This window comes from Adiantum capillus-veneris, chromosome 21 (genome assembly GCF_014529385.1).
Source record: "Adiantum capillus-veneris isolate H3 chromosome 21, ASM1452938v2, whole genome shotgun sequence".
NCBI classification, from domain to species: Eukaryota; Viridiplantae; Streptophyta; class Polypodiopsida; order Polypodiales; family Pteridaceae; genus Adiantum; species Adiantum capillus-veneris.
In genome coordinates this window covers 126570272-126714450 of record NC_140951.1, presented here as the reverse complement: position 1 = coordinate 126714450, position 144179 = coordinate 126570272, and the positions used below count along the sequence as shown (strand labels likewise).

Sequence of the window (144179 nt, the reverse complement as noted above, 5' to 3'; positions counted from 1 at the left end):
GGAATCCTCCACAGCAGGATCATAGAGCGGTGAGTGACACACCATTGCCCTCTTTTGAGCTTACTAGTTAAGCTAGTTGTGTGCTTGGAGCCGTCTATGGCTCGCACACAGTGTTAGGCAAGGCCCTTGCTTCGACAGTGCGGCAAGGAGCGCACATTACCCAAACATTCTTTGAATTGTTGAGCTTGCTTTCTGCACTTGTAATTGTGTTGGATGAAGTTTACCAATTTGCCTTCAAGAAAAAAAGTGAAACTCCTTGGGCTGACTTGGAAAACTACAAGATCTTTTCAAGTTTTTGTTTGACACTAATCCACTTTCTATGTACAAATGTTGTCAAGAAGCTTGACAATCATCGTAGAGACACCATCCCTTTTTTGTGTGGACACAATGAGGGCTATTTAATGCCACAATGTTTGCATGTTCCCAAAATACATTTTTATGTTGTTCACAAGGACTGCAAACAAGGCACCTGCAACTACATGGCTTGCCATGTAGCCCATATCTTCCGTGGTGCAACTGATTGTGGGCTTCTTTGAAGTGTACAAGGCACATGTTATTCACAATAGCAAGTGTTACAGTCCTTCAACTTGCATATGAAGTATGGATTTAGAACCTCAAAACATCTAAGGGAGGTACTTATGTTCAGATGAGCCCCCTGGAACCACATATAGAAGTCTCTCTATGAAACAAAAGATACATTTAGAAACACTATCAAGCATTATAAATCTCTTGCAAGCAATCTATAGCATTGTTAAGCATTATGATCCACTCTCAAGCAGTATAAAGCATTGTGAAGCATTGGGTCTCGTTGACAAGCACATTTTGGAAAACTTAGAATTACTTTTAAAGCTCTTGGACACGCTTAGATGCACTTCAGAGCACTCCACAGCACTTGGAAATGTTTGTAAATCTCTATCGATCTCTTTAGAGCATGATTAAGCACTATAGAGCACTCTCAGCACTTGGAAGCGCTTAGATGCACTTGGAAGCACTAGGAAGCATTTAGATGCACTTGTAATGACATGGAAGCACTAGGAATGACTAGGAAGTGCTATGAATCACTCAAAAGCACCTGGAAGATATTAGAAGCACTCAAAAGCACTTAAAATCAATTAGAAGCACTATAAATACTTAGAATCAATAAGTACTTAAACTCACTCAACGGCACTTACAGGCAATTAGAAGCACTCACAAGCTCTAAAAAACACTTAGAAGCACTATAAAGCACTTAGAAGCACTATAAAGCACTTAGAATCACTATAAAGCACTTAGAACCACTTAGAAGCACTAAGAAGCACTAATCACTTGAAGCGCTTAGAATCACTTGAAAGCACTTAGAATCACTTAGAATGACTATGAAGCACTCAAAAGCACTTAACAGCTCTATGAAGCACTATGCAGCACTTAGAAGCACATAAGCAGTATGAAGAACTTGGAAGCACTTAGAAGCGCTATGAAGCACTTCGAAACACTTGGAAGTACTACGAATCACTAAAACCACTTAGAAGCACTACGAATCACTAAAACCACTTAGAAGCACTACGAAACACTTAGAAGCACCTGGAAGCACTCAGAGGCACACAAAAACATTTAGATGTACTTGGAATGACATGTAATTACTTGGAAGCAATATGTACCACTCAAAATCACTTGTGATTGTAATCACTTGTAAAAGCCTATCAATCACTATAGAGCATGGTTAAGTGGTCTAAAAGTGCTTAGAAGCACTAAGATATACTCGAAATGATGTGGAATTTCTTGGAAGCACCATGGAGCACTCAGAAGCATTTGTAATCACTTGCAAAGCTATGTAAAACACTAAAGCACTCTAATGAACTCTCATGCACTTGGAAACATTCAGAAGCATAGTCAAGCACTAAGTAAACCACTATTACACATTCTCAACATGTTAAGGGGGATATACCTGAGGCAAATCAAGTAAATGAACTGGATGCACCACAAGCGTACTCTTGCCTATCCTCTTTCGAACAACATCTTTCTTGTTTGGGGAGATACGAGTTTCCACCAACCAAAATTGAAGCACAATTTCCTTAATTTTGCTTGTGATGCTACTTGCCTTGTGCATTTGACGGTGACAAGCATCTAAGGGAAGTGACTCTCCCTCCGCTTCATGACGCAGCCGAACATTGGCAGCAAGGAAATTCCTCCAATGGAGGCCTAAAGGTGCCACCACATGCGCCATTGAGGCATGCCATGACAGTAGCCCGCTTTAAAAATAACTCATTATTGGAATGAGGTGTCTTCAACTCAGATAATGTATGACAAATGTTAGAGAAAATGACTCTCTCAACTATCCCTAACGTGTGTTGTAACACTGATAGTGTTGGATGACGGAGGAGTTGTTATATAATCTTCATTTGAAGGCCCTTAGAGAGCCCATTTGTTTGTTTGCACCAACACCGGTGAAAAATTGCCTTGTAGATTTTCTTTGCCTCTCGCTCATCAATGTCACCATCCTCACACCTCCACGCCATCCTATTCTTAAAGCTTCTTTGTTCCCTCATCTTTGCAGCCCAGTAGTTTTGTAGACCGGGCAAAAGTTCCCTCGAGATGTTTTGCGTGATAGAAAATGGAGAAAGATGTACAAAACCTGTATTTCCATTCTGTTCACCATGAGATTCCATGTGGAGCCAATAATAAGGCAAGTATAAGGCTTACATTATAGCAAATAAGACCATTAAATCACAATCATAGTACGAGAGAGAGAGAGAGAGAGAGAGAGAGAGAGAGAGAGAGACATAGTAGTCATGAATAGCTTACGCACGTGGAAAGAGAGGCATCTTGTGCAGAAGAGAAGCAAAGGCTATGGTGCGCGTGCGCGCGCGCGCACACACACACACACACACACACATAGAGAGAGAGAGAGAGAGAGAGAGAGAGAGAGAGAGAGAGAGAGACGCCAGGCCTACATATTGTGTGGTGGAAGATGCTAGTGAGGGAGAGACTTGTCCTCGTCCCTCTCCTCGCATGAAGGATTGAGGAGCCGCGTCTACCCTTCAATCTTCACATGGATGTGAGTGTATACCTTATTCAACCTTCCTTTTAAAATGATAATTATCCAAAAACCCGTCTTTTAGGGGTCATTCTCACTGCAACACCATATTAGAGAGTTTGAGACTTTAGAGTCAATTTGGGAATCACCAATGTCTTGAAGATTTGGCCATATGGACTTGAAAGATAGTACTTGAAAGATCTTCCAAGCCATGCTCTCAAAACTTTGGCTAAGATTTGACCATGTGGTCAAATCTGAAGCTCTCGTTAAAGTGGGAATTGGGAATTCCCAAATTCACTAATGTGGTAATCTGCCATGTTAAATGCATTGCTTGCCCAAAAGGATCAACCATGTAAGTGTAGTGCTCCTTATCCAACATCATACTTTATTTCTCTCTCATGTTATCACAAATCATTTGGCCCTCTTCCACAAGACGATCACACTCGGACTTCTTCTTGCACATACTTTGATCAACGGCGAGACTTTAGTCAATTGGTTAGCCAAAGCATTTGAAATAACCTCCATTGAAGATGTCTAAGGCGAGGTAGACCCGCTCCATGGTGTAGCCATAGGCAAGAACAAGCAGTCATAATACTTTACCATGTATATTATACATAAGAATCATGTAGAGATTCCAAGTTGATGTAAAGGGCTAGCTAGATGCTAAATATGTGGTCGCCATCAATGGCTACATCACTTCACATGAGGTAGGGACCACTTTAGAACAACATTTTGGAGCTAAACACTCCAAGATTGCATCAAAAATGTAACTTTAAGGATTGGTTATGGAGCTTGAGGAAGATGTGTCCTCTAATCAACATGCTCAAAATCATCTACACGTAGTTAATATATATCACCCTGTGAAGACATGGTATTCAAGGCTCTTTTGGATGCATACTTTGGAAAATTGTCACTAGTACTCAAAGAGAAAGACCCAATTCTAAGTTTTGAAGATGTCATCAACTCTTTGCAAGAGCATGAGTAAAAGTTTAAAGGCCATCAACAATAGACAAGAATAGATCTAGTTGTCACATCCAACTTCTACAACAAAAGAATCAAAAGAAACTTGAAGCACACCCGGTGTGGCAAGACCAATCACCTTTCAAAGGATTTCTATGAAGGCAACCCTTGTTGCATTTGTGGAAAGAACAATCTTGTGACAAGGCATTGTAGATTCAAAGATAAATATCCAAAAGTAACATGTCGTAAAGAACATTTTAAAGATAAAGGGAAAGCCAAAATCAACATTGCTTTTAAAGACACCTATGACGATGAAGATGACAACGATGTTGGTCTAGTTTACGATGGTCATGAAATATTATGAGCATTACACTCTTGTGTATTTCATGACCCTCTTTGTATGTAAGCGAGTATTGTGAGTCCCCCCACCTACTTTTGTCAAAGGAGAGGCTTGTGCATTGTGTACCATATCCTTAGTGTGTTTTTGAAGGGAGGTTTTTGTGTGAGTGATGCACAACAAAACCCACAAGAGGAGGTTTCTTAGGTGTGAGATTTATTGCACCTTGTGTGTGTGTTTGTGTGTGAACACCCTTTACCTATGTGGAAGCTTATGTGAAAAAACCATGTGTGTGTCTTATGTGGCAACTACGCAACAGCCCTGGTTGGCTTATGTAGGATGTCACCCATTGTGTGCGCTAGATGCGTAGCTATAAGTTGAGCTTGTCAATACACTTATCAATAATTAAATCTTATAGTGTTTGTGTCAAGTTTATGTCTCTCTTGCAATGAATCATGATTGTGTAATTAAGCTCTCTCTAATTATGATTCTATTATGAATAGTACATTAACTTATCCACCGTAGCCAATTGCACCATCAAGCCAAAAACAATCTCTTCCAGAAGAAAGAACACCATATTAAAGAGTTTGAGACTTTATAGTCAATTTGGGAATCACCAATGTCTTGAAGATTTGGCCATATGGACAAATCTCAAACTCTTTTTTGAGACCATATCCTTCCACATGGTAGTACTTGACAAGATCTTTCAGACCATGCTCTCAAACCTTTGGCTAACATTTGACCATGTGGTCAAATCGTAAGCTCTTTTTAAAAGTGGGAATAAGGAAATTTCCAAATTTACTAATATGGTGTTAAAGGTCTCTTCTTGGTGTAATGGTAGTGTATCTCAATGTACTTTGTATGAGCATGTAATAATGGTTCCAAGCAACTAATAGTGCACTCTAATGCGCACAGTCATGTCTATAAAACTACACTATACTGAGCTTCACAACTAGAAGTGGACATAATAGGCTACTTATTTCTCACGCACGATATTCATAAACCACACATGAAGAAAAAACTACTTTTGTAAACATGAATGGCAAAGAAATATAGCCCAATTGGAGTCCAAAAAGCACATAAATGTGGTGGCAATGATCCTCTTTGGCCATGGCACCTTTTCGTCTCTTTAGGTAAAGCTTTTTTCTTGGATTTTTTTAATTTAGTTTCTTTAGAACATGCATAGGTGGCTTAATTCTATGAGTTTTCTAATTTTTTTTGCCTTCGAGTCTACTTTTCCCTCATATAAGGAACCATTTGGCTCATGTAAGGAATTTCAAAGTAGTAGAACTCATCTTCTTTGTTAGGGTCAACCCAACTTGGGGGGCCAAAGCCCATGTGAACTTGTTGTAAGAACTTATACAAGGCTCAAAACCTAAATTAAAAACTCCTCTTTCATTTTGTGCTCCAGCCTTGCCGTATCTTCTCTCTCTCTCTCTCTCTCTCTCTCTCTCTCTCACAACTCGAAGTGCTCGCTCTCCTTGCCATGTCTATCTATCAGAGAAGCAATTCTCTTCCTGTGCATTGCTCAACAAGTGGTATCAAAGCCTTGGTGCAAGGTCATGGAGAGGTGGTTCAAGATTTTGAAGAGGAATTTCCATTCTTGAAGAAGGATTAGCTGAGCTTAAAGAAAAAGAGGTGGCTACCAGCAAGTGGGCTCGATATGCACACCAACCAAGAGCACGGGGGTCGAGCTCACATCTCGATTGGACAGTTCATAGGAGGTCCGGAGGGATGCAGGCAGAGCGGCTTGGGGGTAGCCACAAGCGATGGTGCATACACAACCAAGAGCTTTCTCGACGGGAGCTCAACCAGCCGAGGCTTAGCCTTGAAGGCAAAGTAGATGGGACGACATAACCTAAGGGGCGGCAACAAGGGTTTCCACCCCTTAGGTTATGGCTGCAGTGTTGCATGGCAAGAGCTGCCGCGTAGCTCTGCAGCAACGCCCAAACAAGTAGCAGAGCAAGCCGGAGGACATCTCACCTTTGAGCAAACTTGAGTCGGGCGCCACAGGCCGAAGGCGGGTGTAGATTAGGGTTGCGTGGCAGCGCCACACACACATGCCCACAGACGACCGGGAGCCCACGCGCACGTTTTTCATGAAGTAATTTTTTATTTTCTTTTGAAGAGGTTTTTCTCAAAAATAAGGACCTTATTAGTCTCTGAAGGATGTTCGCACGGAACATGATGTATATGATATGGCGAAGATTGTATGGAATAATGTAATGATGAAAATGTATGACAACGATTGACAGCCCCTCTTAAACCACTCATCTTTTTTATTGTGATGTTTGTAACAGGACTAAACACTGCCGCGACAAAGATAAAATAACATCGGAGGCAAGACCTTCTCGATGGCCTAGATTTTTGACTACCTTGTGAGCCTAGGACGAGTGTCCTTTTGAACTTCGATGATGCATCCGCAATGAGACCTGCCATGATGTATCATCCACTATGCCTAGATGCATCAATAGTCCCTAGGATTACTTTTGTGCACCAAGTTTGGCTGAATGGGGGTGATTGTTAGGGTCAACCCAACTTGGGCAGCCAAAGCTCATGTGAACTTGTTGTAAAAACTTATACAAGGCTCAAAACCTAAATAAAAAATTCCTCTTTCATTTTTTGCTCCAACCTTGCCTTATCCTCTCTCTCTCTCTCTCTCTCTCTCGTTTTCTTGGAGTGCTCGCTCTCCTTGCCATGCCTATCAGAGAAGAAATTTGATTCCTGTGCGTTGCTCAACATCCTTTGTTGCAAAAAAGAAAAAAGAGAGGAGGAAGAGACAGAGAGAGGAGATCACTCCATGATGGGGTGCCAAGTAATCCTTTGAAACAGAGCAATATTTGCTTGTAAACTGCAAAAACAATGTAAACAAGAGCCATACCTTGATGTTCATGCAATGATGATGATACCTTCGAAGCAAATTGTACGAAATGAAGATTGAGCATTGAATTTCCACTCCCTTCCAAAGCAATTATTATAGCAAGGACATCTTGGATTCACTTTGGAAGGTCTAAGAATGAGTACTATCTGGCTGACAATAGAGATTTGGATCGAACCAAAGTTGATTGGGCTAACATAGAATACTACATCAGCAGATCTAAAGGATGGCGTGCAACTACATAAGCTATGTTCAATAGGATTGATTTTTGCAGATCTTTGTAATAAGACTCTACTTATGCCATACACCTTTTGTTTGCTATTGTCTTGCTGCCAAACTGAGACACTTGAGAAGACTTCTACCAGCTTGTCCCATGAGTTTTAACAACCCCCCCCCCCCGCCCCCTCCCCCCCCCCCCCCCCGGCCCGCCCCTCCTCTTCTTTTTTCGTGGATCCAATATTGTCCACCCATTTCGATGGCTTCACTTCTTTATATTAATTAACTTAAGAACTCTTAAAAATTGTACCAAGAGTTGAATTTGCACCGTGTAAGGTACGTGCTCGCACTCATCATGCTTCATGATTTTGGCCTAGTGGTGGTGATGAAGTTGCATATACTAGTTTAAACTACTACCTAATGTTATGTTGGCAATGTTGTAGAAATAATACATGGAAAATCCAACAAGGCTCATTGACCTTGGCTACAAGAGCTACATGTGATTGTGATAGATTGTTTTGTAGGCATAACCTGTTACGGGACCCTGGAGAGCGGCCTGTAAATGGGACTTAGAGGCCGCGCGCGTTCGTCGATCCTTCACCTGAACACAAGTTAGCCAACTTCACAACAAGTTGAGCAAGTATTTCAAAGGGACGCGCGAGACAAGATTGTAGAAATGAGCCCGTGACGGGCGCTTTGTATTGATTCAAAAAGTTGATTACAAAAAGGGACGGAGGCCCCTCCGGCGCCTCTGAAGACTGGGTTAACCTAACTCCAACCTAGTATGGGTAGATGGTTTTATGGACGTGAGGATTGCCACCCCGGCTCCGGTTGAACAACCGGCCCCCTCTTAGCTACCCGGCAGGATGCGCACGGTTCACCAAGAGTGGAGTACTACTCCCATATAAGTCCTTTAATTCGGGGCGCTCAGGCATACCGCCCAAGCCCCATGGCCTTGAGGTAGAAATCCCTCTCAAGGAATCACCGTCGGTCCCGTCAAGGAGCCGCGATTCCAAAAACCGATCAAAAATGCCGAAACGGCCCCGCGGGCGCGTCCCGGGCCGTTTTGGACCATGGGACCCCCGGGGACCCGGCCACGGCCCAAGCGGGGCTCTCACTTGCATAACGCCTTTCGGGGGCTCCCGGAGTCGTGTTGCGTCCACGGGAGCGACGGGTCCACGGGTAGTCATGTTGGCCCGCGGGGAGCATGGCCGCGGAGAGGGGCAATTCACCAAACGGGCCCTCGGTCCCCCTCAAGTGCCGTCCACGGTGGAAAGTTAGGTTAGCGGGTGTTAGGTTAGAATGGGAACGTGGACCGCCGGGCCGCATGAGGGACAGCCCATATGGGGGCGCTAGGGGCAAGGAGGGACCGCCGATGCGCCGCGAAAAACTTCCCTCTCACGAGGATCCCAACATTCTCCCCCCCCTCAAGGAACTTGACGTCCTCGTCAAGACTGCCAAGCATCTGACCACATAGTGCATACATCGCATAATTGTCGCATAATGCATCTTTATTCTGCTAAAACTGAGCATAGCTGTGCTGAAACTAATGCATCCTAGACTACTGCTGTACATGGTTGTGGACTTCTATGCCCTAGGCATGTGCTTGAGCTCCGGAATCCGGTAGTACCGAAGCAACAACTGTTTATCCATTGCAATGACTCTGTCTTTTGGCACCCAAGTGCAATCTGACATTGGCCGCCCTCTCCACTTTACATAGAACTCTAGATTGTTGCGCCTGAAGCGGTGTTTGATGATAATTTCTGGCTCAAAAGGGTTTACTCCTTTGTCTAGCAGAGGCACATGGCGGCCGTATTTCCCATCAACTTGAAATCGTTTGAGTAGGCTGATGTGAAAGACATCGTGGATCTTGACATTGGAGGGTAGCTCCAGCTTGTAGGAAACGTTGTTGAAGTCTTGTAGCACTCGATATGGACCGTAGAAGCGGTGGTTGAATTTGGGTGTCAAGTTCTCTGGGAGGTTGATGTTCTGGGCACTTACTAGTACCAAGTCACCTTTCTGGAAGAACTTTGTTCGTGCTTTTTCATTATGTCTGGCTACATACTTATCTTTGTACTTCATCAAGTGCTTTCTGGCTACATCCAAACGTTTGTGCCAAGCCATCAGAAACTGCTCAGCATCTTGATCTTCTGCATGCATAGTGCCCGAAGCAAGTGCCATGGGCGTAATCACCTCTTTTCCTGTAGCTAGTTCAAATGGTGTGTAACCTGTCCCCGAGTGCACATTGCTGTTGTACTGAAACTCAAGGACTTCCAGAAAATCTGCCCAATCCTTTTGATCTGCTTGGACATAGCAACGGATGTAATCTTCGATGCCTTGATTGATCCGCTCAGTCTGCCCATCTGTTTGGGGGTGATAGGCTGATGAGAACCTGAGTTGCGTGCCTAGGAGCTTGAATAACTCCCGCCACGTGTCGTTTAAGAATCGCCCATCGCGATCTGACACAATTGCCAGGGGCAGTCCGTGATTCTTGAAGACATGCTTGAAGAAGAGCCGCGCTGTCTGGTAGGCCGTAAGAGGCGGCTTTGCGGGGATGAAGTGTGCTTGCTTTGAAAAGTAGTCCACGATCACGAAGATGGTAGTGAATCCATGGCTTTCGGGTAAGTCGACAATGAAGTCCATGCTTATCACATCCCAAGGTCGAGATGGTGTAGGCATAGACATCAAAAGCCCTGCTGGCTTTATTCGCTGTGCCTTGACTAGCTGACATGTTGGGCAAGTTCTTACATACTCCACCACATCCTCCTGCATCTTTGGCCAGAAGAAATAGCGGCTTAGCCTGTCAAATGATCTCTTTTGCCCATCGTGCCCTGCAACTTTGCAGTCGTGGGTTTCCCAGAGTAGCTTCGCTTTGAGCGTGGGATCGTCTGGCACATACACGCGGTTATGAGCATACCATAGCCCATCCCGCAAGTCGAACAGTCCCACTGAGGTCTTGCCTTGTCGCCAACTTTGCATCATCTGTAATACTGCGGGGTCTGTCTTACTGGCCTCGCGAATCTGATCCAGTACTTCGTCACTGCTTATTATGCTAACTGCATTAACCTCGGGCATGCGACTGAGAGCATCTGGCATCGCATTCTGCTTGCCCGGCTTGTGAATGATTTCTATGTCATATTCTGCTAGCTGATCCTGCCATCGACTCTGTTTGTGAGAGAGCTTAGGCTGTGTCTGGAAATACTTCAGGGAAACATTATCTGTGTATACTTTCGTGTGCTTGTCCAATACGTAGTGACGCCATTGGTCAAGACAGTACACCACTGCATACATCTCCTGCTCGTGTGTAGCCCATCTCTTCTGTGGATCTGAGAACTTCTTCGAAATGTAGGCTACTGGTCTTTCTGCTTGCATTAGTACCCCTCCCAGAGCAATGCGTGAGGCATCGGTGTGAATTTCGAAAGGCTTGTCGAACTCTGGGAGCTTGAGTACCGGTAGAGAACACATTACTTGTTTGATGTGTTCAAAAGCTCGTTGGGCTTCTTCTGTCCACTTGAATGCTAGCGAACCCTTGGTGGTGTCTGTGATGGGAGCCATGATTTTCGAAAAATCTTTGATGGACTTTCGGCAATACTGAGTGAAACCCACAAACTCGCGTACCTGTGTGACTGTTCGGGGGGCGGGCCAGTTCACCACGGCCTCAATCTTTTTAGGATCCACTCGGATTCCATCTGCAGTGACCAAGAAGCCCAAGAATTCCACTTCCTGTACTGCGAAGACACACTTTTCCAACTTCGCATACCACTTGCATTCTCTGAGTCTACGGAGCACCTGGCGCACATGTTCTACGTGCTCTTCATAAGTTTTGCTGTAGATTAGCAGGTCATCCAGGTACACAATGAGGAATTCATCCAGCATGTCGCCGAAATCTGTATCCATTCCAGCTGAGAAGGTGGCCACTCCGTTGGTGAGGCCAAAGGGGAGCACTAGCCATTCGTGAGCTCCATATCGTGACCTGAAAGCTGTCTTGTGCACATCCTCGTCCACGATCCGAATCTGGTGGTATCCTGATCGCAGATCAACCTTAGTGAAGTATTTTGCCCCTGCCAACCTGTCTGTTAGATCGTCCATGTGCGGCAGAGGGTACCTGTTCCGGATAGTTATTTTATTCAGGGCTCTGTAGTCGACGCAGAGCCTGGATGAGCCGTCCTTCTTCGTGACAAAAAGAACCGGGGCCCCGTAAGGGGACTTGCTAGGCCTGATAAAACCTGCTTCAACTAGTTCTCCCAGTTGCTTCTTCAGTTCTTGTAGCTGTGTGGCATCCATTCGGTAGGGTGGACGGGCTGGCGGCGAATGGCCAGGCACTAGTTCGATTTTGTGGTCCACCGCTCGTTTAGGTGGGAGCCCAGCTGGAAGCTGAGGCGGTACCACGTCCTTGAATTCTTCAATCACCTTGATGATGCGACTATCCCCGATAGTGCACTCTTCGTCTGAATCTGCTAGTGTTACTTTCATCACACAGCAGTGAACCTGGGCCCCTTGTTTGAGAGCCTTCTCTGCTTGCTTTGGTGAGATCCACATTGAGTCTGGGACTAGGTCATCCCAGCTAACTCGAGTCTTCCCTTTTTCCGTTTTCGTTGGCGTCGGTGTCTTAGTCTGAGCTGCGTTTACCTGCCCTCGAGCTTGAGGTGGTATGTAAGGTTGTGTCTTAGAATGAGCTTTTTCTTGAGTGGTCTTGCGGGCAGGAGGCGTGTCCATTGGTCGAATGATCGGAACAATCACCCCCTTTCCATTCATATCCAGCATCAGTTGATTCATGCCCTTGGCATACAACCCCATCACATAGGAGTCATACCAGGCCAAGCCGAACATCATGTCGTAGGAGTCCATGGGCACGACGATGAAGTCCACTTTGGCTCGCCATTCACCTACTTGGACCGCCACGTCGTAGGCCATTGTTGTGTTCGAGTCTTCGCCTTGTACGAAGCCTACTGAGATGCTTCGTCCTCCTCCGGGCTTGCAGGTCTTTACCCCCAAGCGTTTGGCGCATGATGGTGAGATGAAGTTGTGACTCGCTCCCGAGTCGAGCATCGCCAATTGTGACTGCCCGTTGATCACCGTCTTGACATACATATTTGGGATTGGCTTGATACGAGCTGCCAGGCAGTGTAGGGAAGCTTTGATGGCTCCTACACGGACCGTTCCTTCGGTAGACTCTTTGTTTCCGCTTTCAGCCTCTTGCTCCGTGATTTCAGTGATCTGCACTTGTGAAGTTCCTGTCCTGTCAGCGTTGGTCTCATTGGCCCAAGCGGAGTGAGCTCGAGACTGAGAGCTAGCTTTGTGACAATCATTATCCCAGTGAGGACCCCCACAGTTACGGCAGGGGCGGGGCAGGTTCGCTCTCCAAGGCAACGTCTGTTGAGGAGCCCCTCCAGGCTGGTTCACTGAGAAGTTCCTACTACTCGACGAGCCGCTGTAGCTGCTTGGCACGTTATTGCGAAAGTTCTCGTACGGTCGGGGCTGGTTTGACGTGTTGCCTGCGGGCTCACTTCTTTGAGGCCCGGCTGAAGACTGATTTTTGCTTGAGTTGGCAGGGGTATTCCCACTTCCCCCAGACTTTGTGTTGGTGGGCCCCTTTCGGCGCAAGTCGGAGTCCACTAGCCTTTCTGCCATGGCCAGTGCTGCCATGTAGTCGATAGGATTCTGCTTTTCGATCTCCCTACGGGCCCAGTCTTTGAGCCCATAGAGGAAACCGTGGAGTCTCATTCTCTCCCAAGTCATCTGTTCCACTTTCAGCATGGACTGCCTATATTTGGACACATACTCCCGCAACTTGCTCTCACCTTGGGTGATGGCCCTCCATTCGTCTAAGTGTCTGAAGTCTTCATTCTTCGGAACGAAGTAGTCCCGCATCTCAGCCTTAAGGCGGGTCCATGATATGTAGGGATTTTTCCTCTCTTCTAGAAGAAACCAACTGTAGGCATCCTCTGTTAAGAAATGAGACACTACTGATGTCCATAAATGTTCTTCCATTTTGCTGGTGCGGAAGAAGCTCTCTGTGTCGCGGATCCATTTTTCCAGTATCAGTGAGTCCCGTTGGCCCGAGTAGGGAGTGGGCTTGATAGGCTTGAAGCTTCCCATTCCATCACTCCCACTCGCGGGAACTCCTGACGTGCTTGCCGGTCCTTTTCCTTTGTCTGCTGTGGCATTCTGAGCATTCAACAGACTCACCTGTACGAGTTGTTGGACCAGCGCGGCTTGAGACTCTAGTATAGCCTCCCACCTGTCCATTCTGTCATCGCGGGGGGGGGTCATTCCTCTCCCCGTGAAATGAGTCTCCGTCTGCGTGACTCATCGTGTTGGGTGACGAAGGCGCGGACTCAAACTCTGGCCCGGCTTCGTTGATAGGGTCTAGGCGTTGTAGTCTCCCTTGCGAACGTATCCACTTGGAATACTCCCAAGAGTCAATTACACCGTCCGCTGCGATTTCTTCCAATCTTGCGGCGGGTAGGGAAGTGCTGCTGGAGTCACTTTCGGCGGGTCTCTGTGCCCCTCTATTAGGCATAGACCGGCTTTGATTTTCTAGCTCTGATACCAAGTGTTACGGGACCCTGGAGAGCGGCCCGTAAATGGGACTTAGAGGCCGCGCGCGTTCGCCGATCCTTCACCTGAACACAAGTTAGCCGACTTCACAACAAGTTGAGCAAGTATTTCAAAGGGACGCGCGAGCCAAGATTGTAGAAACGAGCCCGTGACGGGCGCTTTGTATTGATTCAAAAGTTGATTACAAAAAGGGACGGAGGCCCCTCCGGCGCCTCTAAAGACTGGGTTAACCTAACTCCAACCTAGTATGGGTAGATGGTTTTATGGACGTGAGGATTGCCACCCCGGCTCCGGTTGAACAACCGGCCCCCTCTTAGCTACCCGGCAGGATGCGCACGGTTCACCAAGAGTGGAGTACTACGCCCATATAAGTCCTTTAATTCGGGACATATAGGCATACCGCCCAAGCCCCATGGCCTTGAGGTAGAAATCCCTCTCAAGGAATCACCGTCGGTCCCGTCAAGGAGCCGTGGTTCCAAAAACTGATCAAAAATGCCGAAACGGCCCCGCGGACGCGTCCCGGGCCGTTTTGGACCATGGGACCCCCGGGGACCCGGCCACGGCCCAAGCGGGGCTCTCACTTGCATAACGCCTTTCGGGGGCTCCCGGAGTCGTGTTGCGTCCACGGGAGCGACGGGTCCACGGGTAGTCATGTTGGCCCGCGGGGAGCATGGCCGCGGAGAGGGGCAATTCACCAAACGGGCCCTCGGTCCCCCTCAAGTGCCGTCCACGGTGGAAAGTTAGGTTAGCGGGTGTTAGGTTAGAATGGGAACGTGGACCGCCGGGCCGCATGAGGGACAGCCCATATGGGGGCGCTAGGGGCAAGGAGGGACCGTCGACGCGCTGCGAAAAACTTCCCTCTCACGAGGATCCCAACATAACCAACTAGCAAAGTACTTTCTATACTATTATAATGGGGGAAGGGATTCCGGTCCCTCCCCCCGGGCACGTGGCGTTTTCTCATCAATCCGGTGCCTTCGGACTGTGAACTGTGCACACACACACACACACACACACACGGAGAGAGAGAGAGAGAGAGAGAGAGAGAGAGAGAGAGAGAGAGAGCCCATTAGCCTATGTGTGGTCTGTCGGGCGCGCGGGGGCGGGGGGGGGAGCTCATTGTGCACCACCGACGGTGGTCCAGAGAGGTGGATTGCAGGTTTAACACACCCTGCCCTGATTCTCATGCTCTTGAATGCTCGAAAAGTTGAAAACGCGCCAAGTCATTTCGGACCCTAGAGAGCCGTCAGGTCTTCAGGGAAGGCATTGGCTTGAAGTTGGTGCGCACCTCGAACTGGGTAGTGGGTGCACACTACAAACCTTTGTCAGTTATCGTCTCTCTCTCTCTCTCTCTCTCTCTCTCTCTCTCTCTCTCTCTCTCTCTCTCTCTCTCACACACACACACACACACACACACACACCCTCATCACTATATGGCACGGCTCTGGGTCAGAGGGGATCTAGGGCCCAAATTTGGGGACGTGAGGCGGCTTTAATCTCCACCATCGGATCACGAAGTGAACTAGTGGTGGGTGAACTGGGGGTGAACTAAAGGGTGAACTAGGGGCGGGTAAGCTAGGGGTGGGTGAACTAAGGGTGAACTAGGGGTGCCTAAACTAGGGTATGATCATGTGCCATGCCAACATGGATAGCGACGCGTGCTAGCGTGGTGGTAGGGCATTCGTGTGGCAACCGAGACGTCCCAGGTTCGACCCACACCCTGCGAGGCGGGTGAACTAGGGGTGAACTAGGGAGGTGAACTAGGAGTGAACTCGGGGCGCCATTTTTGCCCCTAGTTCACCCCGAGTTCACCCCTAGTTCACTGAGTGATCTGACGGCCGAGATCAAAGCCGCCTCGCGCCCCCGAATTTGGGCTCTAGATCCCCCCTGGCCAAAGCCGTGTCAAATAGTGACGAGGCGCACACACACACCCACACACACATTGTCAGGTTGACGCCCAGCCTGCTAAGCAGTCACTTCACCATGTGGCACATGCATGCAGTAACTACTAATGGCGAAGAGCATTCTCGATCGCTTGCTAGCCGTCTAATGTGCAGTTCCATTGCCGCCTCCTGAGTCCTCCCCCTTTGCCTCCGTCGACTGCTACCCTATTTTCCCTCCCCTCCTTGAGCTCACGTAGGACTGCATACTCTCTCTCTCTCTCTCTCTCTCTCTCTCTCTCTCTCTCTCTCTTACGATATCCTGTGCACAGCTCTTCTTCCTTATCACCTTTGAATCCAATGAATCCTCTCAGCTTCCTCTCTCTTAATTCTCTTAATTACAGTGCTGATAAGTCCCACCTCCTCCAAGAGTTGTCGGTAGCAATCGACGTCAGCAGGAGAAGTTGATCGATGGGGGCAAGTGAACCGCAGCTGGTGGCGACATCAGCGGGCGTAGTTGTCGGTAGTTAGAAAGGGGCAAGAGGAGGGTCGTCGGCAGCAGGCGGAAGAGTCAGGTCATCGACAACATGCATTCAGCAGGCGGGGGGTCGTCATCACCAGGCGGCTCAGGCAATTGTTGATGAGAGAGAGAGAGAGAGAGAGAGAGTTGTGATTTAGTTGGAGAAAATGCATTTCTATGTGTGTAGGAGGCATTAATGCAATGAGATGCATCTAACCTCCAAGCTACTCTTTGCATCCATCCTCTCCAAGAAAGATAAGTGGTAGGACCAGCTGCATCATGTTGAGAAACCCGTTTATGACCTTGAAACCTATAGGAGTGTCCGGCCCCTGCCCTCTCCTCCCTCCCCTCCCCTCGATGGAGAGTTGTTTCGATGGAGGGAAGAGGATGAATTGGCAATGACATAGGACAACCTAACATATGGCATTGACCATGCTTTTGAGGCCGGTTGGAACTCTAGCATGTGTGCACAATAAGAGAGACGTGCCGATACACACAGAGAGAGAGAGAGAGAGAGAGAGAGAGAGGCCGTCGAAAGCGGCCGACCGTACTAGTGTTTATGGTGTAGCCAGGTGGGCCGCCATGTGAGCAGCAACAATGGATGAAATCTTTTCCTTTTTAGTCATGGGCCTTTGTGAAACTTAGGCCGGGTTCAGACGAACCAACAGCAGTGGGAATCCTCACGCGCAGACCAATTATCGCCTCACACCTGGATCATGGCGTTCAGACAACGCAGCAACAACGCCAACATGGCATGCCAATGCACGGCAGAATTCTCTGCGTCCCCCCCCCCCGGGGGGCCATTTGGCTGACATGCCTCCACGTGGCTGAGCCCCACATTAACCTTCCAATTTTTAGCCGTTTAGGAACGTCCCCTTCCAAACAAACGTTCACAATTGTGAACGTTTGGTGAAACTCTTCGGGCCTATATAAACCCAAACCCCCCCCCCTTCCCCCCCCCCTCCCCCTTTTCCTTTCTCCCTTTCTTCAAATACTTTGTGCATTGGTGGGTAGCTCTTTGAGAGCTTCCATTCTTATTAATCGAGAGAGAGAGAGAGAGAGAGAGAGACAGGTAAGGTGATATACCACATACTTGCACCATTCTTTTGTTGGTATTTTAATTAGCTTTCTTTCTCATTCAACATGAATTCCTTACCTTCTCTTTCTCTTTTTGTAGGCCATTGAAGGCGACGTCGCATTTGAAGCGGCAAGGTAACATCGGGTGCCACTCCAATATTCCCATACCTCCCTCCCAACCAAATTATGCTCCCCCCCCCCCCCCCCCCCCCCCCCCCCCCCCCTCCTCTCTCTCTCTCTCTCTCTCTCTCTCTCTCTCTCTCTCTCTCTCTCTCTCTCTCTCTCTCTCTCTCTCTCTCGTCTCGCATACCACTCACCACACATCAAAATGTGCTCATAACTCTCTCTCTCTCTCTCTCTCTCTCTCTCTCTCTCTCTCTCTCTCTCTCTCTCTCTCGATGGCAAGGTCTACAAATTATTACTCTTCTATTATTATCTTTCTAAGGATGGCTCCATCTACAAACTTCTCTCTCTCTCTCTCTCTCTCTCTCTCTCTCTCTCTCTCTCTCTCTCTCTCTCTCTCTCTCTCTCGCTCGGATGGGTACACAAACAAATTACTACTCACCAAGGTTAAATGTGCCCATAATTCCCTCTCTCTCTCTCTCTCTCTCTCTCTCTCTCTCTCTCTCTCTCTCTCTCCAAACTAACCAAGCTATTGAATTGTTTGTGTATGCAGGAGTCATGGACCCATCTCAACATTTGGAAAGCCAAAAGGACGTTGATGACAATGCATCCCAAAATGTATTCTCCCAAACTTCTTACTACTCCTTCACACCGCCCCCTTTCACAATGCCTCCACATGGCTTCACGGCCATGCTACTTCTCCATCACCCTCCTCTCCTTTCTTATTTAAGCCTCCCCCACCCTGTGCTCCACCTCTACGCCATAAGCCTATGCATGTAGAGAGTGGCCCAAGCCCAAATCCCTCCTCCCATCAATCTAATAAAGGGTGCACAAAACCATCCAGGAAGAAAGCCTTGCACTTGGGTGGAGAGGATGTGCAAGAGATTGCACCGACGGCTCCATCAAAGAAAGCGAGGGTATCCAAGAAGAAGGGCATTGTGGAGCTCGAAGATGACGAAGAAATCATCCAGAAATCCAAGGGTCAATGGAAGGACATATGGGTTGACCAGCTTATCCATGTGAGGGAGGGTATGCACGAGGAGTTCAACAATCCTCAAAAGCAAGGGATCAATATGTGGGCGAAAGTGTGCACGATTGGCCTCCACATACCATGACTTTCATAAAGATAGCTAGGCATGCCGCAAAAAGTGGGGCTCTGTACTTGGCCAATATAGGCTCGATAAAGCACATAATGCTACATCTGGCAATGATAGAAAATACATATGTAAATGGTATGATGTGGTAGATGAGTACTATCATGATAGGGCCTCTGTCAACTTTGTCAGCCATGCCTCCTCTACCACACACGAAAATACTAAGATGAATGAGGTATCAGGCGAAGAAGACTCCAAAGCCTCCCAAATCAAAATTCAAGCCACCACCACCACCAATGGCAAGAGGTCTACTCCAAAGGTCGAGGAGTCTTTGGCACAAATGGCAGATATTGGTCGAGCTTTACTTAACCACTTGAAAGATAACTCCAACCGACAAGAGGCACTTGAAAACAAGCGCTTGGACTTGCTGGCTAGCTTTCGTGACACCATGGCATGGTTCTTAAAGCATGCCAGTAATGACAGCAACTGACGAGCTACTAACTAGTGAAACCTTTGGTCTTCATAGACTGAATCCTTTCTTGTCTCTATCTTCCCGTTTTTAACGTCTCTATCTTCCTGTTTTTAACGTCTGTGATGACTATGGATTACTTTATTTTCTTTGGAAGTAAGCGTATTTAATCCAATGTATGGGCCAATCGGTCAACCTCAACATTGGTAGAAGACAAGGTCACATGCATAGGAAAGCTTGGGCTTATGCCCGGCCCCAAAATTTTCTTGATGACTTTCTTCTAAAGTCCTACTCAGATAGCATGTTCAAGAGATGCCTTCGAGTTAGCAAGGATACATTTCGTTACATTTGTGGAAAGGTGGCTCCTTTCATGTCAAAGTGCGTCACCAACATGCGGAAAACCATCGACCTTCCAACACATGCGGCGATTGCTATGCTCAGATTAGCTTCTGGCACACAATTGGAGGTCTTAGGTGACTTGAATGGATGTGCTAAGAGCATAGCATGTGGCATAGTCCTTGATTTTTGCAAGGCCATCATGAATTCAGGTCTCAGAGATATCTACATTCGTTGGCCTTCTTCATCTCGGTTTGAGAAGCTGGCCAGTGAATCTGAAGCCCTCCGAGGAATACCTTATGTTGTTGGTGCTATTGATGGTTCACATATTCCAATCATTGCACCAAAGGAGAACCATGTGGATTACTTCAACCGAAAAGGGTTTCATTCTATTTTGTTGCAGCTAACAGTGGCAGCAGATTGTTCCGTATGGAACTATGATGTTGGATGGGCAGGGTCAATCCATGACTCCTTGACTTTACTCGCAGTGAGTTGGGTCAAAAATGTGCTAGAGGTGAGCTTGGGAATTATTGTTTGGTGGGTGATTGTGCTTATCCAGCTCGACCATTTATGTTGGTGCCCTTCAAAGGGGTGCAAGGAAGGCTTATCACGCAAGAAGTTTCATTGGAACTTCATACAATCTAGCACAAGAATGCCAGTGGAGCGTTCATTTGGCATGCTGAAGGCAAGGTTTCGCATCTTGTTAAAGAGATGTGACATGGATCTACATCACGTGCCAGATCTGGTGGCAGCGTGCCTTGTGTAACACAATATTTGTATACGACACGGTGATGCTTTTGATATGGAATGGGTGCGTGAGGCAGAAGCTACCCTACTGATTGGCAATTCACTTGAAGAAAGCCAAAGAACCGCAACAAGCTCTATGGTGGAAATTCAAGCTCTCTGTTCCACAAGGGCAGAGGATGCAATTGAGCGTGCTCAAAGAGGAGATGAAGGAGGTGTTCAAGGTGGAGTGGCAAATGACCTTGGTTCAGGTGCTAATCGCCACGACAATCTCGCAAGATCTTTGTATCAAGAATATGCGAAGAACAAAGTGCAACAAGTCTTCGGTGATGTTGTGTCTGATGAGTCATCGTCATTAGCTTCTACTTGAGCTCTTGTAAAAGGGGTTGGAATTTACACCATGGTTTTATGTTTTGATGTTTGTAATCTCAAATCAATTTTTAAATCAACCTTTTTGGTGTTCTAGCATGTATTCAAGTATAATTAAATTTGATTATTGTTTATAATTGAATGATTAATACTCGCTTTTATGCGAAGGGGGGAGGGGGGGGGGGGGGGGGGGGGGGGGGGGGGGGGGGGGGGGATAACTCAAACTCTGAGCTATCATGTGAACATTCCCCAAGCTAGATCTCTTCCGCCACCTTCGTGTGAACGGAGGGGCGGTGGAAATCCCCTTGAGTTTGCTTCCGCCGGGATCGTGTGAACAAAACGGCGGCGGAAATCACCTTTTTGTGGTTCTTCGATCCGGAAAGACCCTTTGGAGCCCTACATTTTTGCCACCATTGTGTGAACCCAACCTAATTCGCTTTGAGTTGTGTGAACATCGCATTTTTGGTAAGCATTCTAGACCATATAAGAAAGGTTTTAGACAAGAAAAAGCTTAATTTTTCTTAAGCAATTAGACCTAGTGCATTCAAATTTGTTCATGGTATGTGTAGCAGGTCACTAGGGAGTTGTACCTTTATAGATAATGCATTTTATAAATATGGGCATATCAAATGACTCATAAAGAAAGATGTCGTTTAGAAATGGTTGTCTCTTGTTCAAAATGATTCAAACAAAAATCTGACGTACTTAAGGACCCATAATTGCAGCGAATATACCTCCATTATCTTCCAACATTTATGTGACATGAATAGCATTAGAGATAGCACACTAATTCTCATAACCCTACTTAGAATAGAATTGCAAAGATAATGAATAGTCCCCAATACAAGAAAAAGCTTGTAGTATGCTTCCCCTTGTAAACTCGTCAGGTTTTAGGGCTAAAGTTGTCAAAACCGTAATTAATAGAAAGGTTTTGACCACTCTTCTGCCGAACCATCATTCACACAAGGCGGTAGCGATTTGGGCTCTAGCACCATAGGTTGGAGAAGACCTTGTCAAGCTGGAAGTGCTCACGAGCGGGGGGTGGTTGGGGTTGGGGGGTTTCGGAAGAGTTGCAAGGTGGGCTGGAAGGGGAAAAGCGATTTTCTTCCTTGACGTGGCTGCCCCATCAACCACTTCCATCGTCCTTTGTGAACGGAGCAAGAAAAAGCGTGACTTCTGATTGGCTCGCAGCAAACGGGAGCGATTTTCGCGGCGCACTATGAACCCAGCCTAAGAGCGCCTTCTCGTAAACCTGTTAAACACGCCTTTTCAAGAAAGACCTCCTAAACCTTGGAGGCACCTTTGGAAAAGCATCGTGCTCCCATAGCCAGGCTCCATCCCGCGGTCACGGTGTGACAGCTTATTGCGAGTGTTCACTATGCGTAGATCACAGTTCTAAAAATGGGCCTGTAAAGGGTGAGAAAACATGTCATAGCCGGTCAAGCTGCGAGAGGTGGATTCAAAGGGTGGCTCAAGCTCCCTCTAGCCCAGCAGCGAATCAGATTTGGGAGGCAATTTTGGCAGGCATATGGGGGTTTCACTTTTTGGCAAAGGCCTTCTGAGCGGCGCCATTCGCAGAACTATGGTAGGGCGCTCTAAGGTGGCGGCAAAGGAGGCATCATTTTTATTTATTTATACTATGAACACAAGTTTTGGGCACAAGTGGCGAGTGGTTGGTATGGCTTAGCTTAGCTTTCCTAAAGCACTTGTAGCAAGCGAAAGACCAAAGTCGCACTTTTGATTAGCGAGTTGAGGTAGGCTTAGCCTTTGAAGATAGTGTTGGTACCAAACGTACTATACGTGGCGTATATGTATGTACTGTACTTTGTTCCATACAGGAAAAAAATTTATGTACGTAAAAATACGTACTCTTGTAAAATTTTTATTATTATGGAGAATCTTCTCGGATTCCCACATCGATCACCTCAAACCATCTACTAAAAGTTAAATGGGGGAACACGTTTTGAACCCTGGCAATCAGCGCAAGAGTACAATAACCCAAAGCTAACCATCAAACCAGGTTGTTGTCGCTGATGCTACGTCCCCAATTTTAATAAAAAAATAAAGCAGCCCCAACCTTCGGCCAATTTGCCCTCGGGTCGCCGCTTTCCTCAGCCTGCTCATGCGTCCACTCCTTCACTCCATGCGTGGTGCCGATGCCCATCCTTGCCTTTCGAGTTTGCTTTCCCTTCAAAATCAAAGCGCATCAGTTATGATTCCCCTCCAAGATGATTTTCTGAAAATCGTAGGCACATACTCTTGTAAAAAAACCGCAAAGTACTAAATTTTCTAGGACATTTCCAATAAAAAACAAGAGAGAAGTCAGCTTATAGACATTCAAAGACACGTTTTACAAGACAACCACATATTGTGTAACCACTGCAAGAGACTTAGATTTTGATTTTAAATCAGCACCGTACAAGCTTCCCGCCCATCCACTCAAAAAAAAAAAGCCGTACGGATCGTTTTGTACGATACGGATCCGTATTGAACGTCCGTACGGTACGGAACCGATCCGTACGTACGTTTTGATCCAACCTTGGGATCTTCAAAGATTTCTCCTGAAAAATAAGAATGGCCGTACGTTGCAGTTGTCCTTGGAATTCATCATCCTTATCTCCAAAGCTAAAAATCTAATGGAAGCTACCGAGCCAATAAAATATAGTATGAGACACATCGATATAATAATGGCTAGTGCATCTGTTCGTGTATATGTGTGTAATGCTTCATGTGGAATGCCAATCATGGGATCATTTTATGCTGACTTGTCATTGTTTGGATTCATGGTCTCTTTTGAATGCAGACGACCCTGGATTCACATTTCAACATAATGCTCAATCTATGTATCGTGCTCGCCTAGATCGTTGATATCTTTTTAATATGCAACAGTATGATGATTTTGTATGTGACATGAGGATTGATTATACCCTGTGCCTCTCAAATCATGCTCCCATTTGTTTGAATTTGCACTTTGGATCTTTTCTCCTAATGGCTCCCTTCCCGGGAAGCGTCTTTTGCATGTCAATAATGCTTATCTTAAGCACGACCTTACCACCTTTTCCGCTCTATGATTAGGGATATAATCCTTCCTTTGGCTTGTCAGATGCATTGGCAGTCTCAAGCTCTCAAGAGAATTAAACTTCCATCCGGGGAGTGGACCTCTTCTTTACCGGAGTTGGCACAGGCTCTGCACTCACATTATGGCAAGCTCTTTGAGGCTCCCTTACCTCCCACAAGAAGCCTACCAGGTGTGTCAATTGTTTCTATCACATGCTACTCTCATTCTTTTGCTGCAGCATGCTCAAGACTTGGAAGCCATTTTCACTGAGGCTTGCTTGACTTGGGTCGTTGGAAAGCTCCCAGTTGGGATGGTCTTACTATGGAATTTTTCTTGTCGTTTTGGGATGACCTAAAGGTGCCCTTGTTGTTCATGATGAATACGGCTTGGGAGCAGCAAGCATTGCCTACCTCTTGGAAAGAAGGCTTTCTCAAGTTGATACCTAAGTATGCATTGTGTGAAGAGTTCTCTCATCGGAGGACAATTACACTCATGCCTGTGGTCTATAAATTGATGGTTAAAATGCTTATTAGTTGCCTCAAGGGATTTCTGTATGATGGCCTGCATCAATCTTGATATGGCTTCATTCGTCGCCGTCAAATTTTTGATAACCTAGCGAATGTCATCATTGGCATGGAATATGCCATGCAGGTTGACATTGAAAAGGCCTCTGATACTGTTCTTTGGGACTACGTTTCAGACACCATGGTTCATTTGGGATTTGGGCCTAAGTTTTCCTATGTTATGTTTTTCTTATATGCACATAGTACTTCGGCAGTTTGTTGGATGGCTTTCTCACAGACTCTTGGCCTCTGGGACGGTCTGTCAGGCAAGGATGTCCTCTCAATGCTTTGCTTTATGCAATTGCCACTCACTCCTTGCTTATGTATTTGGATGTTCTGACTTCTACTGGTAGATTGCATGGCCTGTTGTTACCATATGAGCAACACTTGGCTAGTCGGGCTTATGCAGATAACTCTTTATTTATGCCTCGTAATGGTTGTGCTGATGTGGAACAAATTATGCATACTCTTCACTTGTTTGGATTGGCGGTAGGCCTCAAAGTTAATTTTTGTAAATTTAAGCTGCTTCCTTTGAATGAGTATGATTGGCCTAAGCTATTGTGGCCACGGAAGATTGTTCCTCCACACGTCATAGTTCATCATTTGGTTATCCCCTCGCTTGGAATGTGTCAGCTGCACAGAAAACACATTGGGTACTCCAACGTCTGCACTCCAAGTTAAATTATTGGAAAGATTGTCCACTTGGCCTCTCCATGTGCGACTCAGGATTGTCCAGCGCATTCTTATGGCTTATTTGCAATTTTACTTACCTCTATTATCATGGTCTCGGTCATGCTTGCATTCCCTTATGTATAGTATTTTGGAGCATCTATGGCGTACCTCAGCTCGTAGAAAAGGTCTAACGCTGTTCTATGAACAAGTTATGTTCTCTTGAGCGCTGTGGCGAGCGCAATATTTTGGATTTGCGTAGTCATGTTCTGGCTCAGAAAGCTACCCTATTGCTGGTCTTGGTGGCACAACGACAACCTTGGTCACTTATGGTATCACATTTGTGTGCGCATATTGTCACTCCATCCTCTGGTCATTGGCAGCCAACCTATTGGGAGGTCATTTTTGGCAAGCTTGAAGGGAACATTCTTGGTCCCTTTACTTCTTCTCTCGTTGTTGATTGGAAGGTTGTCACGTTGCATTGAGAATGGCATGTGTGCGCATATTGTCACTCCGTCCTTTGATCATTGGCAGCCAACCTATTGGGAGGTCATTTTTGGCAAGCTTGAAGGGCACATTCCTAGATGTCCCTTTACTTCTTGTCTCCTTGTTGATTGGAAGGCTGTCACGTTGCATTGAGAATGGCATGTGTGCCCATATTGTCGCTCCATCCTTTGGTCATTGGCAACCAACCTATTGGAAGGTCATTTTTGGAAAGCTTGAAGGGCACATTCCTGCATGTCCCTTTACTTCTTCTCTCATTGTTGATTGGAAGGCTGTCACGTTGCATTTAGAATGGCATGGTCAACAATCCTCTCTTGGTGATTCCCTCCGATTAGAGGGCATGCATTGGTCCATCGCTCTCCTCGTCAAGCATATTTCTTTCTCAAAAAGGGATATGCCAGGTGCATCAGGTGGTGGATGACATTGGTCATGCCCTTTCGTTCTCTGCTACGAAGTCTCTCTTTGGATTGGGACCTCGTTATTCTCCTCTTTGGAGAAATTCACAGCATGCTTGCTGATCTCTTACCCGCTGTTTGGATTGGAATCTTGCTAATGTCAGCTTGGAATGCATTTCAGCCGGTAGTGTCTATGTACGGCGCACATTGTCTACCATTAGGCAGAGTCATCTCCCTTTGAAAGAACGTATTTTCTTGTGGTGCTCCTTCGTGGGAGCTTTACCTGTTGGTAGCACATTGCATGCACAGGTGTTGGCTGCTCTTCAGGAATCGGCTCTGTTTCCCTTCTGGCACTTTTCATAGACAGTTTTGGCTTTTTGGAATGCTTCATTCTCTGCAGTCTCAGTTTGCAGTCTTTTTTGCTTGGGTCAGATTTTTGGTTCTGTGGCCCAACTAGCACCATCGCAACTTCTTGATGTTTCAAGGCACTCACATTGCCTTGTTTCCCTATACTCTTGATGCATGCACGATTTGCTTGCCTGTTTCTATCCCTCGGAACCTCAAAGAGCTCTGCTTTTTGTATCTCTTCTTTTCCGTGGGTTTTCCTCGGTTTGAGGTTTCCCACTTGTAAATTAATCAAATCCCATTTACAAAAACAAACGTGTGTGTGTGTGTGTGTGTGTGTGTGTGTGTGTGTGAGAGAGAGAGAGAGAGAGAGAGAGAGAGAGAGTACAACACATTCAAATGTAGAAAGGAATTTGTGCTTCTATTTCTCCACAGTTCAACATTCTTCCTTCTTGATGCAAAATTTGTCAATGTCTAGCTACACAGTACCATTATGAGAGTTCTTATGATTGCTGAGTATACAAAGACATCAAATAGCAATGGACTGTATGTCAACTTATTTTTATAGAAGATGTTGATGTTAGAGTGCAAATGTGCATCTCTCGCGTTGCACGTTTTAAAAATGTCTTACATAACTTGTACAGGATGTAATGAATAATGAACTGGGGCATGAACTATCCCATGAGAAGCCAAATTGCTTGTTTCTTTTACAATGGCATGGTTTCAAGTTAGCTTTGTAAGAGGGGTTGAGTATAAACTTTTAAGAGCACAAAATCACATCAGAAGTTGACAGCTACTTTTGGACATAACAAAAACAAAGAGGCGTTCAACTTCAGCTTTCGTTAATCCTCTTTGTGAGTAGGCAATGCTTTCTGATACTTCTGCTCTGCTCCATTCCACCTCATAGTGATCGCAAAGAGTGTGACCATGCTGTTAACCTAAGCCAGGTAAGGTGGCTTTTCAAAAAACATAAAATTGGCAACTATCATTGTTATACAAGCTCAGCTCTACTAGGTAAATGACATCATGAAGCTATCAACAACTGATCATACAAGAGTTGAAGCTTAATAGCTGTTAGCTCTCCTTTTCCATCTCTCTCTCTGTCTCTCTCTCTCTCTCTCTCTCTCTCTCTCTCTCTCGCACATCCTCACATCAGCTCAAGATTGAGACCGGTAGATTCAGAGGGATACCAGATAGAGCCAGAGACACAGTTACATTACATATGTCACTACAGAGTGTACAATGAGATACGGGGCCTTTTCCATTGCCTATTCAAAGAGGGTTTCGGTCCTTTATCTAGGGTCATGAGGACCAGAGATGTCTTGGACTATATCTACTTGAGTTACACAAACATAGAGACACTTTGCTGGGGAGAGCTAGAGAGAGACAGTCCCAGAGACAGATAACGGATTTCTTTTCACTAGATATGGGACAGCCAGAGGAGCAGCCACCGCTGTAGAGCTCAATCCACACTCAATCGACCACTACTGGTACTCTTATTGACCGAGCACTGGAGCTATGGAGATCCACACGACCACCACTGAGGAGAGGCACAGCATCGACGGAGACTACAGCAGAGGATTCGAGCTATACTCTCTCGATACCCAGAGTGCAGATGAGGATGGATCCTCACCATTTCTTCCCCCATTCTGTCATTGTTTCACACATTGTTACATCCAGTTTATTGGGTACCTAATGTATCAGCTGTCACATCCACACAGTTCCAGCTTGTACCAGTAGTATTTTTGTTCTAGTTCTTTTGTACCCAGGCATGCTATCAGATTCACTATTTTGTAACAGATTGGTCTCATAGGTCATCTTGGCCTCTTGAAGACGTTAATATAACATTTCATTTCATTTCTCTCTCTCTCTCTCTCTCTCTCTCTCTCTCTCTCTCTCTCTCTGACATGATGAGAGAACTAAGGAGAGAGATCCGGGGGATACAGAATGAGGAAATTCAGATCGTGAAAACGGAATTACGAAACCTAATCAAGGCCGAAGTAAATGTAACAGAATGAGTTATGCAGAAGAAACTCGATGAGGCAGTAGCAAGTTTTGAAGCACGGAGAACAAATATGGAAAAGCGCATGGGGGAAAAAGATGCAATAATCGAGGAGCTAAAAGAAGAACTTGCGGCTTGCAAATCTGCAACTAAGGAGAAGGGAGACGACCAACCTTCGGTGCTGAAGGAGCTCGAGGACATGAAGGATCAGATGAAAGCTCTACGGGAAGGAGATGAACAGAAATCGGAAACGGCATCTTCATGGGCGGAACGTCTTGTTAAGACACAAGAAAAGGTTGATGAAGCAGAGAAATGGATTGAGGATGCGAAGAAAGTGTTGGGGTATAAAGCCCAATGTGGTCGCCCAGGTAAGTGGGCGGGCCGCCAAGTATGTACACATATTCTTTTGTAAAAACCTAATAAGAACTCACTATGCTCTACACATTACAGTAGAGCAAGTTCACCATATCGTCATGCTCTTCTTCTCGCACTCTCTCTCGCGTCGCACTTCCGCTCGTACTCCTTCAACTGGTATCAGAGCTCAGATCGAGGCTCGGGGCAGCACTGCAGGAGGCTAGAGTCACCAGCTCAGATTGGAGTGAAATTCAACAGGCAAAGACACGGCCCCAAAATCTCGTGGGAAAGCCAGAAGGGCTTGGTGTTGTCAGAATTTCATTCTGAGGTCATCTCGGCCACCGTTCAGCTTCGACAAAGGTCTGAGCATGCCATTTTCGACTACGTGGTCTCGACGGGTGCAGATCCGAGGAAAGGCCGAGATTGAAAGTTCCTGTGGGAATTCCTCCTGTGTTTTGAACTTTTGCAATTTTGCCGTATGTACCTGCGGGCTGAAAATCTACGGGCTCGCTGTCACAGCAGCAGATGGGCGGGCTGAAAATCTACGGGCGCGCTGTCACAGCAGCAAATGGGCGGGAGGTGGGGGGAGTTTGTGCGCGCTGTCACAGCAGCAGGTGGGCGGGGGGTGGGAGAAACTTGTGCGTGCTGTCACAGCAGCAAGTGGAGGGGGAGGATCCGCAGTGTGAGGGGATTGTTTTCGTGAATTACAACAGCAGGCGGGGGGGAGTGTATGCGCAGCGTGATGGGTGCAGCAGGCTACGTGGAGAGATGGGTGCAGCAAGCTACGCGAGGTGGGTGCAGAGAGAGAGGAAGAGAGAGAGAGAGAGAGAGAGAGAGAGAAAATGAAATGTTATATTAACGTCTTCAAAAGGCCAGAGTGACCTATGAGACCAAACTGATACAAAAGTGGCGAGTCTGTTACAATGTCTCAAAAGTGTGAAAGTGTGAAAATAAATGCGAAAAACTAAATACGAAGTATTAGATAAACTTCTTAGGAGCATTCTGGGTGTCTGGCTAGAATGCTTCTAATCCTTTGTTGTAGTCTCCTCCGGTGAAGTGTGCTTCTGCATCTCGGTCGTGGTCGTCTCGATTTCCTAAGCTCAATCGCCCTATCAATGAGGGTGCCTTTAGTATGAATGTGGGTACTCCTTTGTGCTCGCTGCTGGCCTCTTGCTTCTCCTTCCATTCCTGCTTCTCTCGATCCGAAGAAATCTGTGATCTGCCTCTGAGGCTGTAGTGCTCTTTGTCTTTTCATTAGATTATCCCTGTGCCGATGTAGTTCCAGTAGGTACATGCCTAAGCACCTTTGATCTTGGTATTGCATGACTCTATCTAGAGGTCCAAAACCTTCTTTAAATAGGCAATGGAAACGCCCACGTATCTCATAGTATACGGTGCAATGGCATATGTAGTGTAATTCTGTCTCCGGCTCCATTCTGCATAACTTGCAAATTCTGCTCTCAGGTGGGATTCCCCTAAATCTGCCAAATTCAATTTCTAGCTGGTGTGAGGATGTACGAATTTGACCAATAGCACATCTCAAACCATGAGACAGGTGGGTATCCATGTAGCTCGGGCGAATTACAAAACCATCTTCAGATAGCTGTAGGAAGTTTTCTTTGTAGTCGGCCATCTTCGTGCCCAATTCCTGTGTAGGGTGTGCCCATGTCCTCTTAGTGTCCAACTGTATAAGATCCTGGCAAATGATTTTATTAATCTCCGTTCATGTGATTGCCAGTGATGGAGCCTCAAGAGAGTATTGGAAGGGGGGTAATCTTTCCATACTGAATCCGTGTCTCTGAAACCACGAGGACAGTTGCGCAGACCAGCATGATTTTTTTTTTCCAAGAAAAAGATCCTTATAGTAGTTAATGAAAGCTGCCCGAGGGCTACAACCACCTCTGCAAGAGAGGGCTACAACAAACATGATGGGGAGACTCTCCCAATGAAAGAACAACATATATACAATGAGACTAAATCAAGGGATGGGAGGAGGGAAGAGCCACACAGGTGGTCGGTAGTGCCAACTGAGCACACCCTGGACAATGGTGTAGAAAGGCCCAGGGCGCCAGAGTCGAAGGAAAGCCTCACGGAGCTCCCGCATGCGGTCGGAGCTGCCCTGTAGTCCCTCAAGCTTTCCTCTGAGAGTATGAATCAGCTCTAGCCAAAAGTCACGAACAGTCTCTGCTGGCACAGAGCAAGCCTCAAAAATGTGGAAACAGCGGGCCCGCCAGATGAACCAAAGTGTCAGGCCACTGATGAGCTCCCAACACTCCTCTCTCCTCACTGCACCACTCCTGTGGAGTAAGCTCTGTAGCAAGCTGGAGTGTAGGTCGCCCCCCCTGTATCACTATCATCCTGCTGGTGGAAGATAGCTCAAACTGAAGTGCCGGGCCCGTGAGAGTGGACCAAGCCGTTGCCCCCCAAGTGTACTATCTAGCCGTGGAGAGAGTAGGCATCAGCCGAAGAACTCGTAGCCAAACCTGCTGGGCCGAGGGACAGTCCCAAAGACAATGATGCTGACTCTCCACCAACTGGTCACAGGCTGCACATGCGGCCGAGAGACCACTATGCACAAGCCAGCTCCCTACTGCTGTAGCTCTGTGTGCAACCAGCCACTGAAACAAAGTGACGCGCCTCGGCTGTCTGGAGTCCCACAGCCTCTGCCAAAAGGCTGCCAAGAACTCGACTGTGAGGCCCTTCTCCTGCCAATGACGTGCTGCAGCGGGGCGGGCCTCTCTCTGTGCTGCAAGTATATGACGTCCAAGCCGAACAGTGTACTGAAAGAAGGGGACTCCTGGGTGGTCTGTAGAAGAGAAGGGGTCCCTCCATAGCCACTCACTAGGATCCCACTGTACTCGTGCCAGTGGACAACACTGCCAAGCCCATAACCTCCAGTGTCCAGTCTCAAGAGCTGCTGGGTCAGGGTCTATGACGCAAGTCCTCCCACAGATGCCCACAACTCGGATCCTCTGGAAACAACACTCTGCTACGTGCGGGGCCTCTACTGCAACTCGCTGTAATCGTCCCCCACCCTGAAGCTCGAAGAACAGGGCTGGGACAGTCTCTGAGCAGGCCCTGACTGAAATGAGAACCTCCAGTCATGTGAAGGCTCCCATCCACCGGGGTGCTACTAGCTCGAGAGGCGTGAGCCACTCAGTTGGAACTGACTCTGAGATGTCTTGACACATGCTCTGCATCCCTCTCATGCCCTGCAGCTGGAAACCCTGCACCTCCTCTGACAAACCTGTGAACTCTAGCCAGTCACCTAGAGAGCGCGCTGGACCTGCTGCCATGGGACCCCAGGAAACATGAGGCCGACTACCAACCAAGTGGCCTCTCTGAGTGCTAACCATGGGGTTCCAGACGAGGGGCTGCCGTAGGCGCTCCTCCGTGCACATCGGCTGTCTCGCTGCTCCAGGCCACGCCGTAAGAGCTCCCAAGAACGAAGCAAACTCACAACGAAGCGGTCCTCCAGTCTCCTGCTCAAACCAACCCGGCGCATCTCTGTAAAGATCCATCTGGTCGAAGATTGCCAAGGGCCTCCTGACTGAGGCACCTTGGCACGAAGCCTCTGCAACAAGAACTCCTTCCAGTGCTCCTCACCTGGAAGAAGTCCTCTGACTATGAACTTCCCAAGAAGGGCTTTGCTCTGCTGTGCTGGATCAATGATCCCAAGCCCTCCCTGAGAACAATGAAGCGTGATGACCGACCAAGCCACCTTGGCTCGGGCCATCTGAGTGTCACGTCCTGACCAGAGGAAGTTCCTGATCAGCCTTTCTACCTGGTTGATACAAGAACTCGAGAAGATCCAGCAGGAAATGATGTACCACATAGTCGCCAACAGCACCTGGTTGGCAACTACTACTCTACCAGCTAGCGTAAGTCGTGTTGAGCTCCAATGTAACAGCTTTCTCCTGATGGACAGGAGAAGAGGAGCAATCTGTTGCTCGGGAGACAAGTCCAAACCGACCTGACAACCCAAGTACCGAACTGCAGTCCCTGGGGGAATCCACCTGAAAACCTCTCCCGGCATCCAATCTGGCACAGGAGCACTACCAACCGAGAAAGCCACTGTCTTTCTCCAGTTGATCAATGCGCCCGATGCACAACAGAAGGTCTCCAAAGCCTGCTCACATCTGTGAAGATTGGCCTCCTGGCCATCTAAGTACAAGGCCGAGTCATCGGCAAACTCAGCGTCCAGTAGCTCATCTCCCCAAATAGGGAGTGCTAAGCCCCGAAGACCAACCGCTGTGACACCAAAAATCTGCTCATCGCCTCCGCATAGAACAGAAAGAGAAAGGGGGCAAGAGGACAACCCTGTCTGACCGAGCGTGTGAGCATGAAGCGCTCACCTCTCCCTCCTGCCAAAAGCACCTGACTGTGAGCCTGTCTGTACAAAGCTGACACCCCTCTGATCCAAGCATCTGAGAAGCCCATCCTGCGGAGAGTGCCCTCTAGAAAGTCCCGGTCAACTCGGTCGTATGCCTTCTCAAAATCGAGAAGAAGAATCACTAGGTCCTCACCACGGAGCCGTGCCAGGGCAGAAGCCTCCCAGAAAGTAAAGATGTTGTCAAGGATACTGCGTTCCTTGACAAAACCTGTCTGAGTCCCATGTATAAGGCTCTGTAAAAGTGGCTGAATCCTCAAACTCAGAGCCTTGGCAAGAATTTTGTAGGCTGAGTTGAGGATGATGATGGGGCGCCACTGTCGAATCTCATCCCAGGAGCCACCCTCCTTGGGAATGAGGTAGATCAGGCCCTCACTCATGCTGTCAGGCATCACTCCTGTGTGCAAAATGTACTGAAAAGCACTACAAAGATCTGGGCCAAGCAGGTCCCAGTACTCCAAGAAAAAGTTGGGAGTCAACCCATCCTCACCTGGACAGCTACCACGAGGGAGGGCCCTAAGAGCCGTGTGCAGCTCCTCAAGCTGAAGTGGCATCTCTAGCCTCTGGCGCATCTCCTCTGTCACAAGACATGGCATCTGTGCCCAAACCTGCTCCGTGCATGCATCCTGTCGCTCTGACTGAGGCTCAGCCGACAGTAACTCACGGTAAAAGTCAGTAGCAATTGCACGCATATCCTCGGGCTCACAAGCAACTGACCCATCGGGCCTCCTCAACTGAATGACCTTGGCATGCGAGTGCCGAGGTCCTACTGTCTCAAAAAAAGCACCAGTCACTTTGTCACCCACCTGAGTCCACTGAGATGCCTGTCGGTGAAAGGCAAACTCATGACGGCTCTCCTCTGTGCTAGCAAGCTCCTGTCGAGCCTGCTGTAACTGCTCCTCCAACCATGGACTGTCTGGATGCTGCTCCTGCATCCTCTGTAGTGAAGCAATGCCTCGTCTGAGACGCTGCTCCGCCTCTCTCGCTGCAACCCGGCGAGCCAGAGACTCCTGAAGAAAAAAGTGGCTAAGCTGAGCTAGGCCTGAGGCCACTCTCTCTGCAGGTGAGATCTGGTTGTCCATGCCCTCTGTCCAGAGAGCCTCTACCCTCTCTCTGAGTGCTGAGTCCAACAAGACCCTCTCTGGGATGCGTAGCATCATGCTCCCACTCCTCTGCCTGTCTACCACCGAGAGGATCACTGGTGCATGGTCTGAGAAGGATGTCCCTGCCAGGATGGATGCCCACTGATCCCCCCAAGTCAGTGAAGTGGTCACTAGTGTAGAAGCGATCTATCCGCGATAGATTCACTCCTCCCACTCTGCGGTCCAATCTAGAGAAGGCAAGACTGTCTGGGGGCCTCACAAAACCAGAGTGCTGCCATGTATCCGAGACCCTCAATGTCATACACAACCTCTTCCAAGCTACCAACTCGAGTCCATGCACAGTAGCATGGCTGCCCCCAATCCTGTCAGAAGGGTCCTCCAACATGTTGAAGTCCCCTCCTATACACCAATGATCGGCATGCGGCAAAGACTCAACGATCTATGACCAAAACTCTGCACAAGCACTCGCCACATTGGGCGCATAGATGTTCAGGAAGCCCACAAGGCCACCCTGAACCTGCATAGTAATCCACTGAGCCCTGCCTGGCACAATAATCCCTCTGCCCACAATGGCCTGCTGCAATGAGTCCGCAATAGTCATACATACCCCACCCTGGATGCCTCCATGTCCAAAAGCAGCTGACCAAAAGATATCATATCGTCCACGCAAAATCTGACCACATCGCCCAATGCGGCTCTCACACAGATGGTGCTCCTGAAGCATAAGGAGATCAATCTCTCCTCCCACAAGGCAGGGTTGAAGCTCCTGACGCAATCGGCCCCGCTGTCGCTGAAACTGGGGCCCACCTAGTCCCTGCACGTTCCATGAGACGATCCTCATGGGGAGCGAGAGAGAACAAATGTTGCCGCAGCAGCAAGATGGGCTATCTTCGAGGCAGGCTTGGATGGGGAGTAATCCGCATCCGAGCGTCCTCTAGATAGGCGTGACTGCAGTGAGTGCCTAGCCCAAGCCCAAGCAGAGCGAGCTGTGCGTAAAGCAACCTCCTTTGTTCAGGAGTCCTCATGAATGTATACATAGCAAGGCAAACACTACGTATCAGCAAAGAAGTACACCACAATGTGCCTACATCCTGCTGAGTCTAGGGTTGTCACCGCAAACTTGGCCAATGGCCACAAAGTCTGCAGCATATCTGTAACTCCAAGTTCTCCCATGTGGTAGAGAACTCTAAGACCTGTGTATGCAACTATCCCACCACTGAGTCGAGGGACCACTCTGTCTCAGCCCTACCACAGAGGGGGAAGGAGAAACCAACTGCCGAGTCCAAGGCCTATGTCCCCCTAGCGGCGAGGAATAAAACATGGACCCTGAAGCAGGCTGCCTCATGGTCTGCTGCGGAATCGTCGAGAAAATGAGTGAACCCGTAGTCAAAGAAGTCCCAGCGGCGTCGGATGTCAATGCTCGTCAGTCCATGAGAGATAGCTGCAAGGGAGGATGTCTGAATTTGCAAAGGGGGCCGCAAGAAGGGCTGACCCTCTCTCGCTAGGCGACTCATGGCAAAGGCGTTGCCAAGAGATCTCCTAGCCGCCGGAGAGGGACCAGTCTCCCGAGCCGACTGTGAAACTGGAGCAGGAGGGGGGGGGGGGGGGGGGGGGGGGGGGGGAGAAGGAGCTGGGGGGGAGCGGAGGAGAAGAGGGGCGGGATGGGACGACAGAGGTAGAGGGGCGAGGTGGAGAGGCGACGGGAGCAGAAGGCGGGGAGGATGAGGAAGAGGGGGGAACTCTGGGGGGGGGGGGGGGGAGCAGCTGTCGAGGGTGAAGCGGAGGTGGGGGCTGGCGCAGGGATCTCCTTCTCCTCAAGAGGACCAAAGCGGTTCCCCGTGGGAACCCACTGCTGTTGAGTAGGCACCTGAGGGCCACTCTGAGTGCCAGGCTGATGCTGTGGCCCCTGGCGTCGTCGGCCACGGGCTTGCTACCACCCCTCCTCCGCTGGAGCCCCAGGCTCGGAGGGTGGCTCTTCATTTGTGTGCTGTGCCGCTGGCTGTGGCTGCGGGCCAGCCATGGCAGGCTGGGGCTGAGGCTGTGGTGCAGGTCGCAACCTCCTCCGTGGACACGCCTTCGCTAGATGGTCCATCTGTCGGCAAATGAAGCACTGGTTCGGGAGGCCCGAGTACTCCACACTCTGTCTAAACCAACCCCCACTCACCCGAGGTAGAAGGATAACCTTCGGGAGCGTGTGGGTATCTCTGACCAAAACTCGAACTGAGGTCATGCCTGCCGCCTTGGCAACTACTGATGCTGCCGTACGAGGTGTCTCCAGGACAGTCCCAATGGCGGAGCCAATCCTAGAAAGAAGTGGTAAGTACTCCCTCCGTAAACCCGGAAAGCAGAGTGAGATGGGGATGTCTGCCTCCTCTACCAGAACATCCGAAGCCGGGTCAAAACCATGTCGCCACTGTCGAAAGTGGGCGCGTGATGCTCGGATGGCTAGTGGACTCATAGCTATGACCTTGGACACCATCTCGGAGGTCTCAAACTCAATCTGATAGTAACCCCGTCCGAGAATCTGGACATCCAAGATCTTGCCCACCTCTGCAAGAAGGCGGGCGTGGAGAAGGTCTCGCAGCTCTCCTCTGCTAGGTCGGGTGCCGAGAATCTTGCAAATGACCGAAGTCGCCTGCAATCGCTCTACCTCTGCGGCAAGGCTCGCTTGCTCTGTCGGCGAGAGAGCAAGTCGAATGGTGGGCTCAGCGGGGTCGGGCGAGGGGGCTTCTGACGAGTCCCTCTGTGGCAAAACTGGAGCCTCCATCTGTGTCTACTGCTGTGGCGTGAGAAGAAGGCAACGGGAAGATGTTGCAATGAGGCGCACAAAACTCTGCCCCAATGACTGACGCAGTGCTGGAGGGCTGAATTGCAACTAGCTCACTGGGCGAAGAAAAAACCACAGCGGGCAACGGGGGAGGGGGGGGGGGGGGCTAAAGCGATAGCAGCGTGTGGGAATGGCGGGGGCGGCAGTGGCAGCGGCAGCGGCGGGCATTCAGCGCGGGTGGGCAGGCAGGGGGCAGCGCGGGGCGGGAGGGTGGACAGCGAGCAGCGCTTTTTTTGGGGGGGGGGGGGGGGGGGGGGGGGGGGGGCAAGGCAGCGGGCAGCACCGGGGGGGGCAGCAGCAAGGAGCGCGAGGTTTCGCATACCAGCATGATGTATCTTCTTTCATTGCTAATTGTCGAGAGGATTCGAGGTCCAATCTAGTATATCGGCAATTGTTTGTATCCCATAAACCATGTATAAAGGACACTGATCTGGTAAGAGCTCCAATTTCTATCGGAGGGGCAGCTAGTTCCGCTCGGGTAATCGCGTGTGGTACGGAGGCCTTGGCTCTAATCATTCGGGAAATCATAGATACCAAAGGTCTCTCCATTGACTTCCAACTATCCTGATCCACAGATGGTCCCCAAATCTGGACCCCATAAAGCATAGCCGAAGCTACCACAGTATCAAAGAGCCAAAGTTTTGTTCGTGGTTCCTGAAACTGCACTTGTGAACACATCCTCTCCAACCCTCCCAAGGCCGCAGAGGCTCTGGACAATCTAGCATCGGCTGCTTTCTTAAGAGTAAACTTCGGTCCTGTAAATACCACACAAAGGTATGTGTATGCATCTGTGTACTCTACTGTATCCTGGCCATATGCAAATGTAGGTGCCGATCTCCTAACCCACTGCGGTGTGGTGTTAAACACCATAACTTTGGTTTTACCCAAATTAACCGACAGTCCGCTGTCCTCCGCGAATTTATGTAATGCATCTAACTGCCTCTGCATTCCATCTGGTGATTCTGCTATCAATACAATATCATCTGCATACAACAACAGAGGGATCCATGACCCTGCAAGTTGAGCACCTCTGTCACCCTCTCTATCAATGTAATCTGATACCTCATCTATATACATATCAAATAAAGTAGGGGACAGTGGGCATCCCTGCTTTACTCCAACGGTGGAATGAACAATGTCGGAATCCCCTTCTGGAGTACGTACATAACTAGTTCCTGACCCGTATAAGGCCATGATCCCCCAGATAATCTCTTTGGGGACCCCTAACTCTTGCATTCTGCGCATCAATCTGCCCCTTGGTACTGTATCAAAAGCTTTCCGAAAATCCACAAAGCAACAATACATCCTTCTCCCGCTTGCTCTTCCTTCCTCAATAATGGCTCTAAGCGTAAGAATATGATCTAAAGTGGAATAACCCCTCCTGAATCCAGCTTGCCCTGTTGCCCTTATGCCCTCATTCTCTGCCCATCTACTCAATTTTTGTTCCAGAATGGATGCGTACAGTCGGGTCAATGTGTGACCCACCATAATGGTACGGTAGTTCCCGGGTATCATAGGATCCCCTGACTTGAAAATAGGTACGATAGTAGATAATTTCCAAGATTCAGTAATCCTTCACACATGACCCGATTAAACAGACGAGCAAGGACTTCTGAAAGTAGATCCCTTGCATGGATCAGATGTTCTACTACTAAACCCTCACGATCATATGCTCTTCTTGTCTTCATCTTATCAATGGCTTTTTCCACCATTTCCGTAGTAAAGAAAGTACTGGTAACAGGGCATGGCTCTAGCGGATCTGGTAATGGAGGCTGTCCAGATACCGTATATAATGATGTTACATATTGACCCCAAATCTCAGGAGAAGTAATTGTCGGAGGCGATGAGTGCTCGTGAAATAAACGCCAGGCCTCATGTGAGTCATGACTCAAGAAGAGCTGATATAAATCCTTCTCCAGTTTGGCTAAAAATGCCCTTTTCTTGCGACGTACTATATGCCGAAGAGCAATCCGAGACTGCTTATACGTGATGATCCCAAGTGTAAGCTCTTTTTGGACCTGGGTTCTCGTCTCTCTGCATTCCTCGTCGTACCAACTGTTTTGAGGCATGTTCCCAGATCCTCTCTTCTGATCAGGCTGAGTATGTGGGTATGCCTCTTGTGCTGCTCCATGTAGTATCTCTGTTAGCTGAGAAGTAATCTCCTCTACAGTATATATTGGCTCGGCTGCCCACATCCTATTATAGATCTTTTCCACATCGACTGAATCAGTCTCTGGCGTGAAAGTATATCTTGTGTGTGTCTCCTTCCTTTGTACTTGAGAGGCATTGTATTGGAAGGAGATTGATTTGGTCAAGAGAGCATGATCCACTGCAATCCCAACCGGTCTGGGTCCCACCTTAAAGTCCTCGATACTAGAAATAAAGCTTGGTGAAGTCATGACATAATCCACTGTATTGGCCCCATGCCTGTGCGGGAAGCATGTGAATCCCCCAGATAAAGGGAAATTCTCTAGACCATTAAGTATGGCCAAACCATGTGTAGTTCCATTTCCATGAGATGTCTCCCATATTCAGTGTGTTCTTTATCCTGTGAGTTTCTAGTAAGCCCCTCCTGTGATAAATCCACTTCTTTGAGCATTTCCTCAGAAGTATCATAGAATACTGCTTGAGAGTTGGCCGTTCTGGCATTAAAGTCTCCTAAGAGAACGATGTCTCCATCTCTAGAGAACTCCCATATGTCATTATTCAATATGGAGAAAGGGGATTGTCCTTTAGGTGAGGAGTAGAATGATGTACTTGGAGGGAAGTAGCATATAGCGATATACAGAAATCTACCTGTCTCGGCTCTCATTCTCACCCACATATACCTTGCTTGTTCATCTTTCCTGATAATCTGTAGTAGTGGTTTCAGCTCCTCTTTAAATAAGACTGCTACTCCTCCTGAACCCCGGCTACCTCGTAGAGATCTCTTGTCTGGTCGACCAGCTGTTTCCCATAAATACCCCTTCACGTGTGGCATAAGCTGTCCCGGTATCTGGTGTGTCTCTGAGTAGAAAACTATGTCTCTGTCCCTAAAGCTGTCTTCAAAGGCACCTACATCTAGCCTATATGATCCATTACAATTCCATGCCGCTATCCGGAGCGTCGCCCCATAGGTCTCGCACCGTCATGATGAGCGCTTTTCCAGAACCACTACTTTCCCTCCTCTATAAAAGGCGATTTTCCCCTTTTCTCTTGCTGCCCTGATCTCTGGCATCAACTCTTGCATGTGTGCCACTTGTGCCAATGTAAGGTCATCTCCCAGGAAAATACCGGTTTTCTTAAGAGTTGGCCTCTTCTTTAGAACTTCTTACCTTATTTCTATATTCGGGAAGCGGAGAATAAGTGCCATAGTTTTTACGTTTCCCTTCTCGTCAATTCCTTTCTTGCCCACTCTCCATGCACTTGTGTGAGTAGGCTCTATGATGCCCATGCGTTGTAGCAGTTCCCTCACTTCTTCATCTACATTCTCTTTGTCTTTGACTCCTGTGACCCGCACATGCAGAGCCCGATTCTTCCTTTTTTGCTCTTCCTCAATGGTCATATTAATAATGGTGGAGGTAGGTGTGGTCTCAGGCATCTCGGCCTTCCCTTTTTGAAGGAGTACGAGCGGAAGTGCGACGCGAGAGAGTGCGAGAAGAAGAGCACGACGATATGGTGAACTTGCTCTACTGTAATGTGTAGAGCATAGTGAGTTCTTATTATGTTTTTACAAAAGAATATGTGTACATACCTGGCGGCCCGCACACTTACCTGGGCGACCACATTGGGCTTTATACCCCAACAACCTCCCACTTAAAGTCCAATGTGGTACTTTAAGTGTGAGAGAAGCTACTATACAAGCTAATATACAAGAGATGTAGAGAAGTGATGTACTACCCTACACCTAACTGCTTGCGAAAATGCGCAAAGCTCTCTGAGGGAAGTCCTTTTGTAAGTAGATCAGCAGGATTTTCTGTGGTGTGAACTTTGACAAGCTGAAGTTGCTTATCCTCGAGCATTTCCCTGATGAAATGATACTTCACATCCACATGCTTTGTCTTTGAGTGATAAAGTGGATTGCGAGTCAATTGTATAGCACTTTGACTATCACAATATAACACAAGCATCTCTTCTTTGATTCCCAAATCTGTTACTAGTCGATTAAGCCAAATTGATTCTTTGCATGCCTCTGATGCTGCAACATATTCAGCCTCTGTAGTAGACTGAGTAACACAATCTTGTAATCTAGAACGCCATGATACTGCTCCACCAGCCAATGTAAAGACATACCCTGACGTAGACCTTCGGTTGTCTAAGTCACTTGCATAATCTGAGTCTGTAAAACCCTTTACACTTAGCTCCCGACTCCCATAGCATATACGCATACTCTTTGTAGCTTTCAGGTATCTCAATATTCCTTTCACTGCCTCCCAATGTTTCTTGCCTGGGTTTGACATGTATCGACTTACTACTCCCACTGCAAATGCAATGTCTGGGCGAGTAGCGATCATTGCATACATCAAACTACCCACTGCAGACGCATATGGAATCTTATCCATTTCAGCCTTTTCTTCCTCAGACACAGGACAATCTTGTTTGCTAAGTTTCACATATGGTGGCAATGGAACACTCAGTGCCTTTCCCTTCTCCATATTGAAACGTTGCAAAACCTTGTCAATATATTCTGTTTGAGATAACCAAATCAACTTCTTTGATCTGTCTCTCTCAATGTGCATACCAAGTATATGACTTGCCTCATCCATGTCTTTCATGTCAAATGATTTTGCCCTCTTTGACTTTAAAGCTGAAATTTCTTCCAAGTGCTTGCCAGCAATCAACATGTCATCCACATACAAAATAAGGATCAGCCAACTACCATCCTTAGCCTTCTTTGTATATAGACAGTAATCGAACTCACTACGTTTGTAGCCTTGAGAAAGCATAAACTTGTGGAATTTATGGTACCATGCCCTCTGTGATTGTTTTAAGCCATAAAGACTCTTTAACAACTGGCATACCCAATCTTCCTTGCCTTTCTAAACAAACCCTTCTGGCTGCTGCATGTAAATTTCCACATCTAAATCACCATGCAAGAACGCTGTCTTGACATCCATTTGGTGCAACACCAAATCTAATATGGCAACCAATGCAAGAAAGCATCTCAATGTAGTCATCTTGACCACCGAGAGAAGACTTCCTCAAAGTCAATGCCTTGTTCTTGCTTAAAGCCCTTGGCAACAAGCCTTGCTTTGTACTTTGGCTGACTATCATGAGCGGTGATCTTATACTTGTAAACCCATTTCAAAGGTAGAGCCTTTTTGCCGTGTGGTAATTTAACTAGCTTCCATGTCTTGTTTTTATGCAGAGCTGTCATCTCTGACCGCATGGCCAATTGCCTATTCCCGGAGTCCTTCATTTGCACTGCTTCCTTGTAACATGAAGGCTCATTGCAATCAGTCAACATGACATAGTTCATAGATGGAACAAACCTATCAGGAGGTGTCACCAGCGTGTGACTACTATCTATCCTTTTTGTTGATTTCTTTCTTATTATCTATTTACTTTCACTTTTTGGAAACACCCCTCGGGAAATCTAACTGCCCTGCATTGCATAGCTAGTGTGGAACTGTCCAGAGGGAGTCCAGGCCTGAGGGCAAGAGAGCACTAAGGTTGGACAAGGACTATGGTTAGCCAAGTGGGGTCATTGACTAGCCAAAGTGGAATCCTTTGCTACAGAGGCTACATTTCAGTTCTGGATGTGGCCGCAGTGTACAAAGAGGGTCGGATGACCTAGAAAGATACAATGGCAGCATCTCCTACAATTTAGGGAACTGCTATTTTGGGACCTGAAAATGTCTTCACGTCATTACGTGCAGTTTGACATGGGGATCATTTTGTTACTCTGTGGCCAAGTCAACAGAGGCTGCAGGTGAGATATTTTTAGACCCGAGGGTCTAAAGCGGGAAAATGCACAAATGAGTGACACTTGGCACTCTGAGGCCAGTTTACTACTTATAGAGAAGGCAAAAACGTGATTTATAGCTGGGAGGCTCATTTTGCAAGTCTCTGTCACAGGTTAAGAGCTATGGAGTGCTTGCTTTCCCTCTTATGCACAGTGCGGTGCCAGGAGTGATGCCCTGCACGCTACGCACTGCCCTCTCTCTCCCCTTTGGCAGTATGTTATGCCCCTCTAGTGGGCTTTTCATTTGACCAATGTACAGTTGTGTGGGTTCATGCGCGATTGCCGAGGCAAGAGCCTCTTGCACAGGTACTGGATTAGCTAGCGGCTAATCCCCCCGCAGGTACAGGTGAATTCGGAGAGGTTTCACGCCAGAAATCTCGTCCGATTCAAAGGGCAAGTAGCCCTACAGGTGCGGGAGCTCGAGGACTTGCTAGGGATGCGACCGGCACGCGAAACGGAGCCCGAAACAGTGAATTACAGCCTGCTGTGTATTTTTGCAGGTTTAGGGTTTTGGCCCTAAACGGACCCTAATACCCCCAGGAGGTTCGGGGACGCAAGGGGACCGCTGTACAGGCGATCTGGCGCATTTTCAGGGCTGAAAACAGAGAATTCAGCGTGCTGCAGATTCTCGCCAGGTTTTGCAAAGTGCCCGTATGCGTCGGGAAAGTCAGTCAATGCGTGGGAATACTGACCGTGAAGGGTTCTAGTACAGTTATGCTGCCGAAATCAGGCTGGAACAGTGGAAATTCAGCCGAGTTTGTGCGGGGCAGCTTGTAGGGAACCACAGCGTTTATTCCCTCTTTTGAACAATAAAGAAATACCGAAAGGGGCGCCTAAGTTAGGGGCCAATCTGGTGTCCGTCTACTCATACAGGTGCAATCTAGCAGCCTGTATCCCTCTCCCCTTTGTTGTGTCTTGAAAGTACAGGTAAAATAGACGACTAATAATGGGTGAAAGCTAAATCAAGGTTTAAAGTAAAGTCTACCGCCCTTTTTGGATTGAACAGGCCGGTTTCATGGTTCCATCGACGGGATTAAATCACTTTTTCCCATAGAAGTGAGCCTTGGGCAGTTTTGGGCTTGAAGACACAGGGGATCATAGACGAGACACAGGGAATTGTAATTATGGCTGACAGACCAGATGATGTGACTGAAGAGGTTTCCTCTTCACAGGGTCAACAGACACATGAAGTGGGTGAGTCCTCAAGACCACCACAGACTGATGATGATATATTCAGGACCCAGTTGGCTACTGCTGTGGCTATGTTCACACAAGTAATGCAGAACCCAAGGTTTTTAGCCTTTCTGCAACCTCCTGTTCCGTCTCAGCAAGTTGGGTCACTGGATCATATTCAAAAGCCTGTTAAGGCTCGAACACAGGTGATTCATACCGCACAGTCAATGGAAACACCTGTACACTTGACGGAGAACATGCAGTCTCCACAACGTATGCCTAAGGTGCAAGAACAGGTGGCTGAGATGCCAGTTTTTCAAGCTGTACCAATTCAGCCCGCCACCTTTCAACAGCCTATAGCTGGTTCTAATGGGCAGGGAAGCAACTTACAGGCTATGCAACAGGTCTTCCCACCACCTTCAGTACACCCTGGCTATTTTGGAGGTGGATCGGTATTTCAGAGCATGGCTGGTCATGCACCTGGAAATCAGTTTTATACGCCAGGAACAGTGTTTGGGGGTGCTCAAACGATGATGCCTAACCCCATGTACAGTGTCATGGGTATGCAACCAGGGTTTCAAAGCACTCAGGGACAATTTGGGATGCCACAAGCAAATTTTGGTATGGCTGGAATTACAAATCAGCAGCCAAATATGGCATTTCCAGGTCAAGTTAATAGCGGCCAAGGAACACAAATGAACCCTAATAGTGTTCCCATGTTTCAGTCACTTCCATATGACAATTTAACGCCGCTGGAGAGGCCAACTCCGTACAAAGAAGGTGGCAAAGGAGTGTCATTCACGACCTTTACAGGGTTTGATGACAGGAAGAAGGCTCTTTCATTCCTCCAGCAGTTTGACAAGGCCTATGCAGGGGGAAACTTTACAGAGGCTTCAAAGGTCCGCAAGGCAGCCACTTTCTTGACAGGGAATGCGGGACAATGGTGGACAACTTTATTGCTTCAAGGGCAAGCTCCGTCCACATGGATTTACTTCAAGCAGATTTTTGCAGCAGCATGGTTATCTGATGATTTCGAAGCAGATGTCATGACAGAATGGCACCAGCTTAATGCTGCCACTTGCAGAAATCTGGATGATTACAATCGGAAGTTTTGGAAAGCTCTACTTCCAGTAACTTCCTATAGGTTTGTGCCATTGACAGAACAGATTGAAAAATACTGTTGTGGCCTACCTAAAGGATTGAGAAAGTACTGTACGAAGACAAAAGTCACTACTTTGACGCAGCTCATCGAGGTAGCAAACACTGGCAATGGTTTGCTCAAGGGAGAAGATTGTGAATTTAACACTGGCGTCAAGGCAGGATCAGGCAAGAAAAATTCAGCCAAGAAGCACGTTCCCAATGAGGCTCCTAAAGGGACTCAGGAGTCAGCCAACGCAGGGAAAGACAAAGCTACGGCTGAATCAGAAAAAGGACCAGCAAAGAAATGGAAAAGACGTTTTCCTCGCAAGTCAGAAGAGCAAAAGAAGGTCCTGAGGACAGAGAATAAATGCTTTATATGTGAGCAGCCTGGCCACATCGCTTACAACTGTCCTACAAAGAAAAGGCCAGCTGATTCTGAAGACAAGGAAGACAAGAAAGGAAAGAAGCCCATGGCTGGTCTAGTGCCAGATATGGTGGGCGACAAGCCAAATTCAGATGCAAGTGAGCTTTGCAGAGCATGGGGAAAGGTTAGGGATCAAACAGTGCTTATCTTCTTTGATCCAGGTGCCAAAGCCAACTTCATTTCCCCAGAATTGGCTTCAAAGTTGGGAATCAGACCTGAAGAGATGGGGTATACAGCAGAGGCAGGTTTGGCATGTCCTGGCCATACAGAGGCTGTGACACCCATCATCGGAAAGTTGCGTCTACATATCCAGTCCTATGTAGATGCTGAAGAATTTTACATCATGCCACTGGACGGATGTGATGTGTTGTTAGGTATTCCTTGGTTATTTCGTGTACAGGGAATCATGGATGCCTACAACAAAAAGATCACTGTACAGAGCAGGGGAAAGACTCACATTCTGGATGTAAAGCTTAAAGGGGAGTCTATTCCTACTGTATCAGCTTCTGCTATTACTTCTGTAATGAAAAAGCATCTTTCTGCGTACTTGGTTTTTGCACGTGAAGTGTCAGATTGTGATGAATCAAATTTATCTGTGCTAGATAAAGAAAGGTCAATGTTTTTACAACAGTATAGTGACTGCTTTTCCGATTCATTACCGTCTCAATTACCGCCAGAGAGACCCGAGGACCATGCGATAGATTTGGTGCCAGGCAGTAGCCCACCAAATAAGCCTCCGTACAGGGTTAGTGCGGCTCAGCAGAAAGAGATAATGGGCCAAGTACAGGAGCTGTTAGAAAAGGGGCTGATTCAGCCCAGTTCATCTCCATTCTGTTCTCCAGTGTTGTTGGTGCAGAAAAAGGATGGCTCATGGCGTATGTGCATCGACTACCGTGCACTGAACAAGAATACCATCAAGAATAGGTTTCCTATACCTAGAATTGATGATATTATGGACAAATTAGAAGGAGCAGCTATGTTTAGCAGGATAGATCTAAAGAGTGGGTATCATCAGATCCGCATTAGATCAGAGGATGTGCACAAGACTGCTTTTAGAACGACGTTTGGCCTTTACGAATTTTTAGTGATGCCCTTTGGTCTCACAAATGCTCCTGCTAGGTTCAATAGGATGATGGACAGAATTTTCCGTCCACACCAGCAGTTTGTTGGTACATTCTTTGATGACATGATAGTCTACTCAAAGAATGAAGAGGAGCATAGGCATCACTTGGCCATTGTGTTCAAAGAGCTACGCAGTCATAGGTTGCTCATCAATGCAAAGAAAAGTGAGTTTTTTCTGGAAGAGATTCACTTTCTGGGACACATTGTCTCAAAGGATGGTGTCAGAATGGATCCTGCAAAAGTTGAAGCGATCAAGTCATGGCCAAATTTGAAGACGGTGCATGATGTCCGAAGCTTCTTGGGACTATGCTCCTATTACAGAAGGTTTATCCGAAATTTCGCTGAGATTGCTTCACCTTTACATGCTCTTCAAAAGAAGGCAGTCACCTTTAGATGGACACAAAAAGAGATTTCAGCTTTTAATCTCTTAAAGGAAAAGATGACTTCGGATCCAGTCATTGTGTTGCCAGATCTTAGGAAGTCATTTGTGGTCCAATGTGATGCCTGCGGTAGTAGCATTGGTGCTGTGCTAATGCAAGATGGCAGGGTAGTAGCCTATGAGAGCAGAATTTTGCAAGGGCCAGAGATGACCATGCAGGTCTATGAGAAAGAGTTACTGGCTGTGATTTATGCGCTCTTAAGTTGGAAACACTACCTGCTAGGTGCAGATTTCGTTGTCCAAACGGACCATCAGACCTTGCGATACTTCTTGACACAGACAAAATTATCTGAAAAGCATATGCGATGGGCAAATATCTTGTCCATGTTCCATTTTCAGATTGTGCATGTGGAAGGCAAGAAGAACGTTGTGGCTGATGCCTTGTCAAGGAAGCCACAAATTTCAGCTGTGTCGATTCCTTATCATCATGAACTTGATGATATGAGAGAACAGTATGCAAATGATGAAGATTTTGCAAGGGTCTTCGAGCAACTAATGGATGGACAACGTCATGAACACTATCTTCTCAAAGATGGGTTCATGATGATGCATGGCAGATTGTGTGTCACAAAGCCATTGCGACGCAAAGTTATGGAAGAGAGTCATGTCCCACCGTATGCAGGGCATCGTGGTATTGATGCTACAGTTAAAGCGGTAGAGACATTCTTCTATTGGCCTACATTGAGAAGGGATGTGGATGCCTTTGTGCGAGAATGCCTAATATGCCAAAAGGTCAAGTTTGACAGGCAAAAGGCACCAGGGTTATTGCAACCACTACCTATTCCAGATAAACCATGGGAAAGTATTGCTATGGATTTTATCTTTGATCTTCCAAGAACGCAGACAGGAAATGATGGTATTTGGACCATTATTTGCAGATTCAGCAAACAGGCTCATTTTATTCCTGTCAGGAAGAAGATAAAGCCAGATCAGATGGCACGCTTGTTTATGAGCAATATTTTCAAGTATCATGGCATGCCACAGTCGATTATTAGCGACCGTGATCCACGCATGACTAGTTTGTTCTGGAAAGGCTTGTTTGAGAATATGGGTACCACGCTCAAATTCTCTTCGTCATTTCATCCTCAAACAGATGGGCAGTCAGAAGAGGCAAATTCTACTGTCCTAGATCTGCTGAAGTGCTATGTGTCAGAGCATAAAGGAAAGTGGGAGCAGTATTTGCCATTGGTGGAGTATGCATACAATAATACAGTGCATTCATCAACTGGCAAGGCACCTTTTGAAATAGTTGAAGGTGGCAAGAAAGTTCCTCCCATACTGCATACAAAGGACAAGATATTTGAAGCAGATAAGTATGTTCAGGACATGGATGAAATGTACAAGAAGGTCAAAGTGGCCTTAGAAAGGACTCAGGCAAAGCAAAAGAAAGCAGCTGATCGTCACCGTCGTGAAGTGGTATATTCACTTGGTGATTGGGTGCTTTTACGCTTTGAAAAGGCAAGGTTAAAGAAGATGAAGGGCAAGGAAAGAGTGTTTCCAAAGCTCAGCATGCGTTACTATGGGCCTTTTCAAGTGTGCGACATAATCAGTGATGTTGCATATAGGCTGAAATTGCCTGACAGTTGGAAGATTCACAATGCGTTTCATGTGAGTCTTCTCAGACCCTATGTGGGTGATGTGCCAGAAGATATACCAGCTGAAGATCAGCCGGAAGTCGAGGAACTTGACGAAATCTTGGTCCCTGAACAGATTTTGGCACACAAAGAAAGGAAAGTGAAAGGCAAGGTTGCTAGGCGTTACTTGGTAAAGTTCAGAAACTATCCACCAATGGATGCTAAGTGGATGGAAGAAGGTGAACTTGCAGAGTCACCAACTGTGTTATCACTTTACCTGGAAGCCTTCGATTTGCAACCTACCTTGACCCCTTGAGTTTCAAAGCTACATGGATTGTCAGTGTGACAATGGCTTCTGAAACAAATGATGTACATGGTATTTAAAGTGAGCTCAAATGAAATACCTGTTACATGAATGTTAGAGCTGTACAGATTGTCAGTTTGGCAATTGCTCTTATGAAATGTCCAAAAGTTTGGTTAGTGCTATAGAAGTGAGTATTTCTTGTCAGTTTGTCAAGGATACAGTGATTGCTTCTATTGAAGAGTACATGTGTAACTGCATTCTTAAACTGTCGGTTTGGGTATGCTCGAAAGTGTTACGGGATCCAACGTGTACTATAAGACAGTGGCAAAATGTGCAGCTACCATTTTGTCATTGGAAAGTTAGTGACTCAAAACAATGGCAGAGTGCGAAGCTACCACTATGTCATTGGGACAGGGTTCACACGCAGGCAATACATGAGTCGACGAGGTGTTGAATACACCAGGGTTGACAATGAGCATGTATGTGTCGTATATGTGTCGACAGGTGTTGAATACATCAGTGTTGACAGTAAGCATGTACGACATAGATGCAAACGAGGACGTTTGAGATTTCAAGAGGGGGGTATGTCACCAGCGTGTGACTACTATCTATCCTTTTTGTTGATTTCTTTCTTATTATCTATTTACTTTCACTTTTTGGAAACACCCCTCGGGAAATCTAACTGCCCTGCATTGCATAGCTAGTGTGGAACTGTCCAGAGGGAGTCCAGGCCTGAGGGCAAGAGAGCACTAAGGTTGGACAAGGACTATGGTTAGCCAAGTGGGGTCATTGACTAGCCAAAGTGGAATCCTTTGCTACAGAGGCTACATTTCAGTTCTGGATGTGGCCGCAGTGTACAAAGAGGGTCGGATGACCTAGAAAGATACAATGGCAGCATCTCCTACAATTTAGGGAACTGCTATTTTGGGACCTGAAAATGTCTTCACGTCATTACGTGCAGTTTGACATGGGGATCATTTTGTTACTCTGTGGCCAAGTCAACAGAGGCTGCAGGTGAGATATTTTTAGACCCGAGGGTCTAAAGCGGGAAAATGCACAAATGAGTGACACTTGGCACTCTGAGGCCAGTTTACTACTTATAGAGAAGGCAAAAACGTGATTTATAGCTGGGAGGCTCATTTTGCAAGTCTCTGTCACAGGTTAAGAGCTATGGAGTGCTTGCTTTCCCTCTTATGCACAGTGCGGTGCCAGGAGTGATGCCCTGCACGCTACGCACTGCCCTCTCTCTCCCCTTTGGCAGTATGTTATGCCCCTCTAGTGGGCTTTTCATTTGACCAATGTACAGTTGTGTGGGTTCATGCGCGATTGCCGAGGCAAGAGCCTCTTGCACAGGTACTGGATTAGCTAGCGGCTAATCCCCCCGCAGGTACAGGTGAATTCGGAGAGGTTTCACGCCAGAAATCTCGTCCGATTCAAAGGGCAAGTAGCCCTACAGGTGCGGGAGCTCGAGGACTTGCTAGGGATGCGACCGGCACGCGAAACGGAGCCCGAAACAGTGAATTACAGCCTGCTGTGTATTTTTGCAGGTTTAGGGTTTTGGCCCTAAACGGACCCTAATACCCCCAGGAGGTTCGGGGACGCAAGGGGACCGCTGTACAGGCGATCTGGCGCATTTTCAGGGCTGAAAACAGAGAATTCAGCGTGCTGCAGATTCTCGCCAGGTTTTGCAAAGTGCCCGTATGCGTCGGGAAAGTCAGTCAATGCGTGGGAATACTGACCGTGAAGGGTTCTAGTACAGTTATGCTGCCGAAATCAGGCTGGAACAGTGGAAATTCAGCCGAGTTTGTGCGGGGCAGCTTGTAGGGAACCACAGCGTTTATTCCCTCTTTTGAACAATAAAGAAATACCGAAAGGGGCGCCTAAGTTAGGGGCCAATCTGGTGTCCGTCTACTCATACAGGTGCAATCTAGCAGCCTGTATCCCTCTCCCCTTTGTTGTGTCTTGAAAGTACAGGTAAAATAGACGACTAATAATGGGTGAAAGCTAAATCAAGGTTTAAAGTAAAGTCTACCGCCCTTTTTGGATTGAACAGGCCGGTTTCAGGAGGTCTCGTGATACGTCCAGATCTACGCACAATAGGTGGCTCAGGCTCAGCCACAACCTGTGGTTCCACTCTATCCTGTCCTTGCTCCTCTTGAGCCCTGACATTTTGTCTTGCACGTGCAGGTCCATCTTCTTGGAAGACAACTCTTCTAATCTCCTCAACCCTCTCTGGTTTAGAATGATATTTGGATTCATTAAAGTGAACATCATTGCTGCGGACAACCTTTCTGGATTCGGGATCCCAAGGTCTGTACCCCATCTCACCAGAATTACCATAGCCTAGAAAGATGCACTTTCTACTCTTTGGCTCAAGTTTGTTCCTAAATTCCTTTGGAACGTGAGTATATGCCTCACAACCAAAGACTCTGAGATGCTTGTATGAGGGCATTTTGCCTGACCATACCATCTCTGGCACTGAATCCTTCTGCAAAACCTTGCTAGGAGATCTATTTACAAGATGAACAGCTGTTGATACAGCTTCAGCCCAAAACCCATTTGGCAGCTGTGCATTAGACAACATACTTCTACCTTCTCTTGTATGGTCCTATTCATCCTCTCAGCAACACCATTTTGAGGAGGATTGTAAGGAGCAATAAGTTCACGTTTTATACCTTTTGACTCACAAAAGTCCTGAAAGGCCTTTGAAACATACTCTCCACCATTGTCAGTGCGTAAGCATTTAAGCTTCTTGCCACTCTGATTCTCCACAAGTGTCACAAACGTTTTGAAAACACTAAACGCTTCATCCTTGTGCTTGAGAAAGTAAACCCATACTTTCCTCGAGTAATCATCTATAAATGTCATAAAGTAAGAAGCTCCCCCTAGAGATAGGTTAGGCATAGGTCCACACAAATCACTATGAACAAGTGCCAACTGTGTATCTCTTCTACTGCTTCTATGCTTATGTGGCTGCTGTGTTTGCTTACCATACAGACAATGTTCACAGAATTCAATATCATTAAATGAAAAGCCAGGCAAATAACCAGAACGAGACAAAATTTCCATTCCCTTCTTGGACATATGTCCTAACCGGTTATGCCACAAAGAAACGTTCGGCTGCTCGGTTACATTGATTACATTTTTAGAGACATTTGATACATAAATCATGTAAAGTCCTCCAGACTTTACTCCATGTGCTACTGTCATAGAACCCTTGGATATCTTCCACATGTTCTGTCCAAAAGTGGTGACGTAGCCAGCATCATCAAGTAAACCTGTGCTGATCAAGCTCTTTGTAATTGCGGGAACATGTCTCACATTCTTCAGCGTGAAAGAAGAGCCATTTTGAAACTTCAATTGAACATCTCCAACACCTAAGATCTCACATGTTTGCCCATTGCCTAGCCGAACATGATCTTTAGTGGTCACATAAGAAGTAAACCACTCCTTGTTTGGAGACACATGAAGTGATGCCCCCGAGTCTATAATCCAGTCACTCAGTGCATTTCCATCAGATGCTGTAAGAAGAGCTGAGTCCATTGTATTCTTCAAGAAGTAGATGTCTCCTGACACTAGACTGTCATCCTCTGCAACAGTGTTTGTCACATTTATTTCTTGAATCTTCACTGAGGACTTGTTCTTCTCACCATGGTCTTCAGCTTTCTCTTTGCCTTTTTCTGCTTTCCATTCTCTGCAGTCTCTTTTCATGTGACCCTTCTTGCCACAATGGTAGCATTCTATGTCACTCTTGCCTTTAGCACTGCGGGACTTGCTACGAGACTGATTCCTCTTTCCACCTTTGTACTTTTCTTTGGTCCTTCCCTGACAACTAAGGCTGTTCCTTTGCCTTTGTCCATTGTCTTTCTATTGGTTTCTTCAGTAAGCATACTTCCTTCTACACCTGCTATGTTCAAACCATCTGGAGGTGCAGAATTACTCAAAGCTGTGCGAAAAGTGTCCCAACTTTCCGGCAATGTGATCAACAGGAACATAGCTCTAACAGGTTCATCAAACTTGACACCTTGAGCTGACAATTGACTATAGATTGTGTTGAATTCATTCAGATGATTGGACATAGGTGTCCCTTCTTTCATCTTCAAGTCAACAAGCTTCTTAAGCCAGTATACCTGTGAAGCTGCACTCTGCTTCTCATAAAGATCACTCAGCTTTAACCATGCTTGATAAGCCGACATCTCGTCTGCTACATTGAAGTAAACGCTTTCTGCCAAAGTCAGCATGATGGTAGAAAGTGCCAATTCATCCATTTCGCTCCATTCATCTTCGTCCATATCTTCTGGTTTTATCCCCTTGAGCTTTATAGGTTTTATCTGCTTCTTTTGTACCAACACGTGCCAAATCTGCTTCTTCCACAATGGGAAATTGGTTCCATCCAGCTTCTTGATATTGTAAAGAGCAGTGTCCTGTGATCCAGCCATAGCTACGCTTCACAGTAGTTTACTTTTTTTGGGAAAAATTCGGCAGAGTTTCCCCTGTAAACTGACCTCTGAACCAATATCAACCTGACAAATGAACCAAGAAAGCTTCAGATTCTGCATAAATTTCGGCAAAGTCTCCTTTGTAAAATGGCTCTGGTGTACTAAAAACAGACCAAAAAACAGCTCAAAAAACACTGTCTCTCTAACACTGTAAGCTGTGGGTAAACCTGTCCTGCACCTGTACTGTCTCTGACTGTCTTGTCACAGTCCTGTAAGCATAGACTGCGACAATGCCTCAACGGCAGTAAAGCAAAGATGCAATCCCAACTGTCTAACTCACAGTCAATACATCCTAGATGCCTATCTAAGGGTGCTCGAGGGATCGCTCCAAGACCTGTATCACCGAAAGGATCTCAACATTCGAGAATCCCGCAGCTCAATAAAACCTCACTCGACCCTCAACAAAGGCTGCAGTAAATCTGACAGTACATAGACTTCCCACAAAGTCATACATCCACAAATTTCCCACTGTATGCTGTAACCGCTGCGGCGGTTGTTTGTTGCGTGACTCACAACCAGCAAACTCTCAACAGACATACATCATCTCTGACAATACATCCCATGTGGAAGTACCTGCAATGTCAGGATGAAATCTGGAATATCAAGCAGCAAACACAAGCTACCTGATGAACTAGTGGATGTCGCCTACAGTCTGTGTGTAAATGCGCCCGTCTCGTATGTGACACGTCTCCAAGAACTGTGAGCCGTCCTTCGATGTGTAGACAACCACAAATCAACACTCTGGGAGTGTCGATATCCTCAGCACCTGCAGTCGTAGGCCGAAAACCCCAAATTTGTTTCCGAATTTTCGCATTCTCAAAATCCTGTATTTTCAGACCTGCAGGGATTTATTTGCAAGGAATTTGGAAACTGCAGAGCTCACAGAAATTGCAAATTGACACATACAGAAAGCAAATATATGCCATGTAGGCTGAATGTGGAAACATATGTATGCATAATGCGGTGCGTATAGGTTGCTCTCTCCTCTCTCTCAGAAAGTGAAACAAATAAGGCAAGACAAATGGCGGCGCACTACATGGTCACAAGCAAGAGGATGACAGCCATTGAAAAGGAGTTGAAAGAATACAAAGCCCACATGGATGAGTGGAAGAAAGAGAAGAATTTAATTCTCGAATGGAAAAAGAGGGAGGAACAGGCGAGGGAACTAGAACGCAAGGAGTTCCGGGAAGAAATTCAAGCTTTAAAAAGTAGCATCTCAGCCCTTCGGGAGGAACTCGACGAAACCAAAGAGGGAAGACGCCTTGAAGATGGAGAAATTCAGCCATCAATGATTGACGAGCTGAATAGTATACGAGCACAAGTCAAAGAAATAAAGGAGGAAGGAGAAATGAAGACCTTATGGGTGGAGGTTCTCTCCAAAACGCAAAAGAAAATGGACGAGGCTGAAAAATGGATTGAAGTTGTCAAGAAGGAAAAGGGCAAGGAAATTCCGACTACACCCGACATCATCAACAAAACACTAGAAGAGGAACAACGAAGAAGGGTACGCGCTCTACACGTGAGAGTGACCGGCCTAAAAGATTCAGATAAGGTGGACCAAGAGGTGAAGAGCCTCATGTCCATGATGGGGGTGGAGAAGCCCTCGCACACACAAGCTTGGAGAGTGGGCAAGAAGAGTGAAGGTAATGGGGAGAGTTCAAAAGGACGGGCTCTCATTTTGCGCTTTCCCTCCATGGAAGAAAAGAAAGACTTTTTAAAGAAGAGGCCAACCCTCAAGAAAACAGGTATCTTTTTAGGAGATGATCTTACGCTCTCACAGCTTGCACATATGAGAGAGGTCATGCCAGAGATTATAGCAGCAAGGGAGAAGGGGAAGTTAGCTTTCTACAGAAATGGACGAGTAGTGATTACAGAGCACCGCTCTACATGACGGTGCGAGACCTACGGGACCACTCTCAGGATGGCAGTTTGGAACTGTAATGGTTCGTATAGACTTGATGTGGGGGCCTTTGAGGATAGCTTCAGAGACAGAGACATTGTTTTCTACTCAAAGACTCATCAAGCTCCAGGACAGTTGATGCCGCATATATCAGGATACAGATGGGAGACAGCTTGTAGGACATGCACCAGAACTGCATATGGGACTAGAGGATCAGGAGGTGTAGCAGTTCTTTTCAGAGAGGAGCTCCAACCACTATTGCACATAGTTCGGAGAGATGATCAGGCCAGATACTTGTGGGTGAGGCTGAGGGCAGAGACTGGACGTTTCTTGTACATCGCCATATGCTATTTTCCTCCCAGCACTTCAGTATATGCTTCACCCAGAGGACAGTCTCCTTACTCTGTACTTGATGATGATATCTGGGAGTTCTCCAGAGATGGAGACATCATACTCCTGGGGGATTTCAATGCCCGTACAGGCAGCTCACAGACAGTCTTCTATGACACATCAGAGGAGATGCTTAGAGAGCTAGAGCCAGAGGAGTTGGGACTTGAGAGATGCTCACACGACAGAGAGCATACAGAGTATGGGAGATACCTGAGAGAGATGACGACTACTCACAGTTTAGCCATACTGAATGGCTTAACGACTTTCCCATTGTCTACAGGTTTTACTTGTTTTCCACATAGACATGGGTCCAGCACTGCAGACTATGTTCTGACACATCCGAGCTTTATCTCTCACATTCAGGATTTCACAGTGGGGCCCAGGCCAGTTGGGATAGCAGTAGATCATGCACTTTTAACATTATCAGTCTCCTTTGAGTACAATACATCTTAGGCCTCACGGGGTGGTGGACATACACGCTATACTTTTACACCAGAGACTGACTCAGTCTATGTAGAGGAGATACGTAGGCTTTTATGCACATCGGAGCCAATATACACAATGGAGGAGATCACATCTATGCTGACAGTGACATTACATGGGGCAGCGACAGAGGCATATCCACACACTCAGCCTGGGCAGAGACGTCGTTCTGGGCACATGCCTCAGAACAACTGGTATGATGAGGAGTGTTGACAGAGGAGAGCTCAGATACAGCGGGACCTTACATTGGGAGTGATCACCTATAGACAGTCTCGCATTACTACACGACGACTAGTGCGACGGAAGAAGCGAGCTTTCTTGGTCCAGATGGAGCAAGATTTATATCAGCTCTTCCTTAGTAGAGATTCAGGAGAGGCTTGGCGTCTATTCCATGAGAAGTCTCCCCCACCAGTGATTACTTCTACAGAGATATGGGGGCAGTATGCAACATCTTTATACACTGTACCTGGACAACCACCACTACCAGACCCACCACAGCCATGTCCGGCTACGAGCACCTTCTTTACCACTGAGATGGTAAAGGAGGCCATTGACAGGATGAAGACCAGATGGGCACAGGATCATGAGGGTTTGGTAGCAGAGCACATTATACATGCTGGGGATTTGTTGGCAGAGATGCTTGCACGGCTATTCAACCGTGTCATGTGTGAGGGTTTCCCTGAGTCTTGGAGATTATCTACTATTGTACCTATCTTCAAGACAGGTGACCCCACAGTGCCGGGGAATTACCGTACTATCATGGTAGGACACACATTGGCACGGTTATATGCATCCATCCTCGAGCATAGGCTGAGCAGTTGGGCAGAGATTATGGGCATACGAGCACCTGGGCAGGCTGGTTTCAGAAGGGGTTTCTCCACACTAGATCATGTCTTTACACTCAGAGCTATCATTGAGAAGGGTCGAGCACATGGTAGACGGATATACTGCAGCTTTGTGGATTTTCGCAAAGCCTTTGACACAGTGCCGAGGGCCAGATTGATGCACCGGCTTATGGAATTGGGGGTACCCACAGAGCTGATGTGGGGGATCATGGCATTGTACAGTTAAGTGATGGGTCATGTACGCACATCAGAGGGGATATCCGACATAGTTCACTCCACCATCGGAGTGAAACAGGGATGCCCACTGTCCTCTACTTTATTTGGTATGTATGTTGATGGGGTCTTTGATTATATTGACAGAGGAGGAGATAGAGGTGCTCAGCTTGCAGGGACATGGATCCCTCTTTTATTGTATGCTGACGATATCGTGTTGATATCAGACTCGCCAGAGGGTATGCAAAGACATTTGGACGCATTGCATAGTTTTGCAGAGGATAGTGGATTGTCTGTCAACCTTGGTAAAACCAAGGTCATGGTATTTAATACCACGCCATAGTGGGTTAGGAGATCAGCACCTACTTTCACATATGGACAGGACAGTATGGAGTACACTGATGCATACACATATCTTGGGGTGGTCTTTAGTGGACCGAGGTTCACACTGAAAGTGGCAGCAGACACTAGATTGACTCGTGCCTATGCAGCCCTAGGTGGTTTAGAGAGGATTTGTTCGCAAGTTCAGTTCCAGGAACCTCGAACAAAGCTCTGGCTTTTCGATACTTTGGTCGCTTCAGTTATGCACTACGCGGTTCAGGTTTGGGGACCGTCTATTGACAGTGCTGGATGGACTAATATGGAGAGACCCTTGATATCTATGATTTCTAGGCTGATTAGAGCCAAGGCCTCGGTCCCACATGACATCATACGAGCGGAGCTGGCTGCCCCACCTATGGAGGTTGAGGCACTCACCAGATCAGTATCATTTGTACACAGCTTATGGGACACCACCAGGGACAGGTATGTCAGGCTTGCTCTCGAGTCATCCAGACAGCTGGCATTACAGGGAGATACATCATGTTGGTATGCATAGATGAGCTCATGGTTTCAGAGGCATGGTTTCAGCATGGACAAGCTGCCCCCTTTCCAGTATTCTCTTGATGCACCATCCTTGGCTCTTACACGGATGGAGACTACTAGACTCATTCGGCAGGATCTTATCCAGCTTGATAGCAAGAGGACATGGATAGAACCATCACGGGAGTTGGGTACGAAGAGGGTTTTCTATAGAGAACATCTTCTTCAACTCACGACAGACGGATTTGTCACACGGCCCAGTTACATGGACACACATCTATCTCATAGGTTACGATGTGCTATTGGCCAGATTCGCACATCTTCACACCAGCTTGGGATTGAGACAAGTAGATTCAGAGGCATACCAGCAGACAGTAGGATATGTCAGTTATGCCATGCAGAGCCAGAGACAGAGTTTCACTACATATGTCGCTGCACAGTCTACTATGAGATACGGGGACGCTTTCATTGTCTATTCAGAGATGGTTTTGACTCGTTAGACAGAGTCATGAGATATCAGGATCAAAGATGTCTCGGATTATTCCTACTTGAGATTCAGAGACATAGAGACGCTCTATTGAATGGGCAAAGACAGAGACAGTCCCAGAGACGCATCTCAGATTTCTTCAGTCTGAGTACCACAGAGTCAGAGGGGACACCACCACCAGCGAGCTCTGTTCCCACCCATACACACATCAGCGGTACTCTCATTGATCGAGCTTATAGAGTTAGGGAGATCGAGACGACCGCGACTGAGGAGGGGAGCCACGCAGCACCGGCGGAGATTGCGGCAGAGGATCCACAGGATTCTAGCACGACACCCAGAATGTCGATCGGGATAAGCTTCATGCTATTGCTATATTGTATCATGGTGACACTTATCCCCACTTTGTACCTTTATGGCATGATACCATTGCTCAGCCTTCCAGCCACCCATAGGAGTCGGTAGCACTCCTATCAGTTCTTTGTTTGTAGTTTTCTTGTTTGTACCCAGACTTGGTACTAGATTCATCATTGTAATCAGTTGGTCTCATAGGTCATTTTGGCCTCTTGTAGACGTTAATATATCATTTCATTTCATTTATTTCTCTCTCTCTCTCTCTCTCTCTCTCTCTCTCTCTCTCTCTCTCTCTCTCTCTCTCTCTCTCTCTCTCTCTCTCTCTCTCTCTCTCTCTCTCTCTCTCTGTGTTAATATATACATATATATGTGTGTGTGTGTGTGTGTGTGATCAACAAGTATTCTTGTGCAATGTTGATACTACTAGAATATGGTAATGCGGCCAAGAGAACATGGAGGTGTAAAAGAGATTTCTATCATCATTTCCCATGTTGTTCCCCTCAACATTTACACAAATGACAAGAGGTAAAGATCTCTTTCCTGCATAAAGCTTTACAGTGATTTACATAAGGGAACCTAGTTCAATCCTCTAAATCATAATTGTATATAGCTCAATAAACAATTACATGCATCTCCGTTCCTCTCTTTTTTTGCAAGAAAAAGATCCTTCCATTAGTTAAGAAACCTGCCCAATGGGCTACAACCTGCACCTGAGAGAGAGGGCTACATCAAAATGTGGGGAGACTCTCCCAATGAAAAGGTAAAATATGTACAATGATGGCTAAATCAAGACACTCGTGGACTGTATTTCCATCTAGGCATGCCGTGAACCATGGTGAAGAAGGGCTCTGGTTGCCAAAGTCGCAAGAAAGCCTTGTGCCGCTCCTGCATGTGGTCGGAGCTGCCTTGAAGGCTCTCAATTGGCCCTGAGTGTATGGATCAGCTCCACTGATTTTACGTACAGTCTCCGCTGGTGGGACAGGTCGAGCCTCGAAGATGCGGAAGCATCGGGCTCGCCAAACGAACCACAGTGTTAGGCTGTAGATGAGCTTCCAACAACACCCTCTATCTCTGCTCCACTCCTGATGTACAATCTTTGTGAAGGGCTGGAGTGTAGGCAGGCCCTCCTGTATCACAATCAGCCTGCTGACTAAAGCCATCTCAAAGCAACGTGCTGGGTCCGTGAGAGTGGACCAAGCTGCAAGACCCCAAGTGAACTGGCTAGTTGTAGAAAGTGCAGGCAGCAGCCAAAGAATCCGAAGCCTAACCTACTCTGCCATGGAGCAGTCCCGCAGACAGTGGCACTGGGTCTCAAGTGGATAGTTACAGGCGGTGCATACCGCATAGAGGCCACTGTGCACAAACAACTCCCAACTGCAGTAGCTTGATGGGCAACTAGCCACTAGACCATGGTGACTCTCCTTGGCTATTTGCTGTCCCTCAAGCCTCTCCAACTCGGTCGTGAAACCCTCCTCCTGCCAATGAGCCACTGCAACAGGACAAGCCTCTATCTGCGCTCTCAGTATGTGGAGTCCCACCTGGCACGCTGTGTACTGGAAGAAGGGAGTCCCCAGATGATTTGCTAAAGTAGAAGGATCCCACTCCCCCGGGTCCCACTACACTTGCGACAAAGGGCGGCTTTCCCAAGCCCATAACCGCAAGCTCCTCGTGCGCTGTTAACTACAGCCAATTCTCAAAAATGCGGGTTGGACCCTCTCCTATGGAACCCCAAGAGATGAGGTCGTGTGACCTCACTGTGTACTAACCATAGGGTTCTATGTAAGTGGCTGTCTCAAGCGCTCCTCAATGCATGTGGGTTGGTGCTGCTCAAGGTCACTCCACAGCTGCTCCCAAGACCGAAGTAGCCTAAAAGAAAAATGGTCCTCCCATCTCATGCTTAGGCCCACTCCGCGCAACTCTATGAAAATCCAGTGAGTGGAAGGGCTTCAAGGGCCGCTTGGGCACAAATCCGTTGAAGCAGCAGCTTCTTCCAGGGCTCCCCCCATAGAAGGAGACCTCTGGCAATGAGCTTCCCAAGGAGGGCTCCACTGCTATTCCAGGTCGATGATCCCCAACCCGCCCTGATGTTGGAATTAGGGTTGCAGAGAAACACACACAGCTTGGAGAAGACGAAGGAAGCTCAAGGCACACAATAGAGAGTGTGTTACTTAGTGTGCTGTGGAAAGATAGATAGCCCTAGAGTACTGGGCGTATATACAATGCACGGGGGAAAAAACCTCCTCAAGAGGGAAAAAATGCACCGGCGGTCCTAGTGTGTTCACACACATCACTACCACATGTATATGGTAACAAATCCCTCCTGGAGTGATGGGGTGAACGAGAGCTGGCACATGAGTAAAGGAAGTGCCATGCCCTGAGGACATGATCCGTCCACAAAGGGGAGCAAGCCCAAAGCTTTGCGGAAAGCTTCGAGCTTCTCACAAGACAATGCCTTTGTGAAAAGATCCGCAAGGTTGTCCTATGTTGGCACATAAGCCAAGCTGATCTCTCCTGCTGAGAGCCTCTCCGTGACATAGAGGTAATGCACCTCAATGTGCTTTGTGCGAGCATGAAAAACTGGGTTCCTTGCAAATGCCAATGCGCTCTGACAGTCAGTGTAGATAGTGTTGGCAGTGTCCTGTCGAACACCCAAATCAGCCATAAGGCGTCTAAGCCACACACACTCAGCCGTAGCTGTGAAGACTGCCATGTACTTAGCCTCACAACTAGAAGTGGCCACAGTAGGTTGCTTCTTACTCAACCATGATATACATGAACTGCCAAGCATGAAACAAAAACTGCTAGTGGACACTCTCGTGTCAAAACAACCAGCCAAATCTGAGTCTGAAAAAGCATGTAAGTCTGGCGGCAATGATCTCCCCTTGGAATAAAACAAGCCAAGATGTAAAGTGCCGCTAAGGTAGCGGAAAATCCTCTTGACAACCTGCCAATGCTTAGACCCTGGGCTATGCAATGTGCATAAATCTGCTCACCTGTGAGATTGCAAACTGAATATCTGGCCTTGTGTTGCATACATAAATGAGACATCCAACAGAAGTTTGGTAAAGAGTGACATCAGCAGGATCACCAGCGTCATGAAGCCTCAATTTCAAATCTGTTTCCATGGGAGTGGCAATAGGTTTGCAATCCTCAAGTCCAAACTTACATAGCAATGTCTCTATGTAACTTTTCTGACACAAGGCAATACCACCATCACACTGCTTAAACTGTATACCCAAGTAATGATGCAACCATCCCAAATCTTTCATCTTGAAAGTAGCATTCAAATCAGCCTTAAATTCAGTAATATGTCTCTCATTTGGTCCAGTAATCAGCAAATCATCTACGTAAAGAACCACAATGAGAAGTACATCACCCTCACGCTTTACATACAATGTGCTTTCTGTTGGACTGTCACGAAAGCCTTGTTTGACCAAATGAGTGTCAGCTTTCTCATACCAAGCATGACGAGATTGCTTCAACCCATACAAAGCCTTCTTACATCTGCACACTTTGTCCTCTTGTCCTTTCTTGACAAAACCGCGAGGCTACGTTACATAAATTTCCTCAAATATGTCACCATTCAAGAAAGCAGTAACAATGTCTGATTGATGTACATCCCAACCAAAATGAGCTGCCAATGCACATAGAAAACGCACAGTAGTCATACGACAAGTGGGAGCAAAAGTCTCTTCATAATCTATGCCTTTATGCTATGCATAACCCTTTGCAACAAGTCGAGCCTTATGGCGATCGATCTCACCATCCGGTTTGCGTTTCAACCTGTAAACCCACTTTGTACCAATGGCCTTTTTGCCAGGAGGCAAATCACATAAAGTCCATGTGTCATTTTCTATAAGTGCATCATATTCTGATTGCATGACAGCCATCCAATTTTTTGAATTTTGTGCTTCATCAAAAGACAGAGGTTCCTCAACATCATGTAAGCTAGACAAAGCGAAAGCATAACAATCTAATGCATAAGATGCATGGCGAGAGCCTGAACGAGTACGACTAGACAAAGGTGCATCCAATTTACTGTCATGCAAAGTGTGCACCAACCATTTTGGCATACCTCTAGCTTGCTCATTTTCAGCCCTTTCCTCATCAAGTACATCATGTACATCTGCATCAGTAATAGGCTGATCTATAACATTTTCGGAAACCCCCATAGGCTGTACATTTGCCTCGTTGGAATTTACATTCGAACTTCCACCACTGAAAAGAGGCAACAAAGTGTCATAAATGTCCTGTGAGCTTACATTACTGTCTCTAGTACATGATAGCAAGGGCTGAACAGAATCTTCCACAAACACTACATCCCGTGAAACCAGAATACGCTTTGTTTGTGGATGATACAACCTGTAACCTTTGCTTTCAGCACTATAACCAACAAAAATACATTTGACAGCCTTATCATCCAATTTTCTGCGCTGTGTTTGTAGCACCAGCATATGCCAAACAGCCAAAAACACGCATTTGCTCAATAGAAGGCTTTCTATCACGCCATGCTTCATATGAAGTAATAGACTGCAAAGCTTTCGTAGGACACCTGTTTAGTACATAAGTGGTACGCATGATGGCCTCAAGCCAAAAAGAATGCGGCAAAGCTTGACTTTTGACCATGCATCGTGCCATTTCCGTAAGTGACCTGTTTTTCTTCTCAGCAACACCATTTTGCTGAGGTGTATAAGGCACTGTACATTGGTGTTTTATCCCACAACTAGCCAAAAATGCATTAAATTCATGAGACATATACTCCCTACCTCGATCGAAACGGAGGGTGCCCATAGTACATTTCGACACATTTTCAACCATAGCCAAAAATTGTTTGAAGCACATAAAAACTTCGGACTTCGCTTTAAGCGGAAATACCCATGCATGCCTGGAATAATCATCAATGAAAGTCACGAAGTAAAGATAATTTCCCAAGGACGGAGTTTGTATGGGCCCACAAACATCACTATGCACAAGCTGCAACTTGCATGTAGCCCTAACTGAACCATCCTCTGGAAACTTCGAACGCTACATCTTACCCAAAATACAGTCTGCACAAACATGTTTGACAAGTGCTTCAAGAGGTGACAAAGAAGCAACCATATCAGATTTCTACAAACGCAGCAAATTGACAAAATTCAGATGACCAAAACGTGCATGCCAAAGTTTTGCATATGAAGAAGCCCTTGAATCTGCAACTGCATTTGCAAAATTTTGTCCACACTTGTCATACAAGGTGAGTTTATACAGCCCACGGCACAAAAGCCCAGATGCAACAATTTCATCACCAAAACTGAGATCATGAACTGTACATCTATCATCCATAAATTTGACTACAAGTCCAAGTCTAGCAAGTGCAGATACAGACAAAAGATTCTTCTTGATCCCAGGTACATAAAGTGCATCAACAAGTGTGAAAGAACTGCCATTTGCAGCAGTAAGCACAATCTTTCCAACTCCCTGAACCGGATAAGAGACATTGTTGGCACAAGTGACTGAATTCCCATGAGGGACAGACTCGAGAGAGGTGAACAACTCACGATGTGAGGTAATGACAAATGTGCTTTGTAGCGCCACTCTCGAAATACGACAAATGTGGATCTGCAGCAACTGACAAGCATGCATCATAGACAACAGGATTGTAAGTGCACTCTGCACTAAAAGCCCATTCTGCATCGACATCAGCATCACAGTCTCCTTTCACAGAAGACTCAACAATGGCTACATTTGTAGTGGAACCAGCATTTGCAGTGAAACCACCCTCTTTCTTCTTAGCCTCTTTGGCCTTCAACTTAGGACACTGCTTGATCAAGTGATCATTAGCTTTACAATAATGGCAACGCATCTTCTTTCTGCCCTTATCACCAAAATTTCCAAACGAATTGCTGCCAGCAGAAGCACTAGGAACAGAAATTTTGCCACTCGCAGCAGAACCATAAGAAGTGGCTGCATTGCTGTTACCACCCTTTCTTTGAGAAGCAATAAAAGCATGTTCAATTGCACGCTGCCTAGTCCTGTTTTTTCTGGAAAGTGACTCTTGCAACAGCAATGTGCATAATGCATCAAACTTGACAACTTCAGGATTTTCTTGGGTCATCAGTCTCCAAGTACTAGCAAAAGTTTGGTATGAATCTGGTAGGCAATCAAGAACAACCTGTACAAGAGAACTGTCTGAAATGACTTCACCTGCAAAAATAAGCTCCTCATTGATATCCTTGACACCAGCAAGGAAAGTGTCCATATCATCTTCCTCATGCATAATCTTCAACTTCAACTCTTTACGCAGCAAAGTAATTTTAGCCTCATTGCGACTTGCATAAAGACCAACCAAAATATCCCAAGCCTGTTTTGCAGATTTTGCTGAACGAATGTGAGGAACAATGGTGCGCTTCACAGATAACGCAATCAATGCATAAGCCTGCGCACCCTTTCCCAACGAGATTGTTCTGTCGTAGGCAAAACAACTCTAATAGCAGCAATCCTTGCAGCAAGACCTGCAACATCCTCAACATCGCCTGCACCCTCACAACCAGGACGTACATCAATGCCCTGCACAATATTCCAGACTCCCTTTGACACAAGAACATGTTGCATCATGTAAGCCCACATAGGGTAATTATCCCTATCCAACCTGTCCTCAACAGCAAACATCTTGAACACATCTGTGTTGTTGTCAACCATGGTAAATGTTGCACCTGATGTGAAAACTGCCCGAAAAGAGGAGAAACGAAGCGGGAACAACACGTACTATATAGCACAAACTGTACAAGATATAAGGCACCTGTTATGCAGAAAACGGCACTGACAGAAACACTGCACAAAATGACGAAATAGCCTGAGCAGCACTGCCTGTAGTGGAAACGGAGGCCGAAATGAGCCCAAATCAGAAATCTGAGCAGACTATGCTCTACGAGCTCCCCCAAAATATTTGTCGACCTGCGAAAAAGCTAGCCAAAGCTTATTGAAATCGGAGAAAGTGAGCAGGCGTGTGCTAGAGCAACTGGCGACTAAGCCCGGGAGGACGCAACCTGCTCTGATACCAATCGTTGGAATTAGTATTGCAGAGAAACGCACACAACTTGAAGAAGACGAAGGAAGCTCAAGGCACACAATAGAGAGTGTATTACTTAGTGTGCTGTGGAAAGATAGATAGCCCTAGAGTGATGGGCATATATACAATGCACAGGGGAAAAAACCTCCTAAAGAGGGGGAAAATGCCCCGACGGTCCTAGTGTGTTCACACACATCACTACCACATGTATATGGTAACATCTGAGAGGCAGGTAGAGTAATGACCTACAAGGAAATTTGCGCCTCAGCAAACTATGTGTCTCGCCCTGACTGACCACAGAAAGTCCCTGAATAGCCTCTCCAGCCAACTGATCCAAGAGCTCGAAAAAAGCCAGCAAGGCATAATGTACCACATAGTAGCCAGAAGCACTTGGTTGGCCACAAGAACCCTGCCAGCAAGAAAAAGCAATGCCGAACTCCAATGGAGCAATTTCCTCTTGATGGAAACGAGGAGAGGAGTCAGCTGCTCTCGTGACAAATTCAAACCAGCCTGACAGCCCAAGTATCGAACTGGTGCTCCTGGAGGGATCCACCTAAAAGCCCTCTCTAGGCGACCAATCGGGCATGGGAGCACTACTAACCCAGAAAGCCATTGTCTTTTGCCAGTTAATAATGCTCTTGCGCACAACAGAACATCTGAAGAGACTGCTCACACCTATGCAAGTTGGGCTCCCGGCCCGCCCCTTTTGAAACAAGCCTGAGTCATCAGCAAACTCAACTGGGAGTTGGTTGGTGCAGAATGCTCACTTTGCTGCATGTACTGCTTGTGACCATACACTTGAGACACAGCACCATTGGCAGTGGGACTGCCCCAAGGCATTGCAGGTTTGGCTTCAGATTCTATAATTGATGCCTACACTTTCAACAGCTAGCCAATATACTTGGGGTGCTGCAGCTTGGTCCACCCTCACATGCCCCCGTTCGAGTTGGCTTCCATTAGCAGCATGATTGTGATTTAGGAGGGCTAGCCTAGTCACCAAAGTCGCAAGAAGGCCTTGTGACGCTCCCGCATGCAGTCGGAGCTGCCCTGAAGCCTCTCAAACTGTCCCCTGGTGTATGAATCAGCTCCAGCCAAATGTCTCATACAATCTCCGCCAGTGGGCTGAGCCAAGCCGAGGCGAAAGCATCGGGCTCTCCAGATGAACCAAAGTGTCACGCTGCAGATGAGCTCCCAACAACTCTCTCTATCTTTGCTCTACTCTTGGGCAGTAGATGGCACTACTGCCCCCTCCCATTTCTTGATTTAGCGCTCATTATACATATCTTGTGTTTACATTGGAAGAGTCTCCCCACATTTTGATGTAGCACTCTCCAATAGGGGCAGTTTGTAGCCCATTGGGCAGGTTTTTAAACTAATGGACGATCTTGGTTGACTAACTCCCTATCTCTGTCTATTTCATTGATGCTGTCTCTCACCTAGATATATTAGAATTTGCTTGTTATAACCCATGCCCTCTCTAGCATGCTGCTGTGTGGCTCTATGCTGGGTCTGGCAGGGCTGAGAGGTCACTCCCTCTGACCAAGTGTTTATATAGTCCTATAAATCCTTTGGACAATCTTTAATAAGATCAACATATTACATCTCAAGTGACAAGCGCTAGTTTGGCCAGACTTTGAACCAATCCCTACCGCTCAAAAGAAAGTTAAAATACACTCCATGAAGAGAACGATAGCCACCTTAATGGAGGGGACAAATGACTTAGTGGATGGAACTACCAAAGGGGGTGCCAAACAAGGTACAAACTGCTCAAGAACTGGAGGTACCCTGGACTCTGGCAGGAAAATCAATCATAGATATGCCTCTCTTTTGACATGTAATACCATCGATACAGCCTTCTGAAAACGCGCGGCACTTACGGCCCAATCCTTGATGAAGCCCCCAGAAAGAAAGCATCCAATCACGCCATCAATAATGGCTTTCTGAGAAAAGTGCTTATTGGGTCCCAAACTGCATCCGTCAGCACATTTGAGGAACGAAAAGTAGACACCAAGACCTGGAATCAAGGAGTTCTCCATTGACCCAAATACGAAGGAGAGGGAAGGTGTGTGCTATGAAATCAAAAGGTTGTATGGTTGAAAAGAGCGAGTGTGATTAACACAGTGCAATAAGTAAAAGATGGGTGAATGTATAGGGTGAAAGTGCAGACTGTGATGTTGTGAAGATGGATTGGTGCAATAGTAAAAGATGGGTGAATGTATAGGGTGATAGTGAAAAGAGCGAGTGTGATTAGCACAGTGCAATAAGTAAAAGATGGGTGAATGTATTAGGGTGAGAGTGCAGACTGTGATGTTGTGAAGATGGATTGGTGCATAAGTGGAGCAAGGCTGCATGTGAATGGGTGGCTGAGTGAAAAAGGAAAAAGTTTGTGGAGGGAGCAGGGGCAGGTGGTGGATACAGCTGCAACAAAGTAGTAAGCAAGGCTGGCGAGAACTAAAGCAGGGGCAGGCTGAGCAACAGCCGGTGGCAGGTATGTGGCATGCAGGGCTGGCATACCTTCTTGCCACGCTTGCGAGTTACAATGCTGTCAAGGCTCGATCAAGATCTCCAAGGAAATTCTTGCTGAGAGGAATAATCCAAACAAGTCTGACCCACCGGTGGTTACACATAACGTATAATCCTGATGGTCCCCAGGACTAACAGGTCATTGCTGCTAGGTTTGAGTACTCTCTGACTAACTCCAAGAGGGCACCTCTAGGCCCATTCCAAACATGACAGAATAAAACAAATTATGGATTGTGGCATTCTTAGCCTATGGTGCTCAACCTGTGTACTGATGCATGAAAAACACTCAGGTTCTAAGGTTCGGTCATGAGTGCATCGCTGTCAAAAAAGAGTGAGGCAAGGAACTTGCGAGATAGCATGCCACATTTCTACATTGAGCAGTATTTTTTGTACAAGCACATAAGTTGATTGCTGAGGAGCTTACCAAAATAATGCATGCGATGAACAGAAGAGGGGCAGACCACACTGCTGACATGAATATTCCCTGATGATCAAAGTATGGATATTTTGTCAAGAAAGTCCAATTATGTGATAGAAGCACATTCAGTCTCTCGGAAAAGTATACACCAGAAACTGTACCAAAAAGAAGGGGAAAAAAAATCTGTCAGCTATGCTCTAGCTTTCTTTAGGTTACTTTTTTCATTCAAGATATTGATTATTCTGTGCATGAGGAGCTCAATTTAATTGATAAGAGCTTTGATAGAAAGATTACACTCTCGAAGTAGCAACAGTTTGTCTCTAGTCTATAAATCTTCATATGTAAGAGCTTGCATGATTGATACATTGTGTAGTGGTGTTCAATTAACATGGACATGATGCAGATATACATCAAAAAAGGAACAAATATAAAAGCACTTACGCGTGAAGATGAAAAGTCCCATTTGTAAATTGTTGTTTTTCCTCGTAAGAATTGCAAAAAGAATGAGGATCAAATAGATGGTCCCCAGTGATAACAACCATGGCTCCTATTTCATAAACAACCACGAACCATGAGTGTTTCCTTCAGTTTCTAAACATCAACTCTCCAGTCTTGAGGACATCAAAGAGCATTGAAAAAACATAATACTAAACAACCTATATCATCTTGCTAGTCACAGGAAAATAACTTAGAAGATGATAACAAAAAGCTAAAAGCAGTTTCCTGTGAATGCGTTACAAGCTGTACTGCCCAAGAGTATGAATAGAAAGGATGAGAAAGTGAGCGAGCCAGTCCTGACTACTTGAAAAGGAGGCATGGATTCTTAAACCTCCTTTGAAAGCCAAGTCGCACTATAGGACACATCATACCCGTCAGTTCCAGTACAATCCACTTCCGATGCCATATATGACACATGAAAAGGAAGTAGAAGGAGAAGAAAATGTAACAAACTTGGACACCCCAAGTCTCAAATCAAACACGACACACAAGAGACAATAACTTTAAAATACTTCAAACTTGATTCACAGTTCAATTGAGTCGACACAGCCCGGCATAGTTCCGTGCCCAGAGAGATTGGCCCCAAAGACTGGTGCCCCTTTCGGTGTTTCTTTTTGTATTACTGATTGAGCAAAGTACAGTTGCCCTTGGGTCTCCTCTGCTCACCCCTTGGGTCTCCTCTGCTCACCGGCTCGTCGGCACACAAATGAGCCAGAGAGAGCCCTAGGGACTTATTTAAAAGCCCTTGGCCTTGGGGAAAAGCAATACATGAAAAGCTTCTAAACTCAAAATCAATTGGCTCTCAAAAGCAGCCAGCACAAAAGGTGGAATTCTGTACAACCTGCCACATCAGCAGAGGAGTACGTTTTGCAGAAATCCGTATGGCCAGCCACATCAGCAATTCAGCGTGAATTGCGGAAATTCTGTCTAGCCAACCCTTCTCTTCCCCTTTCCTTTTATTCCTAGGTGTCTGTCACAAACTGATGACGTGGCATCACCATGCGGACAAGCCTTGCTTACGTGGATAGCACTGTATGGACAAGCTGACGTGGCCGAATGCCATGTGGCAGACAGTACGGCTCTCCGCTTGCACTGACTTGCTGACATGGCAGAATGTACGAACTTCCACGTTTCACGCTGGCTGCTGACGTGGCCTGGCTGTACGGATTTCCGCAATTGGCATTGGTGCTTTTGACAGCTTTTGAAGACCACTTGCTTTTGGGATTGAATTGCTTTTCAGTTTCACGCTTTTGGGGCTCTGCTTTTAGTACCCCTTGTGATCTTTATAAGTGACCCAAGGGGGCAGAGCACCTGGACGCAGAGTCTGAGAGCAAGCACCCGCGGGAAGTTGTACTTTGCTCACAGATTAATATAAAAGAAATACCGAAAGGGGCGCTAGTCTTTGGGGCCAATCTCTCTTGGCACGGAACTACGCCGGGCTGTGTCAACTCTTCCTCTTAAATTGTGAATTGTTTTTAAGGAATTTCTACTGTCGCAACAAAATCTAGACTTGGGGTGCCCAAGTTTGTTAAAGTGGTATCAGAGCCTGGCCGATTTCTCTTCTACAGGGAAATCAGATCCCTTTTCTCGCGACACCTATGGATTCCAAAAAGAATCAATCGACCTCTTCTGCAACCGTTGAGGCAGGAGGAGGCAATACGGCAAATTCAAGCGACTTAGCAGAACATGAGTACGGGCCACATCAGCCTACACAGTATGAACTTTTGGAGATGCAACGTCGACAACGGGTTGACGAGTGCAAAAAGCAGATGCTTCGGTTTGCTAAAGATCCCCAGTTTGCAAAATTTTTGACTCAGCAGTCCATGGCTGAAGTGCATACTCAGTGGCAGAAAGCCACCGAACCACCAATTAAACCGGCAATCAAGAAACCTCCCACACGAGGATGTTTACTGAAGAAGAACTTCAAGAGGCGGTCCAGACCCAGATCAGTCAACTTTTGGACACGAAGAAGCAATTGAAGAAGCGCAAGAAGGGGACTGACTACCTTGGTTACTTGGGCCGTCAATCTTCTTTTGTATCTGCAAGAAACCCAATTCCTCTTCTTCTGACATTTCTTCTAGATCTTCCTCTTCCGACTCGAGTGAGGAGGACAGCAAGGGCAAGAAGCGAATCAAAATACAAAGCTTTGGAAAGAACAAGAAAAAGGCAAAGAAGATCTAATTCCGACCAATTTCTAATAGTTCTACGGAGGAGTCATCCTCTGAGAGTTCGGACTCCAACAATCACATGTTTTATGCAAAGAAGCACTTTTACAGAGCCAACCAATACGATTTCCTCGAAGATAAGAGCAAGAAGACAAAGGAATTTAAAGAGGGTGGACAATCAATAAAATTTGAATCCTTTTCTCGATTTTGAGATGCTCCCAGGGCTTTGGCCTTCATTCAGCAGTTTGACATAGACTTCTCTGGAGGGCTGCATCGTTTTTAAAAGGAAATGCTCGAACATGGTGGTCCACTCTTCTTCAGCCCCAATCAAGTGGTTGAAGTTAAAACGGCTCTTTATTTCTTCTTGGTTGACTCAAGAGAACGAACGAGATATAAGAACCGCTTAGAATCATCTTCGGACGACCAAGGGTGATTCTTTCGATGCATATTGCGAGAGGTTTTGGGATTCTTTTTGTCACGTGACACATCCAACCCTGTGTGTCCGTGGACAAGCTACAGCATGACCAAGGTTCAGTCAGTTAAGTCAGTCTAGAATAGAAAGTGATCTGGCACTTTTGTGAGTCTGTTCGTAGACCGTGCATGACCAGTCACTTAGATTAGATGCATATCCTCCAGTTGCACACAACATGATCATCAACATTCCCATCAGAATCCATCAGGGGAATTTTTCAATGCATTAAACCTATTTTTCCTATTTTTGACATTTTTCACTTATTATTTTTAGTGACTTTTGTTGGGAACTAGGTAGGGCAATTTTGCTAAGATAATATATAAGCAAATCAGAGCTAGCACTTTCTGGTAGAAGAGGCAGTAGGAGCACCTTGCTCAACAGGCAACTTCTCAGCAAGACCAACCCCCGCGACAACTATGGCGTTTTCTCTCACCAGAAGACCTGGCGTTTTTGCACCAGATCAGCCAGCATTTTTGCACTTGGAGATTCCCGACGATAGTAGACAGCAGATCAGCCCCAGCGTTAGCAGATTTCCCCGAAATAGCAGATCAGCCCTAGTGCTTTTGGTTTGCAGATCAACCGCAACGTTTTTGCAAACCTTCGCGACAAGAACATCAGCGTTTTCAGTTTTCAGCATTAAGTAACCGCAGTAGAACCCCCAAACCTCGCAGATCTCACCTTCTCGCAGCAGATCCTCGCCGCACGGTCAGATTCCACAAGGTTTACAGATTCAACCCGGAAAACGCAGATTTCAGCATCTGCGTTTTCAGCGCGTCGTCCTCGCATCGTCGCCATCGACATCGTCACCGACATAGAGTTAGAATTCAGCAGATAAATATTTTCAAATTTCAGCCCTTAGCATTTTCAGATTTCAGCCCGTCTGGTGGTCGTCTTCATCGTCGTCGACATCGTCGGCAAGTCCAAGCATTGTAGAGATTTGTGCAATCATAAGTAGACCGCTCTCGCCATAGAGAGTGGGGCCTTCGGAGGAGGGTTTTGACAACATTGTGGTGTCGTATTCTCTTCTCTCTCTATCTCTCAGTCTCATGTACCTTCACGCACACTGTCCATTCACTTTGTTTGTGTCCATTGCACTCTCTCATTAAAGAACGGAAGGCTCTCCCTTCCATAAGAACAGTTCGGAGCACTCATCTTGAGCAAAGTTCCACATTCACTTCCGCTGCACCTTACATTGGTATCAGAGCTTTGGCAGTGTTCTAAATCACTCAAGGAAAGAACCAAAAGAACCACATAATTTTTTTGCTTGTTGCGGTCGCACGTAACCCAAGTCCTCTTGGGCGTGTCGATTCCTATTCGTGTTTTTGAAGAGTGACAGGAAACCCAAGAAAGAAGGGCTTGTCCACCCTCCCCTTGTGCTTCTTTTCACTTATTAAGAGCGGACCGTGCACTTAGCAGCCGGCCAATCGACGTGAGGTGGGAAAAAGCAACCTTGGTGTGAGCGCAAGGCCGCTAAGGGGTGCGCCCACGGAAAAGAGAAGAACTCGGGTGAAGAGAAAATCCTTCTCTAGCACAGATTGCAAGCGAAAGAAGAGCCGCAAGAACCTCAAGAACTCAAGAACCCAAGAACCTCAAGACCCGCAAGAACCTCAAGAACTCACCAAGACCCTCAAGAACCCAAGGTTCTTGTGAACTTAAGAACCCAAGCCCACAAGAACCCACGACTTCAGTGGATGGTCATCACTCGAAGCGGAATGGATACTTCGCTTGAAGGTGATGAGCATGAGAGAGGCGAAGAAGAATTTTCCCCACCAGGAGGTTTTTCCGACCTTCCCCCTTCCCCATCTATGACAAGGATTGCACTAACTCCTATGGAGGCTTTCCACAAGAGGATGATGGACGGGGAGTTAAAACGCAAAGCAAGAAAAGGAGAAAGAAGGGCAGCCATAGATCGTGACTACGAAGAAAGAAGGACAGCCATAGATCGTGAATACGACGCAAGAATGGAAGCCATAGAGCGTGAGCACGCGTGCAAGAACAAAGAAAGACAAGCAAGATTTGATCGCGAGACCAGAGCAAGAATGCAAAAGATGTTGCGACTCTTTTCTCAAGTGCAGACACACTTTGCACAGAATCGGGAAAAGGAGACTCTCTCAGTCTCTACTTCTCTAAAGCATGACACACAAGATTTGCATGATGATGAGCATGATGATTTGAATGATAAGGATAAGCATGAAGAATTGTATGACAATGACAAGCATGATGATTTGTATAATCAAGACGTGATTGTTCACAAGGATGATGGTTTAGTTGATGCTTTTTCTAGCGAAGCTAACCTCGTTGCAGATTCGATCAATCACGAACCGATCTTGGCTTTCAAGTCAAGGTCCACAGAACCCCCACAGGAAGATTCGATCAATCACAAAGAACCGATCTTGGCTCTCGAGCCTAGGTCCAAAGAACCCCCACAGGAAGTACTATGTGTTCGGATGATTAGTCAGCACGCATTGTTCAAGTGTTTCATTTGTGATCGTTTCCTATATTTTAGTCATTATCTTTATGTGATCCCTTTCCAAAGGCATGACATATTGTTCGATGAGCACGAATGTATGCGGATTTCTCATGAAATGATGAAAAGTAACCATTCAAGAAAGGAAGTCACATTCCATGTCTCTTCCTTGGCATGACACACTTTCCGAAAGAGCACAAGAAGGATTGAGCATCAAGCATAGGCATTTCCATTGTGTTTTGCCACAGTTGACTGATTTAGATCAGAACATCAATATTCAATCTCATTGTTTGCATGTGTTTGATGAACAGTTTGGCACTCTGTCTCTATGTTCATCTACATTGCATGCATAGTTTTTTTGAAGGAATAGTATTTTTCCAGTCACTTTACATGGAATGGGTATGTTCATGTTTTTGTGCTGGAAGTGGTTTCAGGAATTTTCAGCCTCGGACATTCTTGAAGAAGGAAGAAGCATGACTCTAGACGAAGTTGAAGCATTGAAGGAGCCACAAAGGACTTTGTGTCACTTTCGGCGTGGCCCAAAGAAGAAGGCATTGCAGACCTTTATGAAGTTCAAGTATCGCACAACCCACACATCAGAGTGGGCCGGCGAAGAGTCCTCTCCAAGATTTTGGATGTTGTTGGCGATCTCCCTCGACGCCATACAGTTCGGTACCAATACCTCACTTTGAAAAGGAGGGGATGTCACGTGACACATCCAACCCTATGTATCCGTGGACAAGCTACAATATGACCAGGGTTCAGTCAGTCAAGTCAATCTAGAATAGAAAGTGATCTGGCACTTTTGTGAGTCTGTTCGCAGACCGTGCATGACCAGACACTTAGATTAGATGCATATCCTCCAGTTGCACACAACATGATCATCAGCATTCCCATCAGAATCCATCAGGGAAATTTTCCAGTGCATTAAACCTATTTTTCCTATTTTTGACATTTTTCACTTATTATTTTTAGTGACTTTTGTTGGGAACTAGGTAGGGCAATTTTGCTAAGATAATATATAAGCAAACCAGAGCTAGCACTTTTGGCAGAAGAGGCAGCAGGAGCACCTTGTTCAACAGGCAACTTCTCAGCAAGACCAATCTCCACGACAACTCTCGCCTTTTCTCTCACCAGAAGACCTGGCGTTTTTACACCAGATCAGCCAGCGTTTTTGCACTTGCAGATTCCCGACGGACAGTAGACAGCAGACCAGCCCCAGTGGTAGCAGATTTCCCCCGAAACAGCAAATCAGTCCTAGTGTTTTTGGTTTGCAGATCCACCGCAGCGTTTTTGCAGACCTTCGCGACAAGAACATCAAGAACATCAGCGTTTTCAGTTTTCAGCATTCAGTAACCGCAGTAGAACCCCCGAACCTCGCAGATCTCATCTTCCCACAGTAGATCCTCGCCACACGGTCAAATTCCGCAACTATCACGTGACACATCCAACCCTAAGTGTCCGTGGACAAGCTACACCATAACAGGGTTTCCGTCAAGTCTGGTCAAGTCTAGATTAGAAGTGATCTGGCACTTTTGTGAGTCTATTCGTAGACCGTGCATGCCCAGTCACTTGGTATAGATGCATATCCTCTGGTTGTGCACACAGCATGATCATCAGTATTTCCATCAGAATCCATTAGAATCAGTTAGGGATTTTTCCATTGCATTTAGCCTATTTTCCCTAATTTTGACATTTTTCACTTATTAATTTAAGTGACTTCCCAACAAAAGTAGGTAGGGCAATTTGGCTAAGAAAATATATAAGCAAACCAAAGCTAGCACTCTTTGGCAGATGAGCAACGAGCACAACAGGCCTTTGGCAGCAGGTACTCCCCTCTCTCAGCAACAACAGCACCAAACCCCCAGCGTTTTCAGCCCTAGCGACAGCAATTCAAACAGCGTTTTTCAGCCCTAACACCTCTGCAGATACTCAGCGCTTTTCAGCCCCGAAAACAGCAGACCAATCAGCGTTTTCAGTCCTCAAAAACAGCAGCCAAATCTGCATTTTCAGCAGCCCCAAGCAGTCCCGAAATTTCAGCAGATAGCGTTTTTGGACAGCCGCTGAAAGCTTGCAGATTTCAGCCCTTAGGTCATTGTCACCATCCCCGTCGTCGTCACCGACATAGCCCCGAGTTGCATTAGTTTCCATGCATCATCATTGTACCACTTTGTGCAATCAATAGTAGACCACTCTCGCCGACGAGAGGGGCCTTCGGAAGAGGGTTTTACAACGTCTCTGGTGTCATATCTCTCTTCTCCCTATCTCTCAATCTCATACACTTGCACGCACAATATCCACTCACTTTGTTCGTGATCACAGCACTCTCCATAAAGAACGGAAGTCTCTCCCTTCCATAAGAACTAAAAGGAATCTTGAGCAAATATGGATCACTGATCTTGAGAAAATACAACATTCATTCCGCTACACCTTACATTGGTATCAGAGCTTTGACAGTGTTCTGTATCACTCAAGGAAAGAACCACAGAAAAAATTTTTGGCTTGTTGAGGTCACACGAACTCAAGCTTGGGCGTGTCGATTCCTAATCGTGTTTTTGAAGAGTGACAAGAATCCCAGGAAAGAAGGGCTTGTCCAGCCTCCCCTTGTGTCTCTTTTCACTCATTGAGAGCGGACCGTGCACTTAGCGGCCGGCCAATCGACATGAGGTGGAAAAAAGCAACCTTGGTGTGAGCGCAAGGCCTCCAAGGGGTGCGCCCGCGGAAAGGAGTAGAACTCGGGTGAAGAGAACATTCTTCTCAAACACGGTTTGCAAGCGAAAGAAACCCTCAAGAACCTCAAGAACCTCAAGAACCTCAAGACTCTCAAGAACCCAAGTTCCTCGTGGACTTAAGAACCAAAGATCAAGTGCATGGTCGTCACCCGAAGCGGGATGAATACTTCGCATACAGGTGATGAGCATGAGAGAGGCGACGAAGAATTTTCCCCACCAGGAGATTTTTTCGACCCTCCCCCTTCGCCATCTACGCCACCAAGTGTATCAAACCCTATGGAGGCAATGGTCAAGCAGATGATGGACATGATGGACAAACAAGAAGCAAATCGCCTTGCTTTAGAACGCGAGCGACGAACGCAAAGAAAGAAAACGACAAAGAAAGGAGGAAGCGGCAGCATGAAGCGCGGCCTTGGAGGCCGAGCGTGCCGCTCAAAGCGCGGCCTTGGAGGCCGAGCGTGCAGCTCAAAAAGTGGCCATGGAGGCCGAGCGTGAAGCTCAAAGAGTGGCCTTGGAGATCGAGCGTGAGGCTCAACGAGAACTACGCACTCAAGAATTGATTCGACAAGTACTTGCCTCGAAGTCCGAACCACCCAAAGATCGTGGGAGTTCATCAAGTGGCGCAAGCCACGATGCGGATTCCAACCATCCAATCACAGAGAAGTTGACTTTCAGTAAGTATGATGGTAGATGGATGCTACGGTTATTCATCCTTGGTTGCATCAATTTAATGCTTATTTTGCGAAACTAAGAAGACAAGAAATAGCAAAGTTTTGACGACAGCCATGTACCTTGCCAGCGATGCCATCAATTGGTACCACGCATGGTAAGAGGCATAGTTAGCTGCACACCTAGAGGAAGCTGACGAATTCACGCCCCTGTCCTTCAGTTGGGCTGATTTCTAAGACAAGCTCAAGGCTCGGTTTATGCCACCTCAGTACCTCACACGATTGAAGAACGATTGGCGCGCTCTCAAGCAAAATGGTATGCCGGTTATGTCTTTCTCTAATCGTGTTTTGCAGCTCGGCACTCAATTACGCAAATCGGATTTGGAGCGCAAGGAGGCATTTCTTTACGGATTGGACGAGTATATCAATTCTGATGTCGAGGTACTTGATCGAATCGATCTCAACTAAGCGGTAGCAATTGCTCTCGCACACGAGATAAAGCACAACAAAGGAAAGCCTAAGGAAAACAAGACTTCTCAAGAAACCCCGCAGAATTCTCAGAACACACAGAATGGTAAGAATGGTAATGCTTCTAGCCCTTCTTTCTCTAATTCCTCGGAAAAGAACTCTAACAATGAATCTAAGGGTAAAGCTAAAGCACCTGCAAAACCTAAGCTAACCTCAGATGAAAAAGCTGCACAAGGAATTGTAGGAGAATACGTCACGGCTGAAGAATAAGTGATTTATGCTAAAGAAGGTAGATGTTTTCAATGTCACGTCAAGGGTCACATTTAGAAGGCCTATCCTAAGACAGTCCCACCTAAAGAACAAAAGGCACCCACAACAACTACAAGCACTATCACAAACCAACCTGCATCTTCTCCTAACTCTGACACACACATTGATGAGTCCCTCATGGTGAAACTGGCCCGTGGGGCGGTAGGCGTTGGCTTTCACCCGAAATTCTTTACTTTAGACTTTACGACACAAAGGAACTTCACGAATAAGCCTGACTGGAATTCAACACTTCAAGACAAACCACGGCCTGGAAGCTAGAGCGCTACCAAGCAGACAACGACCCCCTGTTGGCCCCAAAGACTGGCGCCCCTTTCAATCTTTCTATATTCTTATTATACTTGAGAAAACCTGTAAACTTCCACAAGATGTCCCACTTTTATCGGGCTGAAATTCCTCTACTCCAACCCGATTTCAGCAACATAAGACAGTAGAAGTCTCCACGGACAAAATCCCAAGCAAACATTGACTTTCCACGCACTTTAGAGCGCTTTGCAAAACCTGGCGAGAAATTGCAGCTTGCTGAATTCTCTGTTTTTGCGCTCCGATCTGCGTGCCGATCACTTTTCTAGGTAGCCCTCAAGCTCTCGCACTTGTAGGGTCACTTGCCCCTTGATTTAGACGAGATTCCTCGCGGGACGAAATGGCCTGTACAAGCACCCAATGCTTTCCCGAGTCTCCCCTGACAAATAAACGATCCGAAGCCTTGCACCTAGCCCTCACCAAGCTGTCCAAACCTGTCCATGGCTGTAATTGCAGGTTTTTGACCCAATTTCGCCAACATATTGACGCAAATATCCCTGTAGGTCAAAAGTACACGTCGCGGACACTTTCCCTTGCAGTATGGAAGCTTTCTAGTGAGCTATAGGTGTTTTGCCACTGTTTGGTGCCTACTGCCCTGTACACGCAGCACAAGGCCTTTTTGAGGCTCCCCAGGCAATTCCCTGCAGTTTAGGTGCGAAACCCTAGACCTGCAGAAAAACACAGAAGGCTGTAATTCTCTGTTTTGGACCATTTCGAGCGGAGCGAGCACGCCTACATGTGTCTCAAGTGCTCCCCCACGCAATGGGACAGTTTCCCCTGTAAATCGGACGAGTTTTCACACGAGAAAACTCAACATGTCTCGCATTCCTTCACGATGGAACTGTGCGTACTTGAAGGGGATTAGCAATTAGCTAATCCGGTTCCTGTACAGAAGGCTCTTGCCTTGGCAAACGCGCATAAAACCCCCAAAACTGTACATAGTTATCTGAGAAGCCCAACTAGTGGGGCATTACCATATGTGCAAAGGGGAGAGAGATGCGCGAGAGCAAATCGTCGCGCTACATAGAGCAAGGGAGAAGGCAAGCTTTCCATTAAAGCTGTGATCACCTGCACCCACTACTCACACACACTGTAGCAACCACTATGAAGCAAAAATCAGCCCCCACTCTCAAATTGGGTGCCTCCTCTTCTTGCAGACATGGCAAGTCAGCCTGGAGCCGCCATGTGTCCAGTTTGCCACTTTTGAGTTAATTTCCTAGTACCCACCAACTTATAAGTGTCGCGAGGGGCCAAAATGACTTTGAACTGAGCCTAGACACCCTTTTACTCCTCGGATTCCAGTGCCGATTAGCCCGACCAACTCGTGGTGACCTGTCCTTCCTGACTGCGGGTGAAACTCTCGGCCATCGGCCGTTTCACACTGGCCACGCAATGTCCGATCATTTGCAACTTTAAAAAGAGGGTGCCAAAAATTAAAACAAAATCATCGGAAAGAAACCAACGACTCAAGCTAGCAATTGCCACATCCTCGTGACATATGGTCATGTAAAAGGTCAGCGTTTTATCATATTGTTTGATCCAGGTAGTATGCATGATGTGATTAGTCCCCCTCTTGTTGAGAGAGCCCGCCTAGAGATTAGTCAGAAATCTCCTCTCGAGGTTTCTGGCTTCGCTCTTGGTATGGACTCTCTCATCACGAAGGAGTGCCTTGATGTCATGTTTACCGTTCAACAAGCTTCTTTCAATAGGAAATTTCTTGTGTCTCCTCTCTCATGATGCGATGATTTTGGGCATAAGATGGTTTCGTGAACTCAACCCTCTCATTGATTGGGAGGCTAACACTCTCACCAAAACTGATTCCCCCCTCATCATTCGTGCTGAGGAGGGCTTGCATTCTTTGCCTATCATCTCTCATGTGCAGGTAAAGCAGGAATTACGACGAGGAGCACAAGCAGCATTCATCTATGCTGCTCCAGTTTCCCAGAGCATTCAGACTCTAGCTAAGTATTCAGAGTTGTTTACAAAGTTTAAACATCTCTTTTTGCAGGATGATCTTCCACCTCGTCTCCCACCAGCGCGGCCGAAGGACCATCGCATCGAGCTTATGGAGGGAGCACAGCCTGTCAGTAAGGCTCCCTATCAATTGAACAAGACACAGGAGGAAGAGTTACAGTGACAACTCACGGAGTTGGTGGCTAGAGGATTCATACGCCCTAGTGTAAGTCCTTTTGCTACTCCTATTTTGTTTGTTCGCAAGAAGGATGGTTCGTCTCGTTTGTGTGTTGTAGGGCATTAAACAAGATGACCGTCAAGAACAAGTTTCCGATGCCTCGCATTGAGTATATCCTTGATAGTCTCAATGGGGCAAAGGTCTTCAGCAAAGTCGATCTCAAAAGTGGATACCATCAGGTACGGGTATTCAAAGGCGACATTTTCAAGACCACCTTTCACACCGAGCGAGGGCAATGGGAGTATATTGTTATGCCTTTTGGATTGACAGGTGCCGTGGGTACATTCAATCGTCTCATGGTAGGTCGTTTCGGCGATATGGTCGGTGTATGTGTGTTCATCTTTTTAGATGATATTCTCATTTTTTCTGCATCGTGGGAACAACATGAAAGAGATGCCGAAAGGGTACTAACTCGTTTGGATGAGTGTCAGTTGTACATTGCAGCTAAGAAGTCTGAATTTTTGCTTACTGAAGTCACTTATCTGGGTTATATCATTTCTGCAGAAGGCGTCAAGCTAGATCCCGCGAAGGTGGAACAGGTTCATAATTGGGATTTGCCCAAAACTGCATATGATGTGCGTTCTTTTCTTGGTTTATGTCAAGCATATAGTTCACACATAGAGAGTTTTGCACACATTGCTGCACCTATGACTGATGTTTTGAAAGGGGTAAAGACTCGCCGTCAGCGCGTAGACTTGCCCAAGGCAGCTGAGAGGCTTTCACAGCTCTCAAGGTTGCGGTGACAGAAGCACCGTGTCTTATCCTTGCCTCTTGGGATGATCCCTTTGAGGTATGGACGGATGCAAGCAATGTCGCCATAGGCGCTGTGCTTCAACAGCATGGTCGTCCAGTAGCTTTCCTTAGCCGGAAGCTCAATAGTGCGGAAAAGAATTATTCAGTTTATGATAAAAAACTTTTGTCTGTCATTCACTCTCTTAAGCATTGGAAGCATTTTCTTTATGGTAGAGAGTTTACAGTGCGTACAGATGATCAAGCCCTCAAGTGGCCCCAGTCTATGCCTAGTGCACATTGGAGTGATCGTCGCAAAGCACGGTGGTCACAATTTTTTGAGCAATTTGGAGATTTGATTGAGTATGTGCTTGGAAAAGCTAACCCTGTTTTGCAGATGCGTTGAGTCGCAAAGGACAGATTTTGGCTCTCGAGCCAAGAACCACATTTTCTATTTAGTGTGAGTCTTTTGACAGCATGAAGAATCAGTATGCGGATTCCCAGTTTGGTAAGCATTGGTTGCAGGCTCTTACTTCCCAAGGGCCAAGCAACTATCTCATCCGTGATGGATTGTTGTTTTTTCGTCACCGTTTGTGTGTGTTGCCCTCTCTCAGGCCAACCATATTGCATGATGCGTGATTCTCTCACGGGTGGGCACAGGGGAATAAACACCACATTGGAAAAAATTGAACGTTTTTTTTATTGGCCTAAAATGCAAAAAGATGTGTTTCGTTATGTCACACAGTGCACTATATGTCAAAAAGTAAAAGCTCCTCGAGGTAAGCAGCAAGGCCTCTTGCTTCCGCTGCCTATTTCCGATGGACCTTTTCAGGATATTTCTATGGATTTTGTGACTAACCTACCACCAAGTTTGCATTCAAGGATCACTCGATGTTTAACAATTGTTAATCGTTTCAGCAAATTTTGCATGTTGATTCCTGGTAAAGCCACAGTTACTGCACAAGATGTAGCAAGGTTGTTCATTAAGCATTGGTACCCCCTCTGTGGTTTGCCAAAGTCAATTGTTTCAGATAGGGATGTTAAGTTCACGTCCAATTTTTGGCGCGCACTCTTTGAAAATTTTGGCACTAAGCTAAATTTTTCATCGGCTTTTCATCCATAGTCAAATGGTCAAACAGAAATTTACAATCAGTTTGCTTTTGATGTTTTAAAGTCATATATGCATGATCAACAGTCTCAGTGGGAGCTCTATCTTCCATTGGTACAGGCTATTTTGAATGACTCTTTTTCTTCTGCTATTGGTCGAACTCCGTATGAGGCAGCTTTTGGCCATCCGTTCCAGTCACCTTTGACTCGCTCGATCAGTCAAATGCCTGATGCCAATGCTGAAAGTCAGTCATTGGATGAGACTTCTGAGAGTGTGAAGCTTCGGCTCAGCAAGGCTCGGGAATCTTATTCACGACAGGCTAATAAGCATCGTCAGGATGTTTCGATCAAGGAAGGAGATTGGGTGTATTTAAGAATCATGAAGCAACGTCTTAAGCAAGTTGGAAAGAAGTGTCCAAAGTTATCTTTTCATATGTATGGTCCATTTCCAGTCATTAAAAAGATAAATGAGGTTTCAATGAAATTGCAGTTGCCTAACTCATGGTCAATGCACAACGTTTTCCATGTTTCTTGGTTGAAAGTGTTTCAGGGAACACCTCCAAAGGACCTTTCGGAAGAAGAAGAACCGGAGATCATCGATGAAGCTGAAGTCATGGAGCCGGAGCAAGTGTTGTTGCATCGGTTTCATCATGGTTCGAAGAAGCAAGTGCGGCAATATTTTTTGAAGTTCAAGAATCGAGGAACCCATGAAGCGGTGTGGGTAGACGAAGAGTTCTTCAAGGATTATCCAGAGTTGTTGGCAGACCACAAGGCAGCCATGCAGCTCGGTACCAGTACCTCACTTTAAAGAGGAGGGGATGTCACGTGACACATCCAACCCTATGTGTCCGTGGACAAGCTACACCATAACAGGGTTTCCGTCAAGTCCAATCAAGTCTCGATTAGCAATGATCTGGCACTTTTGTGAGGGTCTATTCGTAGACCGTGCATGCCCAGTCACTTGGTATAGATGCATATCCTCTAGTTACACACAGCATGATCATCGATATTTCCATCAGAATCCATTAGAATCAGTTAGGGGATTTTTCCAATGCATTTAGCCTATTTTTCCTATTTTTGACATTTTTCACTTATTAATTTAAGTGACTTCCCAACAAAAGTAGGTAGGGCAATTTGGGTCAGAAAATATATAAGCAAACCAAAGCTAGCACTCTTTGGCAGATGAGCAAGGAGCACAACAGGCCTTTGGCAGCACGTACTCCCCTCTCTCAGCAAGAACCCCTCAAGCACCCATTGCCTTGGCGTTCCACCAACCAGCCCTAGCGTTTTTGCATATGGCTAGCTCCTCCAATTGCCTAGCGTTTTCAGCAGAGACGCCTAGCTTCTTCCCCAGTTCCCCTTAGCGTTTTCAGCCTTGACAGCAGCACCAAACCCCTAACGTTTTCAGCCCTAGCGACAGCAGTTAAAACAGCGTTTTTTGCAACAGGTAAAACAGCGTTTTTCAGCCCTAACACCCCTGCAGATACTCAGCGTTTTTTAGCCCCGACAACAGCAGACCAATCAGCGTTTTCAGTCCTCAAAAACAGCAGCCAAATCTGCGTTTTCAGCAACCCCAAGCAGTCCCGAAATTTCAGCAGATAGTGTTTTTGGACAGCCGCTAAAAGCTTGCAGATTTCAGCCCTTAGGTCATTGTCACCATCCCCGTCGTCATCACCGACATAGCCCCGAGTTGCATCAGTTTCCATGCATCATCATTGTACCACTTTGTGCAATCAATAGTAGACCTTCGGAGGAGGGTTTTACAACGTCTCTGGTGTCGTATCTCTCTTCTCTCTATCTCTCAGTCTCAAACACTTGCACGCACAATATCCACTCACTTTGTTCGTGATCACAGCACTCTCCATAAAGAACGGAAGGCTCTCCCTTCCATAAGAACTAAAAGGAACCTTGAGCAAATATGGATCACTCATCTTGAGAAAATACAACATTCATTCCGCTGCACCTTACAACAAGGTTTACAGATTCAGCCCGGAAAACGCAGATTTCAGCACCTGCGTTTTCAGCGCGTTGTCGTCGCATTGTCACCATCAACATCGTCACCGACATAGAGTTAGAATTCATCAGATAAAGATTTGCAGATTTCAGCCTTAGCATTTTCAGATTTCAGTCAGCCGTCTCGTCGTCGTCCTCATCATCGTCGACATCCTCGGCAAGTCCAAGCATTGTAGAGATTTGTGCAATCATAAGTAGACCATAGAGAGTGAGGCCTTCGGTGGAGGGTTTTGACAACATTCTGGTGTCGTATTCTCTTCTCTCTCGATCTCTCAGTCTCATGCACCTTCACGCACAGAGTCCATTCACTTTGTTTGTATCCACTGCTCTCTCTCATTAAAGAACGGAAGGCTCTCCCTTCCATAAGAACAAAAGGAACCTTGAGCACAGTTCGGAGCACTCATCTTGAGCAAAGTTCAACATTCACTTCCGCTGCACCTTACACTTTTATACCGACCTCTTCGTTTAAGAAGGTCACTTTCAAGGAACAGATTGAGCGATTTTGCTGCGGACTCCCTACAGAGATCCGAGATTACTGCTTTGAACAAAAGTCTGAGTCTATACAACAACTAATGGGACATGCGAAACGGGGATTCTCGATACATTCAGGGAATTTGACTTACCCCACTGATGAAATTTTGACTCAGAGGACCAGACAAACCTCGAACAATGAAAATAGAAAGACAAAGAATCCCCAAGAAAAGAAAGATACACGACCTGATTGACTCGTAGAGAGGGATAACTATTGCAAAGAGGGGAAGTGTTTTGGTTGCGGGGAACAAGGGCACATCTCCGCAAAGTGCCCCAAAAAGGCACAACAAGGACAGACTGAAAACAGGCCCGAGAGTTCTAGAGCAGCGGAGAAACGTGGCTGAAAAGGCAAGATGAAAGCAGGACTGGTACCGGATTGCATGGGAACCGACCCAAGCCAGATGGATGAAAGTACAGAACTTTGTCGCGCATGGGTCAAAGTGAAAGATCAGGAAGCCCTTATCTTCTTTGATGGAGGAGCCAAGGCCAGCTTCATTTCACCTGAATTGGCGGCACGGCTCAAGATTACGCGCGACAGGATGGGGCCATCGGCCGAGGCAGTTCCAGCGGAAAAACTTTGTTTGCATTGTCAGGGGTATTTAGGGCACGAGGACTTTTACATCATGCCTTTGGAAGGGTGTGACGTCCTCCTAGGAATCCCTTGGTACCATAAGAACAACGCCGTGGTCGACTATCGGGCCAAGAAAGCGACTTTGACAAATGAGAAGGGCAGAAAAATTGTACTAGATGTAAAATTGAAGGGCGAGTCCGTCCCTATTGTATCGGCTTCGACCATTTCAAAATTAATGAAACCATTCTTTTTGTTTACTCAATCTATTTGAAAGAATTATATGAAGAACATCAAACGAACATGTCTGAACTAGACAAAGAGCGACAAGATTTTCTGCACACACACTCTCTCTTTCTCAGAAGGCCTGCCAGGCAAGTTACCCCCATCTCGTCCTAAAGACCATACTATTGATTTGATTCCCGGAACCACACCACCAAACCGTCCACCTTACCGTGTTAGCCAAGCCCAAGAATGAAGAAATCATGAACCAAGTGAAAGACCACCTTGAAAAGGGTCTCATCCAGCCGAGTACTTCACCCTACTGTTCTCCGGTTTTACTGGCACTAAAGAAAGACAGATCTTGGAGAATGTGCATTGACTATAGAGCTCTCAAGAACAGATTTCCGATTCCAAGCATCGATGATATTCTTGACCGACTACAAGGATCCTCTTGTTTCAGCAGGATTGATTTGAAAAGCGGATATCATCAAATCAGAATCGCTTTGAGAGATGTCTACAAGACGGCCTTTCGGACAAGCTCTGGTTTATACGAATTCTTGGTGATGCCTTTTATACTTACCAATGCTCTTGCGACTTTCAACCGAATGATGGATAGGATTTTCTGAGAGCATCGATCTTTTGTGGGCACTTTCTTTGATACAGTTTTCTCCAAGGATGAAGTAGAGCATAGACACCATCTGCTACAGGTCTTTCAGGCATTGCGTGATCACAGATTAGTTAGCAATGCCAAAAAGAGCGAGTTTTTCTTGCCGGAGATACACTTCCTAGACACATCGTCTCAGCAACAGCAGGAGTACAAACGGACTCGGCCAAGATTGAGACTATCCGCGATTGGCCAGACTTGAAGAATGTTCATGAAGTTAGAAGCTTTTTGGGCTTGTGTTCTTACTACCGGCGGTTCATTCAAAAGTTTGCAGAGGTAGCTTCCCATTTGCACTTATTGACTCAGAAAGGAGTCCCTTTCTCGTGGGGACTGACAGAGGTGATTGCCTTTCAGACACTTAAGGAAAAACTGACTACTAGACCAGTGTTGGCTTTGCCAGACCTGCAAAAGCCATTCGAAGTTTATTGTGATGCTTGTGGTCGTAGTCTGGGAGCAGTCTTGATGCAAGAAGGCCATGTGATTGCTTTTGAAAGCAGAATGTTTTCAAGGCCAGAATTTGGTAGCACAGATTTATGAGAGAGCTATTGGCAATGATCCATGCTCTTACTCAGTGGCAACATTACCTACTCGGAGCCGATTTCACGGTCTTTATTGATCATCAAAGTTTACGCTACTTCTTGTCACAGAAGCAGCTTTCCGAAAAGCAGATGCGGTGGGCTAACACCTTCTCACAGTTTCACTTCCAGATTGTCCATGTTCAGGGACAGAAAAACTTAGTGGCAAATGCATTGTCTCGGAAGCCCCTAGTCTTGGCTATTTCCGCGATTCATCATAGAAGCTTCCAGGATATGGTTGATCAGTACGCCACCGATCCCAATTTTTCCGATGTGTTTACTTGGATACAGAATGGGGAGATAGTGCCAAGGTATTCCATACGGGATGGCTACTTGATGAAGAAAACAATGTTGTATGTTACACAGCAGTTGAGGGAAAAGGTTTTGACTCAGTGCCATTGTCCACCTTTTACGGGTCACCGCGGCATTGACACCACTTTGAAAGGTGTGGAGCGTTATTTCTTTTGGCCGAGACTCAAGAAGGGTGTAGACGACTTTGTTAACTTTTGTTTAGTATGCCAGAATGTCAAGTTTGACAGGCATAAGGCACAGGGATTACTACAGCCTTTACCCATTCCCACCCACCCTTGGCAAAGTATTGCAATGGATTTCATCTTTGATCTCTCGAAGATAGAGTGGGCACGATGGCATTTGGACTGTCATTGACAGATTTAGCAAGCAAGCTCACTTCATTCCAGTGAAGAAAACAGTCATTCCAGTGAAGAAAACAGTCAAGCCGGACCATCTGTTTAGCGAGACTCTTCATTGCACAGATTTTTCGATTGCAGGCATGCCTGAGACAATAGTCTCTGCCAACAGAGATCCCCGATTCACGAGTTTGTTTTGGAGGGCTATTTCGGAGAACATTGGCACACGGTTGCAGTTCTCGTCATCATTCCACCTGCAGACAGATGGGCAATCTGAGATTGCAAATTCAATTGTTTTGGATTTATTGAAGTCTTACATCTCTAATCAGAAGACTCAATGGGGAATTTTTTTGCCTTTGGTGGAATTTGCCTACAATAACACGGTTCACTCTTCGACGGGGAAGACGCCATTTGAGATAATTGAAGGTGCTCCGAAGGTTCCACCCTTTCTCAGCACTAAAGACAAGCTTTTTGAAGCCGACTAGTACATGAGGAACTTGGACACTGCTTTTGCCAAGGTCTGCGAGGCTTTAGAGAACTCTCAAGAACGACATAAGAAGGCAGCAGATAGACATCGATGAGATTTGAAATTAAAGGAAGACGATTGGATGCTCTTACATTTTGAGAAGGCACGCCTAAGGAACGAAAGGGAAATGAGCAGCGTTTTCCAAAGCTTAGCATGAGGTATTATGGCCCTTTCCAGATCAAAGAAAAAATAAATGATGTCTTGTCACAAACCAGTGACGTGGCAGCCCGGATACACCCACTGAGCGGGCAACAGATCTAGCGGCAGTTACACGTGGCAGATTTTCGAAAAACCCGTTGCACTATTGACGTGGCAGTCCCGTGATTTGCGGTGCAAATTCCACTGACTTGCTGACGTGGCAAAGCGTATGGATTTCCGCTTTTTGCACAGCGGTATGGAATTTTGTTTAAGCGCTGGGGGCTGAAATTGGCAGCTTTTGGCTCAATTGCTTTTTTTTTTTTTTTAAGCTTTTAAAAGAAACTTCTTTTGGGGCTTTGCTTTTGGGCATCCCTGTAGCGTGGATGCTTTTGGGCATCCCTGTAGCGTGGATAGTGTGTCGTGCTCTCTACAGTGGGTGCTCTTCAGTGCAATGTGCGTGACATCTCACTCAAACAGAATGAAAACACAGGAAACAATAGATAATAGCAAATCAACACAAAGACACAGCAGCAGACCAGAACATATGGACTCGACTACCTGAAAGGAACCAGTACAAACTCTGGCGTGGCAACACACTCAGCTCCAACCCAGAACTCACGGGTACAATGGGGGTGTCGAGGCTCAGATGTGCAGGGATGGTGCAGACGTGCTGTGATGTGTATAGACTCTCTACCCTAGACGATGACACTGGACCATATATGAAGAAGATGATAATGATGACCCAACAGCTACTACTCATACATACAACCATAAAGAGCCACCAATGGCTCATAAATGTCAACCATCTAAGTCTATCTCCAAACTGAGTGGTGGTGGTGGCCTAGCCACGATGTCCACTAGACCACTGTCCGTATCTCTGCCACCTGTCATTGCCCAGCCCAAAGAGTCCAACCAGTGTGAACCAGACCAGACCAACTGTACTAACTGTGTGTCCTGTGAAAGTGACACTGTAGCCTTCTACAGGTTGCCCGCCACAAGACCGCTCACCGTCTCGGTGAGAGGAATACTTATATAGAGAGAACATTGGAACACCAGGAAAAATGCAGTACATTTTCGAGGAGAAAGAAAGCTGTCATGGCACTTTTGGGTCATAGGAGCTCTTTTGGGGTGTTTTTTGCTTACTTTCTGGTTACTTTCCCCATCTTCTGAGGTAGTTCAAGAAGAGCCTACTTTGTAGCTTGAAGAAAAACAGTGCATGAAAACACCAAAACTGATGAGGAAGTTGAGGATGTCTTGTAAAAGGAACACTCTGAGCCTGAAGATACTCACAAAAATCTTGACCAAGAGTCTCCAAAAGGTGAGGACTCTGTAGCGAACGAAGACCTCGAGCTGCAAAGAAAGAATGGGCCTGCGCTTGGAAAGGATGCGGAGTCTGATGATACTGAACCCACTGAGGAGAAAGATCTGTTCAAGGAAAGTTGGGACAAGCACAAGGAAAATGGGACCGCTACAGCAACTGGGGACTACAATGAAAACCTTCCCTAACAACTGCTGCAGAGTCAGAGCTTAGTATGGAAAATCAGGAGAAGTGACGAAATTGGAGCACTCAGATTATTGAGTCGAAGGAGGAGATAGCCCTTACTACTGAAGGAGAGAATGATGAAACTGATACTACATTTACTGTCAATGCCACTCAGACCGAATCTTCAAAGAAAGATAATGGGTTGTGGCTATGGTGTAGCAAGCTTTGGAGGATTCCTTTTTGACAAAGATGTGCTCACGATGTCATTTGCACCGAAGGATGAGCATGAAGCACAGATTCAGCTTGCCTTGGAATGAGGCATACCTTCTCTTTTAGCACTGATGGGGACTCAGAGATTTCCATTTCCAAGCAATGCCTTTGATCTAGCTCATTGTGCCAGGTGCAGAATACATTGGCATGGAGACGATGAGTAAGGGGTGAGTAGGGGGTTGGGTAGGGGCGAGGCCTGGCCAAGGGGCGAGGGGTGGGGGGGGGGATGAGGAGTGGGTTAGGGGGGGGCGAGGGGCAAGGCCAGGTGGATAGGGGGGGGCGAGGGGGAGGGACTAGGGGCGAGCAGGGGCGAGGGCTGGTTGGTAGGGACTAGGGGCGAGGGATGGGTAGGGGGGGCGAGGGGGGAAGGGGGGGCGAGGGGCGAATAGGGAGGGAGAGGGTAGTGAGGGGCGAGTAGGGGGTGTATAGGGGCGAGGAGGGAGGGAGAGGGTAGTGAGGGGCGAGTAGAGAGGGAGGGGTAGTGAAGGGTGAGACTTGAGATGACACTCCAGAGTAGTGGGTGCCTGTAGGTGAAGAGGTTGGAATGTCAAGGAGCAGAGAGATATCATGAGCTTGTAGGTGACGAGGTTGGAAGTTCAAAGAGCAGAGAGATATCATGAGCATGAGCAAGCTTGAAATCAACATTTTTTTGGTTGTACCCGGTCTTGAGGAAGCTCTGTGAAGGGAGTTCGCTAGACACAAAGGAAAGCTTTGTTCTGGTCAGAGAAGCAGACACCAATGGGATTGATGTTGAGGGGGGGTGAACTCCTGTAGGTGAGATTTCTTTCCGCTTCTATGATTCTTCATAGGCTCACCAAATCCAAAGGCTTCCACCAAAGGCGCACTGGGAGTAGCTTCTGTGACCTTCAACCTTTGAGCTGGCTCAGCTGGCTCATTAGGTTTACATACTGTGGAAACGTTGGAAGAGGGTGTACCTTCAGGCAAAGAGGGAATAGAGACTCCATAACAAGGCATAGATCTGGTAGCGTCCAACCACTCCAACGGATCCTCGTCTGACCCGTCAGGTGGAGTAGGCTGTTCCAATTCAAGGTTGGTTTCTAGGGACAAAGAACTATGTTGTACGACGGGATCCATGCCTCCTGCTAGGCGAATGGGTTGCATCGGGGAGCCAGGAGTATGTATCCACATGGCATTGTTTCCCCAATCATGAAGTGCTTTAGTGTGTCGCAGCCATGGTCTACCGATGAGCAAGGGAAATCCGCCCTCAACCTGGGGAAGACGAACCACAACAAAATCCAAGTTAAAAGTAAAGTCTTGTACCTGCAGAGGCACATTGTCCACTATGCCCACTGGGTAGACTGTCCACTCGTCGGCCAATGTAACTGTGAAGGGAGTAGGGCGAGTAGGTTGTAGACCTAGAGCTAACATAGTGAACTCGGGCATCAAGTTGATGCCAGATCCACCATCCACTATCACTCCTGAGAATTGCCGCCCCAATACGGACACGGTGAGACGAGAGCTTCTATAATCAGTGAGGGGAGCGGGATGGGATATCATATAGGACTCTGATGGTCACACTAAGAGGTGCCCGCCAATAGGACTTGCTCCAGGGTAAACTGAGACTGAATAACAGCAAGGGTGTCACTTCTAAAACTCGCATCTAGTCGCAACATGTCATAGAGGGACCCTTGTTGGAAGGTGTTCTTCAAGATTGTCTCTGCTGTAACCTTTTCTTTTTCTACCAGTGGTTTCTCTGGTACCTTGATCTTCTGTTGATCGAAAACTGCTTGCAAGAAAGCTTCATCAATATCGGAGAGCAAAGATTTGAATTCTTTCATGGCACTGGAGGATGGCTTGTCAACAGCTGAAGGCAGGGTATCCACTGTTGTGAGAATGTGTGGGGGAGTTGAACTTGCTGGAATGCTAAGACCGAGAGCGGATCTTTGGGTCCGAGTGAGGACACCCGATGGCTCATCTACCAATTGCAGCTTATTTTGGGGGGTAACCACATGGGTAGAAGGGGGCGGCTGACGAACGGTGCTAACTGCTATCAGATTGAGCTTGGGAAAGGTAAACTCATTCTGGCTTTGACTTGGGTTCGAAGCTGTGGATGCACAAAGTTTAGGGCAATCCTTACTGTAGTGATCCTTCATTTCAAGGCAATGACGACACGGAGGGAACCCTTCGGGCAGAGGGCATTTGCTTTGGTTATGACCATATTCTCCACATCTGTAGCACAAAATGGGCCGATTCAATGGGCGAGACGAAGGGCGAGGTGGTCCTTGCTCCATTGCATGGAGTTGGAGGTGGAGGCATAGAAGCTTTGAGGTGATGAGGTGTTGCTAAATTGGCTTTATCTTACAGAAAAATAATTCTAAATGAATTATTGGATTTATAAGTGAGAGGGTTTTCTCGCTTGGAACACCAAGGAAAAATAATTCTAAATGAATTATTGGAATTTTAAGTGAGAGGGCTTTTCTCACTGGAGACATCCGAGTACAGAGTATTCCTAGTGCGTCATTCAAAGTAATGACGGGAGCACTGAGAACAGGAATATTTGTAAGGCCACTAGGAACGGGTACTTCTGATGCGTCACATCGGATGGGTGACAGGGAGCATCGGAAAGAAGTATCCGACCATCCGGGAACGGACATCTCTGATGCGTCATAGGATGGGTGACATAGAGCATCGTGAAGGAGATTGTACCGTAAGTTCGGTAGGAAAGGACTAGGTGATGGGTATTCCTGATGCGTCACAAGGTGGGTGACGGGTGCATCGGAAAGGGAATATCCATAGTCGGGAGGAAATTCCGAACTGTGTTAGAATTGTGCACAAGGAAAAACAAGCACTTGAATGAAGATGGGTTCAGAGGAAACTTTGAGGGAAAAATAGATGCTTTTTCTGAGACAGCGGATTGCTTTTCGAGAAAGCAAATGCTTTCCCACGAGGAAGTTTATGTTTGCATTGCAATTGTGCGTGTGACTGCATCCAGGGACACCTGGGAAGTGCTGTGAAAGCATTGTTTTTAACTTATAAGGTTTTATTGAGTTTTTGGGCAGGTTCGGACTATTTTTAAAATACGCCGGCCGCCCATTTAATAAGTGGGCAGCCATCTGATAAATAAGGCAATAGATCAGCCAGCGTTTTCTCTCTCTCTTTTTCTGGCAGAACATTGAAAAAAAAAATGGGAAAAAAAAAAAAAAACGGCCGCGATCTCTACGCGAGCAGCTATTCGTGCTTGTGGCTAGGAGCTATAAAAGTATCACATGCCCTCACTCAGAAGGAGGACCAATCATTGCAAGGAGGAGATGCTGCTGCAAATTTCAGCCGTAAAGAAGACGTTGCAAGTGATGCCCATGGCTGCCCCAAGTGTACCAGATGTCGCCAAGACCGAGTGCACGAGTTCCCTCGCAAAGAAGTGCCTACGGAGCGTGTTTCCATCGCGACAAGCTGCTGTTTTTCTGTGTTTTCAGCCCCTAAACGTCGTCAACGGGGCTGATTTATGAGAAGGAACCGGAGAACACACCTCTTTTGTGTGTAGGATTGGAAGAGAGGATTTTCTATGGAGAGATCTCTTCCGGGGAATTGCTTTTCGAGAACGGAGTTGCGTTTCGAGCGTCGAGACTTTGAAGGTAACGATTTTCATGTTATGAACTCTGAGTATTTGTTTGCAGGTGTACTTCCTCTTAGTGAGGGAGTAGGAGCAGAGGAAGGTATGAGCCTCTGCAGGAGAAAAGCGCTCTGAGGAACTAGAGCCAGATCAGCCTAGGGGTTCCGTACCCGAGTTTGGGAAGTAGATCCACGGATCGGAGAGAGGTAGTCTCTCAAGTTGCGATCCGGAAGTTGGGATTCCCAAGTAAGGACTTCGTGTCCGGGAAAGCAGAGTTGTTCTGCGGGAAGAGGATTCTAGAAATAGAGTTCTAAAAGAGAGTTGCAAGGATGTCATGCCCTGAGTCTGGAAGGTGAGATCTAGAGGCGAGAACCTTGATTCTCGAGGAATTGGAATAAGGAACGGAAGTTCCTTGGAATAGGGTTTTGCCCTAGGAATCGGAAGCTGAGGATTCCGGGAACCATCAAGTCTTATTCTAGAACGAACGTGGTAATACGTTCGGTTCAAGTGCTTGTATAGACTTCTCCTCAGTAATAAAGATACTATTAGGGGGGGGGGGGGACCAGCCCATCTTCTGGTCCCCAGTACTGTGTCGATCTTCTCACTTTATCTCTCTCTCTCTATCTATTTCTCTCTATATCCTCTGGCTTCAATAATAAGTGATAAATTTTATTTATCCGAGTATATTTTATATTGCTATGCGCTCCCGTTTGTGACAGTGGTATCAGAGCATGGTCTCCCCTCTTTCTTTGTAAAGAGGACGACTCTGGGAAGATACGGGAAGAAGCCATGACAAGCCAAGAGAGAAGTAAGCAGGTGGAAACCTAAGTCCTGCAGGAAAAGCTCGCAGAGTTGGAAATTTTTTTCTCTCTGCAAGAAGGCGACACAAGATTTGGGATTCTCTGAGAAGGCGACAAGAGCATGATGCTCAAGAACCTAGAGAATCCAAGGAGCGGAATGCTCGAGATCCTTCAGAATCCAGAAGATATCCATGAACATCAATCCAGAACCATAGCCAAGAAATCCCGTCATCTCGGGAAGGATATGAAGGGTATTATTTTCAATCTCTAGACCTAGAATCACACCAGTCAAGTTTGATACTTTTGGCGGAAGGGAAGATTTCCTGAAAGCTACTGCTTTCATCGACAGTTTGAAGTTGCCTTTGCAAACAGCAATTTCTGAGAAGTATCGAAGGTGAGGCATGTGACCAAACACCTCAAGGGGATTGCAAGTACTTGGTGGTATACCAAAGCTCTGCAAGGAACTTACAACAACAATTTCAAGGCTGAATTCTCCAACAATTTTTTTTCCTCTACGCTTTGAGGAAGGCATTCAAGAAGATTGGGATCAGTTTGCCTAATAGGAACACGAGCGAGTCAAAGCAAGTAGTGGTTCACTCTTGCCAAGGTAGCTCCATTCTTGATCCTCTCTGAGGAAGGAAAGATGAACAACTTTAACGAAGGACTTTTGCCCGAATTTTGTAAACGCATTTGCAAGATACTTTGCAGTAGATGGTGGAGTCAGCAATACAAGCTGAAAGTGTACACCTCAGTGTACATAGAATCTAATCCCCACAATGGGACGGGAACCATTGAACACAGAAACAATGAATTTTTGTTACCTCTCCTCGAAGGATACATTGCTATCCGGAGAAAGTTTGGAGTAAGGGAATTCAATCTAACTCGTGAGATATTGAACAAAAGACCCTCGAACTTCAAGTGAGAGGGCAGGTCTTTGATCAAAGTTAAATCTTTGAGGAACTCATAAACTGCATATTGCTTTTATGCACAAGATATGCATGTGTCTAACAGGACAATCACTCTCAAGTGTTTATGAGAGTAGAATTGAGTTGAAACATTGCTTTATGCGATGAATTGGTTTGCTCAACCATCCGGAAGGTCAACTATTGATCTCGTAGTTCACCAACAAATTATGTGCTATTGCGGGTAGGACGGCAGAAAGGAAGGAACCATTCCGAGATTTCAACCAAAGCAAAGCTTTCAGTAAGCTTGAGGACCTTATGAACCAACACCTCCTACCCGGTAAGGGAAGATATGGTAGTGCTTTTCGCACAAGTGAATGAACACTCTCTTTACGAGGGAAGGAACCAACGACGACTACGGCCTGTGCTCGAGGAATCCAAGAATTATTTGATGAGTGGGTTTTGCTCTAAGATCGAGCCAAGGGATCGTCAAGTTGAGCGTCTTCGCTCTAAGGATCTTACGAAGGGAAGGAAATTTCCCAGGTTCACCGAAACTCTAACACAACTTAAGAATTATGTACACTTTTGAGTACATGGATAACACACGAAGATGCAGACCTATGCCAGGAACTGGACGAGAGTTTGTTATACTCTCTTGAGTGCCTTTTTGCGCGCAAGGATATTCCGACACGAGAATCTCTATTTGAGATGTGTTCAGTAGAAGGAATTTGAGTTTCTCTACGAAGAAGAGGTTTTCTGATGATCGTTGATCGTTGAGTATGCTATGTGCTTTTACCATTACAGAAGCAACTTTTGGTTGCGGTATATGTTTCTCCATGAGCAGGTCAAGTAGCATTTACACGCTGCTGGAATACATTCGAACTATTATGTTCGTAAGAATATAGCTCGCCAACCGTTTCAAAATGGTAAGAATTACATATGGGAGAACATCCCTGAGAATCAAAGAAGGTTCACTCTATTGTGAACCGGGTTTGAACGTACGTTCAGAAAATGCTATGGCTAGAATCCTATCTGCCTGAGATTTTGCAAATCGTCATTGATGCTCGCAAGGTGAATCATTTTTTATGATTTTGTAAGGAAGAGACGCTAATGGGCGTCGGGAAATCACTGCTGGTGGTAATAACTCGCAGGAGGAAAAGATTGGAAGGAAGTGCCGCCGTGCACAAAGAATCTTCAAATTGGAACCGTCCGCCTACGTTGAGCGACGGCCCGAAACAAGAACCTTCTTTAAGGTGATCGCAAACTTTGTTTGTGAAAGAAAGACATCGAGCTTAATGCTCTATGACTTGAGCATTCCCTATGTGGGAGGACACAAGAGGTTTAATACCCTCTGGACTAACAGCGCAGGATTATGCGCAAGGACAGATACCTAGATTGATTTCTAGGAGGATTATTCTTCTCGAGGTTGAGAAGGCGAAAGTGAGTTAACAGATTCTCGGATGAGGAAACTTTCGATCTATTGGAAAGACACGAATGACGAGTTCTTACATGGTTCGTAAGTTGAATGAATGGTGAAGGAAATCCTCGAGGTACTAGAGGAAGGACATGAACTGGTAAGGTAAGTATTGAACTATTGAATCTTTGTTTAATTTAATTTTTAAGTTCTCTTTTGAGAAAGGACTAGCTCAACTCACCATTGAGCAAGATTTGGAATCTTTCCGGTTTCTCCCCAGCAGTTCAGTTGGACCTCTACAGTTGAGGACAACTGTTTATACGTGAGAGGGATGTTGCTAAATTGGCTTTATCTTACAGAAAAATAATTCTAAATGAATTATTGGATTTATAAGTGAGAGGGTTTTCTCGCTTGGAACACCAAGGAAAAATAATTCTAAATGAATTATTGGAATTTTAAGTGAGAGGGCTTTTCTCACTGGAGACATCCGAGTACAGAGTATTCCTAGTGCGTCATTCAAAGTAATGACGGGAGCACTGAGAATAGGAATATCTGTAAGGCCACCAGGAACGGGTACTTCTGATGCGTCACATCGGATGGGTGACAGGAAGCATCGGAAAGAAGTATCCAACCATCCGGGAACGGACATCTCTGATGCGTCATAGGATGGGTGACATAGAGCATCGTGAAGGAGATTGTACCGTAAGTTCGGTAGGAAAGGACTAGGTGATGGGTATTCCTGATGCGTCACAAGGTGGGTGACGGGTGCATCGGAAAGGGAATATCCATAGTCGGGAGGAAATTCCGAACTGTGTTAGAATTGTGCACAAGGAAAAACAAGCACTTGAATGAAGATGGGTTCAGAGAAAACTTTGAGGAAAAAACAGATGCTTTCTGAGAAAGCGGATTGCTTTTCGGGAAAGCAAATGCTTTCCCGCGAGGAAGTTTATGTTTGCATTGCAATTGTGCGTGTGATTGCATCCAGGGACGCCTGGGAAGTGCTGTGAAAGCATTGTCTTTAACTTATAAGGTTTTATTGAGTTTTTGGGCAAGTTCATACTATTTTTAAAATACGACGGCCGCCCATTTAATAAGTGGGCAGCCATCTGATAAATAAGGCAATAGATCAGCCAGCGTTTTCTCTCTCTCTTTTTTTGGCAGAACATTGAAAAAAAAAATTTAAAAAAAAAAAAAAACGGCCGCGATCTCTACGCGAGTAGCTATTCGTGCTTGTGGCTAGGAGCTATAAAAGTATCACATGCCGTCACTCAGAAGGAGGACCAATCTTTGCAAGGAGGAGATGCTGCTGCAAATTTCAGCCGTAAAGAAGACGTTGCAGGTGATGCCCATGGCTGCCCCAAGTGTACCAGATGTCGCCAAGACCAAGTGCGCGAGTTCCCTCGTGAAGAAGTGCCTACGGAGCGTGTTTCCATCGCGACAAGCTGCTGTTTTTCTCTGTTTTCAGCCCCTAAGCGTCGTCGACGGGGCTGATTTATGAGAAGGAACCAGAGAACACACCTCTTCTGTGTGTAGGATTGGAAGAGAGGATTTCCTATGGAGAGATCTCTTCCGGGGAATTGCTTTTCGAGAACGGAGTTGCGTTTCGAGCGTCGAGACTTTGAAGGTAAAGATTTTCATGTTATGAACTCTGAGTATTTGTTTGCAGGTGTACTTCCTCTTAGTGAGGGAGTAGGAGAAGAGGAAGGTATGAGCCTTTGCAGGAGAAAAGCGCTCTGAGGAACTAGAGCCAGATCAGCCCAGGGGTTCCGTACCCGAGTTTGGGAAGTAGATCCACGGATCGGAGAGAGGTAGTCTCTCAAGTTGCGATCCGGAAGTTGGGATTCGCAAGTAAGGACTTCGTGTCAGGGAAAGCAGAGTTGTTCTGCGGGAAGAGGATTCTGGAAATAGAGTTCTAAAAGAGAGTTGCAGGGATGTCATGCCCTGAGTCTGGAAGGTGAGATCCAGAGGCGAGAACCTTGATTCTCGAGGAATTGGAATAAGGAACGGAAGTTCCTTGGAATAGGGTTTTGCCCTAGGAATCAGAAGCTGAGGCTTCCTGGAACCATCAAGTCTTATTCTAGAACGAACGTGGTAATACGTTCGGTTCAAGTGCTTGTATAGACTTCTCCTCAGTAATAAAGATACTATTACGGGGGCGGGGGGGGGGACCAGCCCATCTTCTGGTCCCCAGTACTGTGTCGATCTTCTCACTTTATCTCTCTCTCTCTATCTATTTCTCTCTATATCCTCTGGCTTCAATAATAAGTGATAAATTTTATTTATCAGAGTATATTTTATATTGCTATGCGCTCCCGTTTGTGACATGAGGGAGCGGGAGCATGGGTATGATAAAAGCTCTGAGACGGAAAAGTACTTTGCATATCTTGCATAGGAGGGGCTGTCAATAAAGGTAGCATATAGTGTGGATGGCCACAGGAGAAACCATGTTGGATGCAGATGCTAGCCCTTGTCGAAGAGTAGGACCAAGACTTTGTTGTATTTGTCGCAATCCCTTGAGGTAGTAGCAGTCCTTGTCCTCATGTCCAAACTTTTCACAGAAATGGCAGTAAACCCGAAGTGGGCATTCATGTGGAGGGTGCCCTAGAGAGCGGCATGAGCTACACCTAACCATAGCCTTAGTCTCCTGCTGAGACTTGAGCTCTTCTAGCTCGCACTTGATCTGTTCCAATGCCTCGTGATGTGGAAGCTTCTCCTCTCTAAGAGAGAAGGACCTCTCCTCTTGAAGTGCTCTTTGTAACTTCAGTGCTTCTAACTCCCTACGTAAAGAAAGCAAGGGGTCAGAGGGATTTTCCGAGAGTGCTGAGGCAGTCTCCACCTGAAGGGGGTCCTTGAATAGCCTCCTTGCTCCTTCTATCCTGGTAGCGGCCACTATAAACTCCTCCGGAGATGCTTCAGGTCGAAGACTTTCGCGTAGTTTCTACTAAGATGTCTTTGGATATCACGTGCACATCTAACCCTATGTGTACGTAGACAAGCTACTTCATGACAAGGGTTCAGTTAGCCTAGCTTCGGAAGTGTTTTGGCACTTTTGTGAGTCTGTTCGCAGATCGTGCATGTCCAGACACTTAGAGTAGATGCATATCCTCTGGTTGCACACAGCATGATCATCAGCATTACCATCAGATTCTATCAGGAGCATTTTATAGTGCAGAAAATCTATTTTCCCTATTTTGACCATTTTTCACTTATTATTTTTAAGTGACTTTTGTTGGGAAACTCGGTAAGGGAAATTCACCCAAGCCTGTATATAAGAAACCTAGCGCTAGTGTATTCTGGCGGAATAAGAAAGGAGAGCATAGGCAACTACTTGCAGCAGGCATCTCTAGCAACCTTCTCAAGCAAGAACCCCCTGCAAGCCCTGGCGTGTTTCATCAGAGAAACCAAGTGTTTTCAGCAGCCATTCCAGCGTTGCAGATCAGCCTTTGGACCAGCATTTTGACAAGCATTTTCAGCACTCAGTCAAGACAGCGTTTGTAGCAGACAAATCAGCGTTTTTACGGCAGTCAAATCAGCGTTTTTACAGCCGTCAAATCAGCGTTTTCAGCCCTGATCTACTGGCGCTTTTCAGCCTACTGTCCACAGATAAAACCAGCCAAGAGTAGCAGCGTTTTGGACACAGAGATCTGCATCAACGCTTTAAGCAAGGTCAAACCAGCGTTTTTCAGCCATACAAGATAGCGTTGTCGTCGCCTCGCCGTCTCTATCGTCACCGACCTAGAACCTCACTGCATCATAGCATCAAGAACATTGCATCAGCACCTCTATACCAGATTTGTGCAACCAATAGTAGACCACTCTCGCCATAGAGAGTGGGGCCTTCGGAGGAGGGTTTGACAACTCTTCTGGTGTCGTATTCTCTTCTCTCTCTATCTCTCAGTCTCAGCACCTTCATTCACAGTGTTTATCCACTTTGTTTGTGATCACTTGCACTCTCTCACTAAAGGAACGGCGAAGGCTCTCCCTTCCGTAAGTAAAAGGAACCTTGAGCACAGTTCCGAGCACTCATCTTGAGCAAAGTTCAACATTCACTTCCGCTGCACCTTACATTGGTATCATTGGTATCACAGCTTTGGCAGTGTTCTATATCACTCAAGGAAAGAACCACAGAAATTTTTTTTGCTTGTTGCGGTCGCACGTAACCCAAATCCACTTGGCCGTGACGATTCCTAATCGTGTTTTTGAAGAGTGACAGGAAACCCAAGAAAGAAGGGCTTGACCAGCCTCCCCTTGTGCCTGTTTTCACTCATTGAGAGCGGTCCGTGCATTTAGCGGCTGGCCAATCGACGTGAGGTAGGAAAAAGAAACCTTGGTGTGAGCGCAAGGCCGCCAAGGGGTGCGTCCGCAGGAAAGAGAAGAGCTCGGGTAAGAGAAGATCCTTCTCTAACACAGATTGCAAGCTAAAGAAGAACCTCAAGACCCTCAAGAACCTCAAGACTCAAGACCCTCAGGAACCTCAAGAACCAAGACCCACAAGAACCAAGTTCCTCATGAGCTTAAGAACCCAAGACTTCGGTGTATGGTCATCACCCGAAGCGGAATGGATACTTCGCATGGAAGTGGTGAGGATGGGAGTGGCGAAGAAGAGTTTTCTCCACCAGGAGGTTTTTTCGACCCTCCCCCTTCCCCATCTACTCCAAGGATTGTACCAAATCCGATGGAGGCTTTGGTCAAGTCGATGATGGACATGATGTCACAACAAGAAGCGAATCGCGTTGCCTTGGAGCGCGAGCGCGAAGAAAGAAAAGCAATCTTGGATCGCGAGCGCGAAGCGCACAAAGAAAGAAAGGAAATCTTGAATCACGAGCGCAAAGAGCGGCCTTGGAGTTAGAGCGTGACGCGCTGAGAGACCAACACATGCAAGAGTTGGTCCTACAGGTACTCACCTCGAAACCCGAGCCGACCAAAGAGGTTGGTGGTTCATCCAGTGGCGCAAGTCGAGATTTGGACTCCAACCACCCCCATCACCGAGAAGTTGACGTTCAGTAAGTATGACGGTAAGATGGATGCTACTATTATTCATTCTTGGTTACATCAATTTAATGCTTACTTTGCGACAACTAAGAAGACAGGAAATAGTAAGGTTTTGACGGCAGCCATGTACCTTGCCGGTGATGCCATTACTTGGTATCACGCATAGCAAGAGTCACAGTTGGCCGCGCACCTAGAGGCAGCCGATGAAGACGCGCCCCTTTCCTTCAATTAGGCGGACTTCCAAGACAAGCTCAAGGTGCGGTTTATGCCACCACAGTACCTAGCACGATTGAAGGATGATTGGCGCGGTCTCAAGCAAAATGGTATGCCAGTTATGTCTTTCTCTAATCGTGATTTGCACCTCGGCACTCAATTATGCAAATCGGATGCTGAGCGCAAAGAGGCATTCTTTTATGGATTGGACGAGTATATTAAGTTTGATATCGAGGTACTTGATCCAATCGATCTCAACAAGGCGGTAGCAATTGCTCTCGCGCAAGAGATGAAGCACAATAAGGGAAAGCCTAAAGAGAACAAGACTTCTCAAGGAACCTCTCAGACTCCTCAGAACCCGCAGAATGGTAAAAACGGTAAGAATGGTAATCTTCTAGTCCATCTTCCTCTAATTCTTCGGAAAAGAACTATAACAATGAATCTAAGGGTAAAGCTAAAACACCTGTTAAACCTAAGCTAACCCCTGATGAAAAAACCAAAAAAGGAATTATAGGAGGATACATAACGGCAAAAGAATAAGTCATTTATGCTAAGGAAGGTCGTTGTTATCAATGTCACGTCAAGGGTCACATTAAAGCGGCTTGTCCTAAGATAGCCCCACCTAAAGAACCTAAGGCACCCGCAACAACAACAAGCACTTTAATGAACCACATTGAATCTTCTCATGTTTCTGACACATATTGATGAGTCTCTCATGAAGTGTTATGGTCATGTAAAGGGTCAGCGTTTTGTTTGATCCAGGCAGTATGCATGATGTGATTGGTGCCTCTTGTAGAGAGAGCCCGCCTAGAGGTTAGTCAGACATCTCCTCTCGAGGTGGCTGGCTTCGCTCCCGGATGGACTCTCTCATCACGCAAGAGTGCCTTGATGTGTTGTTTACAGTTCAACAAGCTGCCTTCTGTAAGAAATTTCTCGTGTCTCCTCTCTCAAGATGTGAATGATTTTGGGCATTAGATGGTTTCGTAAGCATAACCCTCTCATTGATTGGGAGGACGAGACACTCACATTAAATGCCAAAAGCGACTCTCCTATGATCATTCGTGCTAAAGAGGGTCGACATTCTTTGCCTCTCATTTCTTATATACAGGCCAACGAGGAGCACAAGCGGCATTCATCTATGCCTCTCCAGTTACCCAGAGCATTCAGACTCCAGACAGGTATTCAGCTTTATTTACCTAGTTTAAGCATCTCTTTTTGCAAGATGATCTTCCACCCCGTCTCCCACCCGAGCGGCCGGAGGACCATCGCATAGAGCTTACGGAGGGTGCACAGCCTATCAGTAAGGCTCCCTACCGTTTGAACAAGACACAGGAAGAAGAATTAGAGCGGCAACTCACGGAGTAGGTGGCTAGAGGATTCATACGTCCTAGTGTAAGTCCTTTTGCTGCTCCTATTTTGTTTGTCCGCAAGAAAGATGGTTTGTTTCGTTTGTGTGTCGGTTACAGGGCATTGAACAAGATAACCGTCAAGAACAAGTTTCCGATGCCTCACATTGAGTATATCTGTCACAAGACGGGCACCACGTGCCAATAGAAAAGAACACACTGAACAGACTTTTAGTACTTCAATAACAACTAAACTGAAAGAGAGAGACAACACGCGTAACGGAGTGGCGGAATTCCACCCCAGAGAGTATTGGCCCCAAACCTTGGCGCCCCTTTCGGTATTTCTTTATATTGCATCAACACAGTACAAGCTGGTACTCCAAACTCTGCACCTTCTCCGGGAAGCATGCTAGAGAATGAGCCCTAACCTCATATTTAAAGGCCCTTGGCCTAAAAAGCAATTACAGTGAAAAGCCTTCAAACTCAAAAGCATCTGGTCCAAAAACAAAGCCAAAAAGCTGCAAGAGCAATTTACGAAAATCCGTACAGTCCTGCCACATCAGCACCGCCAACGTGAAAAGCGAAAATCTGTACAGTTCTACCACGTCATCAGCCAGCGTGATTTTTGGAAATCTGCCACGTCATCAGCCTGCTTTATTTTAATTCCTTTGTCACCTGGGCCCCATCGGAAGGGGTCTCCATAAGTTGAGAGGACTTCTTTTGTTACTTGTTCTTCTTAGGGTTTAGGCCCCTCGGCCGGCATCTATAAGTTGGCTTCATTCTTCAAGGCTTTGACACATCAGCAGTTTGTAACATCTCCCCTTCTTGATAGAGAGTAATCGTCCGCGATTACAGCATATCTGCAAAACAACTCAAGTTAGCTCAAAAAAAATTCCAAGGGTCATTCCGAGAGAAAATCAGTTTGCTCTTTTTGTTAAGGAGTTAGCTTCTCCTTTCGGCTCTTTTGATCAAGGAGTTAGCTTCTCCTTTTGTCCATATCGGAACTCTTGATATTCCGGCGTAGTAAAATTAGCCATCACACCCAGACCGTATTGATCTTCCACGGGTGTCTTGATGCACTAAAATTACATACCTAGGCAATCTCATCCAATTAGGAATATTCAGTAGTTGGCACATCACAATGCAACACAAATGCTTACATATGTATGTTACAAGACATAGAAACATAAAGCCGCCGATGAACACTCCCCCCGCAAATAACCATCCAGGTCCGGGCCATGAGCTATTCAACAACTGCCTCATCACTCCTCCCACAAATAACCTAAAAAGGTCCGGGCCATGAGATATAGAGGCCTTTTACAACCAAACGCCCCCCAGACCGTAGCCTGCGTTGTTTGGAGGTGCTAAGAGTAACCATTACTCATACTTCTTAATACTCCCCCCGTAAATAACCATGCAGGTTCGGGCCACGAGTAACAACACTTTTCAATCATTCAATATTCCCCTCGCAAATAACAACACTTTTCAATCATTCAATATTCCCCTCGCAAATAACAACACTTTTCAATCATTCAATATTCCCCCTGCAAATAATCACAAGGGTCCGAATGTCACAGGACCGGCACCACGTGCTAATAGAAAAGAACAGACTGAACAAACTTTTAGCACTTCAATAACAACTGAACTGAGAGAAAGAGAGAGAGAGAGAGAGAGAGAGAGAGAGAGAAAGACGACATGTGACACGGAGTGGCAGAATTCCATCCCAGAGAGTATTGGCCCCAAACCTTGGCGCCCCTTTCGGTATTTCTTTATATTGCATCAACACAGTACAAGACGGTACTCCAGACTCTGCACCTTCTCCAGGAAGCATGCCAGAGAATGAGCCCTAACCTCATATTGAAAGGCTCTTGGCCTGAAAAGCAGTTACAGTAAAAAGCCTTTAAAACTCAAAAGCTTTTGGTCCAAAAAGCAATGCCAAAAGCTGCCAGCGTAATTTACAAAAATCCGTACAGCCTCCCACGTCATCAGCTAGCGCAAAATGCGAAAATCCGTAGAGCCTGCCACGTCATCATGCCAGCACAATTTTCGAAAATCTGCCACATCATCAATTTTTGGCGTGTGTCTGAATCCTGCTTTACTTTCTTCTTTTATGTCACTTGGGGCCCCATCGAACGGGGTCTCCATAAGTTGGTAGGACTTCTTCTGTTACTTGTTCTTCTTATAGTTTAGGCCCCTCGGCCACATCTGTAAGTTGGCTCCATTCTTTAGGCTTTGACACATCAACAGTTTGTTACATCTCCCCTTCTTGAAAGAGACTAATCGCCCGCGATTACAGCATATTTGCAAAACAACTCAAGTTAGCTCAAAAATTTTCGAGGATCATTCTGAGGGACATCAATTTGCTCTTTTTATTTAGAAGTTAGCTTCTCCTTTCTGCTCTTTTGATCAAAGAGTTAGCTTCTCCTTTCGGTTGTTTTGATCAAGGGGTTAGCTTCTCCTTTCGACTGTTTTGATCAAGGAGTTACCTTCTCCTTTCTGCTCTTTTGATCAAGGAGTTAGCTTCTCCTTTTGTCCAGATCAGAACTCTTGATATTCCAGCGTAGTAAAATTAGCCGTCACACCCAGACCGTACTGATCTTCCACGAGTGTCTTGATGCACTGAAATTACATACCCAGGCAATCTCATCCAATTAGGAATATTCAGTAATTGGCACATCACAATGCAACACAAATGCTTACATATGCATGTTACAAGACACAACAAACAGCGCAGCTGAGCCCTCCCCCAAGACAAACGATCTGTGGTATGAAGCTACTCAACGACTACCTCGTCACTCCCCCCGCAAATAACCTAAAAAGGTCCGGGCCATGAGCTCAGAGGACTATACAACCAAACGCTCCCCAGATCGCAGTCTGTGTCGCTTGGAGGTTCAAGCATACAACCAAACGCTCCCCAGGCATCGGCCTGCGTCGTTCGGAGGTTTTCTAGCATACAACGGAACACTCCCCAGGCATCGGCCTGCGTCGTTCGGAGGTTTTCAAACATACAACGAAACGCTCACCAGGCATCGGCCTGTGTGGTTCTGAGGTTCAAACAATACCAAAACAGTATTTCTCACTTCTCTACACGGGAGTAAAATCACCAATCAGTGAAACCAGTATCAAACCAGAGTCAAACAATTCAAATCGGCACCAAAACAGGTTCAAAACAGATACGATCCATTTTAAACAAATTCCAAACAAGATCACCAAACAAGATCAAATAGAACTCAAACTTAAAAAGCAATCTCGACATCAGTCAAGCTCGAAAAGTCATCTGACTTTCCATCTTGAAACCTGCACCAAAAATTAGGGTTAGGTTCCTTCCATGAGGTCGCAGCCGAGCACAGATGGTCCATCAGCTCTTGGACAGACAATGTTTCTTTGGCGGCGATGGTAGTCCCAAGAGATAGCAATCACACCGAGCCTCCAAGGTCATCTGCTCATGAAGAGACATCTACTAAGAGATGTCAAGAAATTTCAAGGTATAATCTGCTAGGGTTTCCATGGCAAGCATTTCATGATACCCCACTTTGCCAGAAGTTGCACTGCGAAGGAAGATGTCAGAAACCATATAACTTCGGACAAATTTTTTTTCTTGAAAGCTTGCCAAGTACTTAGAGTGTGCGGCTTGGTAGCTATAGACATCAACATCTGCATGGCACTGCTTCTCAGAAAAAACAGTGACTTGAAACAAATCTGGATCCTTCTCTTGCAAGTGATCTTAATTGGCTTATGCCCTGTAAGACATGAGCGGTGAAGACGGGAGCGCGCCCGATGCGCGATGAAGTAAGGTTGGGAGTGGCTAATAAGTCCGGGTTGGAGGGCGAAGATACCTTAAATAAAATTCCAATAGCTCTGTCTACTCTTTTGTAGGACCGGTATGCTTTCAAAAAAGCACACGCCTGATGCTCTGATACCACTGTCACAGGACAGGCACCATGCGACAATAGAAAAGAACAGACTGAACAAACTTTTAGCACTTCAATAACAACTGAACTGAGAGAGAGAGAGAGAGAGAGAGAGACGACATGCCTTCTCTACGAAGCATGCCAGAGAATGAGCCCTAACAAAGCCTCTGGTCCAAAAAGCAATGCCAAAAGCTGCCAGCGTAATTTATGAAAATCCATACAGCCTGCCACGTCATCAGCCAGTGCAAAACGCGAAAATCCGTACAGCCTGCCACGTCATCATGCCAACGCAATTTTCGAAAATCTGCCACATCATCAGTTTTTGGCGTGTGTCCGGATCCTGCTTTATTTTCTTCCTTTATGTCACTTGGGGCCCCATCGAACGGGGTCCCCATAAGTCGGTAGGACTTCTTCTGTTACTTGTTCTTCTTAGGGTTTAAGCCCCTCGGCCACACATGTAAGTTGGCTCCATTCTTTAGGCTTTGACACGTCAGCAATTTGCTACAGTTCGCACATAGAGAATTTTGCATGCATTGCCGCACCTATGACTGATGTTTTGAAAGGGGTAAAGACTCGCCGTCAACGCGTAGACTAGCCCGAAGCAGCCATTGAGGCTTTCGCAGCTCTCAAGGTTGCGGTGACAGAAGCACCGTGTCTTATCCTTGCCTCTTGGGATGACCCCTTTGAGATATGGACGCATTCAGTTCACTTAGCCATCACATCCAGATCTCGCTGATCTCTAACAGATGTCTAGATGCATTAAGTTCAAATCATTCATCTGAAAATTCAAAAAATGCTACAGATATTTCATCTTTCTCTACATGTCTCTAACAATACACACATGAACAAGAACATGTTTTAAATGCAATCAAGGAAATTTTCAATTCAGTGCATATAGTTCATAAAGGCATTCCACAAAATACCATCAGCTCGTTAGTACCCTAAAATCTCAAAGAGAAATTAGTGACTTTATTCAATATAGGCAATCTGTGACAAAGGCGTTAAGTGGCTCCCCTCTTGTGCAATCCGCACCGCACCAAATTCAACCTGCTGATTCATTGGTAACTTTTGGCATAGACACTGCTAATAGCCCAAAAGCTTCAATGTACAACTCTCTCTGAAGAGAATTTGCGAGGCTCTCCTCCTCCATCCACTTTGAATCAAGGGCCAAAAAGTACCCTTGACCAAATTATCCGGTGGACCTAGCTTACCTTTCTGTTCTTCTCTTGTGCTCTTTGACCTGTTTTGGTAGCCCTGTTGGTAGCCCTGCTGGCCTCCCTGTCCTAGGCACCTCAATCTGGATCGGTGGAATTCTCTAATCTACCAGCTAATTGCCACCTGAGGGTAGCATCGCTAGCCTCCCTTGTCCACTAGCACGTGCCACGCTTGATACAAATTAATGGCATCATCCGACAGATACATAGCAACAATCAAAACTATGCCTCTCGCCATGCTTGATACCAATTAATGGCATCACCCAACACTACCCTCTTGTCTTCCGCAACTATACGATGAGCTTCGCGTTCCCTTTCGAGAGCCATTCTTTTCCTCTCAACTGCAATCCATTGAGCCTCTTGTTGTAGCATCATTACATAATGGACTTTACTAAAGCCTCCATAGAATTTGGTGCAATCGGTGGCGTAGATGGGGACAGAGGAGGATTCAATGGTCCTCCTGGTGTAGAAACATCTTCTCCAACTTCAGACTCATCACCTTCAGTATCCATTCTGCTTCAAGTGATGACCAAGCACTGAACACTGGGGTACTTGGGTTCTTAGGGTACTTTGGGTACTTGGGGTTCTTGGGATCTTGGGGTTCTTGGTGTTGCTTGCAATCTGCGTTTAAGAAAGCTTCTCTCTTACCAAAACTCAACTCCTTTCCACGGGTGCACCCCTTGGCAGTCTTGCGCTCACACCAAGGTTGCTTTTTCCCACCTCACATCGATTGGCTTGCCACAATGTACAAGGTTTGTTCTCAATGAGTGGAATGAGGAACAAGGGAAGGCTAGAAAAGCCCTTCTTTTTCGGGTTACTTACCACTATTCAAAAACACAGACTAGAGAGATCGACACACACAAGTGGCCTTGAGTTACGTGCAACCTTAAACAAGCAAAAAAATTCTTTTATGGCTCAATGGCCCATGAGACCAACGATGAAGACGAGAGCACGCCCGATGCGCCATGGACTAAGGGTAGGAGTGGCTAATATCTGTAGGCAACAAGTATTAGTCCAGGGCAAGGGCCCAAAACTTCTTTGATGGAAAATCTAAGAGAGGTTCTTTACGTTCTTTTCTTGAGTGATGATACCGAACACTACCAAAGAGCTTTGATACATGTTATGTGCAACGGAAGTGATTTATGGTGATAACTCAGGATGAGTGCTCAATGCGTCCTCAAGGTTCCTTTTATTTCATGAGAGAGATGTACAATAGACTAGAGAAAGAAGCTGAGTAAAGGTTCTATGAGTTAGAGAGAGAGAGAGAAAGACCGGATGGGGTCCCAAACCCTCCTCCAAGCACCCTTCTTCTCTATCGCTAGAGAGGTAATTTCATAAATGTTGATATGATGGTCCTAGATGTTGAGATGTTGATAGGATCTTGCGGTAGATGCTTGGTCTAAGAGGCTAAGGGCTGAAAACTCAAAACGCTAGGGCTTCTTGGACTAGATCTACAAACTGACAAGGCTATGGGCTGATCTGCTAATGCCAATGTACAGGGTGTTGATGGTAGATGCTGAGGATGGCTGAAAAGTGAAAAACACTGGCTGATCTAAGGGCTGAATTTGAAAACGTTGGTGTTATGCAAACAAGACAGTGCATTCCCAAAGCATGCATCCTTAAATCAAACACTTAGTTTACACTCAAGTGCAAACAGCCATCTAGTCATCTCATCTAGACCAGAACTCTTGATGCACCTAGATCTTTGTGTAGCCATCTCATCCTTACAGAACTCTTGATGTACTAACAACATTATCCAGTCATCTCATCTAGATAGAAATCTTGATACACTAGGATGACATTCTTGACATATTTAGCAATCACATCCAACACTGATCCACTAAATCCATCACGCCATTTACTAGACATAAGGCTGGAGACATTTCAAGCTTCCAACATGTACTCTAACAATACACACATGAAAGAGCACATGTAAACAAGTTTAATCTAGGAATTTTTTAATTCAATGTACATATTTTCATAAAGTCATTCCACAGAATACCATCATACCGTCAGTATCCCTAAAATCTTGTGGAGAAATTAGTGACTTTATTCAATCTAGGCAATCTGTGAAAAAGGAGCAAAGTGGCTCCAACCGCACCAGGTTCAACCTACTAATTCGATGTGCATTTAAGGAATGGATACTTGTAGAATGAAAAATTTCATTAATGGCTTCAAGAAAGCTCCTATGACCTACATGGATGGCTCTCTACTCATAGCCTGAGCACAAGTCACATCACACGTAAAAGTAGCATACCTGATCAGACATCAGCTTGTTTATCTACAATTTCAACTCTTTGATTAGAATTCTTTTAAAGTTGGAGTAACAAGAGACATAACCACTTGGTTGTGGATTGAAATTTTCTTGAACTTGCTCAAGACACCTCTGTTCACTTAAGTGAATATTTTCCTCCTTGACAGGTCATCAAAGGAAAATTGTTATCTTTTCAATGCAACCAATTCTGGTAATGGTATGTGGCTCACGTGTCCAACCATGATACACCACAAGTGATTCATACGCAAGCTCAATAATTGTTTTCATCAAGAAACAAAAAGAAACGTGTCTCCCTATACTATTTATTATGTATGATAACTAGCGTTGGGCTATGGTCTCACAAAAAATGGTAGCATATCTAAATAGGGTCACAACTTCACAAAAAAAAACCAGTCCGTGCAGAAATAATTTGAGCATACCACACAGCCTATGCAATTGAAAGACCAAATTTTCACAAGTGCCAGAAACCCTTCAGATAAGGCTTCACCATCTGTTTCCATGGGAATCGTCAAGCATATACATGAATGTCTCCGCATTGGAAAATCAATCTCTCTCTCTCTCTCTCTCTCTCTCTCTCTCTCTCTCTCTCACACACACACACACACACACACACGCGCGTGCATACCCTCCAATCGACGGCACCGGCAAAGGAGTTGCTGAAACGAGTTGAGGAGAGGCTGCGCAGAAAATAGACGCGCAGTCGCTGCAGCAGGCTTCCAAAGCTGTGAAGCAGAGCGTGGTAGTGATGCTCCAATCCCGCCCCCATGGGCCCTGTAAAGACGGTTTCAGAAATTCAATGACGCTCAAAATGGTCTGTTCTCGTGACAAGTGGGAAGCTTGAGCCATGGGATCGACGGCACAGAAGCAAGGCACGAAACGTGAAACGCTTGTCAATAGTCAAGTTTACTTTTTAAGTCCGAGTTTACTTTCAAACAGTGTGGTTTATTGGAACCGTCGCAAGGCAGGGTCTATAGGGAGAAAATTTGCTAGCATGGCCATAGGTATTAGGGGATTAGGCCAATGGGGAGTGGCCGAGAAAGGTTTTCTTTTTTGGGTGGAGGGCATGCATGGGATTTCTATTTTTATTTGGTGGTTCGGTTGCATTTTGGGCATGGAAATTTGATTGTGTGTGTATATGTGTGTACTTTTTCTCTGCTACAATTGATAGGGAGGTTGCAAGAGGGAGGAAGGGATCGTGCGATTTTGAAGAGGTCTCTCTCTCTCTCTCTCTCTCTCTCTCTCACATCATCTATGTTATTTACAGCTTCGATTACTTGGTCTATAAGTCTGTGTGTGTGTGTGTGAGAGAGAGAGAGAGAGGTGGGATTTTCTGTAGCTCTGCAGTATTCATTTTGTTTGGGTTTTGTGCTTGTTCAGAATTTTGATGAGGTTTGGATCTATGCCATACTTTGCACAAGGTATTGAGAAGTAGTTTAAATAGGGGTTTAATCATGTCATCAATGTAGAGTTAATATTAAGACTATGATGGAAATGTTTCATTTGTTGAGAGTGTAAATATTCAAATTAATATCGTGTTTTTATGTCTGTGCACGTGCTGATTATTGTTTTTGTGAATTTGTGTAAAATGGTGCTCTATTTTTAGTGTTTTGAGTTTTTGAAAGACCCTAACAGTAGTTCTTTTCTATTGTCTTCATTTGATATGTAGAGACTTTAATCAGAGTGTGTCTAGAGGTATCCCATCTACGTTGGCGGCACCTCATAATGAGGAAGCAACAAGGAATTTAGAAGAGCAACTCCACATGGCAACAGAGCTAGACTCATTCGAAGAGTCGAAGCCAGATCATTTCAATATTGGATCAATAAGGGTGGTGAAACGCAGGTGGTTTCGGAGAGCCAATATTTAGGAGCTGAGAGCATGCAGCCAGGCTATCTTTCTGGTGAGACGCAGCCAATCCATGGTGAAGATTTTGACGACATGGTAGTGCTACAGAACGACACACTTACAGCCTCTAGTATGCCAATGTCAAATGAAAAAGGCGGCGAACCTTCTTTTGGCGAGGCAGAGCCCAATTTTGCTAGTCGTGATGGACGAAATGAAAGTGTATTAGATACGGAAGGTCCCATTAATGGAGGGCAAGCACACAAGGAAGAAGGTCTTGATACTATTGACCGTTGGTGTTGCAAGCCTCGTAGACACTTCTCCACATGACTATGAGATTCATGTTGTGCATATCCTGCAATCATCGAATCCCACATTGCAATATCTCTAAATGGGCACTTCTCAAATACATGGCATGCCTCCACTATACATCCGCATCTATTATACATGTCCACAAGACTACTACTAATAGTGATGTCTAATTTGAGTCTGCTCATCACAATCATCCTGTGTGTCCATTTACCTTCTATTGTTGTGCATGTGTAGGCACATGCTCTCAAGCAGGCCAAGAAGATTACTTTATTAGGGAAAGTGACCTCCTTGGCCATCTTCTCATAAAACTTGTGGGCAGCCAGACAACTCCCATTTTCTACAGAGCTAGTTATGATTACACCCCAGGAAACAACATCATGGGTGGTCATTTTATGAAAAATGGAACATGCTTCCCATAAATATGGACACTTTGCATAAAAATCAATTAATGCATTTCCAATTTGAACGTCTGATTCGAGCATTCTTTTAATGATCGAATCATGTACTTCTCTCCCATAGCCTATAGCCTCAATGCTTTTACATGCTTTTAAAGTAGAAAGGAAGACAGCAAGAGTCGGCACCAAACCTTCATGCTGTAAAAACTCGTATATTTTGTAATAGGAGAACAGATGAGAGGGAAGATGGCAATGGAAATAAGTGTTGTCGCCTCAGTCTCGTGCTATTTGTAGCAATTATCACTACCAATTCGGTTGCTGATTGCGCAATTGTTTGCGAGCTTCCCTGAGGTGTTGCCCCCTCACTGCAGTAGCAGATCGGCTGCTCTCAATAGGCTTTCCACCTTGCTTCACTTCCCTGTAGATTTTCCCATCTAGATATAGCCTCGGTTATTCAGAGATGTACTTTCTTTTGGTACAATGCTGGCTACCAGCTTTTCATGTTTTGCGGTGCAAATTTAATTGCTTTTGGGGCTGTTATCAAGGTGCCCATTTGTGGTTTTATCCTGCAATCATAGCCTTTATACCTTCGCCCTGCATAGACTTGAACATGTCAATTGCAAGATGACGATGGCCATGCTCTGCATATCCAGATATGAGTGCAAACCATGATACAACATCTCTGTTAGACAACACACAAAATACCACATAAGCATCAGCAACACATCCACATTTTGCATACACATCGACAAGAGTGTTTCCAACCTTAAGATCTACCTTAAGCCCATTCTCTACCGCAAGTGCATGTAGCAAAAAACCATAGATTATGTGTCTTATACAATTGTATGCTTTGAACACACAGATAAATGTCACTCTACTTCGTTCTATGCCATCTTGCGCCATTCTTTCAAAGAGTGCAAATCAGCAACTAAAGGTGGAAGGTATTAGGGGGTGAAGACGCTGTACAGGAGGGCTAAAGGTGGTGTGGTTATGAGAGGTGAAAAGAGGTACTGCTTATCGACTACTATAAAGCAAGATAAATGGTGTCAGAATGGCCAGAGATGTGTGGTTATGAGAGGTGAAAAGAGGTACTGCTTATCGACTACTATAAAGCAAGATAAATGGTGTCAGAATGGCCAGAGATGTGGTGGCTTCGGGAAATCATGTAGGCAGGTGCAAGATGAGTCTGGTTGGCTTGGTATAACCAACGCTTGATTAACCAAGCCCACTGATTTGATAGAAGGGGGAGGGAAACTAGGAATCTACAAGAGCGACAACATACTCTTCTGGCTCATTAAGGACAATTTTTATGAAACGCATGCCATCCCTAAGATTTTTGGAATGAGAAGAGTGAGAAAGCTCTGTGCTGTTTTGGTCCGATGTGAGGGCTATTTTCCTAGGCTGATGTCATCGGATGCAAGGCGAGTATATTCCCCAATTTGCAATTACTTACGCTTGCACTTGGCATTGTGCTTGTAGAATATGTGAGGCAAGAGTGATGATGCAGAGTGACGGGTTCTCTCATATTTTGATTATTTGTGGTCGGATGTGGGCAACAGAGGCAAGAAGCTGTAGATTACCTGCAGCTTTGCATTCGCAAGAAGCAGCATAAGGCTTCTCCAGATGGGCTTCTAGAGAGGATTCCTTCGATTCAGTCCAGGTCCTAACGACCAGTGCCATCGAGACTTTTGAACTCTATCTCTAATTGCACATATTGGTTTGTAGCTGCGACTGACATGCACATAGAAAACAATCAGCAACCAATGGTGGAAGGTATTACGGGGTGAAGAGGTGTGGCTATGAGAGGTGAAAAGAGGTATTGCTTATCGATTGTTGTAAAGCAAGATAAATGGTGTTAGAATGGCCAGAGATGTGGTGGCTTCGGGAAATCATGTAGACAGGTGCAAGATGAGTCTGGTTGGCTTGATATAACCAATGCTTGATTAACCAAGCCCACTGATTTGATAGAAGTGGGAGGGAAACTAGGCATCTGCAAGAGAGACAACATGCTCTTCTGGCTCATTAAGGACAATTTTTATGAAACACATGTCATCCCTAAGATTTTTCAAATGAGAAGTGTGAGAAAGCTCTAGGCTGTTTTGGTCCGATGTGAAGGCTATTTTTCTAGGCTGATGTCATCGGATGCAAGCGAGTATATTCCCCAATTTGCAATTACTTATGCTTGCACCTGGCATTGTGCTTGTAGACTAGGTAAGGCAAGAGTGATGTTGCTATGGGTTGTTTCCATCAAATGCAGAGTGACAGGTTCTCTCATATTTTGATTATGTGTGGTCTGATCTGGGCATAAGAGGCAAGAAGCTGTAGATTATCTGTAGATTTGCATTCGCAAGAAGCAGCATAAGGCTTCTCCAGATGGGCTTCTGGAGAGGATTCCTTCGATTCAGTCCAGGTGCTAACGACCAGTGCCATTGAGACTTTTGAACTCTATCTCTAATTGCACATACTGGTTTGTAGCTGCGATTGACATGCACATAGAAAATAACGGCTTCACGCACTGCCCTTTGCACTACAATGCCGCCCCGGATATAGTTGTGCAAGGTCTCCCGATAATGGTCTCAACATATTCAAGCCTTAAATACATCCCTGAAGGATGTCGCTGCCATGTTGGGGGGAGAAATAAAGAAAATTGCCTACGTCTCCGAGTCTCCGTCTCCCATATATGTTTTTTGTGCTATCTCTTCAAGCTTGGAAGTCGAACATCTTGACGAGCATTCAAATTGCAAGAATCGAGCACGGCTCTGGATATATAAGGACTTTATGTTCCATTTTTTGTGTAGTAGTAAACTTTAAGGATAATTGCATAGAGGACTTTCACCTGACTGGTTCGAGCTTGCCTTTTCGTTGAGGATTAGCATGCGATTGTCATTCTCATAGCCCAACTCGATGCTCTCTTTTGTTGTCAGTCAAGGATCTCGTAAGACAAAGCCTTGTCACTCTTAGAGAGAGCTCTCTGACTTGCACCCGCTTTCAGCTTCGTATTCAATACATGGTGATTTCCAGGCATGAGAAGTTGAAAAGACATCACCCGCCCCGAGCTTTCAAGCTCGTGAATATTCATGCTCACTTCATACTTGCCCAACACATTCAGCCCCTGGAGCTTTTGACTGGCTAAGTCAGACGGCTTGTCTTTCGCTTGTTGGAGAGGTTAAAGAGGCGGCGAATACATTGCAAAGCTCAGATGCGAACTCCAGTTGCAATCATACATTATTGTAGCATGAGAGAGTCCATCACTTTGCATCGATGAAATAGTCCACAGCTTTTTCACACATTTCTTGCAAATGGAAAACCATGCAAGCCCACTTCCAGCACAAGCCTCGTAGAAGCTTGAGCAGCACCAATTGCGAGAAAGACAATGACTCATGTCTTTTCACTTTTTGAAAACTCATGCAAGGAGATTTCATTTTCCTTTGGACTCATCTACTGAACCTCCTTTGCAAATAAAACGTTGCTATTAACACACCTATAATGAAGGTCAGCGATTTCTCTGAAAAAATGAGATCACGTACAGTCTTTGAATGGCTCATTCTTAATAGATACAGAACATATGACCAAGCTTCTTCCACGAACATGGCCCCGTTCCTGCAAGCCGACCTTGTCGATGAAGAAGGATTCACAACGATTACACTGTAAATTAATAAATCTCAGATAAACAAATTGGAGTCCATTATTCAGAAATGAACGTGGATCAAGATAGAGCATTTTCTGATCTAGCTAAAAAAAACTCCATACAACAAAGGTGATGCTCGAGTAATTATTGTCCCTGACAATAATACAGTGATATAGAAATTCCTAGCTAAGAACATAGAAATTATGTTCTTCTTGAATGCAAAAATTGTTGAATTGACTCATATCTCAGAACATGCTGAGAAAGAAGATACAATCTCTACAGTAGCAATCCAAGATGGAGGGCCAAAAGTTACAGGCAAAGATAAAACCATTTTCCATATACAATTTGCAGATGGCGTGAATGAATATGATCGACATGATGTAAGTACTAGATTCAATTTTATACATATTTTAGCCAAAATTAGATATACTTGATCAATGTTCTCTGGAAAATATATTTATGAAGGTTGTCTTCATGAGTGGATGTGAAGAAGATCGAAACACTATTTTGAACGACTTTAACAATAAGAAGTACGCAATGTTCGTGCTTAAAAATTTGTTCTCTAGTTCATATAGAGGCAAACGGTCTTTGCAATTTTGCACATCTTCAATTGCAGTCCCTATTTACTGACGACGACTGCAAACATCATTTACAGAATGTTGTTGATTTTTGGAAAATGTTAAAAGAGGTAATTTACAGTATTACATATTATACTCAAACACTTAAAACAAAAAATACATATATATATACGCACACTTCTCTACATATACATGTACATGTGAAGCTTGAAGCATTGTTATTTGTACAGGTGAATGGTTGTTTGGTTTTTGCACCTCCAACCCATCCATTTTATATTGGATGTGAATGCTATAGCTGCAGAGTCCAAGATAGTTTCTACTCTACGCCTAATACCAACACAATCGAATTCTATTGTACGCGATGCTCTAGAAATACTCGAGTGAAGCCCATCCCATACTTGACTGGGACAATTCAAAGTGATGGGATTTGTATGAATGTGTCTGTAATAAATAATTGGGTCATGAAGCTCCTTGATATAAACAAAGCAATCGACACATTCTTTCAAAACCATAAAAAAGAGTTTTACAAAAAAGTGATTATTGCACGTATTCAAGGCCACTTCAAGATAATAATGCAAATGCTATTGTAGATTACGAAGGAGGATCTTTCAGAAAGACTAAAATTGCTGAATCATCATGGGTATATATTGTCATTGGCATATTTTTTATAAAAAAGTATTTTTTCGTTAAAATCTCACGTTTTTATGTTTGTTTCTTCAGGAGTCTGTAGCATGCTCACTGGAAATGTAAATTCAGGTATTCATTTCTGTGACTACATGCATATTCACTACTTTTACTGTGAAATAATGTTTTTCCTGCTTTTACAGAGACTTGGTGCGAATAGTTTCAAGTATTACGCGTTCTGAGAAAAGCAAAAAAAAAAAAAACATACTTGTACATAAACTTGGTCATTTTATATAAAACACGGACGTTTTACACATAGACAAAATTTACTTCCTTGTAAAAACTATCAAAAATTTATAAGACTTTTGCACAATGTCTACTCTTTAAATGAATATTTTGAAAAAATGCAACTACCAGCATTGACTGCAGGTTTATGGGGAGACCACTTTTGCATATTTTGGTTTTCTTGCTTATTTAATAAGAGTGTAACACTATGGTGCAAGACCTCACAGAAAACATATATTACATATTCGTCTGAGTTTAATGGAACTTTACATATACTATACGATGATCGACTTGCATATATTGGACATTTTGAGCCCTTAGTCCCACACTAACCTACTTTTACTGCTAACCACAAAAATGTACTAACACAAGAAACTACTACATTTTATCCACGCTTTTGTGATTTGCAAACAGTGAAAGATTTTAATTTGAATGTTGGTGATTGTATGTTTGATTCTATTGCATTCCTGCTTAACGATCAGAACACCCACAAGAAAATTTGATTATCACAAGCGAAGAGCTAAGACACAGAAGCGTCACTGAACTAGTTGAAAGCCTCTATAAAAATGATCTTATAGCTATCAAAACAATACAAATCCATTTAGCACCATCCTTTCTACAAGAAACTCATGGTATTGAGATTATAGAAGAATATATTCAACGAATGATATTACCATCATCTCTAGGTGGTTTATGGGGAGATGCAGTTATACTATATTGGATTGCACGAGCTCGCAAATTAAAGATCAATATGTGGGGCTCATCTTATCATACAATATTATTTAATACAACCTTCACGAGCAATAATAAAATATTGAATGTACTTTTTCATGACAAATATGGAAAGAGGGACATTATGAACCTCTTATTCTAATAAATAGGAGAACAAATAAAAGAAAATCAGCTCAATACATCGAATGCCAAAACAAGAAAGTAGTATGCACAGGAAATGACAATTTTGTATTCAGAAATAAGTATAACCAAGAGAATAGATTTGCTCTTCAAAACAAAAAAAATACACAAAATGGAATAAATTTTTTGAGGGAAAGTTATCAGAAATTTTTGGAAACAATATGCATTTGAAAAAATAAGAAATATCTAATATATTTTAAGAAAAAAATCAAAATTTTACTGGAACTTTAAATGCAGTTACTACTAAACTTAAAGATTGTTGAAAAGACAAAACTCTCCTAAAAGTTTTGAAAATATGTAACATACTAAGCCACTAAAATGGAGCTCATATACAAATATAAAATTGCTTGATTGTTATACGGAACAACGACTAGTATCAAAAAAAGAAATTTGTACTGATTTTTTGCACCAAATCAATATACCAATAAATAACCTCAATAAAGTAAGGAAACATTTGAATTTCCTACTTTAAAAAAATAATGACAGATATCTAGAAGAAGAAACAAAAGAAGATACAACATCCGACCATTTCAAGAACAAAATTCAATACAATATGACAACATTTCATGAAGCTACGCAAGACATGCCCATAAACCCTTGTGTTTGTTGTAAATGATTGTTTTTTCTAATGAGATAACTTCAAATCATACATATGAAATACGAATTATTGAGCATGAAACCTTGTCTATTTTGAACCAAAACGATGCATCAAAAGACCAATTATGTACTAGTTGCATATATTATTGTAAAAAAAAAACTCCAAAATTTACCTCGTCTTCATTTATTCAAATGAATGAACCTATTCCATCGTTCTATATTCTTAATGAACTTGAAGAACATTTAATTGCACCAAGAAACACATTTGGCTAGATTCACCAATATTTGCATTATGGGCAATTTCTACTACGAGAAAGTATAATCAATATTCCAGCACCGATCGACATAATTTGCAAATTATTGCCTCGAATAGGCATTGAAAACACAACTATAGGCATAGCCATAAAACAAAAATTAGAATATAAATCAATTTATAAAAGTGACCAGATTCAAACACGTTATGTAATTGAAGCTTTACTTGATTTGATTTATACTCTGTTATATAAAGAATATGCAATACAAATTCATGAAGAATTTATTCAACAGCTCCTTAGTCTCTGATCTTCAGAAACTAATAAAAATATACATGATTTTAGCTCATTGAATAATACAAACTTTGAAAATCACAACGTTGAGAATAGAGAACTTCATGAAGAAGCAGTCGAGCCACATACATATACTTTAATACACAGTTTTTTAGATTCGAACGACTTTTTTGATGCTTCTTCAAATTTTTTAAGTATTGCACCTTGCCAAAACAAAAAAACCATTAGGTATATTTGTTAATAAAGACTGCTAAGAACTAAATTTTCCTTCCCTTTTTTATGGGAAAAGATGCTACAAACAACTTGGACCCTATCGATATACATACCAAGACATTTGTCAGTGGGAATCACAAACAAAGATCGACGATTTGCTAATCATATAACAAACATATTTTTTAAGGCAATAAAAATAATGATTCATTAGATTCACTCATCATCATGGATAAGACTTAGAAAAGCTACACTAAACAATCGAGTACTATGTGTCAAAGACGTCATAACAAAAGAAAACCTTGAGAATATACTACATTCAAATATTGGCTATAGAGACCTTCAACGATTATGAGTTTCTCTAGATTACTATGAGCACTTATAGAAAAATGTTTTTGCAATGATTCGTCAGCTTGGACCACCTACTTTTCTTTTGTTACATTTACAAGCAGAGAACATAGTTGGAAGCCATTACAAAAAGCACTACAAACTCTCTCAAAAAGCAAACCACTCCAAAAGAAACAACCAAGTTTGCGAAACTACATAAGAGAAGATCCTATTACATATGCACGGTATTATAACCATAAAATAGCATGCTTACGGGACACATTGAAACGTGCATCATTTATATATGGTACAATCAAAGATTTTTTCTTCATTACTGAGTTTCAATCACGTTGAAGTGAACACGGTCACGGTCTTCTTTGGATTGATAATGCTTCGGTTTACAATGAAACAAACGAGAAATAGTCACTTTTGTAGATCATTACATATCTTGTGATCAGACGCAAATTGCAGAACATTTGCAACACAATCAAATACATTTCCACAGTACGCACGCATGTAAAAAACATAGTAAAAAATGTTGTAGGTTTAAATTTCCAAAACCACCTTTTAAAAAAAAACAATTATTCTTAAATCTCTAGAAAAAATAAAAGACATTTATAAAGAAAATGCTAATAAAATTCAACAATACCTAGAAATATACGATGATAGCACAGCCCTTGATTTTTGCCAATTTCTCTTCGCTCTAGAAATGACTAAGACTACTTATTTAAGAGCAATACAATCAACAATTAAAAGACCAACAATTTTTTTGAGCTAGAAACTTACAAAATATACGAAAAAATGCATTCGTAAAATATCTTATTAATATTTGGGAAGCTAATATAGACTCCTCGTTCATTTTAGAACCATATTATGTAGCAGCAAAATATTGTACTTCTTATATAACGAAAGTCGATAACACTCTTATAAAAACCTTTCAAGAAATATTAAAATGTGCAAAAATAGAAAAGACAAGTACAATTGAACGAATCAAACAACTTGGATCAGCATTACTAAATGCGCAGCTAACGCCAATACAGCAAGCAATTTACATAATACTATCATTACCTCTCTTCTATGCAACACGCACATTCCAATTCATAAATACAACACCAAAAAATAAACGTGCTTTTGTTCTGAAACATCCACGAGAATTGGAAGGCTTACGAGACGAATCTACAAGTATAGGATTAGACCTGAAAGAATCAAGCTAACTGGACAAATTCAACCCCTTGATATACCTCAAACGAAATGGGAATGTATCAGTATGGATTTTGTGACTGGTTTACTCACTGTTAGAGGCTATGATTCAATATTTGTTGTTGTTGATATGCTCACTACAGTAGCTCACTTAATGCATGTGAAAACAACCTACACTGCTTCTGATATTAGACAAATCTTCATGAAGGAGACCTATGGTCTTCCCAAGAGAATTGTCAGTGATAGGGATGCAAAATTTACCTCAAAATTTTGGTCTTCACTCTTTCAAGCCATTGTAACACAATTGTGTTTCAGCATAGCAGATCATCCTTAGACAAATGGTCAAACTAAAAGATTGAATCAAGTAATTGAAGACATTCTTAGAGCATGTCGTTCATACAACCAAAGAAATGGATCCAATATCATCCTTTGGTTGAATATGCCTATAACCATCTAACCTTAGAAGCATAATCATGTCACCATTTAGGGCTCTTATGGTCAAGAATGTTGGCTCCGTTAAACTTCTCAGATCCTACTATACGGGTAGAAGCCTCAAACCATAGAAGCATATTCATGTCACCATTTAGGGCTCTTATGGTCAAGAATGTTTGGCTCTATTAAACTTCTCATATCCTAATATACGGGTAGAAGCCTCAAAGCAAATGCTCAAAGACATGGAAACTCAGACCAAGGTGATTTGTAAGGATATTCAAGCTACTCAGGATAGACAAAATAATTATCTAGATAACAGGACATCAGATCGAATCTTTAAAGAAGGAGAAAGGTATTTCTTAGGGTCAGGCCCAAGAAAAGAAACCTATCCTCAGGAAAGTACAAGAAGCTCAAAGCCCCAGATCCTATGGACCCTATGGGACTGTCAAAGTGATAAGTGATCAAGCTTACAAGTTAAAGTTACCCTCTAATCTCAAAATTCATGATGTCTTCCATGTTAGTCTACTAAAACCTTATGTTCCTAACCCCGGTCAACTTTTGGATACCGAACATAGTTATTTTGATCCAAGGAGTTCTTGACCTTCAACCTGACTATATCCTAGAAACTTGGGAGAGAAAACTTAGGAATAGAAGCATCATCAAAAACCTTGTCAAATGGAAAGATTTCCTTGAAGAAGATGCACTGTAGAAAGACGAAACATCTCTCCTTAAAGATCATCCAGACTTACCTTTGAGATGAGGACATCTCAATTCTTCAAGCTGGGGAGAACGTAAAGGTTTTTGCCACCCTTGGAGGGGGAATTCCGATGTAAAGAAAAAAATATCATGCCATTTTGTTCATAAACAGGACGTTTCTAATTTTGATAGTTTTTCCACCTCTGATAAGCTAATGATGAACATATTGAAGATTTTCAAAAATATAATTTCTACTTTCTTGTCACTTTCGTCCAAATATAGAAAGTTTTGAGGTGCTTACACCCATCTAGACATGATCGTCTCATCTCAATCTATGCCATCTGGAATTTCCATAAAAATAGATGGCTGCTCAAAAATCTCCTAAATATAGCCGGTGTAGGCATTTGATACCTTAACTTTTCTTCCTGCAACTCGTCTTTTAATAGCAACTTTCAAAATCAAATTTTGATAAGCTAAGCTCACTTTAGCTAAATAATCCTTAATCTAATATTAATAAATTAATTCATAGTCTAAGGTATGTGCGTGTATGTATGTGTATGGGCATGTGTGTCCATGGATGGCCATACTATAACTATATCCTCTCCTCTTCTCGAGAGACTCCAAAAATATGACTACCATTCTTACTCCTATCTATCTAAAGCTTATGGTGATAGCAAAAACTCTACTTCTTATAAATCTAACCTATGATTCCTCAAGATGCTTTCAAAATGGTAATAACCAAATAAAGTGTGCTACTTTCATAATCATAGTCGTGATGCTGGTTATGCATTCAATTGCGTTGTTATGTACATCATTCTTGTTTAATCTGCATTAAAAGTTGAGAGATGGAATTAAATCCAATCATCAACTACGTGACATAAGATGATTGCATGATCATATCTTAAACTTGGTATGCATTAAGTCTGCCAAGTATATATTATGACCGTACATGAATGCATGGGAATGTGATTAGTGTATGGGTTATAACACATGTTTATCATAAGACTATGGCAGTATTAAGCAAGCATATCTTTTGGATTGATGTGTGAAATAACCATATATTATTGGAATTAAAACACTTATAATTATTTACCATTACTTGCATTGGATTCTTTATGCTTTAGCTTACAATTTCTCGAGTTCACTTAAGTATCTAGTAGAGGGAATGGCACCCAAGAGAACTTGCTATGGTGGATCACACGATCACGAGACCGGAACTAGTGATGGAAAAGGCAAAGGGAAGGCCTCGATGATTAAAGAAGTGCCATTTATCTCACGAAGCAGTGTCATTGCCCAAGATAAGGTAGGAATTTGTTTTTCCCGTTCATTGCATCATGGGTAATGAGGAAAGAGAAAATTACCTAAACATTGGGTCATTTCCAATTCAAAACTGCATCAATTGAACTTGTTAATTTTCTTAATTTTGAAATAATAGGAAGAAATTATTTGAGGATATACTGTTTGAAATAGGAAAGATATGTTTGCCTTACGCAGGAGCCATGCATTTATATGCATAAAGTTGATCCATTTGTATGAGACAACTTGGTTTATTTCAATGAACATATAAAGTGGCATGTCATCGAAGAGTTACTTTAGGAGGTGTAGTCCACTAATGGTTGTATGGGCAACCAATGACAACGGATGGAGTAAACATCCACCGGAAGAAGCTTCTACAATTTTGGAGTATTGGAATTTAATGAAGTAATGTTGTATGTGTTAAAGTTTAGGCATCTCAAGTGATCTGCCCAATTTTATCCCATTATTAAGTTTGGATTTTAGGTATTTATTTTACTTATTTGTCAAAGTCTTAGGTAGGGAAATTTACTGAGGGTGCTATATAAGCAACCCCTTGCCTCCATTGTATACACATTCAATTTTTCAATTCCAAGGTTGATTGGTTCAGGAGACTCTCTCTCTCTCTCTCTCTCTCTCTCTCTCTCTCCCCCCCCCCCCTCGATCTCTACGCTTTTGCATTGTCCACTTTGACATGGTATCATAGCAAGCGGCTTGATTCCCTTGGCATGGAGGAGCAATCCAGAGAAGAAGCAACAGCAACATCATTTTACAACGCTGCCCCCCACATCCACCTCTCTCCCTTGCCGATGATCCACACTCTCCCTTTCCCCCCCATGCGTTCTGAGGTGCCCCAGCCAGGCAACGCCACCCTCCCCTCCTTTGTGTGTGGTGAGACGCCCTGCGCGTCAACGCTCTCCCCCTCCCTTGTGCGTTTTGAGAAGTTGTGCTTAACAGTGTTTTCCTACTTAGGCGATGGTGCCGGTTTCCTTCTGTCCTAAGCGAGCACATCAAAATGGCTCGTGGTGGCAGTGTGCAGGGAAGAGACGGCCTTTCCTAAAGCGTTTCAAAACACTGCTAACGCCATGAGTTCCCCCTCTTCCCACTAAAGTGTCCAGTGGCTTCACTGTTGGCCTAGAGCAATCTTTGCGAGGCCGGTTGGAAAAATCGAGGAGAAGGCTTGGGGAAGAGAGCGGGACGTAGAAGCAAAATCTTGGAGGAAGTTTGAGGCTTGAGGGGGAGCTAGTTGGAGGAGATTTTCAAAGCGACTTTGGAGGATAGCAGAGGGAATGGAGCGGCTTGGCAGAGGTGAGGAAATTGGAGATCTTGCGGCTTGGTTTGTGCGACCACACTTTGGAGTGCGAGAAGGTACTTGGAGTTCCACCTTGCTCAAGCTCCAACGACAAATTGAACGGGAATAACTATGCTCATTGGAATTTGATTATGCAACTATGGTTCTCACGCAAAGTTTTCTGGGATGTTGTCGACAACTTAGAGCCTTGTCCCACACAGGATTCCCACAACACGTACACACGCCTTCAAGATGACGAATATCTCAACTCATGTGTTGATTGGAATGCGGCTAATGTGAAGGCAATGTTGGCCATTGTGGAATCTGTTACACAGGACCTTTCTCCAGCTATTAAGACCTTGAAGACTGCCAAAAAAATGTGGTTCAAGCTCGTAGATATGTTTGATCGGGATTCTACGATGCAAGCAATCACCCTTCTTGGATAGTTTTTTGCCATCCACTTTCCTCGAGGAAGTTCCATGCAATCATTTCTTATGAAGACTAAATTTATTCATGATCAACTTTTGGCTATGAAGAGTGCACTCACGAGTACCCAGCTAGCTGCTTTGTTTCTCACGAAGTTGCCTCAAGAGTATGAAACAGTGGCTAGGACACTACGGCTACAAGTCATGAAGGAAAAGATGGAATTTGATGATCTCAGCTCTTTCTCATTGTAGAGGAAGCCGTGTTGGTAATTCAAGGAAAAATTCAGATTTCTGAGATAGTGGAAGCACATGGTGAAGCACTTGCTGCTTTAGATTCCAGAAAGAGGACAAAGTACCGTTGTTACAAATGTGGAAATCGTGGTCATTTGGCCAAGGATTGCAAATCCAAAGGCAAAGAAAAAGATTCTACAAAGGACAAAGGTAAAAGCAAGGAACTTGAGGAAAGAAATGATAGTGACTCAGGGAAGGACATCAAGGAGGCTGCTAGTGTGGTGGTGACTAGACTGGCACGACCCCGCCTTGTAGTCACATGAAAATCGGTGTCACCACTAGCTTCAGTCAGAGAGAGGCTTGTGAGTGGCAGAGAGGGGCAACCACATGCTCCCTAGAATTAATTTGGACCCTTGTGTTGGAGTTCAAGTTATTGGTGTTTGGACCCGTAGGTCGGAGTTCAATGCAAATGCATCTGGCAGGGAACCAATCAAACGTCTAAAACACTATGGATGGCTAGCGGATTCATTGTTGTAGCTATGTTCCAATAGTTCATTATCTTGGAGTTTTATATTTTGGATGTGATGTGTTCAAAGTTCACGACGAATGGGGATTATTGGACGTAGTATGGTCTACATTTCAAAGTTTCTACAAAGGCAAGTGATGCTCAAGATGGCATTACTTTCAGGTACAAAGTTGAGGAGAGCAACATCGAGGTGTATCCAGTTGGTGGCCACTTCTGGGGTGTCCATGGTAGATTCTTCATTGACTTGATCTCACTATTGATGTCCACTATGATCTGCAAAGAGGGTGTTAAAGTTTAGGCATCTCAAGTGAACTGCCCAATGTGATCCCATTATTAAGTTTGGCTTTAGGCACTTATTTTACTTATTTGTCAAAGTCTTGGGTAGGGAAATTTAATGAGGGTGCTATATAAGCAACCCCTTGCCTCCATTGTATAGACATTCAATTATTCATTGCCAAGGTTGATTGGTTCAGGAGACTCTCTCTCTCTCTCTCTCTCTCTCTCTCTCTCTCTCTCTCTCTCTCTCTCTCTCTCTCTCTCTCTCTCTCTCTCTCTCTCTCTCTCTCTCGTGCTCACTCCCCTTGCTCTCTATGCTTCCGCATCGTCGACTTTGATAGTATGTTGAGTTTTTTTAGGAAGTATTGACTTGGTGCCAATTTTTATTGTTTGAAGGGTTGTCTTTACAAACTTGTGATGGGAACATTGAATAGAATTTTGTGTGTATGAACAACCAAGTCGTAGTACTTAGGAAACAAGACAAAAGTGTGAGTGTGGGGGTGGAAAGTGGGGACTGACTCAGGTTTCCAGTCAAGGTTGGGTGTTCTTGATTAGTCAAGAAACTCTCCACTCTCTCTTGTTAAGAGAAGCAAATTTAGAGACTCATTGTGCCAGAGTCAAAAAGTCACAAATATACGTGCCTCTGAAAGCTATGGGGAAAAATGTATTTGGGTTTTCTCTCTTTTTCGAAGATGAGAATTAGGGACATATAAAATTCTTGTGTTAGTTCATGATTTCCCTACGAGACATAGCTAGGAACCATCTTCAATGGTTCTGACTCAAGTTACTTGTTGGTGACGAGAGGCCGTCCATTGGAAATCAATTCTTTTTTGACTATGTTTGCTCAGGCGATTAGGGCCTAGCGACTTGTTAGATACCCTTCAGTTGTAAAAAGGTTATGGTAACGGGGTGGGGACCTCACTGCATACATACTAATTATGCTATGTATGATAGTTAATAGAGTTTGTATGCTAGCATAGTCTGTATGCTAGTCATCATAGGGGTATGGTGCCTAGCATATTTTGTTTAGTTAGTATATCCACTTATGCTATTTAGCATACCTACTTATGTGCTAGTGTGTATGATAGGTAGCATACATGCTAATATGTATGCTAGTTATCATAGTGACTATGGTGGCCAACATACCCTGTTAACCTAGTTACTATACCCAGTTATGCTAGTTAGCATAGATGCTAGTTATTCTATGTATGCTTGTTAGCATTGTCTGTATGCTAGTTAGGATACTCACTTATGCTAGTTAGCATACCCAGTTATTACTGGTTGTTATAAACACCAAAGCCATGTATACACAATGCGCACAAGAGACACAAAACCAGCTTTATAATAAGAGTGCATTATTTGCAGCAAGAATTATATTGAGAATCTATTGGTCAAAATGTGAAGGGCATGCTATAACAAAATGCTTCATAGCTTTCTTGGGTGATTGTGTACACTTGTTCTCCTTGGGATGTGCTCCATAGGTATTTTGATACATCACACTAGATGTGAAAGTAGGTGGATGATGGGCTGCTTGTGGTCTAGCTTGAAGGTGTATGCATCCAATTGCTTGTAATAGTCCTTGCAAAACATATGATCCTCTTTCAATTACATTGATTCATTCATTGGTGTACCCCTTCTCCACCTTCTCCTTTGCTGCAACACACTTTATGAGGTACAAATCTACATCCTTGGTATTGGATGAAGTATCTGGATTTATAGCAAAAGTGTCACCAACGCATAGAGTGCTACTCAACACATCATGATGACGTTCGTATGTGAAGCCATCATAGCCAACATTTCCTTTGTTAAAACTTCATCTGTTGTCTCAGAATCTGCCAAAACCTCATTAGGTAATGGTAAAAAATATGATAATCCCAAGCATGCACATGAGCTTTATTAATGTAGTGATTCCACCTTCTCTGCATGCATGCAACATAGAAGCATCCAAGATCATGTGGGTTGTGAACGTGGAAAGCATGCAGAGAGCAAGATTTTTCCACAGTGGCACAATTCCACTTGACTTCCTTGTCTACATTCCCCTCTTTAACCTCCCAGAACACATGGACACATTCCCTTTCTTTTGAAGGATATGATGCAGGGACTCCCTGTGAGACAGGCTGGCTTGGCAATAAGCAACAACATATGATGCACACCGTAAAATAGCTCCATGCAATTTTAGATGCTCATGGGTCAAGGTTCTTTTCACAACTGGTCTTGCACCATCATGATTACCCTTGCCCTACCTTGATCCAAAAAAGAACCAACTCATCTTAATACATGTGAGTCCACCATATCTTGCAACAAAATAGAAAGGCCTAGCTCCCTTGAATTGCAAGGCCGCACCATTGGACCACACCCAATGTTGCTTAGGAGTGACACCCTCTTGTTGTAAGCAATCGCAGTGTAGCATGAAGCAATGTTGCACAAACAATGTGTCATGCACCTTGTCATCCGATAAGAAGAAGTGGATTGTTTTGACTACCTCCCCTACCTTGCGGTAGTACATTATGTGTACAAAAATTGTGACCTGACTAGAGTGCCAATGCATTGATTGAATCTCATTTTTCTCCTTGAAGGCGTAATTCTTAACGACATCATTTAGAAACCGAAGTAGAAAATTATTGAATTGTTGTCCTCGCCATCAAGCTACATAGTTATGAGTGATGAGGAGCTTCAACTTGGTCTTCAAGAGTTGAAGAAACTCTCAACATTGCATTTCTTTATGCAAAAGATATAGTCTTTTTTACTGTTTCCATGCTTATCTTTTGCTTCTACATATGCAAATAATTTCATAGTAATACTCTTACCTAGATTGTATGTCTCCAAGCAACATAACTCTAACCTTTTGACTCCACATATCTTATAGTCTTCCATCAAGCATTCTCTTCTATAGAAATTACATCTGCTGGTTTTGGATAGAGAACCAACTCCTACATTTGTGTGACACCTTTGAAAGTGTGATGTTGTTTACTGTGGGTCAACAACACGACATAACTCAATAAAGCCTTATTTGTTGAGAGTTATAAAATGATACGGATTATGGTTATAAACATCATTTGTAATAAGTATCTAGTCTAGTTGCAGAAGCCGGTGTGCAATGGCACTTCTAGATTGTAAATACAAAGCCATTTTGACCCTTTGAACTCTATTTCAGGTTTAACCTATGGTAGTCTTAGTATATAAGGTACCTAGGTCATTTTGTAAAGAAAACTTTGATCATAATCAAGTTTTAAGCTACTGCCGACTATGTGTGAGAGAGGAAGAGAGAGCACGTGAGCTTCATACTGGCGCTACTCCCCGCTTGCTCATCACATTGGAGAATTGACAACACCATCGCGCTAGGCTCGATGAGAGCTATGCATCAACGCCAAGCATTCCACGCGAGACAAAGCATGCAAAACGCATCTACGAGCCATTTGTGGTCATAAGTGTATCAAACGATGGTTGTTTTCTACTTGCAAGTAGTCATTAGAATCTCGGTGACATAAGCTACGCATAGGTACTCATAGATTTCAGTTTCGGGCACTTCCAAAATACTGCTGTGTCTTCATATATGTGTTTTGCAGATGGGTCTAGAGTGAGGGTTTTGAGTGTAGAGAGTTTTGAACAAGTGTATCCTGGTGAGGGGAAGGTCTTCCTTAAGGTTCATACGATTCTGGTATGGTTTAGTGAGTTTCCTTCCATTTGTGTGTATGCGGGTTGGGTGGTGTGGTTGAGAGTAGCGAGATTCTAGATTGTGGTTTAGTTGGCCTTCCAGAGTGTTGTATGCGTGGGATGGTCTCAGTCCGACAAGCTAAAGAGATTGCCTCTGAGCGCCTATCATGTCATCTGTGTCCTCGACTAACATTATGTTGATCTAGGTTGTGTTGCATGTGTTAAGTATGGAGCTTGATTTAACCCTTGTAATTTTTTGTATTAAAAATGCACATTTGTAAGGCCCCCGTTATGAGGAGAAGCCATCGTGTGTGAAGAAAAATTATTCGCCAAAATATTCATTTTCACCGAAATATTATGACCGGACGATAGCCAAAAAGTGGTCGGAAAATGGCCGATCGGGTGATGGCCGAAAGTTAATGGCCAGTGGGGGCGGTGGTCAGAAGTAATGGCCGGTGGCCGATTTCAAATGCGGACTTGTCTTCTCAAGGGCAGCCACATATGGGTGGATTAAAGAGTCCAATTTGGACTTGTCTACACAAGGGTATCTACACATGGCTGCCTCTCATGAGAGAGGACAACACTTTTGGCCTATAAAAGGAGTCCATTTCTACACACATTTTAGAGTGGGAAGTTGATGCAACAAGGTGGGTTTGAGGCGGTGAGAGTGAAGCAAGGCAGGAGCTCTATTAAGGGTATAATCCCTTTGTAACCTACTTCTTGTTTGAAGTACTAAAGCCATTGAGTGAATCCTTTCCCATGGATGTAGCCCACATTGGGTGAACCACATATATCGTGTGCTCTCTCTCTCTCTCTCTCTCTCTCTCTCTCTCTCTCTACTCTATAATCTCTCATGTGTGAAAATTTCTCTCTCTCCATTAAGTAAGATACTTAATTATCTATTTAGCTTTGTCCTATTTCCTACCAGCATGCATTTTATAGGTCGTGTGATTCGCTCTCGTAACAATGGTGCCGTTGCTGGGGACACAAGGACTAAAGGGTGAAGGGTGAAGATGGCGAGTATGTGCATGAACAATAAAATTCAAGCATAACCTGTCCATTTTTGGTGTCCTGGGGTGCAGACAAGGGGTTCCCTATTTGGCTGATCTACACACCCTTGTGGCCACCCCCCTTTTTACCTTTTCTTGCCCTTGTCTGCACCCCAAGACGCCAGAAATGCACATATCTCTTATAAAATCAAGTGTTAGTGCAACAACTCAGTTTTGGCTCCAGGAGAGAGGGGTGTACAACATCTAAATAAATTCAAGCATAATCTGTGCATTTTTGGTGTCCTAGGGTACAATCAATGCTAGAAAAGGCAAAAAGGGGGGGTGGCCACAAGGGTGCACAGATCAGTCAAACAAGGATCCTTGTTTGGCTGATATGTGTGTCCTTGTGTCCACCTCCCTTGTTTCCTTTTTTTGACTTTGTTTACACCCTAGGACATAAAAAATGCACAAATGATACTTGAATATTACTATTCATGCACTTGGTCAAAGAAAATAGTGTTTTGACCATGTATTTAGTTAGGGGAGCTTTTGGGAGTGAAAAGTGAGATTTAGAGATTTAAAATGAAAATAAAAATCTTAGGGTTACTTTATGGACGCCTAGGGAAAGCCCCCCGTCCCCCTCTTCTCTCTCTTTCTAGGGGACAAAGCTATGATGAGGGGAACAAATAGGCCCCCAGGCCCCCTACGACCCTACCTTTTAGAGGGTATAGCTATGGCTACCACCATTGGTCCATGTTTAAACACCCCTTAAGCTAAAAGTCCCAAATGCAAGGATATGGCATACCCTTGAATTCCCAATGGTACAACTCTCACTTGAATGTCCCACAACTTGGCACCTACCAAGATACACACCTTGTGCCCTTGAATAGATCTGTGCATGCACATTAGCTCATATGGACCAAAGGTCTGCTGCCACATGGAAGTTTTTATACATCATCCATGCACCACCTCAATGTGTGTTACCTCCACATTGGAGAAACATGGAGTCAAGAGGCAATAGCTGCACCATGTGCACTGCTCTCTCCTTGCCCTGGGATGGGTTGCATTTATACGCTTGTTTCTAAAGAATTATAGGTATAAAATGCTATTATACGTCGTAATCCCAAATATTATCTGAATACCCGTATTTTTCTTTTTTTGTTCAAAATATTTTTTGGTTGAAAAAGACTTTGATCAAAAGATCTTTTGATTGAAGAAAATACTTATAAAATGAACAGTCATCGATTTCGATCAAAATGGCCTCTTGCATTGTCAAATCTTGAGAGACTATTAGTAGAAGAGGTCACTTAGCTACACTGCAACCCACCAATAGGCAAAGCACTATTGAGGTATAATTTTTCACTTGATTACGCGTATTAACTTGTTTTTGTATGTTGTGCTAGACTCGTGTGGTGTAGTAGTTTCTCTCTCACCATAGAGTTGGCTTGCAGACTATAGGCCACTTCGTGGTGTGCAGCCATACAACTTACTCTAGAAATGAGTAGAATTTAGTAGCTCTTTACATATTGTGTAGCCACATGGCTCACTTCAGGGAAGGGTTTTAGGACAAACTTAAATTCTTACTCGTGTGGTGAAATAGTTTATCTCTCACCGTAGAGATGAGTTAGAATTTAATGGTCGACTTCTGGAGTGCAGTAGGCATGATGCTACACCTCTCACTTCAGCGTGATCTATAGGATTCTCAATTCTAGATCATGACACATGATTGTCTGTACTACATAGCAACACAAGAGTGTTGCTCATTAAACAAAGAGTGGAGAGATGCATACTTCATGCCCTCTTCATCTTCGTGTGACACACGAGTTACCCTTGTGCTTCAAACTCCATACACACGCCATTGTTCATCACTAGATGACTTAGCATTGTCTTAAATGTAGAAACATATGATGTCTGGCATGTACATGAGATTGTTAAGTTGTTCGCTAATCGTTGTGTTGTGAGTTCCACACACTTCATCAAGGATTAGATTAGGTCACATTATCATTATTACTACATAGAAATATGAGGGTTACACTCGCCAACCTAAGAGTGGAGCGATGCATACATATGCCCTCTTCATCTTAGCAGGATGCGCATTACCCTTCTACTTTCTAGTTCGTAGGTACACCATTATTCATCACTAGACGATTTGAGGTTTTCTTGGATGTAGATACATACAATGTTTCACCTAAATTTGAGATTGTTAAGAGTTGTTCACTGATGGTTGTGGTGTGAGTTCCACACACTTAATCAAGGATTAGATTGGTTAAATTATCAATAAGCATTACAATAGCGTCCAAGGGATGTGTTGAGTGTACCTCACACAAGTTGGGTTGTTCACATGTACGCTTCTTTGACGGCTTATGTGTATTCTCTAACGTTCTACATTCCCCCCTGCGCACAGAACATGGTCTAGTTCTTGTGATGAGCGTACCTCACACTCCTGGGCCGTTCACCTCTCTCCCCCCCCCCCCCCCCCCCCCCCCCCCTCTCTCTCTCTCTCTCTCTTTGTATGTGCTTTGTTTTTCCTTGACTTTGAATCATTTTTTGTATAGTGTAGGATTTTCAATCATAACATAGTATTTTTGGCAACAAATTATATGGTTCACAATCATGACATGATTTTGATAGTTTGCATTTATATCATAATGTTTATGCTTTCAAATTATATCTTACAGATAGGGGAGACACCAGCAAAGGCTCACCTTCAAGATTATAGTACACCACTTTCATTACATGTCAGAGGCCAAGCTTCCACGCTGCGTAAACCATTTATCTTTGGAGCATTATCACTAGTTTACAGAGACTTTAATGAAGTTTGTATCTGAGAAACACTTCTTTTGACATATCTCTAATGACAGCAGGTTCATTATTGAACATAGTCAAGTAGTCTAATGGGAAGATCGCAAGGACTTTTTAGGAACTAAAAAATCCTAAAATTACTTTTTTTCCAGGCATAGCTACTCCCATACAACTTGTGCAACATTTGTATAATGAGCTCAAGGAGAGCCTTGAAAGATCAAGAAAAACGTACAAGAGTGGAAGCCAAATCTTCTAGTGTTTCCAAAGATCCAGGAGCCAGCATTAGAGCAGAGATTGCTTCTAGTGCGGCTATCACTTTAGAACAGTCACAGGCCCCCCCTGTATTACATCTTTTTTCAGATATTGCAATCTTCAACATACAAGCTCCATATTTGGGAGAAGGAAGGTAGGCACACATGAGCATGTAGGTGTCACCCATCCTGCATTTAAAGATCCAGTGCATGCTGCAAAGATCTTCAAAGTCCACTGGCATGGACCCACACTAAATTAGTAGGTTAAAGACAAAGCCAAAAGCCACAGTTTTGGATATCACTCATCATGGCATTATTTATGAACTTGCCATGGTACGTCACGTGGAGCGTCCAATGCTCATTTCACATTTTTGGAATGGCAGCCATATAGAGCTAGGGTCAAGATCTTGCAAGCAAAGGAGAGACACCTAACATGTTGCACGGCCAAATCCTTGAGCTTGAGCTAGAGCTATCGGAGGCCCAAGCAAAGCTACAACAATACACCTCGCTGTATGGACCTCTCCTAGACAAGGTTGGTCCTTTGAAATGAGGACTTACAGACCAATCTCCTAAGGCTAGGAGTGTTGAGTTCAACATAGATGACCAATTGGACGAGTTGACAAAATCATTGGCTTAAGCAACCCCCTCACTTACATCTATCTATTTTCTCAAGAACCCAATGTGTTTTATTGTAGTTTTTGTAATATCAGAGTTTGATTTACCCTTCATATCCCCCTTTTTGTATTCTCAAAAAGAAATCGTACTGTATCTAATAGTAATTTTAACTCTTATTGCAAAAGTAAATGTAAAACTTGAGAGAGAGAGAGAGAGAGAGAGAGAGAGAGAGAGAGAGAGAGAGAGAGAGAGAGAGAGAGAGAGAGAGAGAGAGAGAGAGAGAGAGAGAGAGAGGTGTGAACATCAAGTAGCATAGCATTGTATTCTATAGCGCAATGTTATCAAACTGAGCAAAAGTTATTTGGCTTAAGTCATAGATCTTCATCAACGTCACACACACCAACCATATCATCTCCTTCAGAACGCTACAATAGCTAGGATACTTGCTAAGCCATGCATTCCATTGTTTATCAGCTATAGTTTTAATCAAGGCGGGCTTCAGTTCTTGCAAGCTGGCAAGAACGTAATATGCAGTAGCAAGCCTTGTAGCACAAAATATCTGTAAATTTTTATTAGGTGAATTTGTTCAAAAAGAGCATACAAAAATTGATGCTCTCTGATAAATTTCACCACATGATTTTCATCCAATAGAGTTTTTTTTATGCAAGTCATTTTACCAATGTCCTCTCTGGGTAATTAACTTGGATAACCCTTCCTACAACTTTGTAGTTGGATGTATTATCTGTGATGATTGCAGTCACATGCTTTGGCCCACCTATCCTTGCTATTGCATGTTCATATACCCTTTCTAGATAGTCTCTCATCTTCTCTTTCAATGAGGTGTCAATAGCTTCTACGCACATGGACCCTGTAGGGTTGATAAGCATCACACTGATTAGCGGATTTTTTTGACAATTAGTCCATCCATCCAACACTATAGTGCAACCATATGCAGGAACAAAGGCTACCATTGTGCGCTTGAGGATGGCTTCAATACTATCTTTCACTTTATATAATAATTTGTGAGCATCTTGTTGTAATCAAGAAGCACAACCCCTTTTTTAGTTGTGCTCATCACAACCTCTTGAAATATGGGGCTGCGCATAGCATGAAATGGTATACCACACGCCAGAAAATCTTGCATCCATTTCAAGTGCAACTCAAGCAACCACTACTTATCTAGCGCCTCATAGAGCCTCTGTCCATTAGATGGTGCTTTACTAGCTTTAGTTATAGTGCTAGGGCCCGCTTCTGACATTGAAGTGTGCCCATCAAGAGGAGTTGAATGAGGAGTATGATCATTTTCTTGTGTATATATGTATGCTCCATCTCCTCATTGGCAATAGACATTTCAACATCTGCTGGAACTTCTTTAGGAGCACCACCCTTCTTTTTAGCTACAATAATCTTCTTTGATGTGCATGAGTACTTGGGAAATCTAACATGAATATGTTTCGATTGGGCCGTATACTCCAACACATTGCCTGGGACTTTAAACAAATGCTCTTTGATTTTAGTTGCATTACCACTGAACTCGTGGCCACAAGACTTGCATATAATCCAAGATGTATTCTTCTCGGCACGTAGCCTTGTGCCACTCATGTCCTTCCACCGTGTTGCACAAGGATAATATGCTAACAACTGAATTTAATCTGTTGGCAACAACAAATTCAGCTCTCAATTTTGAGGTCAAAAACAATTTAAGCAACAAACTACACAAACAATGCTCTATCTATCAATCTAGTGATCAAAATCTGTCTACATTATCAATTGGACTCACGCTACATTCAATTTACAATAAGCAATGATGGTCTATCGCTCTCTATGTACAAACTCATGGCAATCAAACTATCACTACAAACAAAAAAATGACAGAATTACTTAAAACAAAACATTTCAATCACAATGTTCACATTGCACTACATCGATTTATTTAAAGTGCAAGCTTTTCTCTTTCACACATTATCTTATAAAAAACTATAGATATAAATCACATCATTTCACATTTTACTATAACAATTTATCTAAAGTGCAAGCTTACGGATTTCACACATTACGATAATTGATGATATTAATCAAGTCTTGGAAATGATTCTCATTGTAACATGATAATCAATTGTAGATCTTGACGATTGCCATATCTATCTGAAGTGCGAACATGTTCTTACACTTCACAGTAGATCTTTGAGCATTATCTATCTGTTGCTTCACGTGTATGATCACACAGTACGATAGATCTAGCAATCCAAATAAAGATAATTAAATATCAATATATTTGGACATGATATTCCTAAATTTTAATTCCAGTGAGAGCATAGTGTAATGACTCTACACAAGACAAATAAATTGTACCTATGTTTACTTTGAAGTGAGAAAATCTATGCATGTCAAAATCGAACACTGAACTAAATAAAAATAACCTCTATTATATTATATTTTGCAAATTGATTACCTCATATGAGAGTACACTCTACAAATATCGATAAACCCTAAATTAAATTATATCTCTAATTTACTGAGTAAACTGAGCACATAGCAAGTGACTCCTTTAAAATAGCCACCTTGCAATGAGTGACAGTCTAAGCTCTATACAACATACATAGATTATACTATTTGATCTTCAAAAAAAAAAAGTCAAATTTTGATCAACAGTTTAAAATATTACTAAATAAATTTATTTTCAAACTATTTTATTGATTTCAAAGTTAAAAAAACTATTTCTATTTTGTTTCTCACATGGATTACCTTTTGTCATGTCAAATGAGCTTAAGAGGGCATTGCTCCCGCTTGATATAGATTTTTTTGGTCAAACATGTCTTCGATTGAACATGTCTTCAAAAAAAGTTCTTTTCGATCGAAAAGATTTTCAATCGAAAAGTTAAGAAGTTATATGGGAGGTCAATTTTGTTGACGTGGCACCGTATAAAACGGGTGTATAATTTGGGTCAATGAATAATACACCCATTATTTGTGTATTATTCGTCGTCCAAATAACGAATAATGCTACTTAGGCCCTGGGCATCAGATTTCCCCTTGGGACAATCCTTTTTCCAATGGCCGCTTCCCAAACATTGAAAACATGACTTTTCTTTTTTTGCCTTCTCAAACTCTTGTGTAGAGAGAGGCCCTCTAGACCCCTTGGGTTTCTTGGACGCCTTTGAACTGGCTACTATAAACTTTCTTTTATTGTGCCTAGGTTGTGTACGTGTATTACCATGTATTTGTCAAGCACATGAGTATTGTGCTGTGACTTATCATCAGGATCATCATGGATGTGAGCTTGCACTATGGCCTCCTCAAGCGTTTTGGGATCCTGAGTCTTGACATGCTTCTTAAGCTCTGGTGTCAGACCGCGAATAAACCCACACACTTGCTAAAAGGTATCTAGCCCCTCTAGCTTGAGGATGACATCTTGATAGTGCAAGATACATTCCAACAATGATTTATGTTGTCGCATGAAACTTATCCCAAGATGACCAATTTCTTTCACTTCATTCGTGGGTAGAAATTCCTTTCTAAATACAGTATCAAAGACCGACCAAGTCTGTGGTATGATGTTCTTCTCCTTGAGAGACATCTACCATATATAGGCCTTCCCGTCTAATGTCAAACTTGTTTGCAGTGCGCTGACTGCATACAAAGTACGCCGTAGATCATGAATTCCTTTCCACTTTTTGAGAAAGATATTCACCACATTTTTATTGTGCTCTCTTTCTTCTCCCTTATGTCATTGACATTCTAGACTCAAACATAATTAGGCAAAAACACAACTAACACAATAAGTGACATTCAAAAACTTAAACACAATTAGTATAATTAATTATGTTAGTGAAACTTTGAGATTTTTTTAAAATGAGTCTAAGAGTTTGTCTACTTTGTGCATCATAAGCAACATAAGAAAATAAAATAAAAAATTCCAACCATTTTAACCTTTTGCCTCTAGCAAGTTCAATTGTTTACAACTTAGGGCATTTCATGTTATCATGGAAAGCCTCAAAAGTGCTTCCCCCAATGTCCCAAGGAGACTTACATGCACAAGCAGACCTATTTAACCTCCAATCTAGTGATCTTTGTATTTTTCAACAAATCATCCACCTCCTTTTGAGTGAGAGAGTGCAGAGAAATCAAAGGGGCACCTTGTCCCTAATTGGAGCCTTGCTCTTGCATATGGGTATCAGCAGAGCCGGTGGCCTACTGTTGCATATATTGCACTACTAAGGTGGATAATTTAGTAACATTATCATTCAAAGATGCAAATTTTTTCTCCATCGCAGATATGCGTACTTGAAGTGCTTGAAACTCCTGAATATCAAGAGATTCATAACCATCATCTCCTCATGTAGCCGCGCGGGTAACCTTTATGAGAGTATTCGACCACGGCCATCATTGGGAAGACTGGGCATATGATGTTCAAAATCAAACATCATATTGATGTCAAAATCCATGGGGACTATGTGCAGTGCTAGATGCCCATAGCCATAATAATCATTGCAGGTTTCAATAATTAGCCGTGATAATTACATCTTCAATTTGTAAAGGGTTGTTGGAAAAAACCATAGTAATTTCGAGCAAGAACCAAGAATTTTGGTCACTCTTGTTGCTAGTGAGACACTCTTTGAGTTTGTTGCCGATGAAGCATTGCTATATCTTAAATTGTCTTTTAAAGCCGGCCCGCACTGTGAAGCTCGCTAAAAAATATGAGTCTTACCAAACGGCGAGCAACCATTCTCGAGCAAAGAAAAAATCGAGCGACTTTCTCACAAACATCCCAATTCTTGTGCAAAATAGATAGTTGCCTCCCCAACTAGTGAGTCTAGTTTTGCTAAACAGGATCGATCAAAAAGTTTACTCCATGGTTGCCTAGGAGAAAGAGTAGCTCTCAATGGATTTGATAATCGAGACCCAAAAACATGGGCAACTAATGAGAATGTATTCTTTGCCGGCGCAGACTGTTTCCAATAGGGGATTTTTTTGGGAAAATTACCAAAATACCCCTCTAATTTGTGGAAATTCCCAAAATACCGCTCAAATTTCAAAAATTCCAAAACACTCCCAATATTTGTCATAAATTTCCAAAATTCCCTTCAAATTTTCCAAAATACGGTTGTGAGATTGAATTTTTCCTAAGATTAAAATTTTGTAGCTTTTCATAAGAAGACTCATTGCTTATCAATATAAAATTCTAAATACAGAATTTGAGTTGATTATGTAGGCTTTGGAGATGAATTGCTTCATTATCTTTAAACATAATTGTCTATTTTGCGAGGTAATTGTACATACATACTTGCCTTTTTTTTTGCGAGGAAATTTGTGGCAAATTACATGCTAAGCATGCAAAAACGAATCTCAATTATAAAAAAGGAATAAACAATAAAAAATTGAACAATCCAACCAAAATAGATACAAGGGTATTTTGGGAATTTTTGAAATTTTAGGGGTAGTTTGGAATTTTCCACAAATTGGAGGGGTATTTTGGTAATTTTTCCTTTTTTTAAAAAGGCTTTGGGTGAGTAACCTAGCACGATTCTAAAAGTGTTTTATTAGTGGGACTCATATAAGATCCCTTCTATTGATTTAAAGTGAAATTGGGAAGGTTGACCACGTGGCATGTGACTAGGGTAAAGGGGCCAATATAAGGCCACTTAAATCATGGGGGCCAATAGAGGGACGTCCAATTTGAAAGATATGGATTAAATGATAGGATTGACAGTCGTCAATAAAATTGATATGGAACGATAGATCATATCAAGTGCTTGCCATTCCCAATGCCATCCCAATCATAATTCCCATCTATCTAGGTAACATTTTCCATTTGATTTAAAGGTGGTCTTGTTTTGGACCCCAGTTCATCATTGGCCCTCTCTCCTAGTGCATGTTGAAATTCATGATAACATGATTGAATTGTAAGAATTGTATGTTATTTGGAACAAATTTCCTATTTGAATCTCTAATTTTGTACGTTTGTGAAATTGATTTTCCTCAAGCACTTATGCCGACACTCCCCCCCCCCCCCCCCCCCCCCTCTCTCTCTCTCTCTCTCTCTCTCTCTCTCTCACTCACACACACACACACACACACACACACACACACACACACACACACACACACACACACACACACACACACACACACACACACTCACGCCATGTCGCCTACGCGCTTCTGTGCAACTTATTTGAGAAATCTTGGGGTCTCTTTCACACACTCTCTCTCACTCTCTCTCCCCCTAAAACTAAAAAAAAAACTACTGCAAATAGTCCGCCCCGGCACGGACTGATTTTAGTAGGTTCTTTTTTAGTTTTTGGGAGAGAGAGAGAGAGTAAGAGAGAGAGAGACCGAGATCTCTCAAATGAGTTGCAACTACTAGAACAAGATCTCGCAAAAAATCAACCCATGCATATTTGCAAGCATACAACTGGCCGCGTATTTTGACTCTCTGTGTCTAACACACACACACACACACACACACACACACACACACACACACACACACACACACACACACACACACACACACACACACACACACACACACACACACACACACACTAGTACAGGCGTAGGCGATGTTCTTTGATTTCTCGTTCTCTCTCTCTATATATATATATCTTTCTCTCTCCCTCTCTCTCTCTCACACACACACACACACACACACACACACACACACACACACACACACACATACACACTCAGGGCCATGCGTCGTTGATCACTTGAGCCTTTTCCCTAAGGCTCTCTCTCTTCTATTTTCAGCAGAGTAGTGATCTTGAATGTTGCATTCCATTATTGGCGCAACTCTAAATGTCACCCTAATCACTTAGAGCTATTATGTTGGCAAAGGTACTCCACTTGACTGGCATGGAGTGGCTCTGTGTGTGTTGCATTCAATTGCTAGCGCAGCTCTACATGTTGCTCAAGTCAATGGGTACTCGCCTTTGCCCGATTTGCCTTGGCGGATAAGGTCAGGAACTGCGAGGGCGATGATAGAAGCGATAGTCGAGGCGGTCCAGAAATGGCTCGAACGAGTTGCAGATGAAGGGGAGGCCCTCTTTCTCTCTTACAAAAAATAAAAAAAAACTGTTGGAAACAGTCCGCGCTGGCGTGAACTGTTTCCAGCAGGTTTTTTTAAAAGTTTTTGCAAGAGAGAAAGAGAGTTGGCTCGAGCGAGCTGCGCATGAAGGGGAGGCCCTCTCTCTCAACTCTCTCTCTCTCTCTCTCTCTCTCTCTCTCTCGCAAAAACTAACTGCTAGAAACAATCCGCGCCGGAACCCTCTCTCTCAACTCTCTCTCTCTCTCTCTCTCGCAAAATCTTTAAAAAAAAGAGAGAGGTTTATATAACATAGCTATTGATATAAGACGAGCGAGAGAGCATATCTCTAGACTAGACACGCGCATGGTGGAGTAATGGCATTTGTAGACCAGACCAGACGAAGAGAAAATCAGCATGCTGGAGCAATCTAAAAGTGTCAACAAGACGTCTAATTTTTTAAAAAAAAACTCTTGAAACAGTCCCACATCGACGCGGATTGTTTCAAGAGGGTAAAATTTTAAAATGGAAAAATTACCAAAATACCCCTCTAATTTGTCAAAATTCCCTTCAAATTTCAAAAAATCTCCCATATCCCCCAAAGATTTTATCATAAATTCCCTTCAAATTTCCCAAATCTTCTAAAATACCAGGGGATGGTGAGATTAAATTTCTCCAAAGTTAAAAAAATTAGTAGCTTTTCGAAAGGAGACTGATTATCTTTCAATACAAGATGTTAAAACTTGAATTTGAGTTAGTTACGTAGGCTTCGAAGATGAATTGCTTCATTATTTTTAGACATAATTTTGTGACAAATTACATGCTAAGCAATTAAACACGGATCTGGATTCTACAAAGGAAATAAAGATTAGAAATCTGAAGCAATCCAAC

The 144179-nt window shown here is 44.6% G+C and overlaps 1 protein-coding gene and 1 pseudogene across 6 annotated transcripts; one reads left to right on the top strand and one right to left on the bottom strand.

Annotated features, from left to right (window-relative positions):
- Positions 1 to 26642: 26642 nt before the first annotated feature.
- Positions 26643 to 112193, bottom strand: LOC147431692 (uncharacterized). 6 transcript variants are annotated; one of them, XM_086494202.1, is made up of 4 exons: positions 111953 to 112193; positions 69367 to 69472; positions 68932 to 68991; positions 26643 to 27041 (listed from the first exon to the last, which is right to left on the bottom strand). In XM_086494202.1, the coding sequence occupies exons 1-4, from the start codon at positions 112091 to 112093 to the stop codon at positions 27013 to 27015; spliced, it is 336 nt and encodes a 111-aa protein (XP_086350328.1). In that variant the 5' UTR covers positions 112094 to 112193; the 3' UTR covers positions 26643 to 27012. The 6 variants fall into 6 exon arrangements, with proteins under 6 accessions (XP_086350328.1, XP_086350325.1, XP_086350326.1 ...); XM_086494199.1 differs by having other exon boundaries at positions 68932 to 69080; positions 111953 to 112190; XM_086494200.1 differs by having other exon boundaries at positions 26643 to 27049; positions 68932 to 69080; positions 111953 to 112187.
- Positions 112194 to 112394: 201 nt separating this feature from the next.
- LOC147431691 (uncharacterized) lies at positions 112395 to 113497 on the top strand (annotated as a pseudogene).
- Positions 113498 to 144179: the final 30682 nt, after the last annotated feature.

What these genes read in the sequence shown, in the direction of transcription:
- LOC147431692 (XM_086494199.1), bottom strand. Translation starts at nt 112,093, where the DNA reads ATGGGGGCGGGATTGGAGCATCACTACCACGCTCTGCTTCACAGCTTT. An exon ending in GGGACTTTTCATCTTCACGC is followed by an intron (nt 69,081 to 69,366) that starts GTAAGTGCTTTT and finishes TTTTTGGTACAG; the next exon opens with TTTCTGGTGTATACTTTTCC. An exon ending in TCATCGCATGCATTATTTTG is followed by an intron (nt 27,042 to 68,931) that starts GTAAGCTCCTCA and finishes TTAGGTTAACAG; the next exon opens with CATGGTCACACTCTTTGCGA.